The sequence below is a fragment of the Oncorhynchus mykiss genome, chromosome 17, assembly GCF_013265735.2.
Source record: "Oncorhynchus mykiss isolate Arlee chromosome 17, USDA_OmykA_1.1, whole genome shotgun sequence".
In the NCBI taxonomy this organism is placed as follows: domain Eukaryota; kingdom Metazoa; phylum Chordata; class Actinopteri; order Salmoniformes; family Salmonidae; genus Oncorhynchus; species Oncorhynchus mykiss.
The window spans coordinates 18,796,493-18,918,992 of NC_048581.1; the positions used below are offsets into that span (position 1 = coordinate 18,796,493).

Consider the following 122,500-nt stretch of genomic DNA (forward strand, 5'->3'; position numbering starts at 1 on the left):
TCTTTATAGACCCCCCTCTTCCCCCTCCTCCCCCTTCATTCACAGGACCCAGTAGGACCAAGGGTAAAGGGAGGAAACGTAAAAAGCTCAAAAACCTCAAAGAATTTCTCATACCTTTCTCGGGCATGTGGAAAAACATGAGTGTTTATTAGTGTCATTACGGTAGGCATTAGCACTACGGCCAATCAATGATCTGGGTTTAAACGGCAATCATGGGAATCGCCAATCAGAGACCAGTATCAATCGAACAGGAAGAGGGGGTGAAATTAGGAAGTGGTTTTAATTGGTGACTGGTGCCTTGGCTGATTACATTGGGTATGGAGGTTGTATTTGGTGGTGAAAGATGGGGGTGCTAAAGATTCATTGTTTTAAGTGGTGAACATTTGACATTGGGGGGATGACTTGAATTGTCTGATTGGCTAAGCTAACGTTTGGTACCTATTTCTCTCCTCCCATCAGGCGTAAGGTGAAGACAGATGGATGAAAGAGAGAAGAGTGAAAGAGAGGAAGAGGGAAGAGAACATGTTTCTCAGACTGAGATATGAACTTCAGCCACGTTGTGTGTGATGGCAACAAGAGAAGTGGGGACAGAGGACAGAGAACATATTCTATTTATGTTATATTCTATATCTTCCCACAAGACGAACCTTCAAAAATCAATCATTTTGATAACGTCAAAATATTGCCAGAATCGGGAATGATGTTTCTGGAAGATGGAAATAAGGACTTCGGTATTAGGAGTGGGTGTGGCTTCGATTTGATGATTGACAAGTGTCAAATAACATGACTACGCCAACTGGGAGAAGAAGAGAGGTAGATGATTGGATACTGGAGGACTATGGGAGTTGCAGTCTTTATATAAAGGACTTCTGACTACAAGACTACTCCCATGATTTTGGATGACACGCGGTTTGGAATCCTCCCAAGATGCTTCTGGATTTTTCCATCAGATTCCGAGGACAGTGACTGGGATTATGTTTTGTATATTACAAGATTCCAAGATGTACTCTCCTTCTGGAACGGAAGGAAGTCACCTACATGGTGTATATCCTCTTATTTTTGTAACCCTGGTTTTCTATTGCTGACTGACTTCTTGATTAGTTTCTGGTATGTTATTCACATAAAGGAAGTTACAAGTTACTAATAAATATTTATAATGTCAATTTGTTATAATGTCTTTAGTTATAATGTCGAGAGAGAGAGAGAGAGAGGGGGGGGGGGGGGGGGGGGGGGGGGAGAGAGAGAGAGAGAGAGAGAGAGAGAGAGAGAGAGAGAGAGAGAGAGAGAGAGAGAGAGAGAGAGAGAGAGAGAGAGAGAGAGAGAGAGAGAGAGAGAGAGAGAGAGAGAGAGAGAGAGAGAGAGAGAGAGAGAGAGAGAGAGAGAGAGAGAGAGAGAGAGAGAGAGAGAGAGAGAGAGAGAGAGAGAGAGAGAGAGAGAGAGAGAGAGAGAGAGAGAGAGAGAGAGAGAGAGAGAGAGAGAGTGTACAACTTAAGGGGTCACCTCTTATGACCCATACTCAGACACTTTGAACATGAAACCTCTGTGAACTAGTAACTGAGTATATCTCTGCTCTCACTCATACATACCTTCAATACAGAGAGGAAGGAAGTAGATATCAAGACCAACACACTGCTAATGCCAAAGCAACTCTCAGGTTATAGAGCAGGGCCTGTATTCTAAAGCGTCTCAGAGGAAAAGTGCTGATCTAGGATCAGGTTCCACCTGTCCATTGTAATCTTATTCATTATGATCTAACAGGCTACACTGATCCTAGATCAGCAATCTTTTCTGAGACACTTTGTCAACACAGGCCCAGGTAACGGTTTTACTAAGAACCCTTCATAAATGAATAAGATAGTCTTATTATTGTACTCTCTCAGTAAGGGATGAGATACTGTGTTTAGGAAAATAGTAAAAAGTCAATGCTGTTATTATTCTGTAACTTTTCAAAGAATCCCAGATGCTGACTTAGTTTCAACATATAAATCACTTCAAAGTTCTCACAGAAAGGAAATAACTTTGATAATACAGTGTATACACTCATGTATGACATGCAGTTTTTACATCTTAATCAGTGACACCTTAGTTGAAGTGGTAATATGGCATCTCTTTAGTTCCCACAATCCACCAGTGTTATAAGACGCCATGGACGGACAGACCCGGCTCCATTGGTTTAGCAAGACTTTTACTTAGTGAATAAACCAGTGAAATAGAGGAGGGATTGTGTGCCTTTGTGGTTTCTCAAAATTATATTCACCCTCTCTGCCAAACCATAAACTGCTCCCCCATAATCCTTTTCCAAACCCAAACTACAGCCCAAAATGCAACCCTCGGAGCCAGAAGCCTTTCTCTCGCTCTGTCTCTGTGTCATTATGACGTTACAGTCTATGGTGGCGGTAACACGGTACTCACTCCCAGTCAAACTCCCCTTCACATTTCCTAACGTCAAAAGATAATCCTGACATAGCATAAAAATGCTACCATTTAGTGAGTGTCACAGTGGACTATATTCATAACAAACAATGAACAAAACTAATGTTTGTCGGGTTGTGGTGTGGTTTTAAAAGGAGGCGACACAAACACAGACAGACTTCATATTAGTTTGAGGTTGGGTTACATAACCAAATGTTGCCAGGGTATTTCTCTTGGATCGGTTGATATAAACGCTTACTGAAGACGTTTGCCAATATTCGAAACAGACTGACTGGGCTTTTGGACCCACCCACACACACACACACACGCACACACACACACACACCCACACAGGCACACGCACGCACGCACGCACGCACGCACGCACGCACGCACCCACACACACACACACACACACACACACACACACACACACACACACACACACACACACACACACACACACACACACACACACACACACACACACACCAGGCTTTTGGACTGGAGTGCCCGCTCACTGCTCGCTGCAATACATACACTTCCTAATTGAGTGAGTTATACAGTACTGCAGGACAAAGGGGACACTGTGTCTGGTGCGTGTGTGTCTGGTGTGTGTATGGTGTGTAAGGAGAAAAGCCCTTATGCTTTCATTCTACATTGTGCTACAAATGAGATTTTAACATACTGTACACATGCTATGGTTGTCCAGCTTTTACCATGAGAGAGAAAGAAAGAAAGAGGGACAGAAAGAAGGCGAAAGAGGGATAGAAAATGAGAGAGCGAGAGAGAGAGAGAGAGACAGAGCAATGGAGTAGGAGAGGGATAGGAAGAGAGTGAGATCAAATCAAACCTTAAAATGTCCCTCTCTCCTTCCTTCCATTCAAATAAAATCTAATTGTATTTGTCACATGCTTTGTAAACAACAGGTGTAGACTAACAATGAAATGCCACATCTCAACAATGCAGAGAGAACTAAAGAGGAATATTAGAAATAGAACAACATGACACAATGAGTAACGATAACTTGGCTAACAGGGTACGGGTACCGAGTCCATCTGCAGGGCTACGAGGTAATTGAGATATATATGGGTTAGGGTAGGCCGTCATTGTAAATAAGAATTTGTTCTTAACTGACTTGCCTAGTTAAATAAAGGTTAAAAAACTTGTAAATATATATATTTAACTACAGTAACTATTTAGCAGTCTTATAGCTTGGGGGTAGAAGCTGTTCAGGCTGTTCAGGGTCCTGTTGGTTCCAGACTTGGTGCATCGGTATGGCTTTCCGTGCGGTAGGAGAGGGAACAGTCTATGACTTCGGTGGCTGGAGTCTTTGCCCATTTTTAAGGCCTTCCTCTGACACCGCCTGGTATAGAGGTCCTGAATGACAGGGAGCTCGGCCCCAGTGATGTACCCTCTGTAGTGCCTTGCGGTCGGATGCCAAGAAGTTGCCATATCAAGCGGTGATGCAGCCAGTCAAGGTGCTCTCAATGGTGCAGCTGTAGAACGTTTTGAGGATTTGGCAAATCTTTTCAGCCTCCTGAGGGGGAAGAGGCATTGTTGTGCCCTCTTCACAACTTTGTCGGTGTGTGTGGACCATGTTAAGTCCTTAGTGATGTGGACACTGAGGAACTTGAAGCTCTCGACCTGATCCACAACAGGCCATTTGATGTGGATGGGGGCATGCTCAGATCTCTGTATCCTATAGTCCACCATCAGCTCCTCTGTCTTGCTGACATTGAGGGAGAGGTTGTCCTGGTACCACACTGTCAGGTCTCTGACCTCCTCCCTATAGGTAGTCTCATCAGCTCCTCTGTCTTGCTCACATTGAGGGAGAGGTTGTTGTCCTAGTATCACACTGTCAGGTCTCTGACCTCCTCCCTATAGGTAGTCTCATCAGCACCTCTGTCTTGCTCACATTGAGTGAGAGGTTGTTGTCCTGGTATCACACTGCCAGGTCTCTGACTTCCTCCTTATAGGCTGTATCATCAGCTCCTTTGTCTTGCTGACATTGAGGGAGAGGTTTCTGTCCTGGTACCACACAGCCAGGTCTCTGAACTCCTCCCTAAAGGTTGTCTCATTGTTGTCGGTGATCAGGCCTTCCACTGTTGTGTCGTCCGCAAACTTAATGATGGTGTTGGAGTTGTGTTTGGCCACGTGGTTGTGGGTGAACAGGGAGTACAAGAGGGGACTAAGCACGCACCCCTGAGGGGCCCCAGTGTTGATGGTCAGCATGGCGAATGTGTTGTTGCCTACCCTTACCACCTGGGGGAGACCCGTCAGGAAGTCCAGTATCCAGTTTCAGAGGGAGGTGTTTAGTCCCAGGGTCCTTAGCTAGGTGACGAGCTTAGAGGGAACTGTGGCGTTGAATGCTGAGCTGTAGTCAATGAACAGCATTCTCAAATAGGTGTTTCTTTTGTTCAAGTGAGAAAGGGCAGTGTGGAGTGCGATAGAGATTGCGTCATCTGTGGATCTGTTGGGGCAGTATGCAAATTGTAGTGGGTCCAGGGTGTCTAGGATGATGGTGTTGATGTGAACCATGACCAGCCTTTCAAAGCATTTCATGGCTACAGACGTGAGTGCTACAGGGCGATGGTCCTTGAGACAAGTTGCCTTGGCGTTCTTGGGCACAGGGACTATGGTGGTCTGCTTGAAACACGTAGGTATTACATACTGGGTCAGGGAGAGGTTAAAATGTCAGTGAAGACACTTACCAGCTGGTCAGCGCAGAGGGGCGGAGCGAGAGAGAGAGGGAGAGATAAGGAAGAGAGACAGAAAGTGAGGGAAAGAGGTGGAGAGGGAGGGAGAGTAAAAAGTGGATAAGATGTGGTGGGAACCAGATGTGGAATTAAGATTGAGAGCGAGGGAGGGAAAGTAGAGAGAAAGAAAGAAAGAAAGAAAGAAAGAAAGAAAGAAAGAAAAGGAACGAAAGAAAGAAAGAAAGCGAGACAGATGGGGTTTAAGATTGTGTGTAAGAGGGTTTGAAAGGTGAGAGGAAGGGGGTGAAATGAGAAAGAGGAGAGAGGGATGGAGAGAAAAAGAGGGAGAGCGGGGAAACCCCAGCTAAAGCCGTAGCTCGACAAAGCCAGATTAACTCTCCCCTGGGTCTCCAGCTGAAATCTGAAAGGGTCAGTGTTCTACAGCCCATGTATGACCTGCTATAAGTCTCTGTCACCAGACAACTGATCTAGGATCAGATTACCTTTAGCCCCAATCCTAACTGCAACCATTAGTGGCTGAGGACAGATCTGACCCCAGATCAACGGTTAGGAGAAAAAGTCAACCTCATATTATAAGCCGAGTAGCTGCTGTTCTGGCTTTACTGTCGGGTTTCATCAGTGACTAAGCTGGATTGCTTAGTCAACTGCTGTAACAAGTCTGTGTACGCTACCGATTTGATTTGATTGTCCCATGTAATCCTGAACACTGTAGCCTGAATCCCAGCTCTATTTCAGTGATGACCTGAAATGAAGGTGTAACACAGAACATCTACAGGTAACTGCCTAAATAATGGAAACACTTGAGGAAATTAGTTATACAAAGCATATTGAAAGCAGGTGCTTCCACACAGGTGTGGATCCTGAGTTAATGAAGCAATTACCATCCCATCATGCTCAGAGTCAGGTTTAAAAAAGCTGGGCAGGCCATTATTTTGGGCATTATTTTGGCTACCATACCTATGCCCCATAGGAGGACAATGAGCCCATCCACAGGGCATGAGTGGTCACTGAATGGTTTGATGAGCATGAAAATGCATCCAATTAAACACTTATTGGGGATTCTGAAGTAGTGCCTGAGGCAGCGTTTTCCAACCAACATCAACAAAACACCAAATCATGGAATTTCTTGTGGAAGAATTGTGTCACATTCCTCCAATAGAGTTCCAGACACTGGTAGAATCTATGCCAAGTTGTATGAATCTGTTCTGACTCGTGGTGCCCCAACGCCCTATGAAGACACTTCATGTGTGTTTTCCTTTATTTATACAGTGCTTTTTAAGTATGTGTAGGTGATCCCTACAAGAATTGAACCCAGTACCTTAGTATTTTTGGGGGGGTTGTATCATTTGATTTACACAACATGCCTACTACTTTAAAGATGCACAATGTTTTTTTATTGTGAACCAAACAAGAACAAAAAAACAGAGCGTGAGCGTGCGTAACTATTCACCCCCCCCCCCCCAAGGCACTGTATAAAACATTATTCCTTAAAATATACTTTTTTGAAAGTTCTAATGTTGCTGTCCCCACTACAACGAAATAATACTGAAATACATTACATTTTGTCCTTGAAACATTGAATTGACATACAGTAGAACTCCATTCATTCCTATGGAGGACTGCTCCTACTGGGGCGTGCCAGTATGTTCAGCCTCTCATTGGCCAATACATAGCATCAGTACTTCAGGGTTTATATGCATCATTGGTTGTATGTTTTATCTTTGTGCATCGACAGCCTCCATAACTGACCAAATATGTCCAACTAATAGAAGGATGTTTTTACGAGCCCAGGACCAGACGACGATAGAAATGGTTATATCGTTACATCTAATAAACGAGTCCAAAATAGATAAAAATGTAATATAATAAATAATGGATTCCAAACAAGTCATAACGGCTTCATTACAAAATGCTTTAGGTGTTGATTCACATCCAGGAAATTGGAATGTTCTGAAAACATGTTCTGGAATCACAGCTTCCATTTATATTACAAAAAAAACACTTAGCTTTTCAATCACATCAAGACCACGGGACAAGACCATCACATCAAGACCACGGGACAAGACCATCACATCAAGACCACGGGACAAGACCATCACATCAAGACCACGGGACAATACCATCACATCAAGACCACGGGACAAGACCATCACATCAAGACCACGGGACAAGACCATCACATCAAGACCACGGGACAAGACCATCACATCAAGACCACGGGACAAGACCATCACATCAAGACCACGGGACAAGACCATCACATCAAGACCACGGGACAAGACCATCACATCAAGACCACGGGACAAGACCATCACATCAAGACCACGGGACAAGACCATCACATCAAGACCACGGGACAAGACCATCACATCAAGACCACGGGACAAGACCAACACATCAAGACCACGGGACAAGACCATCACATCAAGACCACGGGACAAGACCAACACATCAAGACCACGGGACAAGACCATCACATCAAGACCATGGGACAAGACCATGACATCAAGACCATGGGACAAGACCATCACATCAAGACCACGGGACAAGACCAACACATCAAGACCACATGACCACATCACCACAACATCATGAATTGAGCAAACAATATCATGTACAGCACCCTGTTCTGTCTTAACCAATCAGAAGAAGCTGGTGTCACTACCTCAGTGACTCAGCCCTTAGGGTCAGGGTAAAGGTCAGGGTTGAGTGTTTGGGATGTCAACTTGGGTTGAGAGAGGGAGCGAGGGAAGGAGAGAGAGACATCCCCCCCATGCCCCCAATACCATGACATGAGAGCAACAGGTTTTCATAGTGTCTCCTCCCCTCTCTCTCCTCACTCAGATTCCCTCCTCTCCTCTCCTCTCCTCTCCTCTCCTCTCCTCTCCTCTCCTCTCCTCTCCTCTCCTCTCCTCTCCTCTCCTCCTCTCTCTACCATGATTAAAAGTAAACACGTCTTCTCCACACCCTGTGTGTCGTACTGTGGTTCTTTATGTCTGATTACCAGATAAACACATCTACCTCCCACTGCCGGGTGATTCCCACTCACTCTCTCAATGTTCCCACCACCAGACACACCATTGCAATACTGCAGTATATAACAGAAAGTGAATGGATGCTGCAGTAATATCAGAGATGGAAGAGGAAGCGAGATATCTCACTTGCTCCTTTTTTCTGATTCATGTACATTCAATGACCAGACTCAGCTGCTAATGCGTTGGTGCCTATGGGAGAGCCATCCCTTAAGCAGACCGGAACTGTGACCATTTTTTTCAATGTTAAACATTGTGAGACATCTTCATTTATCTACTTATTTATTTATCTTTGGTAATATGCTTCATCCTAACCCACCATAACAAATCACCTCATCCTCTTTTGTTTACTAAATTTCTGTGTTTGCGTCTCTTCTTCTCCTTCTTCCTGCCTGGAGGGCCATGGTGAATAAATTGACTATATCCCATAAAGGCTGTTTACTATTGGAAGAAATGGTCACAGTTCCATTCTACTTAAAGGATGGCTCTCCCATAGGCACCAGTTGTCATAGCAACGGGGTCTGGTCTACTTAGCTCATTGACTGTATATGAACCAGAAAAAAGAAGCCTATGAAATGTCTCGCTTTGTCTCTGGGCCGTAGGCAGGGAGACTCTATAAGGACACTGCTGACCTTCAAAACCACTAATCAAAATCTAAACTTGACCTTAACAAAACATTTAACCCTTAACCCTGACCCTAACCCTAACCTTAAAGATGCATTCCGGGATCTTAAGCACTTGCAAATTCGTAACATATTGTACGAATTGGAAATCGTAATATACAGACCAAAGGTATGTGGACATCTGCCCGTTAAACATCTCATTCCAAAATAATGGCCATTAATATGGAGTCGGTCCCCCTCTGCTGCTATAACAGCCTCCACTCTTCTGGGAAGGCTTTCCGCTAGATGTTGGAACATTGCTTTGGGGACTTGCTTCCATTCAGCCACAAGAGCATTAGTGAGGTCAGCACTGATGTTGGGTGATTAGGCCTGGCTTGCAGTCGGCGTTCCAATTCATCCCAAAGGTGTTCAATGGGGTTGAGGTCAGGGCTCTGTGCAGGCCAGTCAAGTTCTTCCACACCAATCTCGACAAACCATTTCTGTATGGACCTCGCTTTGTGCATGTGGGCATTGTCATGCTGAAACAGGAAAGTGCCTTCCGCAAACTGTTGCCACAAAGTTGGAAGCACAGAATTGTCTAGAATGTCATTGTATGCTGTAGCGTTAAGATTTCCCCTCACTGCAACTAAGGGGTCTAGCCCGAACTATGAAAAACAGCCACAGACCATTATTTATTCTCCACCAAACTTTACAGTAGGAACTACGCATTCGGGCAGGTAGTGTTCTCCTGGCATCCGCCAACCCCAGACTTGTCAGTAGGACTGCCAGATGGTGTTCTCACTCTAATGGTGGCGAGCTTTACACAACTCCAGCCAGCGCTTGGCCTTGCACATGGTGATCTTAGGCTTCAATGGGGTGTTGCTTCCAGAGGCGGTTTGGAACTTGGTAGTGAGTGGAACTCGGTAGTGAGAGCTGCATCCGAGGACAGACCATTTTTACGTGCTACGCGCTTCAGGACTCGGCGGTCCCGTTCTGTGAGCTTGTGTGGCCGACAACTTCCCGGCTGAGCCGTTGTTGCTCCTAAACACTTCCACTTCACAATAACAGCACTTACAGTTGATCGGGGCAGCACTAGCAAGGCAGAAATTTAACAAACTGACTTGTTGGAAAGGTGGCATCCTATGATGGTGCCACATTGAAAGTCACTGAGCTCTTCAGTAAGGCCATTCTACTGACAATGTTTGTCTATGGAGATTGCATGGCGGTGTGCTCGATTTTATACACCTGTCAGTAATGGGTGTGGCTGAAATAACCTAAATCACAAATTTTAAGGGGTGTCCACCTACTTTTGTATATATATTGTATCATACCAATTGGATGACGTGGTACACAATTGTGCACAATGTTCAGGGACCCGTTTTGGCTCATGAACACTTATTTCAAAAATACCCTCTGAAATTACGCAGAAGCTCTGGGAGTGTCACTTTTAACCAAATTTGAACCAATTCTGATTACAGGATGTGACATCACAATATACCTATCATCCCTCCACCACCACCCACACCTGAGGGTACAGCTCTAGAATAAATACGTCCAAGAATTATCTATTTGTTTTGTTGAGCCCGACAATCTCATTTCCTGTATCGTCCCAGAAATCTTTCACTGGGAATGATTAGAATAACTCTGATAACAGATCTTGAGAAAACAAGAAATGGCTAATAATTACATATGAATCTGTTATTTGATAGGGAAAGTTTTCCCTTTCATTGTGTTGTGTCACATGACAGTAAGAAAGGGCCTGGCTGTGGCTCTTCAGTTAGTAGTGGTGTTATATTGAATTGAGAGAGACTAGCGGAGAAGAGGATAGGGAGGAGGTATTGGTGTGTTTAAGCTTACTCCAAGACATAATAGGAAGCAGCAGGGTTTGGGCCTGGAGAAAGATGGGTAGTGGGGAGTGAGAGAAGAGGAGAGGAGAGTGGAGGAGGTGGAGGAGGGTAGAGGAGGTGGAGGAGGGTAGAGGAGGTGGATGAGGTGGAGGAGGTGGAGGATGGTAGAGGAGGTGGATGAGGTGGATGAGGAGGTGGAGGAGGTGGATGAGAGCAAGAGGGGTTGTTCAAAGAGTCACAGAAGGACCCTCGGGGGAATTTCTGCTTGATTGGTATCAAATGAACCCCCCCTCACTCCTCCCCAACCCAACCCCCATTACCCTTACCCACCTCTACCCCACTCTCCCTCCCTGATGACTATTATTCAGCTTCTTTAAAGCTTTTAAAGCTCCCCTTTAACCCCCTGACTGCCCCCCACACTATAAGAAGCCTTCCTGCTGTCATCTATAGTCACACTGTGTCACACACACACACACACACACACACACACACACACACACACACAACCCTATACCCCCCCCCCCCCCCCTCCATCTCACATACACACACCACCCCCTTCAAACTTCTACACCTCATCAGTCCGTCACTCCATCACCACAAAAATCATTGTCTTTAGTTGGCCCAGTGAAGAGTGTGAAAATACCCTGCCAGTTAGTTTGTTTTAGACAGACAAAGAGACGAGAGACGTGTAGGGTCAGAGTGAATGGGAGTCAACAGGGAGAGAAGGTAGAGAGAACAGGAGCCTCTGTCTGTAGGTCGCTAAGTGCTTTTTGAGTGTCGGCTCCGGTCACTCAAACAGCTGGGGGCTGGAGTGTGTGTGTATGTGTGCTTGCGTGTGTGACACTGAATTACTTAACATTACATAACCCGACCTAACATTCTCAGTTACACCAGTCCAGCCCGTTCTCACATCTCCAGCTTCCTCTCTAAACTACTTGCTGCTGCTGCCTGTGTTGCAGATTGAGTGGTTCAGTGTGTATGAGAGGGACAGTAAGCAAAGTCTATTAACAGTTATAGTAGTCGTTAACGGTCCAGTTTACTCTGTTTTCTGGCTCTAATCCTCGATGGTGCATTTTCATTATCTTCAAACGCCATTAAGAGCCCGTGTCTGAGTCCCAAATGGCAGCCTATTCCCTGTATAGTGCACTACTTTAGAACGGTGCACGTAGGGCCATTTGGGACGCAAGCAGTGTGAGTTCTGCTAACTCTTAGCTAACACCACCGTTGGGAAAGTCCATGTTAAACCATATACTTGTCAACTATAATGAACGTTAACTGCAGAATATAAAGAGTACATACTATATGTAGGAACGCCATCTGACCAGTATTGTCGCAGCAAAATAATCCTGCAGCAAAGAGGATTTGAACGTTTTGTGCATAATGTTGCTTGATCTTATTATCGGGACAAAAAAAGGTTAGAGGAGAAGCGCAATGATGTTAGTGTGGGTTTTCAGTGAATTCATGTAGATCACGAAGCTCATTTCCCGTGTTGCAGGACAATTCTCAGCAACAAAAGAGTGATCAAATTAAGATCCTACATCTGTACATTGAATAGCCTATATTGTCAAATTTAAACATGGGATGGGTATGAATGGGTCCAACAAACCCATTTCCTTTTGTAATGAAGGGAAGGGATTAGAAGAACAGAAGTTGGAGCGTGGGAGCGTGGGAGGGGAATCAGGTCAGTTTGTCACTCAGTACCATGAGGCAGGATGACATGATACTGCATGATAGAGAGAATGTAAGAGGGAGGAGGAGAACAAGAGGATAGAGGACCGGAGGTGAATAAAGCGTTTGCATTTGACTGTTTGTCATTATTGTGAACGTCAAAGTCATCAAGTCTAGTAAAGGATGCTACCATCATCAAGCCTGGTAAAGGATGCTACCATCATCAAGCCTAGTAAAGGATGCTACCATCATCAAGCCTAGTAAATGATGCTACCATCATCAAGCCTGGTAAAGGATGCTACCATCATCAAGCCTGGTAAAGGATGCTACCATCATCAAGCCTAGTAAATGATGCTACCATCATCAAGCCTGGTAAAGGATGCTACCATCATCAAGCCTAGTAAAGGATGCTACCATCATCAAGCCTACTAAAGGATGCTACCATCATCAAGCCTAGTAAAGGATGCTACCATCATCAAGCCTGGTAAAGGATGCTACCATCATCAAGCCTGGTAAAGGATGCTACCATCATCAAGCCTGGTAAAGGATGCTACCATCATCAAGCCTAGTAAAGGATGCTACCATCATCAAGCCTGGTAAAGGATGCTACCATCATCAAGCCTAGTAAAGGATGCTACCATCATCAAGCCTAGTAAAGGATGCTACCATCATCAAGCCTAGTAAAGGATGCTACCATCATCAAGCCTAGTAAATGATGCTACCATCATCAAGCCTGGTAAAGGATGCTACCATCATCAAGCCTGGTAAAGGATGCTACCATCATCAAGCCTAGTAAAGGATGCTACCATCATCAAGCCTACTAAAGGATGCTACCATCATCAAGCCTAGTAAAGGATGCTACCATCATCAAGCCTGGTAAAGGATGCTACCATCATCAAGCCTGGTAAAGGATGCTACCATCATCAAGCCTGGTAAAGGATGCTACCATCATCAAGCCTAGTAAAGGATGCTACCATCATCAAGCCTGGTAAAGGATGCTACCATCATCAAGCCTAGTAAAGGATGCTACCATCATCAAGCCTAGTAAAGGATGCTACCATCATCAAGCCTGGTAAAGGATGCTACCATCATCAAGCCTGGTAAAGGATACTACCATCATCAAGCCTGGTAAAGGATGCTACCATCATCAAGCCTAGTAAGGATGCTACCATCATCAAGCCTACTAAAGGATGCTACCATCATCAAGCCTACTAAAGGATGCTACCATCATCAAGCCTAGTAAAGGATGCTACCATCATCAAGCCTAGTAAGGATGCTACCATCATCAAGGCTAGTAAAGGATGCTACCATCATCAAGCCTAGTAACGGATGCTACCATCATAAAGCCTAGTAAAGGATGCTACCATCATCAAGTCTAGTAAAGTATGCTACCATCATCAAGCCTAGTAAATGATGCTACCATCATCAAGCCTAGTAAAGGATGCTACCATCATCAAGCCTAGTAAAGGATGCTACCATCATCAAGCCTAGTAAAGGATGCTACCATCATCAAGCCTAGTAAAGGATGCTACCATCATCAAGCCTAGTAAAGGATGCTACCATCATCAAGCCTAGTAAAGGATGCTACCATCATCAAGCCTAGTAAAGGATGCTACCATCATCAAGCCCAGTAAAGGATGCTACCATCATCAAGCCTAGTAAAGGATGCTACCATCATCAAGCCTAGTAAAGGATGCTACCATCATCAAGCCTAGTAAAGGATGCTACCATCATCAAGTCTAGTAAATGATGCTACCATCATCAAGCCTAGTAAAGGATGCTACCATCATCAAGCCTAGTAAAGGATGCTACCATCATCAAGCCTGGTAAAGGATGCTACCATCATCCAGCCTAGTAAAGGATGCTACATACTATCACCAACAACTGATTACCAAGTCATCCAGCCTAGTAAAGGATGCTACCATCATCAAGCCTAGTAAAGGATGCTACCATCATCAAGCCTAGTAAAGGATGCTACCATCATCCAGCCTAGTAAAGGATGCTACCATCATCAAGCCTAGTAAAGGATGCTACCATCATCAAGCCTAGTAAAGGATGCTACCATCATCAAGCCTAATAAAGGATGCTACCATCATCAAGCCTGGTAAAGGATGCTACCATCATCAAGCCTAGTAAAGGATGCTACCATCATCAAGCCTAGTAAAGGATGCTACCATCATCAAGCCTAGTAAAGGATGCTACCATCATCCAGCCTAGTAAAGGATGCTACCATCATCAAGCCTAGTAAAGGATGCTACCATCATCAAGCCTAGTAAAGGATGCTACCATCATCAAGCCTAATAAAGGATGCTACCATCATCAAGCCTGGTAAAGGATGCTACCATCATCAAGCCTAGTAAAGGATGCTACCATCATCAAGCCTAGTAAAGGATGCTACCATCATCCAGCCTAGTAAAGGATGCTACCATCATCAAGCCTAGTAAAGGATGCTACCATCATCAAGCCTGGTAAAGGATGCTACCATCATCAAGCCTGGTAAAGGATACTACCATCATCAAGCCTGGTAAAGGATGCTACCATCATCAAGCCTAGTAAGGATGCTACCATCATCAAGCCTACTAAAGGATGCTACCATCATCAAGCCTACTAAAGGATGCTACCATCATCAAGCCTAGTAAAGGATGCTACCATCATCAAGCCTAGTAAGGATGCTACCATCATCAAGGCTAGTAAAGGATGCTACCATCATCAAGCCTAGTAACGGATGCTACCATCATAAAGCCTAGTAAAGGATGCTACCATCATCAAGTCTAGTAAAGTATGCTACCATCATCAAGCCTAGTAAATGATGCTACCATCATCAAGCCTAGTAAAGGATGCTACCATCATCAAGCCTAGTAAAGGATGCTACCATCATCAAGCCTAGTAAAGGATGCTACCATCATCAAGCCTAGTAAAGGATGCTACCATCATCAAGCCTAGTAAAGGATGCTACCATCATCAAGCCTAGTAAAGGATGCTACCATCATCAAGCCTAGTAAAGGATGCTACCATCATCAAGCCCAGTAAAGGATGCTACCATCATCAAGCCTAGTAAAGGATGCTACCATCATCAAGCCTAGTAAAGGATGCTACCATCATCAAGCCTAGTAAAGGATGCTACCATCATCAAGTCTAGTAAATGATGCTACCATCATCAAGCCTAGTAAAGGATGCTACCATCATCAAGCCTAGTAAAGGATGCTACCATCATCAAGCCTGGTAAAGGATGCTACCATCATCCAGCCTAGTAAAGGATGCTACATACTATCACCAACAACTGATTACCAAGTCATCCAGCCTAGTAAAGGATGCTACCATCATCAAGCCTAGTAAAGGATGCTACCATCATCAAGCCTAGTAAAGGATGCTACCATCATCCAGCCTAGTAAAGGATGCTACCATCATCAAGCCTAGTAAAGGATGCTACCATCATCAAGCCTAGTAAAGGATGCTACCATCATCAAGCCTAATAAAGGATGCTACCATCATCAAGCCTGGTAAAGGATGCTACCATCATCAAGCCTAGTAAAGGATGCTACCATCATCAAGCCTAGTAAAGGATGCTACCATCATCCAGCCTAGTAAAGGATGCTACCATCATCAAGCCTAGTAAAGGATGCTACCATCATCAAGCCTAGTAAAGGATGCTACATTCTATCACCAATAACTGATTACCAAGTCATCAAAGACAGCGTTCTTTCTTGTTTTGCACTTAAAATATGTCTTAAATTATTGTCACATACACCATGACAAGTGTTGTTTTACAGGATCAGCACCTATGTAGTCCAGCACCTATGTAGCAAATTAGAGTTACGTGCCTTGCTCAAGGGCACATCAACAGATTTTCACCTTGTCAGCTTGAGTATTTGAACCAGCGACCTTTCAGTGACCGGCCCAACGCTCTAACCGCTATGCTACTTGCTGGTAGGCTACCTGCTGCCTTTCACGTGTAGAATTCTATGAGTTATGAAGCTCTCTGAGAAGATAATTCATCTGGTGTTTCAACATGGCAGAGGAAGAGCCTTCAATGGGCTGAAAGAGGAAGAGGGAAGAGAGGAAGAGCCTTCAATGGGCTGAAAGAGGAAGAGCCTTCAATGGGCTGAAAGAGGAAGAGCCTTCAATGGGCTGAAAGAGGAAGAGGGAAGAGAGGAAGAGCCTTCAATGGGCTGAAAGAGGAAGAACCTTCAATGGGCTGAAAGAGGAAGAGGGGAAGAGAGGAAGAGCCTTCAATGGACTGAAAGAGGAAGAGGGAAGAGAAGAAGAGCCTTCAATGGGCTGAAAGAGGAAGATGGGAAGAGCCTTCAATGGGCTGAAAAAGGAAGAGAGGAAGAGCCTTCAATGGGCTGAAAGAGGAAGAGGGGAAGAGAGGAAGAGCCTTCAATGGACTGAAAGAGGAAGAGGGAAGAGAAGAAGAGCCTTCAATGGGCTGAAAGAGGAAGAGGGGAAGAGCCTTCAATGGGCTGAAAGAGGAAGAGGGGAAGAGCCTTCAATGGGCTGAAAGAGGAAGAGGGGAAGAGCCTTCAATGGGCTGAAAGAGGAAGAGCCTTCAATGGGCTGAAAGAGGAAGAGCCTTCAATGGGCTGAAAGAGGAAGAGCCTTCAATGGGCTGAAAGAGGAAGAGCCTTCAATGGGCTGAAAGAGGAAGAGCCTTCAATGGGCTGAAAGAGGAAGAGCCTTCAATGGGCTGAAAGAGGAAGAGGGAAGAGAGGAAGAGAGGAGAAGAGGAGGGGAGGGCTAGAGATGAATAGGCCACTGGGCCAAGAGTTTTTATGACCGTGTTGAGTTGTAGAGCACAGAGAGATGATGGTCCTCTAATGAGTGGACAAACAGAACAACCCAATTCACCTAACCCAAATTCGTTGGTTCTCTTAATCGCGAACATAAATTCTCCCCACAATTCTCCTTTCTTGTTACTGTGTAACAAGCGACCTGGTCTCAGATAAAGATGTGCAATACTATACATCCTCCAACTACAACATCCATTTCGTATGCTATTGTACGACCGGTTAAGACGTATCATACTATACTTCCTCTAATTCGTACGATATTGTACGACGGCTATTCCATTCATAATGTAACCTAGCATATCGAACTAAATGGAGTGTCACAGATTTACCTACAGAATAATACAAATTGCCCTGAGACCACATTGGACATGCAAAGTTGAAGATCACTAGACTGAGGATCACGGTCAAACACACCCGCATACACATTCACAAGCATAGACACACACACACACACTCACAAACACCGGTCTGGTAGCATGCATTGTTTTTAGGCACTACACGTGTATTGAATTCTATTACTCAGTCACTCCAAACACTTCTAGTTCATCAATCCTCCGCGGACACTTTCAGAACACAATTCAAACGTGAGAAAAAAAGACTGCATCCAACTGTTGCATCCAGCTACATGCTTTCCATTTCCTGTCCAGAGATATTTGTTGATGTTGTAAACAGGACAGGACTTAACTAGGCCTATCTCAACCTCCATCTGCCGGTCTGGACACCAAAGTGCCCGTCTGAATGCTGAGGCTGGGGATCATGCTTCAGTGAAGTCCTCACAAAGTTAAAAGTCAAAGCCGCGCAGCGACCCATCAAACAGAGCCACAGTCCTCTGCTCTACACGACCCATAAACCATCTTCCTCGGACAACACAGAGGACAAAAGAGAAGGCAGGTGAAAGAAAGACTCGTCTATACATCCTCCTCTTCTCCTTGTCCTCCTCCATCTCCCTGACTTGAAAGGAAAGAGAAAAAGGATGGAGAAAGTAGAGATAGAATCTTAAGAGCACACAACCTTGAAAGAGCAGGATCTTGTCAATGTGGATTCAAGTCCATTTCTTGCATACCTCAGATAATGTGTTGCTATTTATGACTATTTCATAGTATTGATACAGTGACTCACTTACCTATTCAAAAGAGGCAGGGCCTCAGTTTAAACATACAGTTAATAGGAAAGAAGATGAATTGACATAGAGGTACTGACCATTCATTCATCCACTTCCACATCGAGGCTCTTCTCTTAACCTCCGACCTTTAACTGGTGACCCCTGACCTCTGGCTTTGTCCACCAGTCAGGTGCCAGCTTGCCCTCCGTACAGAGACGAGATTCCACGGAGGCGCTTTCACACATGGGGGGCGAGAGAGGGGGGAGAGAGGAGGGAGGAAGGGGGAAGGGGAATCTTACCTCAACAAAGAGAAGGGACACCAATCACTGCCCTGTCAACCACCCCCCCCCCCCCTCCCCCACACACAAAAGCATGCAGGCATACAAGCTAACAGTCTACTCTGTGCTCTTGTAGGCTCGCACTCTCTTTCTCTCTCTCCCTCTCTCTCTTTCTCTCTCTTTCTTTCTTTCTTTCTTTCACTCTCTCTCTCTCTGTCCACCTCTCTGTCTCTCTCTCCTCTCTCTGTCTCTCTCTCTCTTTTCTCTCTCCCTCCTCTCTCTCTTCTCTCTCCCTCACTCACTCACTGACTCACTGACTCACTCACTCACTCACTCACTCACTCACTCACTCACTCACTCACTCACTCACTCACTCACTCACTCACTCACTCACTCACTCACTCACTCACTCACTCACTCACTCTCCTCCTCTCTCTCTCCTCCTCTCGCTCTCCTCCTCTCATTCTCCCTCCTCCTCTATCCTCTCCCTGTCCTAAAGCCCATACAGCCCTCAGGCTTTCCTACAGTTCTGATGTCTCTGTGTCTTAATCTCCATAGGCTTATTAGGGAGACATGAAAGACACTACGGCTCCACACACAGAAACACACACACTCACACACACACAGCTTAGAGGAGACATGAAAGAGAGACACTTTGCTCTTCACTTCACTTCTGTCCTGCTGTTTGATCCCGTATACTGAGCTCCAAAATCCTCTTCATCGACAGGATGGGGGAGAAAGGGGGAGGAGGGAGGAGAAGGGGGGGAGAACAAAATAAAAAGACTCAGGAACAAAGAGAAGAGAGTAGCTTGGCCAATATGAAAGTCTGATGCCAGAGTTGAGGTAACTTGACTTGGCTCCTGGTTTAATGTTGTTTTGAAACGGTGATGAGAGAAGAGGGGATAAATGAGAGTAGAGAGAGAGAATGAAAGGGAGAGAGAAATACAGAAATACTATATATAGACAGAGAGAGATATACAGAGAGAGAGAGAGAGCGAGTGCAAAGGAGAGATAGATAGATCGATAGATAGATAGATAGATAGATAGATAGATAGATAGATAGATAGATAGATAGATAGATAGATAGATAGATAGATAGATAGATAGATAGATAGATAGATAGCGAAAGAGTTAGAGAGTTAGAGTGAGAGAGAGAGACAGGGAGAAAGGTTGTGGAGATATGTCTGATATTGAAACCATGTCTGATATTGAAACCATGTGGCCATGTGAAAAGGAAGAAGTCATCATTTAGGGTAAAGTTCCAGTGCAATATCCAAGAACATATAGGATCTCTGTTGTCCTACGTACAGTACACATGTACCTACAGCACCACTGGAAGAAGGGAGGAAAGAAAAAGAGGACGACAGGATGAATGAGAGGGGAGGACAGGAGCGGAAAGATATCCCATTGTTTTGATATCTCTGTCTGATGCGTGTCTGAAATTCTTTGGCAATAGCAAATCATCCTCCTGCCAATACAGTAAAGGGATTTCTGATGAAAAGAGGGAAGAACAGACGAACAAAGACACCGAGAAGAGGAGGAAATGGAGACAGCAGATATGGGGCTTCAGTTATTGGACCCCTCAGGTGTGTGCATGTGTGCCTGCATGAATTTCTGTTTGTGTGTGTGTGTGTGTGTGTGTGTGTGTGCGTGCGTGCGTGCGTGCGTGCGTGCGTGCGTGCGTGTGTGAGAGAGAGAGAGAGAGAGAGATCAAGAGAGAAAGCCGCAAGAGCACGAGAGTCCTGTTCATGTCATAAATACAGTTCAATTTATGACTGGATTTGATGGGATTTCCAGTGGTCTGTATGACTGGGGCTGACTGGGGGTTATGGTAAAGCTATACTATAGCTGTTGTGCAATACCTTGATGTCCCGTCATGCACACTGTCCACTGCATGCCGTGCCTGGACCTAAGCTCTGGCCAGATGTCGTTTTGGGATCTAAGCCATCAATACCCTGCATCCTCTTCCTCCGTCCTCCTCTTCCATCCTCCTCCTCCGTCCTCCGTCCTTCTCTTCCATCTTCGTCCTCTGTCCTTCTCCTCTGTCCTCCATCCTCCTCTTCCATCCTCCTCCTCCGTCCTACTCCTCCGTCCTCCTCTTCCATCTTCCTCCTCCATCCTCCGTCCTCCGCCCTCCTCTTCCATCCTCCTCCTCTGTCCTCCTCCTCTGTCCTCCTCCTCCGTCCTCCTCTTCCATCCTCCTCTTCCATCCCCCTCCTCCGTCCTCCTATTCCACCCATCTTCATCCCTTCTTTCTCATCTTCTTCACTGAAGTTCAGGGGAGCCCAACCTGCTTTATCAGTAATCCCATATCTCTGACATTCTATGGCATCACCAAGTAATCAAGTTGTGTATTCTGTATGTTGGAAAGGGAGGAGAAGGAGGTTATGTTGTGTCTATAAATATTTACTACACATTGCGGATATGTTGTAGGCTATCTGATCAGGCATTAGGGGCAAATCAAAAGTCCTGATTGGTTAAAACCACTTCCTGTACCACAGTGAGTCATCAGCATTATCAAGATGGATCCACTCTACTCAGACAGGGGTCAACGACTACCACCCTCTGTAATTTGTACATAGTCTGCACTCCCACAGTGTGTGTGTGTGTGTGTGTGTGTGTGTGTGTGTGTGTGTGTGTGTGTGTGTGTGTGTGTGTGTGTGTGTGTGTCTAATTTGTAAAAGCAGACCTCTTCCACAGGCCTAACCACCATGCAGTTCCCAAGAACTTCCTTCCTATCTCTCCATCTCCTCCAGACCAAAGACCCTGCTTGGCATCCCTCCACCCCAGACCAAAGGCCCGGGTGAAGCCTGGGGCTCGTGGCACTCTGGGATCCCAGCCCCTCACCGCCCAGCCCATCCCTTTGACCTTCCCCCTGGGGTGGTTGTTAAGCTATGTGGCCTCCAGCTACAGGTCAGGTCTTCACCTCCTTTTGCTCCTCCTCTTTTAACCTCCACCTCTCTTTTCTCTATCGCTTCTCCCATGAGACCACCAACGCTTTCAGCTTGTTTTTCTAGCCTCAGGTAGGTTTTTCTGGGCAGGTCGGCCAATGTCTTCTGTCTCTCTCTCTCCCTCTCCCTCTCTCTCTCTCTCTCTCTCTCTCTCTCTCTCTCTCTCTCTCTCTCTTGTTGAGCACTTCACATACCAAGTGGAGACATAAGCCATTAGAGATGTTTGTCTTGTCTCTCAGGTTGAGAGAGAGGTGAAAAGTGTGGAGAGAAGGGAGGGCCAGGGAGGGGGGTTAGAACTGCAGAAAACACAGACCGTGGCAGGATGTTAGGCTAGGTGAAGAGTTTTGTCAACAGGACAAGCTGTTGTACCATAGACATGTCATTCTTCTGTTTGAGTCCACTTGTCTTGTTCCTTGTAGCCAGCCTCTCTCTGCTTGTCTCGGACAATGGTAACAGTTGTTATATGTTACAGCTTGGCCTGGCGAACTCAAAGGGTTGTGGTGACAGATGGGCTCTCTGTGTTGAGGCTGAGCACAGTCCATTTCCTGGATGCTACAGATGAAAAGTGGAAGCGAGGGACAAAGGGAGTGAAGAAGAGGAGGGATGTGGGGAAAATCTTTCAACAGTATCCCGTCGTCTCCTCCCCTCTCCTTCCGTCTCCTCCCCTCTCCTTCCTTCTCCTTCCCTCCACTGCTATCCTCCTCCTCCATCTCTACTTTTAAGCCCCTACAACTCTGATGTCTTGTGGCTGATTTTTCAAATCATTGAAACATGTGAGTCAGGCCTGGTCTCTTTTTAGAATCAGAGTCAAATGTTTTGTGGTTTGCCAAAGGGTTTCCACCAGGGAACATATTCACATTACAGTGATACAAATCCACAAATCCGGAGCCTTGATAAGTAAAGTAGCTCCGCGGACATGGTTCCCCCACAGCTATTAAAATCAGCAGAGGCAGTTATGTGTGTGTGTGTGTGTGTGTGTGTGTGTGTGTGTGTGTGTGTGTGTGTGTGTGTGTGTGTGTGTGTGTGTGTGTGTGTGTGTGTGTGTGTGTGTGTGTGTGCTAAAGGGGAACCAGACAAGGACCCAGGAGAGACCCAAAGCGGACCACCCACTCACTGGGTTATGTAACCCAGAAATGGTGCTCTCTCGAACTGGCATTGCAAAAAATATAAATGTTGGCTAACATTCCCAGTCAATTGGTCTGTTCTGCTCATAATACCCGGAACACACAGTACAGACAGACAGTACCTGGACTCAGTGAGCTGACTCTGTCTGGAGCTAGTTTGGAAAACTATCCTCAGGATATGCTACATGGTCATCCAACATACTGTTATGCATAGATACAACTGATATCCTCCCTCAAAGGAATGTGTGTCCTTACCTTTTTCATTGTCCTGGGTGACTCCATTTGCTCAGGCCTGGATACCTGACTGCAATAAATAACTTGGTCACGCATTGATTCTTTGCATCTACAGGAAACCTCTTCTGAAGTCACATTCTGATGCTATTGTAAAGCTATTGCGAAGCTCAATGCCTTAGGGCAGGGTTAGGTCCATTTTAATTCAGTCAATTTGGGAAGTAATTCCAATTCCAAATTGGAAGAAGAAATGACCCCAACCCTGCCCTAGGATTCATGACCCCAACCCTGCCCTAGGATTCATGACCCCAACCCTGCCCTAGGATTCATGACGACAACCCTGCCCTAGGATTCATGACGACAACCCTGCCCTAGGATTCATGACGACAACCCTGCCCTAGGATTCATGAGCCCCAAAAAAGGAGATGACCCTAACACCCTGACCTGACCGCAATGATCAGGTCTATTCTGATCACCCTAACACCCTGACCTGTAGCAGTAATACCTCCTCAACGATCAGGTCTATTCTGATGACCCTAACACCCTTACCTAAAGCAGTAACACCTCCTCAACGATCAGGTCTATTCTGATGACCCTAACACCTTTACCTGAAGCAGTAACACCTCCTCAACGATCAGGTCTATTCTGATGACCCTAACACCCTGACCTGAAGCAGTAACACCTCCTCAACGATCAGGTCTATTCTGATGACCCTAACACCCTTACCTGTAGCAGTAATACCTCCTCAACGATCAGGTCTTACCTGATGACCCTAACACCCTGACCTGATGCAGTAACACCTCCTCAACGATCAGGTCTTACCTGATGACCCTAACACTCTGACCTGTAGCAGTAACACCTCCTCAACGATCAGGTCTTACCTGATGACCCTAACACCCTGACCTGAAGCAGTAACACCTCCTCAACGATCAGGTCTTACCTGATGACCCTAACACCCTGACCTGAAGCAGTAACTCCTCCTCAACGATCAGGTCTTACGTGATGACCCTAACACCCTGACCTGAAGCAGTAACACCTCCTCAACGATCAGGTCTTACCTGATGACCCTAACACCCTGACCTGAAGCAGTAACACCTCCTCAACAATCAGGTCTTACCTGATGACCCATGGCCTAATGTTGGTAGTATACGTCAGTGGTTCAGCGGGGTCAACCTTCAGATCCAGATGGACTGATTGTACTGTGTGTGTGTGTGTGTGTGTGTGTGTGTGTGTGTGTGTGTGTGTGTGTGTGTGTGTGTGTGTGTGTGTGTGCGTGCGTGGGTGGGTGCGTACATGTTTAGTGTCAGTTGTTTAATCAGTGATATAGTAGCAGTGGTTAAGGTCTTGGTCTGGTCATGTTACCTGATAGAATGCGGTCGTCTTGACCACACCAGAATGACTCACAGGTATGGAATCTTATTTCCTTGTGACCCGTAGGTGTTTATCTAGATAATCAGTCTTTTAGACTCAATCATTTAGCAAAGCCTCTGTCCACTTTGGGTTAAGGCTATACACTCACTCTTTCTCTCTCACACCGTCTCTCTCTCTCTCTCTCTCTCCGTCTCTCTCTCTCTCTCTCTCTCTCTCCGTCTCTCTCTCTCTCTCTCTCTCTCCGTCTCTCTCTCTCTCTCTCTCTCTCTCTCTCTCCGTCTCTCCCTCTCTCTCTCTCTCCGTCTCTCTCTCTCTCTCTCTCTCTCTCTCTATCTATCTTGCTCACACACAGGAATGCACACACACACACACTCCCTCTCTCTCTCACTGTTCTCTCTCAAAAACACACAGACTAACTCCCACCATTAGTGCGAAGTCCGTAGTACTTAAATAAATCTTTGAGAAAGGAGAAAGGCAGTCTTTGTGTGGCCATATTGCGTCACCTAATCTGCAGAATCAACAGCGGAGGTTTCTGTCAGGCCCCTGTGGTTCTGTGGTGGCGGGCCTGTTTGAGGTGACTGCCACGGGGCTGGCCATACATATCTTTGGGGTCCCGAATGGTTCTGCTCCCAGCCACTGTGGTGTGAGTGTGTGAGTGTGTGTGTGTTTATGAATGAGTGATGTCCTATGCACACTTTGACTCAAGCACATAGTCCTAGCAATGGAGCATCCATCCATCAGATTCTTACCCGATCCTTAGTTCTGTCCCTCACTGTCACAGAGAGAACTAACTTCAACCTACTGAAGTACACACCACCCTTTGGCCTTGGCTTTGAGTAAATAGCACCACCTATAGGGACAACAATGAAATTACATAATTAGTGATTGACTGTCGATTGAGAGTTTGATAGAGGGCTAGATTCAAACAAATTGACAATTGTCACGTGCGCCGAATACAACAGGTGTACAGTGAAATGCTTACTTATAGGCCCTAACAAACAGTGCAATTTCTAAGTAAAAAAAATAAAAATAAAAATAATAATAATAATAATAATAATAATAATAATAGGTATTAGATGAACAATAGGTAGGTAAAGAAATAAAAACAACAGTAAAAAGACAAAATATTGGTTGTTTTGGCGGTTAGAAGTCTGTTGCATGACCTTATTGGGGACACTGTCATTGGATGCAACAGAACCACTCCAGACTTTCATCCGACGAATCGCATGCAGCCACGTTACAAGTTCAAACACCGTCCAAATAAACATGACAACATGTGCTGACGTTTCAGAGGGATTATTTCTAACATGGATAGAGCCTACACTTTCTAGTGAAGTTTTCAACTTCCTACTCAGTAGAGAAAATAAGGAAGGAAGTGATTTGTGACACATAAGAGCAACAGCTCACCGATATGTCAGCTCATACTGCAGTTACCTCTCCAACACCGATATGTCAGCTCATACTGCAGTTACCTCTCCAACACCGATATGTCAGCTCATACTGCAGTTACCTCTCCAACACCGATATGTCAGCTCATACTGCAGTTACACCTCCAACACTGATATGTCAGCTCATACTGCAGTTACACCTCCAACACCGATATGTCAGCTCATACTGCAGTTACACCTCCAACACCGATATGTCAGCTCATACTGCAGTTACCTCTCCAACACCGATATGTCAGCTCATACTGCAGTTACACCTCCAACACCGATATGTCAGCTCATACTGCAGTTACACCTCCAACACCGATATGTCAGCTCATACTGCAGTTACCTCTCCAACACCGATATGTCAGCTCATACTGCAGTTACCTCTCCAACACCGATATGTCAGCTCATTCTGCAGTTACCTCTCCAACACCGATATGTCAGCTCATACTGCAGTTACCTCTCCAACACCGATATGTCAGCTCATACTGCAGTTACACCTCCAACACTGATATGTCAGCTCATACTGCAGTTACACCTCCAACACCGATATGTCAGCTCATACTGCAGTTACCTCTCCAACACCGATATGTCAGCTCATACTGCAGTTACCTCTCCAACACCGATATGTCAGCTCATACTGCAGTTACACCTCCAACACCGATATGTCAGCTCATACTGCAGTTACACCTCCAACACCGATATGTCAGCTCATACTGCAGTTACACCTCCAACACCGATATGTCAGCTCATACTGCAGTTACACCTCCAACACCGATATGTCAGCTCATACTGCAGTTACACCTCCAACACCGATATGTCAGCTCATACTGCAGTTACACCTCCAACACCGATATGTCAGCTCATACTGCAGTTACACCTCCAACACCGATATGTCAGCTCATACTACAGTTACACCTCCAACACCGATATGTCAGCTCATACTACAGTTACCTCTCCAACACCGATATGTCAGCTCATACTGCAGTTACACCTCCAACACCGATATGTCAGCTCATACTGCAGTTACACCTCCAACACCGATATGTCAGCTCATACTGCAGTTACACCTCCAACACTGATATGTCAGCTCATACTGCAGTTACCTCTCCAACACCGATATGTCAGCTCATACTGCAGTTATCTCTCCAACACCGATATGTCAGCTCATACTGCAGTTATCTCTCCAACATGTCAGCTCATACTGCAGTTACCTCTCCAACACCGATATGTCAGCTCATACTGCAGTTACACCTCCAACACCGATATGTCAGCTCATACTGCAGTTACACCTCCAACACCGATATGTCAGCTCATACTGCAGTTACACCTCCAACACCGATATGTCAGCTCATACTGCAGTTACACCTCCAACACCGATATGTCAGCTCATACCGCAGTTACCTCTCCAACACCGATATGTCAGCTCATACTGCAGTTACACCTCCAACACCGATATGTCAGCTCATACTGCAGTTACACCTCCAACACCGATATGTCAGCTCATACTGCAGTTACACCTCCAACACCGATATGTCAGCTCATACTGCAGTTACACCTCCAACACCGATATGTCAGCTCATACTGCAGTTACCTCTCCAACACCGATATGTCAGCTCATACTGCAGTTACCTCTCCAACACCGATATGTCAGCTCATACTGCAGTTACACCTCCAACACCGATATGTCAGCTCATACTGCAGTTACACCTCCAACACCGATATGTCAGCTCATACTGCAGTTACCTCTCCAACACCGATATGTCAGCTCATACTGCAGTTACCTCTCCAACACCGATATGTCAGCTCATACTGCAGTTACACCTCCAACACCGATATGTCAGCTCATACTGCAGTTATCTCTCCAACACCTCCAAAACATCTGCTACGTGGTTGTCGGCCAACGCTGGTTAGCGCTGGCTAACGCTCGATCTGATTGAATCCAGGCCCGAGTTGTATCAATACACACAAGGCTTGTGTAATTAAAGGAGAATGGGAGTATGATTGAGTTGTCAAAGCATACACAAGGAGTCAGGGAGTGTCATTGCTATAGGCTAAAAAAAGGCCCTAAGGCTTCCAGTCCAACCATTAGCCTAGCTACGGTCAACCACAAACACACCACACCAGCCACATTCAAGTCCATTATTCAAAATGGCCCAGTTAATTGAAATGAAAACATCCAGAAACCCCTGTTCGAGACTCTTTCAATATGGTGTTTGTTTTCACACTCTAGAGTTCCACGATATTCTGTTTCCACATTATGATTCAACAGATGACGCCATTTTCTTTCTTATTGTGTTTTTGAACTACAGTGGGATGAAAAGAAAGAGAGCGAGGGAATGAAAAAGCCAACATAACAGAGGGATTAAGTTAACAGATTACAGTACATTATTATCAGACTAATCAAGCAATGTGCCACCCACATCGGTTTGAATATAATGTCTCAGTCAGTCCCAGAACTATAATATTCTAGTGAAGGAGTGAAGGGCGAGGAGAGGGAAGAGGAGGAGGAGAGAGGAGGAGGAATAAGATGAGTGAGAGATGAGGACGTAATGATGAAGATAAAGAAGAGGAAGATGAGAAGGAGAGCTGGGTCCATAGGGTAATCTCTATATGGTGAACAATGGTTACTACTGTCTGTCATGAGAGACTATCTATGGGGAAGTCACTGTGTTGTGGTGACAGTTGTGGGGCTGAGGGTTCTCTATAGTAGATCAGACACTATGTTGTGGTGACAGTGGTGGGGCTGAGGGTTCTCTATAGTACATCAGCCACTGTGTTGTGGTGACAGTGGTGGGGCTGAGGGTTCTCTATAGTACATCAGCCACTGTGTTGTGGTGACAGTAGTGGGGCTGAGGGTTCTCTATAGTACATCAGTCACTGTGTTGTGGTGACAGTGGTGGGGCTGAGGGTTCTCTATAGTACATCAGTCACTGTGTTGTGGTGACAGTGGTGGGACTGAGGGTTCTCTATAGTACATCAGCCACTGTGTTGTGGTGACAGTAGTGGGGTGGTGGGACTGAGGGTTCTCTATAGTACATCAGTCACTGTGTTGTGGTGACAGTTGTGGGGCTGAGGGTTCTCTATAGTACATCAGTCACTGTGTTGTGGTGACAGTGGTGGGGCTGAGGGATCTCTATAGTACATCAGCCACTGTGTTGTGGTGACAGTGGTGGGGTGGTGGGACTGAGGGTTCTCTATAGTACATCAGTCACTGTGTTGTGGTGACAGTGGTGGGGCTGAAGGTTCTCTATAGTAGATCAGCCACTGTGTTGTGGTGACAGTTGTGGGGCTGAGGGATCTCTATAGTACATTAGCCACTGTGTTGTGGTGACAGTGGTGGGGCTGAGGGATCTCTATAGTACATCAGTCACTGTGTTGTGGTGACAGTGGTGGGGCTGAGGGATCTCTATAGTACATCAGTCACTGTGTTGTGGTGACAGTGGTGGGGCTGAGGGTTCTCTATAGTACATCAGTCACTGTGTTGTGGTGACAGTTGTGGGGCTGAGGGTTCTCTATAGTACATCAGTCACTGTGTTGTGGTGACAGTGGTGGGACTGAGGGTTCTCTATAGTACATCAGTCACTGTGTTGTGGTGACAGTGGTGGGGCTGAGCTGCTGTGAGAGAGAGGAGAGGACACTGATTCTGGAGAACAGGCATGTTTGGGTGACCGTGGTGGGGTTGAGCTGCTGTGAGAGAGAGGAGAGGACACTGATTCTGGAGAACAGGCATGTTTGGGTGAGAACTACAAATACAGAGGTTTCTATCATGTCCTGTAATCTCTCCTCTGTTGTTTGAGGATTGCAAGACAGAATTTAAAACTCTCCCTTATTCACACACACACCCCCCTCATCCCTCCCTCCCTCCCTCCCTCCCTCCCTCCCTCCCTCCCTCCCTCCCTCCCTCCCTCCCCCCTCCCTCCCTCCCTCCTTCTCCATCCATCGTGTTGTTTTGACGGAGTGGTGGAAGAGGTTTGTCCCCTGATATCTGTTCTCTTCTGTCCCTTCTCCCCCCTCTCCCTCCCCCTCCCCCTCCCCCTCCCTCCCTCCCTCCCTCCCTCCCTCCCTCCCTCCCTCCCTCCCTCCCTCCCTCCTTCCTTCTCCATCCATCGTGTTGTTTTGACAGAGTGGTGGAAGAGGTTTGTCCCCTGATATCTGTTCTCTTCTGTCCCTTCTCCCCCCTCCCCCTCCCTCCCTCCCTCCGCCACAGGCACCCTGACCTTTTAAGGTCATAAAAACAGCAGAGAAGAGAGGGATGAGAGAGAGAAAGAGAGAGAGAGGGGGTTGAGAGAAAGGACAAGAAGAGAAGTTGACTTACAGTAATGTACAGCAACTCTCCCACTCTTCATGCTTGCACTTGTCTTCAAACATAGCGTACATACCATACACTGTATTTTAGATTCAGAAATCTACCTATATAGTGTATCAATGGCATGAAAAGGAATTCAAGCAGTCAGCCAACACACCCCCAACCATGCAACACAGTTTATCCCATTCAATACTGTACTACTGCCACACACACACAGCTGTCCGGGTAGCCTGAGGGCAAAGTCTTAGTATCCAACAGAAACTATCAGCAGTGTGAAGAGGGGGAGGCGTCACACACACACACACACACACACACACACACACACACACACACACACACACACACACACACACACACACACACACACACTGTGTTCTGTTATGGAGATGATAGGGCTGTTGTGGAGATGAACTCTCACTGCTTCTGCCTCTCTGGCTGTCTAACAATGTTTAGTTCTGTTCACTCACAGCACAAAGACTGTACAGCTGTGGGGTTGATAGAGAACTATGGCTGGAACCATAGAAATACAAGTCCATCCATTGCAGACCCATTGCATTGAATGGGAATGGCTGTTCTAGTAATTGTATTTCTATGGCTGGGATTCAAGGAGGAACATGTGGCTAAAGAGGTGTTTGTATGTCTGTGGAGGTCTGTAGAGATCTGAATATTTTGGTGAATGAACTGTGAGTGTTTACCGTAAGTTAGAGAGGGAGAAAGGTAGAGGTCTCTAGAGATCTGAATGTTTTGGGGAATGAAGATGTTTACTGTGAGTGTTTACCGTAAGTTAGAGAGGGAGAAAGGTAGAGGTCTCTAGAGATCTGAATGTTTTGGTGAATGAAGACGTTTACTGTGAGTGTTTACCGTAAGTTAGAGAGGGAGAAAGGTAGAGGTCTCTAGAGATCTGAATGTTTTGTTGAATGAAGACGTTTACTGTGAGTGTTTACCGTAAGTTAGAGAGGGAGAAAGGTAGAGGTCTCTAGAGATCTGAATGTTTTGTTGAATGAAGACGTTTACTGTGAGTGTTTACCATAAGTTAGAGAGGGAGAAAGGTAGAGGTCTCTAGAGATCTGAATGTTTTGTTGAATGAAGACGTTTACTGTGAGTGTTTACCATAAGTTAGAGAGGGAGAAAGGTAGAGGTCTCTAGAGATCTGAATGTTTTGTTGAATGGAGATGTTTACTGTGAGTGTTTACCGTAAGTTAGAGAGGGAGAAAGGTAGAGGTCTCTAGAGATCTGAATGTTTTGTTGAATGAAGACGTTTACTGTGAGTGTTTACCATAAGTTAGAGAGGGAGAAAGGTAGAGGTCTCTAGAGATCTGAATGTTTTGTTGAATGAAGACGTTTACTGTGAGTGTTTACCATAAGTTAGAGAGGGAGAAAGGTAGAGGTCTCTAGAGATCTGAATGTTTTGGGGAATGAAGATGTTTACTGTGAGTGTTTACCATAAGTTAGAGAGGGAGAAAGGTAGAGGTCTCTAGAGATCTGAATGTTTTGTTGAATGAAGATGTTTACTGTGAGTGTTTACCGTAAGTTAGAGAGGGAGAAAGGTAGAGGTCTCTAGAGATCTGAATGTTTTGTTGAATGAAGACGTTTACTGTGAGTGTTTACCATAAGTTAGAGAGGGAGAAAGGTAGAGGGCTGGAAAGGAGTAAATCCATTGCAGATTTAGGATCTTCAATTCAGCCAGTTTGCTACATCCAGAAAGGAATCCTGCAGCAACAGGAAATGTTAGTAGAATTGATGGACATTTTTGTAGGTGTGATACATTTTCTGTAAGGGAAAATCAAGTCCCGAAATTTCAAAGTAGAAATTACAAACTTCCAAAGCCTTTTTAAACCTCAAAAACAGTACACGTTTTACATTTCCTGCATTGCAAGAAAGTTATTCTGCAACAAGGTGATCAAATGAAGATCCTACATCTGTACACACTTGAAACTCTCTATGTAAGTGCCTCTATGATTTAATAGAGCTGCCATGCTATGATGAAGGTCCAGCCAAGGTGTCCTCAACACAGTTCACATAAAAGCCTCAACCTTCTGAGGCCTGAAGTTGACCATGAGATCTGACCAGAAAGAAAACTCTGAGTTACGCTACAACCAAGGCCCAGAGTTTTTCCTTGTTAGGGGTATATTCATTAGTGCTCACCATAGCTAACTGTTCCATAAGGTTCATTAACAGAAAACGTTTTGCAACGAAAACGAGAGTTTCTATTGGAAAGAAATCAGATAGGTCCCACCCTGTTTCGATCCGTTTGCTTTTGTTTGGCTCTGTTTGGTCCCTAGTGAATACACCCCAGTACACGTGCTCACACATGTTACAGTATCACCCTTCATTTAGGCTGCATAGAGTAGTCCGGGTCACCAGTGTTTTCCCATGTAGCTTAGGCCCTGAGGTTATGGATAGCTGGGCTGCCCTCTGTCACAGAGAGAATGATGTATGGCCGTTTATTACCGTCATTCATTACCCCAAACACGGTCATTACAAGCAACAGTCAACCACAGGGTTGATGGAACGTTTAGGGCTGAACCCTCCCTGCCGACGCTTTGAACTCTGCTGGCTGGCTCTTTATGACATCACAGCGGGGTGTAGGCTAATGACGGGCGGAGAGCGGAGGGACGGGGAGAATATGGATCAGCCGACCCAGCCCCCAGCTCAACTGACGCTGTCCCAATTCCCAAACCCTTGACCCCATGCATTTACCCACAACAGTTGAACATTCTCAACAGTTTCCCAAACAGAACCAGTTATAGGCCTACATCCAGAAGTACCAGGTTTGGTGAGAGAAACACCCTGATTCCAAACTAACAGATAATACACTATACCTTATAGATAGCATTGAAGACACAACATGGTGAGGATAGAGTTAAACACAGCCAAACATTCAGCTGGTTGTAGCATTAAAGACACAACATGGTGGGGATAGAGTTAAACACAGCCAAACATTCTGCTGATTGTAGCATTAAAGACACAAAATGGTGGGGATAGAGTTAAAGAGTTGCTCAATCTGTGCCTGTTGTTCAGTGTGATATTTACAGTAGTCCGTGGCCAATGTCAGACGTCTCCTGAAAAATGCATTCCACCAAGACAGGCCCAGCTGGGATGCTATTTAGCAGGTTGCCTTGGAGATGGAGGGGAATGGCAGAGGGAGAGAGAGAGAGAGAAAGGGAGGGAAGCGAGGGAGAAAAAAAGAAAGAAAGGAAGTTTAACTTTCTTTCATCTCTTGTCACGTCACAAGTGACATCTACTCAACAACCTCTCTCTTTCACTGACATGATAGTGACATATGTTCCTCTGAAATCCCTTTCACAGTCCTACTTGCTACTTCTCATGCCAATGCACAGCACTTTACTGGTTGTGTTAGTGAATAGGAGAAGACAGCCCAAGCTGATTGTTCAAAGTAACACGGTGTAAAATGATCTCTATGCGATGCACACCCAACAAACTTCCACAGAAAAAAGGTATTTAAATAATATAATATAAAAAATCAGAATAGACACATTTGCTACCAGAACTCAAACAGTGAGTGAATAGTCTTCTTCTTCTCTTTTCAGGAGACAGCCCAACCCAAACCTAGCACCTTTCAGTCCTTATCAATATCATGTCAATATCAAACTTGACTGGTCAGTCTGCTCAGTAGTGGTCCATCTTACAACTACACAAAACACGGTCTGACCTAATTTTGACCTCTCACTGCAGATGGGACAATTTAATTATCCCCCTATTATCTGTGGTGAGTGCTATCCCAGGATCCTTGAGACCCCCCTACCTTAAACCTTAACCCCTACCTTTACCCTAACCCTAACCATTTAAATATCAATTTCAATGGGGTACGGCCATCCCAAGGATTGCAGATATCACAGACCTATTATCTATCTGTGTCTTCTTTTGTTGACCTTTCACCCCTCATCCCTTCACTGGCCTTATGTCCATTCCGTGCAGTCAAATCCATGATGAGATTAGATTGGATTAAATGTGATGGTTGCCATGGTGACGGGCCACCATCTTGAGTTTTGATGTGAGGCTGCTTCACGTCAAGGTTGTCTGTTATTGGCAGGATCATTTTACAGGTTGTGGGAAAAGGTCTGCAGCATTGTCACATGGATCTGCGGTATTTTAGGTCATTGTCAATAGCATTGGTTTTTGACTGGGATGGATTATTTGTGGCAAAGTATCGCCATCTAGTGTTTGGAATGGGAGGTGACAGTGAGTTGAAAACAAGGAAGAGCATTCAGTAAATTTAGAGCAGTGGTGACTGCAGTGGTGAAAAAAGTACTCAAATCAAATTGTATTTGTCACATGTGCCGAATACAACAGGCTGCTGCTGCTACTCTCTGTTATTATCTATCATAGTCACTTAAATAACTCTACCTACATGTACATATTACCTCAAATATCTCGACACCAGTGTACTCTGTACCAGTACCCCCTGTATATATCCCAGCTATTGTTATTTACTGCTGCTCTTTAATTATTTGTTAATCTTATCTCTTACTTTTTTTATAGGTATTTTCTTAAAAATGCGTTGTTGGTTAAGGGCTCTGTTGTACCTGTTGTAAATTACTCAAATAAAAATAAAAGTCACCCAGTAAAATACTACTTGAGTAAAAGTCTAAAAGTATTTCGTTTTAAATATGTTGCTAAAATATACTTAAGTATCAAAACTTAAAGTATAAATAATTTCAAATTCCTTAGATTAAATAAACCAGACGGTACAATTTTATTTGTATTTTTTTTATTTACGGATAGCCAGGGGCACACTCCAACACAGACATAATTTACAAACAAACCATTTGTGTTTAGTGAACCCACCAGATCAGAGGCAATAGGGATGACCAGGCATATTTTCTTGATAAGTGCATGAATCGGACTATTTTCCCGTGCTGTGAAGCATTCAACGAGTACTTTTGGCTGTCAGGGAAAATGTATGGAGTAAAAAGTACACTCTTTGTAGTGAAGTAAAAGTTAAAAGTTAAATATAAATAGTAAAGTAAAGATACCCCCCCCAAAAACTTAAGTAGTACTTTAAAGTATTTTTACTTCAATAATTTACCCCACTGGATGGTGGGAGGCTGGTGGGAGGAGCTATAGGAGGACACTCTCATTGTAATGGCCGGAATGTAAAAAAGGGAACTTGGTCAGACATGTGGTTTCCATATGCTTGATCTGTTCTATACAGTTCTATTTATTCCATTCCAGACATTACATGAGCCTGTCCTCCTATAGCTCCTCCCACCAGCCTGGATTAGAGCCACCATGCCCAGAAATGACTCTTTGGTTTAGATACTACAGTAAGACCATTTTTTAACTGATCTGCTTGTTACCATAACCAGCGTCCTCTTAAAGCACCATTTCAAAACAGCAGTAAGCTTCATGTCCAACACCTTAGGTTTCATTGAAAGTATCAAATTGCACATCTTTCTCACCAAACAGCTATAGTCACCTGTTTGCTTTAATCACTTCTGAAAATATTTTACCTAAAGGTTTACTCATTTATGCCTTTGGCTGTTTATTGCCCCAAGTCATTCATTGGCCAGATTTATACAAAACATTCATGTTTTATATTACTGCTATTCATGTTTTATATTACTGCCATTGTACAAAGTACAGATTCCTAGACGAGACGTCAAAAACCTGTCAGTACTATAGAACTGCTGGTGAAAGGTAGTTGAAGGGGCATTTGAAGTGAATGTGGTTTGGCTGATTCAACATGAAAAACCCATCTGGTGAGTTTAGTTCTGTATATTATTTTGCTCTAAATATAAAGATATAAGATACACACGATTACTAGCCTAGTCAAAACGGCATACCTTGCCTTGGCTCAGACTTATGTTGACAATGTATCGTACACAAGCTGGCACCCATTATAATGTTTTCTTTATTTTTTTTATGTGTAAAAGTAAAGTCTAAACAGTGTTCAGATTACCCCTGGCAGACAACTTGTATAATATTCAAACCTTAATAGCACTAAATCCTTCCCTCTTTTGTGTCCAGAACGTACATTGGTTGTCATCGGCAACCCTGGAGCTATATCATGGGCTGCCCTGGAAGGAGGCGAAGAGAAGCCCCTGAGGACCACCAGACTCTGGGTTACTACAGGCACCATCTCAGGACGCCCCCTCTCTGTGGTAAACATGCCTGGTGCAGTAACCACCACCCAGAGCCAGGGGGCGCTACAGGTGAGTGTGGCGTGGCATAGTCTGCTGTGCTTGTGTATGCCTTGTGTCTGCCTTGACACACGTCCCAAGGATTCCAGATAGCAAGGACCCATGTTTTTGTGTCTGCTGTTTGTCTGTTTTGGATTTCTCTGTTGTTGTTTCTTGTTCTTATTTATGTTTTTCTCTGTAGAGTGTGTTGAGACTGGGTGAATCTCAATTGTACATCCTTGATTCCACCTGTCACATCCCCTTGCCTCGTTCTGAAAATACATTGGAGGAACACCAGATCTTCTGCTCCAATCTGCTTTGAGAAGGAGACAAGGAGGGAGGACGTGAGGAATAAAGGAAATATAATTGAGATTTACCCACTGTGAAAGGCACTTCAAATAAATTGTGACAACTTATCTACAGGACTGGGCTCTGGAGTGTCTGTCCCTGTCTGAGTGTTCCAAGGGGATCCACTCTTTCCTCCTGGTGGCGCCGTTGGGTCGTCTCACAGAGCAGGAGAGAAGAGGGGCTCAATGCATCCGAAGGATGTTCGGAGAGAAGGCCCATGGCTTCACTCAAGTCCTCTTCACCTACGAGCTGGAGCAGAAGGATAGTCTTGAGGATCTACTGAAGGAGAGAGAGGCCCAGAGGCTGGTTGAGGAGTGCGGGGGACGTTTTCACGTCTGCCCAAAGAGCATTGGTGAAGAGCTGGAAGTCACAGGGTTACTGGGAAAGGTCGACTCCATTTTGGATCAGGGCACAGACCGCTGCTACACCGTGGAGATGCACCAAGAAGCTCAACCGCTATTGGTGGAGTTTAGGGAGCAGCTTAAGGGCCTATTGGATGGCTTTATCAGACTTAAGGAAATTATCAATGAAAGGGAGAGAATGCAAGTGAATGTGGAGAATTTGGAACACAGGATCTTCAGAGAGAAGCTAGCGAGGCTTCAAGATGAGCTCTTGTTGAAGCAGATGGAGAAAGAAAGAGACAGTGGCATGGAGGTCCAGGCGCTGAGCTTTATATATGAGTTGGACAGGTTAGTTGACAAGCTTGCCCTAAAAAGAGTGAGAGCAGTCGAGGAGGACCATAAGAGCAGAGAGGACGTGCAGAGGTTTAGGGAGGAGTTGGGGAGGATGGTGGATGAAATGGTTACCAATCAGAAACACAAGCATAGACAGATGTGTCGGGAGAAGGGAGAAGAAGAGTGGGAGCTTCAGAACTTCAGGGAACAGCTAGAAAGACTGAAAAACAACATGAAAAAGACAGAGAAGAGAGGGAACAGGAAAGAGAAGGAAGGAGTTTGTGAAGGGGGCAGGAAAGAGAAGGGAGGGAAGGAGTTTGTGAAGGGGGCAGGAAAGGGGGATGAGGGAGAGAGAGATTCCAGAGGGAAGCACGGAGGGAGGGTTTGAAGGAGCTTGGAGGAAAGGAAAATGTGATTAAAAGGGTGCTGGAAATTATCTATAGATTCTAGCTATTGGCTACATTAATTTAATACATTATTTTTTATGGATGACATTCTATGATGCATTTTAAACAAATCAATGAATGTTGATGATATTGTGTGTCAGGTTGTTGCATGATTAACTGTTAAATATTTGTTACTAATTCATCATAGGATTAGAGAATAAACAAATAACTTTACCACGTATCATTCATGCATTAATCATATGCTTACCATGCTGAACTTGAATTCAATAAAGATGAATCCAAATAATAGCAAAACAATACTGCACATCCATAATAACTTAGAAAGATGTAAATAATCATAGAAATAAAACATTGTATCTACTCTCAGTGCTTGCCTTGCCTCTCTGACCTGTACATTTATATTTTTTATTTTTTCCATTATTTAACTAGGCAAGTCAATTAAGAACAAATTCTTATTTACAATGACGGCCTACACGGCCGGAAGTGATGCAGCCTTGATCAAACCAGGTACTGCAGTGACGCCTCTTGCACTGAGATGCGGTGTCCATATATATTGTAGCGATGAGACAAGATGTAAAATGTAAAAAAAATAAAATAATAATAATATATCCTATATCCCGCACATGCGCAGTGCACCGCCGGCCTCTGTAGCGATGCAAAGATGGCGTCCTCCCTGGCTATCTGCAATGCACGTTTACTCAACTCTGTAGGACTGTCTTCTGGCCACCGTCGGGCTTGGTCGCTGCTTGCCTCGGCTAGACATGGAGAAACCTGTGCCACGGCGATCTTGGGGATACAACGGTGCAGGATAGGGGGCGACTTTGGCTGTTTGAGACCTGAAAATGCAGTGACATTGAGACTCACAGGTGAGAGAGGAAGGACTGTCTGGAGTTGGTGTCAGTGAACCTAGGTAGTAGTTTGTTGCTATAGAAAGATATTTGTTTTGTCAATCATTCTGTATATGTCGTTTTTGTGTTTTCATGTCGCGATCAGACACTCGACACTTGGTCGGTACACATGCAACAACATTGTGCAGAAGCTGGACGTGCATGATGTAACGTTAACTGTCCTCAGTCAATGGTCAAGCACAATATGTACATGACACAATCTACAGTGTCTACACTGGTAGTTAACTACTAACTAGCTAGTCCGTATAGCTAGCTAGCTAGTTAGCTAGTACAGTACACTTCGAAATGCTTTATTCTCATTATTTGTCGAGCTAGTTAGCTATGTCTAACACAGACATGCCAAACACCATTACCCAGAATGCTCTGCTTCAATACAAGGACAGAAGTTATGGCTCTTTGACGCAGCTCATATCTCCTTCTCTCCACAGGACTGAGGTCCCCCCATGTTGTCAGCAGTAGTCACTCCTTCCACACTAGCTGCTCCTCAGCTAACAAACAGGACTTGTATGATGTTCTGGGGGTGCCTCGCACAGCCACTCAGAAAGAGATCAAGAAAGCCTACTATCAGGTGAGAGGGTTGTCTATTAGGAGAGCCTGCACCTGTAGCTCTGTTGCTGTGTGGGTTGTTGTTGCAGAAATATAGGCCTAGACTGTTGTCATTATGGAGTTCTAGAATGTTCATAAACATTGAAATAGTACATGGCCTTGTCCAGTGAAATCAGCTGGGTAGGCTATATAATACCATTGGTCTATTCTATTCCAGATGGCTAAGAAGTACCACCCAGACACCAACCAGGATGACCCTCAGGCCAAGGAGAAGTTTGCCAAGCTGGCAGAAGCCTACGAGGTAGGCATTCAATTGGTCCCTGGCCTAATTCTACAAATTCAAGTCCTGCATGTTTTCGACTGGCCAATAATTACATTTCCAATATATCAAAATGCTCTGCCAAGCCAGGCATAGGATCTGATGAGGAGCTGACCCTAGAGCTGTACCTATTTGAGCAACTTCTATATTATCTGTAGATTGACAGTGACACCCAAACCCCTTAGCAATGACTGGGATATTGTTCCTGATGCTGTTCCCCCAAGGTGCTGAGTGACGAGGTCAAGAGGAAGCAGTATGACACATACGGGGCGGCAGGCTTCGACCCCAGCCAGGCGGGAGGGGGGGCGGGGGGACAGCAGTACTGGAGGGCCGGGGGGGCCAGCGTCGACCCAGAGGAAATGTTCAGGAAGATCTTCGGAGAGTTCACAGGAGCGCAGGGTTTCGGAGACTTCAACAGCATGTTTGAACAGAGGCCAGAGGTGTGGTTATAACATTTTATAACAGATGAATAACCCGGTTATAACATGTTTCATGATTCGGTATAGAAGTAGAATTGGTAGAATGTACAAGTTCTAATGAACAGCAACGTTACATGATTTCATGTGAGTGTTTAGAGCTCAGTTATTCATATTCAGCCATATGTTTTAATCTGTAACTGCTCAGTTATTCATATTCAGCCATATGTTTTAGTCTGTAACTGCTCAGTTATTCATATTCAGCCATATGTTTTAGTCTGTAACTGCTCAGTTATTCATATTCAGCCATATGTTTTAATCTGTAACTGCTCAGTTATTCATATTCAGCCATATGTTTTAGTCTGTAACTGCTCAGTTATTCATATTCAGCCATATGTTTTAGTCTGTAACTGCTCAGTTATTCATATTCAGCCATATGTTTTAATCTGTAACTGCTCAGTTATTCATATTCAGCCATATGTTTTAATCTGTAACGGCTCAGTTATTCATATTCAGCCATATGTTTTAGTCTGTAACTGCTCAGTTATTCAGCCATATGTTTTCATCTGTAACTGCTCAGTTATTCATATTCAGCCATATGTTTTAATCTGTAACTGCTCAGTTATTCATATTCAGCCATATGTTTTAGTCTGTAACTGCTCAGTTATTCATATTCAGCCATATGTTTTAGTCTGTAACTGCTCAGTTATTCAGCCATATGTTTTCATCTGTAACTGCTCAGTTATTCATATTCAGCCATATGTTTTAATCTGTAACTGCTCAGTTATTCATATTCAGCCATATGTTTTAGTCTGTAACTGCTCAGTTATTCAGCCATATGTTTTAATCTGTAACTGCTCAGTTATTCATATTCAGCCATATGTTTTAGTCTGTAACTGCTCAGTTATTCAGCCATATGTTTTCATCTGTAACTGCTCAGTTATTCATATTCAGCCATATGTTTTAGTCTGTAACTGCTCAGTTATTCATATTCAGCCATATGTTTTAGTCTGTAACTGCTCAGTTATTCAGCCATATGTTTTCATCTGTAACTGCTCAGTTATTCATATTCAGCCATATGTTTTAGTCTGTAACTGCTCAGTTATTCAGCCATATGTTTTAATCTGTAACTGCTCAGTTATTCATATTCAGCCATATGTTTTAATCTGTAACTGCTCAGTTATTCATATTCAGCCATATGTTTTAGTCTGTAACTGCTCAGTTATTCATATTCAGCCATATGTTTTAGTCTGTAACTGCTCAGTTATTCATATTCAGCCATATGTTTTAGTCTGGAACTGCTCAGTTATTCATATTCAGCCATATGTTTTAGTCTGTAACTGCTCAGTTATTCATATTCAGCCATATGTTTTAGTCTGTAACTGCTCAGTTATTCATATTCAGCCATATGTTTTCATCTGTAACTGCTCAGTTATTCATATTCAGCCATATGTTTTAATCTGTAACTCTTTCTCCCTCTCTCTCACACCTTATTACCTTCCTCCATTTTTCTCCCACTATACCTCCATCTCTTTACCCTTTTCTCTCTCTCCCCTTTCCTGTCTCTCTGTTCCCTCCCTCTCTCTCCCCTTTCCTGTCTCTCTGTTCCCTCCCTCTCTCTCTCAGTTTGTGATGGAGCTGACGTTCACCCAGGCAGCTAAGGGAGTGAACAAGGAGATGACAGTGAACCTGGACGGTGCCTGTCAGAGATGTGACGGTAAAGGTAGCGAGCCGGGAACCAAGGTCCAGCACTGTCACTACTGTAATGGCACCGGCATGGTGAGTGGTGTCAACCTACTGTCACTACTGTAACGGCACCGGCATGGTGAGTGGTGTCAACCTACTGTCACTACTGTAACGGCACCGGCATGGTGAGTGGTGTCAACCTACTGTCGCCGTCAGGGACCAGGGCCTGTATTCCCAAAACGTTACACAATGATTTATTATGATTTAAAAGGCGAAACTGATCCTAGATCAGAACTGCTACTTTGAGTACAGGCCCTGATGTTTTACATGGTTGTCTCCACCATGACCGTATCCCTTTTATAAAACAGGCATCTCAGGGAGGCAGTAGCCATTCTAAATTCACTATCTACTCAATTTACTTCAGGGCTTAACTTTTTTGATCCGCACTCCCATAACGTAAGGCGCCTTTATTATCATTATAGTGTAGTAATAGCCATGTTAAAAATGTCTGATCATCTTAATGTTGGTCTCTGTGCTGCCCCCTGTAGGAGTCTATAAACACCGGTCCCTTCATGATGCGCTCTACGTGTCGACGCTGTGGTGGGCGGGGCTCCATCGTGACCACGCCCTGCGTGATGTGTCGCGGCTCGGGACAGACCAAACAGAGACAGACCGTCACCGTGCCTGTACCCGCAGGTGAGAGAGAGGGGTGTGAGAGAGAGACACTGACTGACGGTGTGTGTCTCTGGTTGGGCCATGATACGAGGAGACAATTGTTCAATGATGTGATGTGAAAATGCAGATTGACTTCAGACATGGACTGATGTTGTCTTGCAGGAGTAGACAATGGACAGACTGTACGTATGCCAGTGGGGAAGAAGGAAATCCACATCACATTTAGAGTAAGTGTGGACAGCATTTAGCTAGTTGTTTTTACCCTCCCCTTCAATGAGCTCCCAGACATCAGTTATACGACGCTATGCTTTTACTTTCTCTTTGGGAGATTGGGTGCGTAGATATCTGAAGTATTATTAATGTCAGTCCTTGTTTGATTGATTGTGGTTCTGATGATCCAGCTTTGCTTTGCCTGACCCACCTGAAGCCCTACTAATATTCTGGAGACCTATCCTCTATAAAAAAACATTGGGGAAACAATTATATTTTTCTCATTTGTGAGACACTTATTATGACACTGTTATATTTGTGATGGTTCTGATGGTCCGGTATCTCCTTCTTCTCTCCAGGTCCAGAGGAGTCCAGTGTTCAGACGTGATGGGATCAACATCCACTCTGATGTCCACATCTCTGTAGGCCAGGCTATTCTGGGGGGCTCTGCCCGGGCACAGGGACTCTACAACACCATAGATATACAGGTGGGAGAAAGAGTTAGATCTCTGTAGGCCAGGCTATTCTGGGGGACTCTGCTAGAGCACAGGGACTCTACAACACCATAGATATACAGGTGGGAGAAAGAGTTAGATCTCTGTAGGCCAGGCTATTCTGGGGGGCTCTGCTAGAGCACAGGGACTCTACAACACCATAGATATACAGGTGGGAGAAAGAGTTAGATCTCTGTAGGCCAGGCTATACTGGGGGGCTCTGCCCGGGCACAGGGACTCTACACACACTCACGGCCAGTTTGTAGGTACACCACACTGTTCACCAAACTGTATCGCTCCTACAAACAGTGAGTCACGTGACCATGGCTTGTTGTATAAAGCAGGCAGAAGGGCATCAAGGCATTAATTGTCTGTTGGATTAAGTGTTAGACTGGGTAAAAGGAGTGACCTAAGGGACTTTGAGTGTTGTATGATCGGCGGTGCCAGGCGCACCGGATCCAGTATCTCAGAAACGTCCGCCCTCCTGGGCTTTTCACGCACAACGGTGCGACAAACAAAAAACATCCAGTTAGCGGCAGTCCAGTCGGCTGAAACAGCTCGTTGATGAGAGAGAACATCCAGTCAGCGGCAGTCCAGTCGGCTGAAACAGCTCGTTGATGAGAGAGAACATCCAGTCAGCGGCAGTCCAGTCGGCTGAAACAGCTCGTTGATGAGAGAGAACATCCAGTCAGCGGCAGTCCAGTCGGCTGAAACAGCTCGTTGATGAGAGAGGTCGAAAGGAGAATAGCAAGAATTGTGCACGCTATCAGGCGTGCCACAAACATACAAATAACGGCGCAGAACGACATCTTGGAACGCACAAATTGTCGATCCTTGTCACTGATGGGCTATTGCAGCAGACGACCACACCCGGTTCCACTCCTATCAACTAAAAACAAGGAAAAGCAGCTCCTGTGGGCATGTGAACACTGGACACTTGAGGAGTGGAAAAACATCACCTGGAACATGACAGCGAGTTCAGTTTAGTTGAGTGGCCTGGACAGTCCCCAGACCTCAACCCTACAGAGCATCTTTGAGATGAGATGGAATGAGATGTTTGCAGCATGAATGTGCCACCAGTCCAATCTGCAGTAACTGCATAATGCCATCGCGTCAGCATGGACCAACATCCTTGTGGGACGTTTCTGACACATTGTAAATACCCCAAAGAATTCAGGCTGTTTTGGAGGCAAACGTCTGACCCGGTACGAGGTGAGTGTATACAGGTGCGAGGGAGGGAAAAGGAGGCAGGAGGGATGGAAATAAGTTGTTTTCTGCCCGGTCACAGGGACTATACAACATTATAGGCATCCATGTGAGGGAGGGGAAAAGGAACTGACTGTTGAATTTATCTACATGAAGTATTTCAATGTTTGGGTGTCATTTTGTTCAGTATTTATTTCATTACCACGTCTTTCAATCTGACAACCATCTGGATATATGACATTAGATACATTACACTGACCTAGTCAATCTGACAACCATCTAGAAATATGACATTAGATACATTACACTGACCTAGTCAATCTGACAACCATCTAGAAATATGACATTAGATACATTACACTGACCTAGTCAATCTGACAACCATCTAGATATATGACATTAGATACATTACACTGACCTAGTCAATCTGACAACCATCTGGATATATGACATTAGATACATTACACTGACCTAGTCAATCTGACAACCATCTGGATATATGACATTAGATACATTACACTGACCTAGTCAATCTGACAACCATCTAGAAATATGACATTAGATACATTACACTGACCTAGTCAATCTGACAACCATCTAGAAATATGACATTAGATACATTACACTGACCTAGTCAATCTGACAACCATCTGGATATATGACATTAGATACATTACACTGACCTAGTCAATCTGACAACCATCTGGATATATGACATTAGATACATTACACTGACCTAGTCAATCTGACAACCATCTAGAAATATGACATTAGATACATTACACTGACCTAGTCAATCTGACAACCATCTGGATATATGACATTAGATACATTACACTGACCTAGTCAATCTGACAACCATCTGGATATATGACATTAGATACATTACACTGACCTAGTCAATCTGACAAGCATCTAGAAATATGACATTAGATACATTACACTGACCTAGTCAATCTGACAACCATCTAGAAATATGACATTAGATACATTACACTGACCTAGTCAATCTGACAACCATCTAGAAATATGACATTAGATACATTACACTGACCTAGTCAATCTGACAACCATCTAGAAATATGACATTAGATACATTACACTGACCTAGTCAATCTGACAACCATCTGGATATATGACATTAGATACATTACACTGACCTAGTCAATCTGACAACCATCTGGATATATGACATTAGATACATTACACTGACCTAGTCAATCTGACAAGCATCTAGAAATATGACATTAGATACATTACACTGACCTAGTCAATCTGACAACCATCTAGAAATATGACATTAGATACATTACACTGACCTAGTCAATCTGACAACCATCTGGATATATGACATTAGATACATTACACTGACCTAGTCAATCTGACAACCATCTGGATATATGACATTAGATACATTACACTGACCTAGTCAATCTGACAACCATCTAGATATATGACATTAGATACATTACACTGACCTAGTCAATCTGACAACCATCTAGAAATATGACATTAGATACATTACACTGACCTAGTCAATCTGACAACCATCTAGAAATATGACATTAGATACATTACACTGACCTAGTCAATCTGACAACCATCTGGATATATGACATTAGATACATTACACTGACCTAGTCAATCTGACAACCATCTAGAAATATGACATTAGATACATTACACTGACCTAGTCAATCTGACAACCATCTGGATATATGACATTAGATACATTACACTGACCTAGTCAATCTGACAACCATCTGGATATATGACATTAGATACATTACACTGACCTAGTCAATCTGACAACCATCTGGATATATGACATTAGATACATTACACTGACCTAGTCAATCTGACAACCATCTGGATATATGACATTAGATACATTACACTGACCTAGTCAATCGGACAACCATCTAGAAATATGACATTAGATACATTACACTGACCTAGTCAATCTGACAACCATCTGGATATATGACATTAGATACATTACACTGACCTAGTCAATCTGACAACCATCTGGATATATGACATTAGATACATTACACTGACCTAGTCAATCTGACAACCATCTAGAAATATGACATTAGATACATTACACTGACCTAGTCAATCTGACAACCATCTAGAAATATGACATTAGATACATTACACTGACCTAGTCAATCTGACAACCATCTAGAAATATGACATTAGATACATTACACTGACCTAGTCAATCTGACAACCATCTAGAAATATGACATTAGATACATTACACTGACCTAGTCAATCTGACAACCATCTGGATATATGACATTAGATACATTACACTGACCTAGTCAATCTGACAACCATCTGGATATATGACATTAGATACATTACACTGACCTAGTCAATCTGACAACCATCTGGATATATGACATTAGATACATTACACTGACCTAGTCAATCTGACAACCATCTAGATATATAACATTAGATACATTACACTGACCTAGTCAATCTGACAACCATCTGGATATATGACATTAGATACATTACACTGACCTAGTCAATCTGACAACCATCTGGATATATGACATTAGATACATTACACTGACCTAGTCAATCTGACAACCATCTGGATATATGACATTAGATACATTACACTGACCTAGTCAATCTGACAACCATCTGGATATATGACATTAGATACATTACACTGACCTAGTCAATCTGACAACCATCTGGATATATGACATTAGATACATTACACTGACCTAGTCAATCTGACAACCATCTGGATATATGACATTCGATACACGTTATAGTGACCCTAGTCTTGCTTGTCCAAGCTGAAGGGTCTACTTGGCTTGTCACTAGACACACTGGCAGATGTGAAAAGAGACTGGATTGACCGAACCACTGCCTTCTGTTTTGTAGATCCCTCCAGGTTGCCAGGCCGACCAGAAGATCCGTGTTCAGGGAAAGGGGATCCAGAGGATGAACAGCTATAGTTATGGAGATCACTATGTTCACATCAAGATCAGAGTACCTAAGTAAGAGAGAAAGAACACACACACACACACTCCCAGAAACACACACAAATCAAATCTAGTTTTATTGGTCACATACACAGATTTACAGATGTTATCGAAAGAGAAGCAAAATGTTTGTGTTTCTAGCTCCAACGGTGCAGTAATACCTAACAATACAATATCAAACACATAATACACACACAATCCCATAGGAACTAGAAACAGGGTGGCGTGTCTGTCGGCGCCATCTGGTGGAGAGTCTGACGTTAACACAGACCCATTCACATTACTCTGCCTGTTGTCTATCTAGCATGGCTTTGTGTGACTGCTGCTTTCCCTTTTTCACGGTTAGAATAGTGTGTTATTAACCCTCCCTCTGGTCTTCTACCACTGTAGGAAGTTAACCCGGCGACAGCGCTCCCTGCTGCTGAGTTATGCAGAGGAGGAGACTGACGTGGAGGGGACTGTCAACGGAGTCACTGCTGCTACCACAGGTAGGTTGTTTATACCTGGGAATGATACTATATAGTTCCACATCACCTTGTCTTCTCCTGCCACTGCTAGCCTGTCCCCTCTCAACACACACACATTTTAAATGCTTTACTTCATCTACAAATCACATTACAGCCAATAAGGATTCAAACATTTCAAACACACGCCAAGCACACAAGTGTATACACAAACACATGTTAAAACATGAAGCAAACATGGGCCGTATTTTGGATGGTGCATGTAGTACCTGTTTTTGTCTAGGTGGGGGCAGGAGTGGTCAGAGCTCTGAGTCTGGGGCAGGACAGGGCAGAACAGAGGGGCAGGAGAAGAAGAAAGAAGAAGAAGAGGAGGGCGGCATCCTTTCCAAAATAAAGAAAATGTTTAGCTGACAGCCACACCTCAGGTAGGACCCCCCCAACACCCTAAACACTAGCTGTGTAATGTGTGTTAGTCTGACTAACATGAATACTATACCTTCAGAATACACACACACTAACATATACATTTCTCCAACCTGCAGTTTGGCTGTCCTATAGTACAGTGGTTCCTATAGTACAGTGGTTCCTATAGTACAGTGGTTCCTATAGTACAGTGGTTCCTATAGTACAGTGGTTCCTATAGTACAGTGGTTCCTATAGTACAGTGGTTCCTATAGTACAGTGGTTCCTATAGTACAGTGGTCCCTATAGTACAGTGGTTCCTATAGTACAGTGGTTCCTATAGTACAGTGGTTCCTATAGTACAGTGGTTCCTATAGTACAGTGGTTCCTATAGTACAGTGGTTCCTATAGTACAGTGGTTCCTATAGTACAGTGGTTCCTATAGTACAGTGGTCCCTATAGTACAGTGGTTCCTATAGTACAGTGGTTCCTATAGTACAGTGGTTCCTATAGTACAGTGGTTCCTATAGTACAGTGGTTCCTATAGTACAGTGGTCCCTATAGTACAGTGGTTCCTATAGTACAGTGGTCCCTATAGTACAGTGGTTCCTATAGTACAGTGGTTCCTATAGTACAGTGGTTCCTATAGTACAGTGGTTCCTATAGTACAGTGGTTCCTATAGTACAGTGGTTCCTATAGTACAGTGGTTCCTATAGTACAGTGGTTCCTATAGTACAGTGGTTCCTATAGTACAGTGGTTCCTATAGTACAGTGGTCCCTATAGTACAGTGGTTCCTATAGTACAGTGGTTCCTATAGTACAGTGGTTCCTATAGTACAGTGGTTCCTATAGTACAGTGGTTCCTATAGTACAGTGGTTCCTATAGTACAGTGGTTCCTATAGTACAGTGGTTCCTATAGTACAGTGGTCCCTATAGTACAGTGGTTCCTATAGTACAGTGGTTCCTATAGTACAGTGGTTCCTATAGTACAGTGGTTCCTATAGTACAGTGGTTCCTATAGTACAGTGGTTCCTATAGTACAGTGGTTCCTATAGTACAGTGGTCCCTATAGTACAGTGGTTCCTATAGTACAGTGGTTCCTATAGTACAGTGGTTCCTATAGTACAGTGGTTCCTATAGTACAGTGGTTCCTATAGTACAGTGGTCCCTATAGTACAGTGGTTCCTATAGTACAGTGGTCCCTATAGTACAGTGGTTCCTATAGTACAGTGGTCCCTATAGTACAGTGGTTCCTATAGTACAGTGGTTCCTATAGTACAGTGGTTCCTATAGTACAGTGGTTCCTATAGTACAGTGGTCCCTATAGTACAGTGGTTCCTATAGTACAGTGGTTCCTATAGTACAGTGGTCCCTATAGTACAGTGGTTCCTATAGTACAGTGGTCCCTATAGTACAGTGGTTCCTATAGTACAGTGGTTCCTATAATACAGTGGTTCCTATAGTACAGTGGTTCCTATAGTACAGTGGTTCCTATAATACAGTGGTCCCTATAGTACAGTGGTTCCTATAGTACAGTGGTTCCTATAATACAGTGGTTCCTATAGTACAGTGGTTCCTATAGTACAGTGGTTCCTATAGTACAGTGGTCCCTATAGTACAGTGGTTCCTATAGTACAGTGGTCCCTATAGTACAGTGGTTCCTATAGTACAGTGGTTCCTATAGTACAGTGGTTCCTATAGTACAGTGGTTCCTATAGTACAGTGGTCCCTATAGTACAGTGGTTCCTATAGTACAGTGGTCCCTATAGTACAGTGGTTCCTATAGTACAGTGGTTCCCAACCTGCGGTGTGGCTGTCCTATAGTACAGTGGTTCCTATAGTACAGTGGTCCCTATAGTACAGTGGTTCCTATAGTACAGTGGTTCCTATAGTACAGTGGTTCCTATAGTACAGTGGTTCCTATAGTACAGTGGTCCCTATAGTACAGTGGTTCCTATAGTACAGTGGTCCCTATAGTACAGTGGTTCCTATAGTACAGTGGTTCCTATAGTACAGTGGTCCCTATAGTACAGTGGTTCCTATAGTACAGTGGTTCCTATAGTACAGTGGTTCCTATAGTACAGTGGTTCCTATAGTACAGTGGTCCCTATAGTACAGTGGTTCCTATAGTACAGTGGTCCCTATAGTACAGTGGTTCCCAACCTGCGGTGTGGCTGTCCTATAGTACAGTGGTTCCTATAGTACAGTGGTCCCTATAGTACAGTGGTTCCTATAGTACAGTGGTTCCTATAGTACAGTGGTCCCTATAGTACAGTGGTTCCTATAATACAGTGGTCCCTATAGTACAGTGGTTCCCACCCTGCGGTGTGGCTGTCCTATAGTACAGTGGTTCCTATAGTACAGTGGTCCCTATAGTACAGTGGTTCCTATAGTACAGTGGTTCCTATAGTACAGTGGTCCCTATAGTACAGTGGTTCCTATAGTACAGTGGTCCCTATAGTACAGTGGTTCCTATAGTACAGTGGTTCCTATAGTACAGTGGTTCCTATAGTACAGTGGTTCCTATAGTACAGTGGTCCCTATAGTACAGTGGTTCCTATAGTACAGTGGTTCCTATAGTACAGTGGTTCCTATAGTACAGTGGTTCCTATAGTACAGTGGTCCCTATAGTACAGTGGTTCCTATAGTACAGTGGTCCCTATAGTACAGTGGTTCCCAACCTGCGGTGTGGCTGTCCTATAGTACAGTGGTTCCTATAGTACAGTGGTCCCTATAGTACAGTGGTTCCTATAGTACAGTGGTTCCTATAGTACAGTGGTCCCTATAGTACAGTGGTTCCTATAATACAGTGGTCCCTATAGTACAGTGGTTCCCACCCTGCGGTGTGGCTGTCCTATAGTACAGTGGTTCCTATAGTACAGTGGTCCCTATAGTACAGTGGTTCCTATAGTACAGTGGTTCCTATAGTACAGTGGTCCCTATAGTACAGTGGTTCCTATAGTACAGTGGTCCCTATAGTACAGTGGTTCCTATAGTACAGTGGTTCCTATAGTACAGTGGTTCCTATAGTACAGTGGTTCCTATAGTACAGTGGTCCCTATAGTACAGTGGTTCCTATAGTACAGTGGTCCCTATAGTACAGTGGTTCCCAACCTGCGGTGTGGCTGTCCTATAGTACAGTGGTTCCTATAGTACAGTGGTCCCTATAGTACAGTGGTTCCTATAGTACAGTGGTTCCTATAGTACAGTGGTCCCTATAGTACAGTGGTTCCTATAATACAGTGGTCCCTATAGTACAGTGGTCCCTATAGTACAGTGGTTCCTATAATACAGTGGTCCCTATAGTACAGTGGTTCCCAACCTGCGGTGTGGCTGTCCTATAGTACAGTGGTTCCTATAGTACAGTGGTTCCTATAATACAGTGGTCCCTATAGTACAGTGGTTCCCAACCTGCGGTGTGGCTGTCCTATAGTACAGTGGTTCCTATAGTACAGTGGTTCCTATAGTACAGTGGTTCCTATAGTACAGTGGTTCCTATAGTACAGTGGTTCCTATAATACAGTGGTCCCTATAGTACAGTGGTTCCTATAGTAGAGTGGTCCCTATAGTACAGTGGTTCCTATAATACAGTGGTCCCTATAGTACAGTGGTTCCCAACCTGCGGTGTGGCTGTCCTATAGTACAGTGGTTCCTATAGTACAGTGGTCCCTATAGTACAGTGGTTCCTATAGTACAGTGGTCCCTATAGTACAGTGGTCCCTATAGTACAGTGGTTCCTATAGTACAGTGGTTCCTATAGTACAGTGGTTCCTATAGTACAGTGGTTCCTATAGTACAGTGGTCCCTATAGTACAGTGGTTCCTATAGTACAGTGGTCCCTATAGTACAGTGGTTCCCAACCTGCGGTGTGGCTGTCCTATAGTACAGTGGTTCCTATAGTACAGTGGTCCCTATAGTACAGTGGTTCCTATAGTACAGTGGTTCCTATAGTACAGTGGTCCCTATAGTACAGTGGTTCCTATAATACAGTGGTCCCTATAGTACAGTGGTTCCCACCCTGCGGTGTGGCTGTCCTATAGTACAGTGGTTCCTATAGTACAGTGGTCCCTATAGTACAGTGGTTCCTATAGTACAGTGGTTCCTATAGTACAGTGGTCCCTATAGTACAGTGGTTCCTATAATACAGTGGTCCCTATAGTACAGTGGTTCCCACCCTGCGGTGTGGCTGTCCTATAGTACAGTGGTTCCTATAGTACAGTGGTTCCTATAGTACAGTGGTTCCTATAGTACAGTGGTCCCTATAGTACAGTGGTTCCTATAGTACAGTGGTTCCTATAATACAGTGGTTCCTATAGTACAGTGGTTCCTATAGTACAGTGGTTCCTATAATACAGTGGTCCCTATAGTACAGTGGTTCCTATAGTACAGTGGTTCCTATAGTACAGTGGTTCCTATAATACAGTGGTTCCTATAGTACAGTGGTTCCTATAGTACAGTGGTTCCTATAGTACAGTGGTTCCTATAGTACAGTGGTCCCTATAGTACAGTGGTTCCTATAGTACAGTGGTTCCTATAGTACAGTGGTTCCTATAGTACAGTGGTTCCTATAGTACAGTGGTTCCTATAGTACAGTGGTCCCTATAGTACAGTGGTTCCTATAGTACAGTGGTTCCTATAGTACAGTGGTTCCTATAGTACAGTGGTCCCTATAGTACAGTGGTTCCTATAGTACAGTGGTCCCTATAGTACAGTGGTTCCTATAGTACAGTGGTTCCCAACCTGCGGTGTGGCTGTCCTATAGTACAGTGGTTCCTATAGTACAGTGGTCCCTATAGTACAGTGGTTCCTATAGTACAGTGGTTCCTATAGTACAGTGGTTCCTATAGTACAGTGGTTCCTATAGTACAGTGGTCCCTATAGTACAGTGGTTCCTATAGTACAGTGGTCCCTATAGTACAGTGGTTCCTATAGTACAGTGGTTCCTATAGTACAGTGGTCCCTATAGTACAGTGGTTCCTATAGTACAGTGGTTCCTATAGTACAGTGGTTCCTATAGTACAGTGGTTCCTATAGTACAGTGGTCCCTATAGTACAGTGGTTCCTATAGTACAGTGGTCCCTATAGTACAGTGGTTCCCAACCTGCGGTGTGGCTGTCCTATAGTACAGTGGTTCCTATAGTACAGTGGTCCCTATAGTACAGTGGTTCCTATAGTACAGTGGTTCCTATAGTACAGTGGTCCCTATAGTACAGTGGTTCCTATAATACAGTGGTCCCTATAGTACAGTGGTTCCCACCCTGCGGTGTGGCTGTCCTATAGTACAGTGGTTCCTATAGTACAGTGGTCCCTATAGTACAGTGGTTCCTATAGTACAGTGGTTCCTATAGTACAGTGGTCCCTATAGTACAGTGGTTCCTATAGTACAGTGGTCCCTATAGTACAGTGGTTCCTATAGTACAGTGGTTCCTATAGTACAGTGGTTCCTATAGTACAGTGGTTCCTATAGTACAGTGGTCCCTATAGTACAGTGGTTCCTATAGTACAGTGGTTCCTATAGTACAGTGGTTCCTATAGTACAGTGGTTCCTATAGTACAGTGGTCCCTATAGTACAGTGGTTCCTATAGTACAGTGGTCCCTATAGTACAGTGGTTCCCAACCTGCGGTGTGGCTGTCCTATAGTACAGTGGTTCCTATAGTACAGTGGTCCCTATAGTACAGTGGTTCCTATAGTACAGTGGTTCCTATAGTACAGTGGTCCCTATAGTACAGTGGTTCCTATAATACAGTGGTCCCTATAGTACAGTGGTTCCCACCCTGCGGTGTGGCTGTCCTATAGTACAGTGGTTCCTATAGTACAGTGGTCCCTATAGTACAGTGGTTCCTATAGTACAGTGGTTCCTATAGTACAGTGGTCCCTATAGTACAGTGGTTCCTATAGTACAGTGGTCCCTATAGTACAGTGGTTCCTATAGTACAGTGGTTCCTATAGTACAGTGGTTCCTATAGTACAGTGGTTCCTATAGTACAGTGGTCCCTATAGTACAGTGGTTCCTATAGTACAGTGGTCCCTATAGTACAGTGGTTCCCAACCTGCGGTGTGGCTGTCCTATAGTACAGTGGTTCCTATAGTACAGTGGTCCCTATAGTACAGTGGTTCCTATAGTACAGTGGTTCCTATAGTACAGTGGTCCCTATAGTACAGTGGTTCCTATAATACAGTGGTCCCTATAGTACAGTGGTCCCTATAGTACAGTGGTTCCTATAATACAGTGGTCCCTATAGTACAGTGGTTCCCAACCTGCGGTGTGGCTGTCCTATAGTACAGTGGTTCCTATAGTACAGTGGTTCCTATAATACAGTGGTCCCTATAGTACAGTGGTTCCCAACCTGCGGTGTGGCTGTCCTATAGTACAGTGGTTCCTATAGTACAGTGGTTCCTATAGTACAGTGGTTCCTATAGTACAGTGGTTCCTATAGTACAGTGGTTCCTATAGTACAGTGGTTCCTATAATACAGTGGTCCCTATAGTACAGTGGTTCCTATAGTAGAGTGGTCCCTATAGTACAGTGGTTCCTATAATACAGTGGTCCCTATAGTACAGTGGTTCCCAACCTGCGGTGTGGCTGTCCTATAGTACAGTGGTTCCTATAGTACAGTGGTCCCTATAGTACAGTGGTTCCTATAGTACAGTGGTCCCTATAGTACAGTGGTCCCTATAGTACAGTGGTTCCTATAGTACAGTGGTTCCTATAGTACAGTGGTTCCTATAGTACAGTGGTTCCTATAGTACAGTGGTCCCTATAGTACAGTGGTTCCTATAGTACAGTGGTCCCTATAGTACAGTGGTTCCCAACCTGCGGTGTGGCTGTCCTATAGTACAGTGGTTCCTATAGTACAGTGGTCCCTATAGTACAGTGGTTCCTATAGTACAGTGGTTCCTATAGTACAGTGGTTCCTATAGTACAGTGGTTCCTATAGTACAGTGGTTCCTATAGTACAGTGGTCCCTATAGTACAGTGGTTCCTATAGTACAGTGGTTCCTATAGTACAGTGGTTCCTATAGTACAGTGGTTCCTATAGTACAGTGGTTCCTATAGTACAGTGGTTCCTATAGTACAGTGGTTCCTATAGTACAGTGGTTCCTATAGTACAGTGGTTCCTATAGTACAGTGGTTCCTATAGTACAGTGGTTCCTATAGTACAGTGGTTCCTATAGTACAGTGGTTCCTATAGTACAGTGGTTCCTATAGTACAGTGGTTCCTATAGTACAGTGGTCCCTATAGTACAGTGGTTCCTATAGTACAGTGGTTCCTATAGTACAGTGGTTCCTATAGTACAGTGGTTCCTATAGTACAGTGGTTCCTATAGTACAGTGGTCCCTATAGTACAGTGGTTCCTATAGTACAGTGGTCCCTATAGTACAGTGGTTCCTATAGTACAGTGGTCCCTATAGTACAGTGGTTCCTATAGTACAGTGGTTCCTATAGTACAGTGGTTCCTATAGTACAGTGGTTCCTATAGTACAGTGGTTCCTATAGTACAGTGGTCCCTATAGTACAGTGGTTCCTATAGTACAGTGGTTCCTATAGTACAGTGGTCCCTATAGTACAGTGGTTCCTATAGTACAGTGGTCCCTATAGTACAGTGGTTCCTATAGTACAGTGGTTCCTATAATACAGTGGTTCCTATAGTACAGTGGTTCCTATAGTACAGTGGTTCCTATAATACAGTGGTCCCTATAGTACAGTGGTTCCTATAGTACAGTGGTTCCTATAATACAGTGGTTCCTATAGTACAGTGGTTCCTATAGTACAGTGGTTCCTATAGTACAGTGGTCCCTATAGTACAGTGGTTCCTATAGTACAGTGGTCCCTATAGTACAGTGGTTCCTATAGTACAGTGGTTCCTATAGTACAGTGGTTCCTATAGTACAGTGGTTCCTATAGTACAGTGGTCCCTATAGTACAGTGGTTCCTATAGTACAGTGGTCCCTATAGTACAGTGGTTCCTATAGTACAGTGGTTCCCAACCTGCGGTGTGGCTGTCCTATAGTACAGTGGTTCCTATAGTACAGTGGTCCCTATAGTACAGTGGTTCCTATAGTACAGTGGTTCCTATAGTACAGTGGTTCCTATAGTACAGTGGTTCCTATAGTACAGTGGTCCCTATAGTACAGTGGTTCCTATAGTACAGTGGTCCCTATAGTACAGTGGTCCCTATAGTACAGTGGTTCCTATAGTACAGTGGTCCCTATAGTACAGTGGTTCCTATAGTACAGTGGTTCCTATAGTACAGTGGTTCCTATAGTACAGTGGTTCCTATAGTACAGTGGTCCCTATAGTACAGTGGTTCCTATAGTACAGTGGTCCCTATAGTACAGTGGTTCCCAACCTGCGGTGTGGCTGTCCTATAGTACAGTGGTTCCTATAGTACAGTGGTCCCTATAGTACAGTGGTTCCTATAGTACAGTGGTTCCTATAGTACAGTGGTCCCTATAGTACAGTGGTTCCTATAATACAGTGGTCCCTATAGTACAGTGGTTCCCACCCTGCGGTGTGGCTGTCCTATAGTACAGTGGTTCCTATAGTACAGTGGTCCCTATAGTACAGTGGTTCCTATAGTACAGTGGTTCCTATAGTACAGTGGTCCCTATAGTACAGTGGTTCCTATAGTACAGTGGTCCCTATAGTACAGTGGTTCCTATAGTACAGTGGTTCCTATAGTACAGTGGTTCCTATAGTACAGTGGTTCCTATAGTACAGTGGTTCCTATAGTACAGTGGTCCCTATAGTACAGTGGTCCCTATAGTACAGTGGTTCCCACCCTGCGGTGTGGCTGTCCTATAGTACAGTGGTTCCTATAGTACAGTGGTCCCTATAGTACAGTGGTTCCTATAGTACAGTGGTTCCTATAGTACAGTGGTCCCTATAGTACAGTGGTTCCTATAGTACAGTGGTCCCTATAGTACAGTGGTTCCTATAGTACAGTGGTTCCTATAGTACAGTGGTTCCTATAGTACAGTGGTTCCTATAGTACAGTGGTTCCTATAGTACAGTGGTTCCTATAGTACAGTGGTCCCTATAGTACAGTGGTTCCTATAGTACAGTGGTCCCTATAGTACAGTGGTTCCCAACCTGCGGTGTGGCTGTCCTATAGTACAGTGGTTCCTATAGTACAGTGGTCCCTATAGTACAGTGGTTCCTATAGTACAGTGGTTCCTATAGTACAGTGGTCCCTATAGTACAGTGGTTCCTATAATACAGTGGTCCCTATAGTACAGTGGTTCCCACCCTGCGGTGTGGCTGTCCTATAGTACAGTGGTTCCTATAGTACAGTGGTCCCTATAGTACAGTGGTTCCTATAGTACAGTGGTTCCTATAGTACAGTGGTCCCTATAGTACAGTGGTTCCTATAGTACAGTGGTCCCTATAGTACAGTGGTTCCTATAGTACAGTGGTTCCTATAGTACAGTGGTTCCTATAGTACAGTGGTTCCTATAGTACAGTGGTCCCTATAGTACAGTGGTTCCTATAGTACAGTGGTCCCTATAGTACAGTGGTTCCCAACCTGCGGTGTGGCTGTCCTATAGTACAGTGGTTCCTATAGTACAGTGGTCCCTATAGTACAGTGGTTCCTATAGTACAGTGGTTCCTATAGTACAGTGGTCCCTATAGTACAGTGGTTCCTATAATACAGTGGTCCCTATAGTACAGTGGTCCCTATAGTACAGTGGTTCCTATAATACAGTGGTCCCTATAGTACAGTGGTTCCCAACCTGCGGTGTGGCTGTCCTATAGTACAGTGGTTCCTATAGTACAGTGGTTCCTATAATACAGTGGTCCCTATAGTACAGTGGTTCCCAACCTGCGGTGTGGCTGTCCTATAGTACAGTGGTTCCTATAGTACAGTGGTTCCTATAGTACAGTGGTTCCTATAGTACAGTGGTTCCTATAGTACAGTGGTTCCTATAATACAGTGGTCCCTATAGTACAGTGGTTCCTATAGTAGAGTGGTCCCTATAGTACAGTGGTTCCTATAATACAGTGGTCCCTATAGTACAGTGGTTCCCAACCTGCGGTGTGGCTGTCCTATAGTACAGTGGTTCCTATAGTACAGTGGTCCCTATAGTACAGTGGTTCCTATAGTACAGTGGTCCCTATAGTACAGTGGTCCCTATAGTACAGTGGTTCCTATAGTACAGTGGTTCCTATAGTACAGTGGTTCCTATAGTACAGTGGTTCCTATAGTACAGTGGTCCCTATAGTACAGTGGTTCCTATAGTACAGTGGTCCCTATAGTACAGTGGTTCCCAACCTGCGGTGTGGCTGTCCTATAGTACAGTGGTTCCTATAGTACAGTGGTCCCTATAGTACAGTGGTTCCTATAGTACAGTGGTTCCTATAGTACAGTGGTCCCTATAGTACAGTGGTTCCTATAATACAGTGGTCCCTATAGTACAGTGGTTCCCACCCTGCGGTGTGGCTGTCCTATAGTACAGTGGTTCCTATAGTACAGTGGTCCCTATAGTACAGTGGTTCCTATAGTACAGTGGTTCCTATAGTACAGTGGTCCCTATAGTACAGTGGTTCCTATAATACAGTGGTCCCTATAGTACAGTGGTTCCCACCCTGCGGTGTGGCTGTCCTATAGTACAGTGGTTCCTATAGTACAGTGGTTCCTATAGTACAGTGGTTCCTATAGTACAGTGGTCCCTATAGTACAGTGGTTCCTATAGTACAGTGGTTCCTATAATACAGTGGTTCCTATAGTACAGTGGTTCCTATAGTACAGTGGTTCCTATAATACAGTGGTCCCTATAGTACAGTGGTTCCTATAGTACAGTGGTTCCTATAGTACAGTGGTTCCTATAATACAGTGGTTCCTATAGTACAGTGGTTCCTATAGTACAGTGGTTCCTATAGTACAGTGGTTCCTATAGTACAGTGGTCCCTATAGTACAGTGGTTCCTATAGTACAGTGGTTCCTATAGTACAGTGGTTCCTATAGTACAGTGGTTCCTATAGTACAGTGGTTCCTATAGTACAGTGGTCCCTATAGTACAGTGGTTCCTATAGTACAGTGGTTCCTATAGTACAGTGGTTCCTATAGTACAGTGGTCCCTATAGTACAGTGGTTCCTATAGTACAGTGGTCCCTATAGTACAGTGGTTCCTATAGTACAGTGGTTCCCAACCTGCGGTGTGGCTGTCCTATAGTACAGTGGTTCCTATAGTACAGTGGTCCCTATAGTACAGTGGTTCCTATAGTACAGTGGTTCCTATAGTACAGTGGTTCCTATAGTACAGTGGTTCCTATAGTACAGTGGTCCCTATAGTACAGTGGTTCCTATAGTACAGTGGTCCCTATAGTACAGTGGTTCCTATAGTACAGTGGTTCCTATAGTACAGTGGTCCCTATAGTACAGTGGTTCCTATAGTACAGTGGTTCCTAGAGTACAGTGGTTCCTATAGTACAGTGGTTCCTATAGTACAGTGGTCCCTATAGTACAGTGGTTCCTATAGTACAGTGGTCCCTATAGTACAGTGGTTCCCAACCTGCGGTGTGGCTGTCCTATAGTACAGTGGTTCCTATAGTACAGTGGTCCCTATAGTACAGTGGTTCCTATAGTACAGTGGTTCCTATAGTACAGTGGTCCCTATAGTACAGTGGTTCCTATAATACAGTGGTCCCTATAGTACAGTGGTTCCCACCCTGCGGTGTGGCTGTCCTATAGTACAGTGGTTCCTATAGTACAGTGGTCCCTATAGTACAGTGGTTCCTATAGTACAGTGGTTCCTATAGTACAGTGGTCCCTATAGTACAGTGGTTCCTATAGTACAGTGGTCCCTATAGTACAGTGGTTCCTATAGTACAGTGGTTCCTATAGTACAGTGGTTCCTATAGTACAGTGGTCCCTATAGTACAGTGGTTCCTATAGTACAGTGGTTCCTATAGTACAGTGGTTCCTATAGTACAGTGGTTCCTATAGTACAGTGGTCCCTATAGTACAGTGGTTCCTATAGTACAGTGGTCCCTATAGTACAGTGGTTCCCAACCTGCGGTGTGGCTGTCCTATAGTACAGTGGTTCCTATAGTACAGTGGTCCCTATAGTACAGTGGTTCCTATAGTACAGTGGTTCCTATAGTACAGTGGTCCCTATAGTACAGTGGTTCCTATAATACAGTGGTCCCTATAGTACAGTGGTTCCCACCCTGCGGTGTGGCTGTCCTATAGTACAGTGGTTCCTATAGTACAGTGGTCCCTATAGTACAGTGGTTCCTATAGTACAGTGGTTCCTATAGTACAGTGGTCCCTATAGTACAGTGGTTCCTATAGTACAGTGGTCCCTATAGTACAGTGGTTCCTATAGTACAGTGGTTCCTATAGTACAGTGGTTCCTATAGTACAGTGGTTCCTATAGTACAGTGGTCCCTATAGTACAGTGGTTCCTATAGTACAGTGGTCCCTATAGTACAGTGGTTCCCAACCTGCGGTGTGGCTGTCCTATAGTACAGTGGTTCCTATAGTACAGTGGTCCCTATAGTACAGTGGTTCCTATAGTACAGTGGTTCCTATAGTACAGTGGTCCCTATAGTACAGTGGTTCCTATAATACAGTGGTCCCTATAGTACAGTGGTCCCTATAGTACAGTGGTTCCTATAATACAGTGGTCCCTATAGTACAGTGGTTCCCAACCTGCGGTGTGGCTGTCCTATAGTACAGTGGTTCCTATAGTACAGTGGTTCCTATAATACAGTGGTCCCTATAGTACAGTGGTTCCCAACCTGCGGTGTGGCTGTCCTATAGTACAGTGGTTCCTATAGTACAGTGGTTCCTATAGTACAGTGGTTCCTATAGTACAGTGGTTCCTATAGTACAGTGGTTCCTATAGTACAGTGGTTCCTATAATACAGTGGTCCCTATAGTACAGTGGTTCCTATAGTAGAGTGGTCCCTATAGTACAGTGGTTCCTATAATACAGTGGTCCCTATAGTACAGTGGTTCCCAACCTGCGGTGTGGCTGTCCTATAGTACAGTGGTTCCTATAGTACAGTGGTCCCTATAGTACAGTGGTTCCTATAGTACAGTGGTCCCTATAGTACAGTGGTCCCTATAGTACAGTGGTTCCTATAGTACAGTGGTTCCTATAGTACAGTGGTTCCTATAGTACAGTGGTTCCTATAGTACAGTGGTCCCTATAGTACAGTGGTTCCTATAGTACAGTGGTCCCTATAGTACAGTGGTTCCCAACCTGCGGTGTGGCTGTCCTATAGTACAGTGGTTCCTATAGTACAGTGGTCCCTATAGTACAGTGGTTCCTATAGTACAGTGGTTCCTATAGTACAGTGGTCCCTATAGTACAGTGGTTCCTATAATACAGTGGTCCCTATAGTACAGTGGTTCCCACCCTGCGGTGTGGCTGTCCTATAGTACAGTGGTTCCTATAGTACAGTGGTCCCTATAGTACAGTGGTTCCTATAGTACAGTGGTTCCTATAGTACAGTGGTCCCTATAGTACAGTGGTTCCTATAATACAGTGGTCCCTATAGTACAGTGGTTCCCACCCTGCGGTGTGGCTGTCCTATAGTACAGTGGTTCCTATAGTACAGTGGTTCCTATAGTACAGTGGTTCCTATAGTACAGTGGTTCCTATAGTACAGTGGTCCCTATAGTACAGTGGTTCCTATAGTACAGTGGTCCCTATAGTACAGTGGTTCCTATAGTACAGTGGTTCCTATAGTACAGTGGTTCCTATAGTACAGTGGTTCCTATAGTACAGTGGTCCCTATAGTACAGTGGTTCCTATAGTACAGTGGTCCCTATAGTACAGTGGTTCCCAACCTGCGGTGTGGCTGTCCTATAGTACAGTGGTTCCTATAGTACAGTGGTCCCTATAGTACAGTGGTTCCTATAGTACAGTGGTTCCTATAGTACAGTGGTCCCTATAGTACAGTGGTTCCTATAATACAGTGGTCCCTATAGTACAGTGGTCCCTATAGTACAGTGGTTCCTATAATACAGTGGTCCCTATAGTACAGTGGTTCCCAACCTGCGGTGTGGCTGTCCTATAGTACAGTGGTTCCTATAGTACAGTGGTTCCTATAATACAGTGGTCCCTATAGTACAGTGGTTCCCAACCTGCGGTGTGGCTGTCCTATAGTACAGTGGTTCCTATAGTACAGTGGTTCCTATAGTACAGTGGTTCCTATAGTACAGTGGTTCCTATAGTACAGTGGTTCCTATAGTACAGTGGTTCCTATAATACAGTGGTCCCTATAGTACAGTGGTTCCTATAGTAGAGTGGTCCCTATAGTACAGTGGTTCCTATAATACAGTGGTCCCTATAGTACAGTGGTTCCCAACCTGCGGTGTGGCTGTCCTATAGTACAGTGGTTCCTATAGTACAGTGGTCCCTATAGTACAGTGGTTCCTATAGTACAGTGGTCCCTATAGTACAGTGGTCCCTATAGTACAGTGGTTCCTATAGTACAGTGGTTCCTATAGTACAGTGGTTCCTATAGTACAGTGGTCCCTATAGTACAGTGGTTCCTATAGTACAGTGGTCCCTATAGTACAGTGGTCCCTATAGTACAGTGGTTCCTATAGTACAGTGGTTCCTATAGTACAGTGGTTCCTATAGTACAGTGGTTCCTATAGTACAGTGGTTCCTATAATACAGTGGTCCCTATAGTACAGTGGTTCCTATAGTAGAGTGGTCCCTATAGTACAGTGGTTCCTATAATACAGTGGTCCCTATAGTACAGTGGTTCCCAACCTGCGGTGTGGCTATCCTATAGTACAGTGGTTCCTATAGTACAGTGGTCCCTATAGTACAGTGGTTCCTATAGTACAGTGGTCCCTATAGTACAGTGGTCCCTATAGTACAGTGGTTCCTATAGTACAGTGGTTCCTATAGTACAGTGGTTCCTATAGTACAGTGGTTCCTATAGTACAGTGGTTCCTATAGTACAGTGGTTCCTATAGTACAGTGGTTCCTATAGTACAGTGGTTCCTATAGTACAGTGGTTCCTATAGTACAGTGGTTCCCATAGTACAGTGGTCCCTATAGTACAGTGGTTCCTATAGTACAGTGGTTCCTATAGTACAGTGGTTCCTATAGTACAGTGGTTCCTATAGTACAGTGGTCCCTATAGTACAGTGGTTCCTATAATACAGTGGTCCCTATAGTACAGTGGTCCCTATAGTACAGTGGTTCCTATAATACAGTGGTCCCTATAGTACAGTGGTTCCCAACCTGCGGTGTGGCTGTCCTATAGTACAGTGGTTCCTATAGTACAGTGGTTCCTATAATACAGTGGTCCCTATAGTACAGTGGTTCCCAACCTGCGGTGTGGCTGTCCTATAGTACAGTGGTTCCTATAGTACAGTGGTTCCTATAGTACAGTGGTTCCTATAGTACAGTGGTTCCTATAGTACAGTGGTTCCTATAGTACAGTGGTTCCTATAATACAGTGGTCCCTATAGTACAGTGGTTCCTATAGTAGAGTGGTCCCTATAGTACAGTGGTTCCTATAATACAGTGGTCCCTATAGTACAGTGGTTCCCAACCTGCGGTGTGGCTGTCCTATAGTACAGTGGTTCCTATAGTACAGTGGTCCCTATAGTACAGTGGTTCCTATAGTACAGTGGTCCCTATAGTACAGTGGTCCCTATAGTACAGTGGTCCCTATAGTACAGTGGTTCCTATAGTACAGTGGTTCCTATAGTACAGTGGTTCCTATAGTACAGTGGTCCCTATAGTACAGTGGTTCCTATAGTACAGTGGTCCCTATAGTACAGTGGTCCCTATAGTACAGTGGTTCCTATAGTACAGTGGTTCCTATAGTACAGTGGTTCCTATAGTACAGTGGTTCCTATAGTACAGTGGTTCCTATAGTACAGTGGTCCCTATAGTACAGTGGTTCCTATAGTACAGTGGTTCCTATAGTACAGTGGTTCCTATAGTACAGTGGTTCCTATAGTACAGTGGTTCCTATAGTACAGTGGTTCCTATAGTACAGTGGTTCCTATAGTACAGTGGTTCCTATAGTACAGTGGTCCCTATAGTACAGTGGTTCCTATAGTACAGTGGTTCCTATAGTACAGTGGTTCCTATAGTACAGTGGTTCCTATAGTACAGTGGTTCCTATAGTACAGTGGTTCCTATAGTACAGTGGTCCCTATAGTACAGTGGTCCCTATAGTACAGTGGTTCCTATAGTACAGTGGTTCCTATAGTACAGTGGTTCCTATAGTACAGTGGTTCCTATAGTACAGTGGTTCCTATAATACAGTGGTCCCTATAGTACAGTGGTTCCTATAGTAGAGTGGTCCCTATAGTACAGTGGTTCCTATAATACAGTGGTCCCTATAGTACAGTGGTTCCCAACCTGCGGTGTGGCTGTCCTATAGTACAGTGGTTCCTATAGTACAGTGGTCCCTATAGTACAGTGGTCCCTATAGTACAGTGGTCCCTATAGTACAGTGGTTCCTATAGTACAGTGGTTCCTATAGTACAGTGGTTCCTATAGTACAGTGGTTCCTATAGTACAGTGGTTCCTATAGTACAGTGGTTCCTATAGTACAGTGGTTCCTATAGTACAGTGGTTCCTATAGTACAGTGGTTCCCATAGTACAGTGGTCCCTATAGTACAGTGGTTCCTATAGTACAGTGGTTCCTATAGTACAGTGGTTCCTATAGTACAGTGGTTCCTATAGTACAGTGGTTCCTATAGTACAGTGGTTCCTATAGTACAGTGGTTCCTATAGTACAGTGGTTCCTATAGTACAGTGGTTCCTATAGTACAGTGGTTCCTATAGTACAGTGGTCCCTATAGTACAGTGGTTCCTATAGTACAGTGGTTCCTATAGTACAGTGGTTCCTATAGTACAGTGGTCCCTGTAGTACAGTGGTTCCTATAGTACAGTGGTTCCTATAGTACAGTGGTTCCTATAGTACAGTGGTTCCTATAGTACAGTGGTTCCTATAGTACAGTGGTTCCTATAGTACAGTGGTTCCTATAGTACAGTGGTCCCTATAGTACAGTGGTTCCTATAGTACAGTGGTCCCTATAGTACAGTGGTTCCCAACCTGCGGTGTGGCTGTCCTATAGTACAGTGGTTCCTATAGTACAGTGGTCCCTATAGTACAGTGGTTCCTATAGTACAGTGGTTCCTATAGTACAGTGGTCCCTATAGTACAGTGGTTCCTATAATACAGTGGTCCCTATAGTACAGTGGTCCCTATAGTACAGTGGTTCCTATAATACAGTGGTCCCTATAGTACAGTGGTTCCCAACCTGCGGTGTGGCTGTCCTATAGTACAGTGGTTCCTATAGTACAGTGGTTCCTATAATACAGTGGTCCCTATAGTACAGTGGTTCCCAACCTGCGGTGTGGCTGTCCTATAGTACAGTGGTTCCTATAGTACAGTGGTTCCTATAGTACAGTGGTTCCTATAGTACAGTGGTTCCTATAGTACAGTGGTTCCTATAATACAGTGGTCCCTATAGTACAGTGGTTCCTATAGTAGAGTGGTCCCTATAGTACAGTGGTTCCTATAATACAGTGGTCCCTATAGTACAGTGGTTCCCAACCTGCGGTGTGGCTGTCCTATAGTACAGTGGTTCCTATAGTACAGTGGTCCCTATAGTACAGTGGTTCCTATAGTACAGTGGTCCCTATAGTACAGTGGTCCCTATAGTACAGTGGTCCCTATAGTACAGTGGTTCCTATAGTACAGTGGTTCCTATAGTACAGTGGTCCCTATAGTACAGTGGTTCCTATAGTACAGTGGTCCCTATAGTACAGTGGTCCCTATAGTACAGTGGTTCCTATAGTACAGTGGTTCCTATAGTACAGTGGTTCCTATAGTACAGTGGTTCCTATAGTACAGTGGTTCCCATAGTACAGTGGTCCCTATAGTACAGTGGTCCCTATAGTACAGTGGTTCCTATAGTACAGTGGTTCCTATAGTACAGTGGTTCCTATAGTACAGTGGTTCCTATAGTACAGTGGTTCCTATAGTACAGTGGTTCCTATAGTACAGTGGTCCCTATAGTACAGTGGTTCCTATAGTACAGTGGTTCCTATAGTACAGTGGTTCCTATAGTACAGTGGTTCCTATAGTACAGTGGTTCCTATAGTACAGTGGTTCCTATAGTACAGTGGTTCCTATAGTACAGTGGTCCCTATAGTACAGTGGTTCCTATAGTACAGTGGTTCCTATAGTACAGTGGTTCCTATAGTACAGTGGTTCCTATAGTACAGTGGTTCCTATAGTACAGTGGTTCCTATAGTACAGTGGTTCCTATAGTACAGTGGTTCCTATAGTACAGTGGTTCCTATAGTACAGTGGTTCCTATAGTACAGTGGTCCCTATAGTACAGTGGTTCCTATAGTACAGTGGTTCCTATAGTACAGTGGTTCCTATAGTACAGTGGTTCCTATAGTACAGTGGTTCCTATAGTACAGTGGTTCCTATAGTACAGTGGTTCCTATAGTACAGTGGTTCCTATAGTACAGTGGTTCCTATAGTACAGTGGTTCCTATAGTACAGTGGTTCCTATAGTACAGTGGTCCCTATAGTACAGTGGTCCCTATAGTACAGTGGTTCCTATAGTACAGTGGTTCCTATAGTACAGTGGTTCCTATAGTACAGTGGTTCCTATAGTACAGTGGTTCCTATAGTACAGTGGTTCCTATAGTACAGTGGTTCCTATAGTACAGTGGTCCCTATAGTACAGTGGTTCCTATAGTACAGTGGTTCCTATAGTACAGTGGTTCCTATAGTACAGTGGTTCCTATAGTACAGTGGTTCCTATAGTACAGTGGTTCCTATAGTACAGTGGTTCCTATAGTACAGTGGTTCCTATAGTACAGTGGTTCCTATAGTACAGTGGTTCCTATAGTACAGTGGTCCCTATAGTACAGTGGTTCCTATAATACAGTGGTCCCTATAGTACAGTGGTCCCTATAGTACAGTGGTTCCTATAATACAGTGGTCCCTATAGTACAGTGGTTCCCAACCTGCGGTGTGGCTGTCCTATAGTACAGTGGTTCCTATAGTACAGTGGTTCCTATAATACAGTGGTCCCTATAGTACAGTGGTTCCCAACCTGCGGTGTGGCTGTCCTATAGTACAGTGGTTCCTATAGTACAGTGGTTCCTATAGTACAGTGGTTCCTATAGTACAGTGGTTCCTATAGTACAGTGGTTCCTATAATACAGTGGTCCCTATAGTACAGTGGTTCCTATAGTAGAGTGGTCCCTATAGTACAGTGGTTCCTATAATACAGTGGTCCCTATAGTACAGTGGTTCCCAACCTGCGGTGTGGCTGTCCTATAGTACAGTGGTTCCTATAGTACAGTGGTCCCTATAGTACAGTGGTTCCTATAGTACAGTGGTCCCTATAGTACAGTGGTCCCTATAGTACAGTGGTCCCTATAGTACAGTGGTTCCTATAGTACAGTGGTTCCTATAGTACAGTGGTCCCTATAGTACAGTGGTCCCTATAGTACAGTGGTCCCTATAGTACAGTGGTTCCTATAGTACAGTGGTTCCTATAGTACAGTGGTTCCTATAGTACAGTGGTTCCTATAGTACAGTGGTTCCTATAGTACAGTGGTTCCCATAGTACAGTGGTCCCTATAGTACAGTGGTCCCTATAGTACAGTGGTTCCTATAGTACAGTGGTTCCTATAGTACAGTGGTTCCTATAGTACAGTGGTTCCTATAGTACAGTGGTTCCTATAGTACAGTGGTTCCTATAGTACAGTGGTTCCTATAGTACAGTGGTTCCTATAGTACAGTGGTCCCTATAGTACAGTGGTTCCTATAGTACAGTGGTTCCTATAGTACAGTGGTTCCTATAGTACAGTGGTTCCTATAGTACAGTGGTTCCTATAGTACAGTGGTTCCTATAGTACAGTGGTTCCTATAGTACAGTGGTTCCTATAGTACAGTGGTCCCTATAGTACAGTGGTTCCTATAGTACAGTGGTTCCTATAGTACAGTGGTTCCTATAGTACAGTGGTTCCTATAGTACAGTGGTTCCTATAGTACAGTGGTTCCTATAGTACAGTGGTTCCTATAGTACAGTGGTTCCTATAGTACAGTGGTTCCTATAGTACAGTGGTCCCTATAGTACAGTGGTTCCTATAGTACAGTGGTTCCTATAGTACAGTGGTTCCTATAGTACAGTGGTTCCTATAGTACAGTGGTTCCCAACCTGTGGTGTAGCTGTTCTATAGTAGATAATATGTAGGTCTAGATATACCTGCTGCTCATTCCTCTGTTCTATAGAACCAGCCTCACACCTGTAGATGTCTCCCACCAACCCTGACTAATATAGTCACTTTTGGAAGCATTTGTCTGACCTCGTTCCCCCCCATTTCCTCTCCCCAGGTAAGAGATCAACAGGACAATAATGGGAGAAGGTTAGCGACTGGCACTCTGTCCCGCTCACTACCCTCCCTCACATACCGCCTGGATAGAGGGAGAGAGAGGGAGGTAGAGAAATTGAGAGAGGGGTTTGGATTTGTAAGATCATCCATTTAGACAAGGAACGGGCCACCAAGAAAGCCAAACCCTGCCACACTGTTCGGTCCCAAAACACACAGGTGTTGGGTTGAGGAACTAAAAACTCATTTCACCTGGAGGGGATTCAAAATGGACGTCAGCAAGGAGTACAGGAGAAGATTTGCAAAGAGAAGCGAAGACAATAATTTGAGCAAGCTTTTCACAGTGAGTGTGTTTCAGATACACAAATTCTGCACAGATGATCAGGACCTGTATTCAGAGTAGGAGTGCTGATCTAGGATCAGTTCCCTGTTGTCCATTCATTTTAATCTGAGGCTAAACTGATCCCAGATCAGCATTCCTACTATGAGACGCTTTATGAATACGGGCCCTGATCTTACAATGGCTGGTCTGGAGAAGTGTCTCAGGAACCACGTCCATAAGAGAGTGTTTGTATAATCTGTGCAGAATGTGTCTAGAACACAGCCATTGGCATCATGTTGTGGTCTGATAAAGGCTGATGCATTTAGTTGTATTGTCATTGTGGTGTTGTTGTATGTGTAAGGGACAACACAGCTCTGCAAGACTTTGTTAATAAAATACAACTTCATCATACATAAAAATGCTTAATTGTGGTCAACATAGTTGATAATCATAGTTGTATCAGTGCATCTCTAAACCCTTCTGGAGTACAGTATAGGTGGACCATGTTTATTTGGCAGCAATTGGAAAACATAGTAACAAAGTAGTAGATAAACTATATCTACTACAACAATATAGCCACATCAATCTATATGCACAATGTTGGTTTCTCCATGTGATCTGTCACTCTTTTCCCTCATCATTCCCTTTTCTGTTGTTCCCCCCCATACAACAATGTTGGTTTCTCCATGTGATCTGTCACTCTTTTCCCTCATCATTCCCTTTTCTGTTGTTCCCCCCCCCCCCCCCCCCCCCCACATTGTTTACCAGTCTGCCTCGCTGTTCTCTGAACCTCAATCTTCTCTCGATCTCCTTCCATTCAAATCCAATTTGATTTGTAGCATACTTCATAAACAGGTGTAGACACAGTGAAATGCTTACTGGTCCACCCCAACAGCGTAAAGGAGAAAACAATAGAAAAATAGTAACACAAGGAATAAATACACAATGAGTAACGATAACGTGGCTATATACACAGTAGCGTATGTGATGAGAGCAAGTGTGTGTTTCGACAGTATGCTTGTGTGTGTGTGTACACACACACACGCGTGTTGCAGTGTCAGTGTGAGGGTAGAGTCAAAATAGTTAGTGCAAAAAGGGTCCGTGCATATAGGGTCTGTGCATATAGGGTCTGTGCATATAGGGTCTGTGCATATAGGGTCTGTGCATATAGGGTCTGTGCATATAGGGTCTGTGCATATAGGGTCTGTGCATATAGGGTCTGTGCATATAGGGTCTGTGCATATAGGGTCTGTGCATATAGGGTCTGTGCATATAGGGTCTGTGCATATAAGGGTCCGTGCATATAGGGTCTGTGCATATAGGGTCTGTGCATATAGGGTCTGTGCATATAGGGTCTGTGCATATAGGGTCTGTGCATATAGGGTCTGTGCATATAGGGTCTGTGCATATAGGGTCTGTGCATATAGGGTCTGTGCATATAGGGTCTGTGCATATAGGGTCTGTGCATATAGGGTCCGTGCATATAGGGTCCGTGCATATAGGGTCCGTGCATATAGGGTCCGTGCATATAGGGTCCGTGCATATAGGGTCCGTGCATATAGGGTCCGTGCATATAGGGTCCGTGCATATAGGGTCCGTGCATATAGGGTCCGTGCATATAGGGTCTGTGCATATAGGGTCTGTGCATATAGGGTCTGTGCATATAGGGTCTGTGCATATAGGGTCTGTGCATATAGGGTCTGTGCATATAGGGTCTGTGCATATAGGGTCCGTGCATATAGGGTCCGTGCATATAGGGTCCGTGCATATAGGGTCCGTGCATATAGGGTCCGTGCATATAGGGTCCGTGCATATAGGGTCCGTGCATATAGGGTCTGTGCATATAGGGTCTGTGCATATAGGGTCTGTGCATATAGGGTCTGTGCATATAGGGTCTGTGCATATAGGGTCTGTGCAACTAGGGTCCGTGCATATAGGGTCCGTGCATATAGGGTCCGTGCATATAGGGTCCGTGCATATAGGGTCCGTGCATATAGGGTCCGTGCATATAGGGTCCGTGCATATAGGGTCCGTGCATATAGGGTCCGTGCATATAGGGTCCGTGCATATAGGGTCCGTGCATATAGGGTCCGTGCATATAGGGTCTGTGCATATAGGGTCTGTGCATATAGGGTCTGTGCATATAGGGTCCGTGCATATAGGGTCTGTGCATATAGTCTTAACTATTTATCAGTCTTCTGGTTTGGGGGTAGAAGCTCAACAGGGTCCAGTTGGTTCCAGTCAGCCGGTGCATTGCAATATACTGTGCATGTTTTTGTTTTCTTCGTGGCTTTTTTCATTATTTGATCTTAGCGAATCACATTACAGCTGGGCATGGCACCAAATCAAGACATTCTCTAACTCAGCGTCTCATCTCCCCTCTCATTTTCTTAAATAAATTGTGTATCCAATGTAGAACCTGGTCGAACATCACATTAAATTTGATAATCATCGACGTTGTCAGCGTCGTCCTCCACTGCATCACGGTGCCGAGGGGCCCCCCAGGTTCATCACGCTGACTGATCTCAGTCTGCTCCCAACTCACTGTGACAAAAGGTAGAAGCAAAATTGAGTGTTGGGGTGGGACACTAAGGACTTGTAATAACTGGAGGGGGATCAGAGTGGACGCCAGCCAGTGTCTGCATGCTTGGCAAGGAAGGGAAGACGAGAAGATTAGCGGCAAGGAGAAGAGAGAACATGAGCGAGCACTTCACAATGAGTGTGTTCCAGACACCAACATTCTGCACAGACGCTCAGGGCCTGTATTCATAAAACTTCTAACAGTAGGAGTGCTCAGTGCTAACCAAGTCTATATGATATAACGATCCTATAATCTGCACAGTATTAGGGTGTCTAGAACACAGCCATTTGCATCATGTTGTGGTCTGATAAAGGCCGATGCATTTAGTTGTATTGTCAATGTGGTGTTGTATGTGTAAGGGACAACACAGCTCTGCAAGACTTACCTAGGTTTAAATAAATTAAAATGTTATAGTAAAAACAATACTCTGTTATTACTGCCTTTTCAATCATGTGTGAATGAAGAATCAACCCATTGCAGATTACTTCATTTTGGTACTATTTTCACATGGTGTGTACATTGTATAACATCTTAATTGCCATGAAAGTGGAAATAAGTGACTAAGTGACAAATACATCAGACAATATGTCCAGAATAAGACAATACGTCTAGAATAAGACAATACGTCTAGAATAAGACAATACGTCTAGAATAAGACAATATGTCCAGAATAAGACAATACGTCTAGAATAAGACAAGAAGTCTAGAATAAGACAAGAAGTTGAGAACAAGACAAGACATCTAGAATAAGACAAGAGGTCTAGAGTAAGACGAGGTCTAGAATAAGACAAGAGGTCTAGAATAAGACAAGTCTGCAGTAAGACAAGAAGTCTAGATTAAGACAAGAGGTCTAGAATAAGACAAGAAGTCTAGAATAAGACAAGAAGTTGAGAACAAGACAAGACATCTAGAATAAGACAAGAGGTCTAGAATAAGACAAGAGGTCTGCAGTAAGACAAGAAGTATATAATAAGACAATAAGTCTGCAGTAAGACAAGAAGTATATAATAAGACAATAAGTCTGTAATAAGACAAGAAGTATATAATAAGACAATAAGTCTGCAGTAAGACAAGAAGTATATAATAAGACAATAAGTCTGTAATAAGACAAGAAGTCTAGAATAAGACAATAAGTCTGCAGTAAGACAAGAAGTATATAATAAGACAATAAGTCTGCAGTAAGACAAGAAGTATATAATAAGACAATAAGTCTGTAATAAGACAAGAAGTATATAATAAGACTAAGTCTGCAGTAAGGCAAGAAGTATATAATAAGACAATAAGTCTGTAATAAGACGAAGTATATAATAAGACAATAAGTCTGCAGTAAGGCAAGAAGTATATAATAAGACAATAAGTCTGTAATAAGACAAGAAGTATATAATAAGACAATAAGTCTGCAGTAAGACAAGAAGTATATAATAAGACAATAAGTCTGTAATAAGACAAGAAGTCTAGAATAGGCCCTCCCGAGTGGCACAGTGGGCTAAGGCACTGCATCCCAATGCTTGAGGCGTCACTTTGTTCCCAAACTGTGTTACAACTGGCTGTGACCGGGAGTCTCATAGTGTGGCGCACAATTGGCCCAGCGTCATCCGGATTAGGGGAGGCTTTGGCCGGGGGGGGGGGATTTTCTTGGCCCATCGCGCTCTAACGATTCCTTGTTGCTGGCTGGGCGCTTGCAGGCTGACTTTGTTCTTCAGTTGAAAGGTGTTTCCTCCGACACATTGATGCTTGGCGGGTCATGTTTTGGATTACTCATGACTCGACTTTCGCCTCTCCTGAGCCCGTTGGGGAGTTTCAGCGATGAGACAAGACCGTAATTGTATTGTAATTAGATATCATACAACTGGGGAGATAAAAAGGGGTAAAATACATAAAAACAACAACAATAAAGTCTACAATAAGACAATAAATCGAATACGTCTATTATAAGACAATAAATCTGCGGCGGCAAGTAGCCTATTGGTTAGAGAGTTGGGCCAGTAACCGAGAGGTTGCTAGATCAAATCCTGAGCTGACAAGGTAAAATCTGTTGTTCTGCCCCTGAACAAGGCAGTTAAGTTAACCCACTGTTCCTAGGCTGTCATTGAAAATAAGAATTTGCCCTTAACTGACTTGCCTAGTTAAATAAAAAAAATCTGTAATAAGACAGTATGTCTAGAATAAGACCTTTTCCCCCTCATTCTCTCTGTGCTCAGGTGTTCAGAAACATCTTCTCATTCTTACTTACAATAGAGGTGTTCAGAAACATCTTCTCATTCTTACTTACAATAGAAGTGTTCAGAAACATCTTCTCATTCTTACTTACAATAGAAGTGTTCAGAAACATCTTCTCATTCTTACTTCTAGTAGAGGTGTTCAGAAACATCTTCTCATTCTTACTTACAATTGAAGTGTTCAGAAACATCTTCTCATTCTTACCTCTAATAGAGGTGTTCAGAAACATCTTCTCATTCTTACTTCTAGTAGATGTGTTCAGAAACATCTTCTCATTCTTACTTCTAGTAGAGGTGTTCAGAAACATCTTCTCATTCTTACTTCTAGTAGAGGTGTTCAGAAACATCTTCTCATTCTTACTTACAATAGGTGACTCCAAATGACCCAATATATTATTCACCATTCAGTTCCTATTCGGCAAAACACAACGAAAACAAACAGCAAATGTATCCAACAAGTTTGTCAACTTTATCAAAAGCTTGATTACTACAGAGCTCCAGTATCTAACATTGTACCATGTACGTAGGCCTACTACTTCCTTGTGGATTGGACTGTTGCTTAGGCCTCTCCCAAGTATAGTCTACTACTCTGATCTGTTCTAGGTAAGACCGTTCTAAGTGTAGAAGAGAAGGACAGACTGAAAAGGAAAGCCTGCCTGTAGCAGAAGGGGTCTCCATAGTGATTGAGACAGTTGCTGTGTGACCGCGTTACATTGTTTGATGTTTTTCTGTGCCGACACCTGATCCAGGGCTGTAGAGATTCTGGTCCAGAGGTTTCCAATAGACTGTGGACTTTAGTGCCATTGGTCTTCATGAGACAGACCACATGTCTTATGCCATATCATAAGTACCAAGAGGGTGAAAGTGAAAACAGTGTTGAGTGAGCTTGCTTATAAACCTACTGCTTTTACATTAGGGTGTCGTGTCCCAAAACACATTTAAAAAGTATATAACCTTCATTTAAACACATATTCGGTCTTTGTAACAATTATTTTATTGAATTGACCCTTACTAAAAGTCAGTGCTGTCGGTGGGTCTACACCTAAAAGTCAGTGCTGTCGGTAGGTCTACACCTAAAAGTCAGTGCTATTGGTGGGTCTACACCTAAAAGTAAATGCTGTCGGTAGGTCTACGTATAAAGGTTAGTGCTGTCGGTAGGTCTACACCTAAAAGTCAGTGCTGTCGGTAGGTCTACACCTAAACGTCAGTGCTGTTGGTAGGTCTACACCTAAAATTCAGTGCTGTCGGTAGGTCTACACCTAAAAGTCAATGCTGTCGGTAGGTCTACGTATAAAGGTTAGTGCTGTCGGTAGGTCTACACCTAAAAGTCAGTGCTGTCGGTAGGTCTACACCTGATATATACAGTAGATGGCGCTGCTAAACTGTGAATAATCCAACCAAGTCACTGGCAGCTGACATATCGCTAGCGCCCACACACACACACACACACACACACACACACATACGCCCTCTACACACACTTCCCTCATAATGGCCAGTGATTACTAGATCAGCAGTGAAGTTAATTTAACAGGCCTGTTTCTTGGTTTCCTGTGATTATGGCTTTGGGTGCTTCTGCAGCATAGTCTCTCTGACTGTTAACCAGCCTGGCCTTAATGCTGCTTATGATTCATTACTCCTCAGTTCATCTCATCCATCAGTCCATCTCCTTCTCTCCCAGGCCTCATCTCCAACCTCAGCCCAGGGATGAAGAGGCTTTAGGCCCCTGTGACAAGCCCAGGGTCCCCCTCCACCACCACGGTACCCACCAGCTAGTGTGGCTCCAGAGAAAACAGTCATAAAGCAGGCATAAACCACCTAGATACAAACAGGGCTAAAATCCCTGCCTTAACTCTGCCCCACACTAACCAACCACAGGCCTGAGACTACATACCTACAGCACAGAGAGATCCCTGTGAAGAACCGTTAAGACTGGCCTCAAGTCATAGTGATGCTGAGACTACATACCCACAGCACAGAACGATCCCTGTGAAGAACCGTTAAGACTGGCCTCAAGTCATAGTGATGCTGAGACTACATACCAACAGCACAGAGAGATCCCTGTGAAGAACCATTAAGACTGGCCTCAAGTCATAGTGATGCTGAGACTACATACCTACAGAGAGATCCCTGTGAAGAACCGTTAAGACTGGCCTCAAGTCACGGTGATGCTGAGACTACATACCCACAGCACAGAGAGATCCCTGTGAAGAACCATTAAGACTGGCCTCAAGTCACAGTGATGCTGAGACTACATACCCACAGCACAGAGAGATCTCTGTGAAGAACCATTAAGACTGGCCTCAAGTCATAGTGATGCTGAATCTAATACTTAGTCACGTATCTTGGTCAAATGTATGGTCACGTAAACACTGTACATAGGAAATACTGACACCTGAACATACTTTGTCTCTCTCTCTCTCTCTCTCACACACACACACACACACACACACACACACACACACACACACACACACACACACACACACACACACACACACACACACACACACACACACACACACACACACACACAGACACACAACCCAGTTGAGTAAATGGGAGTGTGGTTTCCAAATATTGTTTGTTTGATACAATCCATATATTCCATTCCAGCCATTACAATGAGCTGTCCTCCTATAGGTCCTGCCAACAGCCTCCTCTGACTAACACACACAAGTTACCCTGCACACACACCGTTTTTTACTTAAGGAAGCAGCAGCTGTCCAAGCATAAAGACAGACAGCAGACAGCACAGTTCATTGTCAGGTTGAGTTCATAATGAATCTTGGCCTCTTGCTTTAATGAAAGGTCATCCACTACTCTTCTCTCCCAGCTCTCCTCTCAGCTCCCTTTGTGTTGCACTGAGAGGGACTGTGCAGTTATTGGGTGGTCACTGTCTGAGTTGTGTACTGTACAGGCAATAAGAAGGCCCCCTATTAAAGGACTCAGGACCCCCAAGCTGCTTACATCCTTTTCCCAGTCGTCCCCGGCAACCAGCTGTCAATTAGACATGATTGGCAGCCAGGAAGCTCTTGTGTTTGTGTAGTCTGTTTCTATACACCTTTCTGGACGTATAAAGGGTTCTAGAATGACTTTGAGTTAACTAGTTTGTCAGTAATTGCCCTCCACTCTGTTTTTTTTTTACATTTCTGTTAACAGTTTTGATTTGATGTTTTGTAAAGCTGAATCCCTGTCTGTCTTGGCATGGTCTATATGGCCTGACCTCACTCTCTAAATATGCTAGGAAGTTTGTGTGTGTGTGTGTGTGTGTGTGTGTGTGTGTGTGTGTGTGTGTGTGTGTGTGTGTGTGTGTGTGTGTGTGTGTGTGTGTGTGTGTGTGTGTGTGTGTGTGTGTGTGTGTGTGTGTGTGTGTGTGTGTGTGTGTGTGTGTGTGTGTGTGTGTGTGTGTGTGTGTGTGTGTGAGGGGAATCTAAAATTGTCTGAATTGAACACACATGTCAACCGCCATGCTTATTTACCTTAATAAGGCGGATCTGTGCGATGAAGAGATTGGAGGTTATTACCTCAAATTACACAGGAGGGAAGGAGAGGGGGAAGGAGAGGGGGAAGGAGAGAGGGAAGGAGAGAGGGATGGATAGAGGGAAGGAGAGACTGAAAGAGAGAGGGGAGGAGAGAGGGATGATAGACTGAAAGAGAGAGGGGAGGAGAGAGGGATGATAGATGGAAAGAGAGAGTGGAGGAGAGAGGGATGATAGATTGAAAGAGAGAGGGAGGAGAGAGGGATGATAGATGGAAAGAGAGAGGGGAGGAGAGAGGGATGATAGATGGAAAGAGATAGGGGAGGAGAGAGGGATGATAGATGGAAAGAGAGAGGGGAGGAGAGAGGGATGATAGATGGAAAGAGAGAGGGGAGGAGAGAGGGATGATAGATGGAAAGAGAGAGGGGAGGCCTGGTGGGATCAAGTCTATTATTAAATATAATCTCTGTATTTCCTTCTTCCTCTCCTCAAACCCAGGGAGTATTAATGTCTCCTTATAATCATGAGATTTTACTGACTGACCCACATGCACACCCACTCCCACAGGTGTATAGAATATGGAAAAATTGGCCTCCCGGGTGGCGCAGTGGTCTAAGGCACTGCACCACCAGAGACTCTTGGTTCGAGCCCAGGCTCTGTCGTAGCCGGCCGCGACCGGGAAGTCCATGTGGCGACGCACAATTGGCCTAGCGTCATCCGGGTTAGGGAGGGTTTGGCCGGTAGGGATATCCTTGTCTCATCGCACATTAGCGACTCCTGTGGCGGGCCGGGCGCAGTGCACACTAACCAGGTCGCCAGGTGCACAGTGTTTCCTCCGACACATTGGTGCGGCTGGCTTCCGGGTTGGATGCGCGCTGTGTTAAGAAGCAGTGCGGCTTGGTTGTGTTGTGTATCGGAGGACGCATGACTTTCAACCTTCGTCTCTCCCGAGCCCGTACAGGAGCGATGAGACAAGACAGTAACGACTAACAATTGGGGAGATAAAGGCGGTAAAATTATAAGGAGACATTAATACTCCCTAAATAATAAAGAAACAATAAATAAATAAATAATAAATAAAAAGATTATGGAAAAATGGACATGGGCCCATGTAAACCCTTTGTTTAGTGGCACACTGCTGATTTCAGCAACACTCATAATATCTCGCTTTCTCACATAAAACATCTCTCCATCCATCTCTCTCTCCCTCCCTCTCTCCATTTCTCACCAACCACACTGGGTAGAGAGGGAACGGAGGAAGGAGGAGAGGAGAAGGACAGAGCCCTGGTTCTGACCGCCTTGACAAACGATGGTGGTTTTGACCTCACCACCGAGAGCTTAGTGTCAGGGCTGGGCACACGGAACACGGAACCATGGAACCCAACTCATGATGACATCATAATGAAGGGACTAGCAGTGATTTAACACTAGGAACCACAGCTACGGTAGGAGGGGAAGGGAGGGAGGACAGGGCTGAGACTGGGATAGGAAGGGGCTGTAGTGGGAAAACTATTTCTGACCCAGGTTGAATATAGGATCAAACCAGGGTAGAGAAATCAAGAGGCTATAGACTATGTCGGAGAATTAGCTGTGTTGGTCTGAAGTATGAGAAATCTGTAATATAAAACAGTTCTCTTTCTGCCTCTATTGTTCACAAACATGAACACACTCATAAACTCTGAGACAAAGTAGCCTGACGTCTGCTCTCTCCCAGTGAGCCTTCACTATAGTCACTTCTCCACATTACTCAGAATAAAATCACCAGCAACTGTGTATGCGTGTTCTTGCATGCATCCTTCCATGTGTGTGTGTGTGTGTAGCACTGGCCCCCTGTTTCCCATTTCCCCATAATCACAGTTACCCCCCAATTTACCCCTCACCCCTACCCTCCTCACCCCCATCCCTGTTGATTAGGACTCTAGATCACTGCCAGATGCAGAGGGATGTGTCTGTGTTAGCATGTGGTCCGCACGGTGTGTGTGTGTGTGTGTGTGTGTGTGTGTGTGTGTGTGTGTGTGTGTGTGTGTGTGTGTGTGTGTGTGTGTGTGTGTGTGTGTGTGTGTGTGTGTGTGTGTGTGTGTGTGTGTGTGTGTGTGTTTTAGCACACCATTTACATAGCAGAGGTCACAGAGATGTGCCTAGACCTTTTCTACAGTAGTATTAAATTATTAACCCCGAATTCAGAATCAGATTACTAGATTACAAAATGGATACCCTGTGTTTAAAAAAAAATACTGAACAAAATTATAAACGCAACATGTAAAGTGTTGGTGACATTTTTCATCAGCTGAAATAAAAGATCCCAGAAATGTTCCATATGCACAAAAAGCATATTATCTCAAGATGATCCATCCACCTGCCAGGTGTGGCATATCAAGAAGATGATTCAACAGCATGATCATTACACAGGTGCAGCTTGTGCTGGGAACAGTTAAAGGCCACTCTAAAATGTGCAGTTATGACACACAACACAATGCCACGGATGGCTCAAGTTTTGAGGGAGCGTGCAATTGGCATTCTGACTGCAGGAATGCCCAACAGAGAGGTTGCCAGAGAATTTAATGTTCACTTCTTGACCATTAGCCGCCTCCAATGTTGTTTTGGAGAATTTGGCAGTACATCCAAACGCCCTCACAACCGCAGACCACGTGTAACCACGCCAGCCCAGGACCTCTACCTGCAGCTTCTTCACCTGTGGGATTGTTTGAGGGGGGCAGGGGTGCTGAAGAGTATTTCTGTCTGTAATGATGCCCTTTCGTGGGGAAAAACTCATTCTGTTTGGCTGAGGTGGCTTCCCAGTGGGTGGGCCTATGCCGTCCCAGGCCCACCCATGGCTGCACCCCTGCCCAGTCATGTGAAATCCATAGATTAGGGCCTGTTTTATTTATTTCAATTGACTGATTTCCTTATATGAACTGTAACTCAGTCAACTCTTTGAAATTGTAATAATACTTAATGGATATTCTGGGCTCAGTTCTCATCCCTCCAAACCTCCATGCATCCAACTGCAGTTAAACAGTGAAATATGATGACATAGTGCACACAAACTGATGACCTCATGCCTGGTAATGTTTTTGGAGGTAATTTCAGTGCAATGTGTAATATTGAGGATTCAGAAGGCCAGAAGTAAAGTTCCTTTCTCCAAACTATCAATTTACTGCCTTGGAGATTCTGAAAGGTTCTGTAGATTTATCGTAGTGATTCCGTAACAGAGGGCAGATGTGGAATATCCATTATCTGGGTTAGAGTGAGCTCATGGTGTGTGTGTGTGTGTGTGTGTGTGTGTGTGTGTGTGTGTGTGTGTGTGTGTGTGTGTGTGTGTGTGTGTGTGACAGTGAGCTCATGGTCCTGTGGCTCCTCCATATGATTGAATTAAAAGAGTGGTAGTCGAGCAACACAACAGAGACTACAGAACCGTTTGGGTCTGTCCATTAAGACAAAAAACAAGGTCCTTTGAAACTCTTTGACCCGTGTTGCAACAGCTGTGTTTGTGGATGGGATTGAGGGCCCATACGTTTCTGAGAGTATGTGTGCAGATGTGACTGTGTGTGCTTGGATGGGTGTATGCATAGTTTGTTTTGTGTGTGTGTGTGTGTTTTCTACTATGGGTCCTCTGGTGTCTAACACTAACTACACCAGAGGAGACTGGTGACTTGGTGTGTGGGAGACGATACTTAGGATTTTCTCAAAATCAAAGATTACACTGCAAGCTGCGCTGTGGTCAGTCGTCCTCTTCTCTCTACTCTCTCCTGTCTCCTCTCTCCTCTTTCCTATCTCCTCTCTCCTGTCTCCTCTCTCAGGTCTCCTGGCTCCTCTCTCCTCTCTCCTCTCTCCTCTCTCCTGTCTCCTGTCTCCTCTCTCCTCTCTCCTGTCTCCTCTCTCCTGCCTCCTGTATCCTCTCTCAGTTAGGAGAGATGGAGTGGTGGAGAGGGGGAGTGAGGGAGTTAGTGGAGAAGAGGGATGGATGGAGGGGGGGTGGAGAGAGAGACAGAGTGGGATAAAGAAAAGAGACAGAAGAAATGAAAGAGAGAGAGAGAACTGAACGATGACAATGAACAATAAATTGGAAAAGATGGAGAATGAGATGAAAAGAAAGACAAAGAAATGAGAAGAGGAAAAAGAAAGAAAGACGTAGACAGAGAGAAAGAACTGAAGTCTACATACAGATAACAGTGTTGTTAGAGAAACATACAGATAACAGTGTTGTCAGAGAAACATACAGATAACAGTGTTGCCAGAGAAACATACAGATAACAGTGTTGCCAGAGAAACATACAGATAACAGTGTTGTCAGAGAAACATACAGAAAAAGTATTGTCAGAGAAACATACAGATAACAGTGTTGTCAGAGAAACATTCAGATAACAGTGTTGTCAGAGAAACATACAGATAACAGTGTTGTCAGAGAAACATACAGATAACAGGGTTGCCAGAGAAACATACAGATAACAGTGTTGTCAGAGAAACATACAGATAACAGTGTTGTTAGAGAAACATACAGATAACAGTGTTGTCAGAGAAACATACAGATAACATTGTTGTCAGAGAAACATACAGATAACAGTGTTGCCAGAGAAACATACAGATAACAGTGTTATCAGAGAAACATACAGATAACAGTGTTGCCAGAGAAACATACAGATAACAGTGTTGCCAGAGAACATTCAGATAACAGTGTTGTCAGAGAAACATACAGATAACAGTGTTGTCAGAGGAACATACAGATAACAGTGTTGTCAAAGGAACATACAGATAACAGTGTTGCCAGAGAAACATACAGATAACAGTGTTGCCAGAGAAACATACAGATAACAGTGTTGCCAGAGAAACATACAGATAACAGTGTTGCCAGAGAACATTCAGATAACAGTGTTATCAGAGAAACATACAGATAACAGTGTTGCTAGAGAAACATACAGATAACAGTGTTGCCAGAGAAACCTATAGATGACAGTGTTGCCAGACAAACATACAGATAACAGTGTTGTTAGAGAAACATACATAGAACAGAGTGATGCCAGCATTTCAAGAAGTCATTTTGTCAAACCTCTGCCTTGCTAGAGCTTCCCCGGGTCAACTGTAAGTGCTGTTATTGTGAAGTGGAAATGTCTAGGAGCAACAATGGCTCAGCCGCGAATTGATAGGCCACACAAGCTCACAGAACGGGACCACAGAGTGCTGAAGCTCGTAGCTCGTAAAAATCGTCGGTCCTTGGTTGCTCACTACCGAGTTTCAAACTACCTCTGGAAGCAACATCAGCACAATTTCTATTTGTCGGGAGCTTCATGAAATGGATTTCCATGGCCGAGCAGCCGCACACAAGCCTAGGATCACCATGCTCAATGCCAAGCGTTGGCTGGAATGGTGTAATGCTCGCCACCATTGGAGCAGTGGAAACGCGTTCTCTGAAGTGATGAATCATTCTTGACCATCTGGCAGTCTGATGGACAAATCTGAATTTGGTAAATGCCATGAGAATGCCACCTGCCTCAATGCACAGTGCAAACTGTAAAGTTTGGAGGAGGAGGAATAATGGTCTGGGGCTGTTTTTCATGGTTCGGGGTAAGTCGCTTAGTTCCAGTGAAGGGATCTTAACCCTACAGCATACAATGACATTCTAGACAATTCTGTGCTTCCAACTTGTGGCAACAGTTTGGGGAAGGCCCTTTTCTGTTTCAGCATAACTATGCCCCCGTGCACAAAGCAAGGTCCATACAGAAATGGTTTGTCGAGATTGGTGTGGAAGAACTTGACTGTCCTGCACAGAGCCCTGACCTCAACCACATCGAACACTTTTGGGATGAATTGGAACGCCGACTGGGAGCCAGGCCTAATCGGCCAACATCAGTGTCCGACCTCGCTAGTGCTCTTGTGCCTGAATGGAAACAAGTCCCCGTAGCAATGTTCCAACATCTAGTGGAAAGCCTTCCCAGAAGAGTGGAGGCTGTTATAGCAGCAAAGGGTGGACCAACTCCATATTAATGCCCATGATTTTGGAATGAGATGTTCGACGAGCAGCTGCCCACATACTTTTGGCCAGGTAGTGTATGTTGTGGCCCTGTTGATTATATCTTCTCTTCTCTCTTTTACATTTCTGTCTCCCGGTTTCCTGGCAACGATTCCCACGGTTTATCTTGGTGGGATGACTGTGATGTTCACATCTGGAAGATAAGTCCACTCAGAGATGTGATTCACTGCTTCATCTAAATCAGCACAAGACAGTATGGGAATCTATATGTTTTCTCTTTAATTAAACACACACAAGGGCAATGGGATACACACACACGCACACACGCACGCACGCATACACACACACACACAACCGCAAAGGGACAAATAGAATTCAGTACTGTAATTACTCAAGACAAAAATACATGGGAAATCCGTTTTCTTTTCTGAATTGAAGCCTTTGGCTAAAGTAAGGTGTCAGAACAGCTATAGTACATCATATGGCGTTATGCTAAACCTCTGCTCCTTTCTCATTCGCTTGTATCTAAACTAAGCATTTGGATATATCTGAACTCTGTCATTTGGTGGTTCGTCAAGCATAAGTGGTTTAGTTGGTGACAGGCTCAAACAATTGAATTGTCACCAGAATTTATGTCACTGTCACTTTACTCTATGTTTCAATAGTAAGTGGGTATACTTATTAAGATGATATAGCTGCAATATAGCTGCAATGTAGTTGTGATCTCTCTCTTTCTCCCTCCCTCCCTCCCTATCTCTCTCTCTCTCTCTCTCTCTCTCTCTCCCTCTCTCCCTGTGTATTTTTTTTTTTTTCTCTCTCTCTCTCTCTCTCTCTCTCTCTCTCTCTCTCTCTCTCCCTCTCTCCCTGTGTAGTTTTTTCTCTCTCTCCCTCTTCCTCACATTTCTCTCACTACTTTGTTGTGTTGTCACCCAGTTTTCCACCACGGAGCCCTGACTCTACTGGAGGGGCCACGGAGCCTCTGCTGAGAACCAGCCCAGGGTTAGTCACTTTTCCCTAGGTACGTGTTGGTCTGTGGGTGGGTAGGCTGGGTGGTGGGTGGTTGTACTAGAACTAGCACATAGTGGCCCAGGGGAAAATGGGGAGAGGAAAAGGTTGTCCTGACCCAACTGGAAAAGGTTGTCCTGACCAAACTGAAAAGGTTGTTCTGACCCAACTGGGAAAGGTTGTTCTGAACCAACTGGAAAAGGTTATTCTGACCCAACTGGGAAAGGTTGTTCTGACCCAACTGGAGAAGGTTGTTCTGACCCAACTGAAAAGGTTGTTCTGACCCAACTGGAAAAGGTTGTCCTGACCAAACTGAAAAAAGGTTATTCTGACCCAACTGGGAAAGGTTGTTCTGACCCAACTGGAGAAGGTTGTTCTGACCCAACTGAAAAGGTTGTTCTGACCCAACTGGAAAAGGTTGTCCTGACCAAACTGAAAAAAGGTTATTCTGACCCAACTAGTTGCAGTAGTGTTCTGAACATTTGCTTTCTCCAGAGTGGCCGATTTCTACATTCCATGTCCTGGTCCTGTACTATGGGCATGGGAACCATGAAACAGACCAGTACGACCATGATCCCTTTCTTGACCCCTCATGACCTCTCACCTTTGACCTATTGTTTGTGTTCTATCCAGCAGTACATCACCAATAGTTAATGTCCTAGCAATGCCACAAAACGAAAACTAAATCAACACAAATCAATCACAACCTAGAAGGTCATATTTTTGGAGACTGTGTGGCACATCCAGTAATCTAAATTTAAGATAAAACAACAGTTGCAGGCTGAGGTCATTTACTAACATCATGATCTCATCACTCCCAGCTGACTATGACAACATCCCATTGAGGTAACTGAATTGATTTCACCCAACATGGCAACCCAACCTAGTGTCTAATAGAACCAATATGACCACTAGAACATTTGGCCTTTGGGAGAGATGGTATGTCCTGAATGCCACCCTATTCCTATACAGTGCACTCCTTTTGACCAGAGCCCTATGGGCCCTGATCAAAAGTAATACACTTTACAGGGAGTAGGTTGCCACACATTTTGGGATGCATTCATGGTGTGGGTTTGGTTGGCTGGCTGGATGAAGATCGTCATCTTACTCTTCTGTTCTTGTTGTCATGGTCGACTATACAGTAATTGCCTCCTCACTAAATTAAAAACAACTGTTAAACCATCGAAGCATATCCTCCACTTCTCCTCACTTCTCCTCACTTCTCCTCTCCTCTCCTCTCCTCTCCTCTCCTCTCCTCTCCTCTCCTCTCCTCTCCTCTCCTCTCCTCTCCTCTCCACTCCTCTCCTCTCCTCTCCTCTCCTCTCCTCTCCTCTCCTCTCCTCCTCTCTCCTCTCCTCTCTTTCTCTATTCTTGTGCTCATGGTCAACTACAGTCATGGTCACTAAATTAAAACCTTCTCCTCCTCTCCTCCATGTCCAATGTGTTGTGTCTGTGGTGTGAATATTACATCTGTCTCTATGACCCATTACAGATGATGCTGTAAACAAACGTTGGTTTGGTTGTTTCCCACACTAGTATGCCTGTGTGTGTGACTAAATGTCATTGGCTCAAATGGAGGGTCATGTGGGTGCTATATATATATATACAGTCTTTCCACCATAAACACAAACAAAGAGGAGAGTGTGTGTGCATATGCATTCATGTATGTATGTGTGTGCTTATAAAAGGGGGGTCTGTGATAACAGGCTGCATGGGGGTTAAGGGGGTCTCCTTATCTCCTTAAGCCCTGGCAGTTTTACAATGAATATCCCCATTCATCTCTGGGTTAGTGGAGAGGTCTGTGTGCTGTTGGTTTATGTCTAATGTACACAGACTGTCGGGTCCACAGAGTAAACAGAAGTGACTGGCTGTGAGGATGGGTCTACAGGCAGGTCCATGTGAGAGAGAACAGTGGCCGTCTATAGGCCAGGCTTGGTGGTCATATTCAGTTTCACAAGTAGAGTGAAATGCCTTTCTCGCTTGCTCTTTCCCAACAATGCAGTAATCAATATCAGTAGTACTATAACAAAATGCATGAAAAAGTAATGCAGAAAACACATGAAAAATATAATTAATAAGAACAGGAGAAAGTAAGTAAACAGTGTACAGGGTGAGAGTCAGGGTCAGAATCAGAGTCAGGGTCAGAATCAGGGCCAGAGTCAGAGTCAGGGTCAGAGTCAGGGTCAGAGTCAGGGTCAGAATCAGGGTCAGAGTCAGAGACAGGGTCAGAGTCAGGGTCAGAGTCAGAGTCAGGGTCAGAGTCAGGGTCAGAGTCAGGGTCAGAATCAGGGTCAGAGTCAGAGACAGGGTCAGAGTCAGGGTCAGAGTCAGGGTCAGAATCAGGGTCAGAGTCAGAGTCAGGGTCAGAATCAGAGTCAGGGTCAGAGTCAGAATCAGGGTCAGAGTCAGGGTCAGAGTCAGGGTCAGAGTCAGGGTCAGAGTCAGTCAGGGTCAGAGTCAGGGTCAGGGTCAGTCAGAGTCAGTCAGGGTCAGAGTCAGTCAGGGTCAGAGTCAGGGTCCGTCAGGGTCAGAGTCAGGGTCAGAGTCAGTCAGGGTCAGAGTCAGTGTCAGGGTCAGTCAGGGTCAGAGTCAGATATACAGAGACTATAGAACTATAGGTTACTCGTTCGGAACTGACACAACTAACACCTAATGATTAGTAAGCGGTTTATAAGGACCTATATTAAACATCTTATGCATGGAGTAATGGTTAATAAATGATGAATAAAGTATTAACTAACCCGTTATAAATTCTTTATTACACTGAGTTATTATACAGTGCTACCGGGTTAAGATCCCTCTTCACCTCTATGAACCAGGTTGAGCTTTGTCTGTCCCACTGGACACCCAGTCTCCCTGACCAGACCCCTGACCCGCTGGACACCCACTCTCCCTGACCAGACCACTGACCCACTTGACACCCACTCTCCCTGACCAGACCCCTGACCCGCTGGACACCCACTCTCCCTGACCAGACCACTGACCCGCTGGACACCCACTCTCCCTGACCAGACCCCTGACCCACTGGACACCCACTCTCCCTGACCAGACCCCTGACCCACTGGACACCCACTCTCCCTGACCAGACCCCTGACCCACTGGACACCCAGTCTCCCTGACCAGACCACTGACCCGCTGGACACCCACTCTCCCTGACCAGACCACTGACCCGCTGGACACCCACTCTCCCTGACCAGACCCCTGACCCACTGGACACCCAGTCTCCCTGACCAGACCACTGACCCGCTGGACACCCACTCTCCCTGACCAGACCCCTGACCCGCTGGACACCCAGTCTCCCTGACCAGACCACTGACCTGCTGGACACCAACTCTCCCTGACCAGACCCCTGACCCGCTGGACACCCACTCTCCCTGACCAGACCACTGACCCGCTGGACACCAACTCTCCCTGACCAGACCCCTGACCCGCTGGACACCCACTCTCCCTGACCAGACCACTGACCCGCTGGACACCCACTCTCCCTGACCAGACCCCTGACCCGCTGGACACCCACTCTCCCTGACCAGACCACTGACCCGCTGGACACCAACTCTCCCTAACCAGACCACTGACCCGCTGGACACCCACTCTCCCTGACCAGACCACTGACCCGCTGGACACCAACTCTCCCTGACCAGACCCCTGACCCGCTGGACACCCACTCTCCCTGACCAGACCACTGACCCGCTGGACACCCACTCTCCCTGACCAGACCCCTGACCCGCTGTACACCCACTCTCCCTGACCAGACCACTGACCCGCTGGACACCCACTCTTTCTGACCAGACCACTGACCCGCTGGACACCCACTCTCCCTGACCAGACCCCTGACCCACTGGACACCCAGTCTCCCTGACCAGACCCCTGACCCACTGGACACCCAGTCTCCCTGACCAGACCCCTGACCCACTGGACACCCACTCTCCCTGACCAGACCCCTGACCCGCTGGACACCCACTCTCCCTGACCAGACCCCTGACCTGCTGGACACCCAGTCTCCCTGACCAGACCACTGACCCGCTGGACACCCACTCTCCCTGACCAGACCACTGACCCGCTGGACACCCACTCTCCCTGACCAGACCACTGACCCGCTGGACATCCACTCTCCCTGACCAGACCACTGACCCGCTGGACACCCACTCTCCCTGACCAGACCCCTGACCCGCTGGACACCCACTCTCCCTGACCAGACCCCTGACCCGCTGGACACCCACTCTCCCTGACCAGACCCCTGACCCGCTGGACACCCACTCTCCCTGACCAGACCACTGACCTGCTGGACACCCACTCTCCCTGACCAGACCACTGACCCGCTGGACACCCACTCTCCCTGACCAGACCCCTGACCCGCTGGACACCCACTCTCCCTGACCAGACCCCTGACCCACTGGACACCCACTCTCCCTGACCAGACTCCTGACCCGCTGGACACCCACTCTCCCTGACCAGACCACTGACCCGCTGGACACCCACTCTCCCTGCTCTCCCTTCCAGGCCGTAGTCACTCATCCTGGGCCTCGTGGATATTTTAGCGGGGGAAGAAGGTGAGCTCAGAGCGCTGCTATTTTAGCGGGGGGAAGAAGAGAAGGAGAGTCATGTCAATGTCCGTCTATCTGTCTATGTTTCTTTCTCTAAGAATGTGTCCTTAGAATGAGTCCAAAATGTCTGTTTGCACTCTAATGCCTTAAATTCACTAAGACAGAATGTGTCTTTATTTAAACGAACAATCTCTCAGAGTGTGTGTCCATGTATGTGTTTTAGATTAAAGGGCTGTGCATACTGCTCATAGTTTTGGGCCGGTGTTGGCAGGAGAGACGGGGATCTGGTAAGAGGCAGGGGAAGAAGGGAGGGAAAGAGGGAATAGATTTTGAATCCTGGCCCAGTATTTCAACATTTCTCCATCCTCTGCTGCTTTTGTGCTTATTTAATTGAGAGAGAGAGAGGAAGGGGGGCATAGAGAGAGAGAGAGAAAGAGAGGGAGGGGGGGGCAAAGAGAAAGGGAGAGAGAGAGAAAGAGAGGGAGAATGGGATAGAGAGAGAGAGAGAGAGAGAGAGAGAGAGAGAGAGAGAGAGAGAGAGAGAGAGAGAGGGAGAGGGAGAATGGGAGAATGGGATAGAGAGAGAGAGAGAGGTGGGGGGTGAAGAGAATGCGAGACAAAACATATATATATATATATATATACAGAGAGAGAGAATAGAGAAAGAGGAGAATGATAGAGAGCAAGAGAGAGAGAGAGATGGCAAAGAGACAGGAGGAGAGAGAGAAAGGAGGAGAGAGAGAGAGAGAGAGAGAGAGAGAGAGAGCAAAGAGAAAGGGAGAGAGAGAGAGAGAGGGCAAAGAGAAAGGGAGAGAGAGAGAGAGAGAGAGAGAGAGAGAGAGAGAGAGGGGGGGGCAAAGAGAAAGGGAGAGAGAGAGAATACAGGAGAAAATTAGAAGGAGTAGGAGGAGAAAGATTGAGAGAGACAGAGACAGAAAGGAGGCGAGCATAACCACAGGCTGAGTACAGCATGGTGTTGTGGGTGGGTGCCGGTGATTACAACATAAGTCTCCATTTCCTGAACTGGAAAACTGAAAAATCACTGTTGTAAGCGCCCAGGAGAGTATGAGCATGTGTGCCTGTGTTTGTGTGTCTTCTCTCTCTCTCTCCTTATAAGCATAATCATCTCCAATTGGACCACTATGTATTTTAGAAAGTCCCTTCTCACTGGGCACAGACGTCAATTCAACGTCTATTCCATGTTGGTTCTGCCAGTGTGTGCCCAGTGGGCAGTCAGCAGTATGTTAATACAGAGTAATGTCTCCTTCTACATTGTTAACCAAACACACAGAGTGAACAATATCCCTTATCCTCCAGCTGGTAACACACAGAACAATATCCCTTATCCTCCAGCTGGTAACACACAGAGTGAACAATATCCCTTATCCTCCAGCTGGTAACACACAGGGTGAACAATATCCCTTATCCTCCAGCTGGTAACACACAGAGTGAACCATATCCCTTATCCTCCAGCTGGTAACACACAGAGTGAATAATATCCCTTATCCTCCAGCTGGTAACACACAGAGTGAATAATATCCTTTATCCTCCAGCTGGTAACACACAGAGTGAACAATATCCCTTATCCTCAGCTGGTAACACACAGAGTGAACAATATCCCTTATCCTCCAACTGGTAACACACAGAGTGAACAATATCCCTTATCCTCCAGCTGGTAACACACAGAGTAAACAATATCCTTTATCCTCCAGCTGGTAACACACAGAGTGGACAATATCCCTTTTACTCCCCTGCTGGTAACACACAGAGTGAACAATATCCCTTATCCTCCATCTGGTAACATACAGAGTGAACAATATCCCTTATCCTCCAGCTGGTAACACATATAGTGAACAATATCCCTTATCCTCCAACTGGTAACACACAGAGTGAACAATATCCCTATCCTCCAACTGGTAACACACAGAGTGAGCAATATCCCTTATCCTCCAGCTGGTAACACGCAGAGTGAACAATATCCCTTATCTTCCAGCTGGTAACACACAGAGTGAACAATATCCCTTATCCTCCAACTGGTAACACACAGAGTGAACAATATCCCTTATCCTCCAGCTGGTACCCACAGAGTGAACAATATCCCTTATCCTCCAGCTGATAACACACAGAGTGAACAATATCCCTTATCCTCCAGCTGGTAACACACAGAGTGAACAATATCCCTTATCCTCCAGCTGGTACACACAGAGTGAACAATATCCCTTATCCTCCAGCTGGTAACACACAGAGTGAACAATATCCCTTATCCTCCAGCTGGTAACACACAGAGTGAACAATATCCCTTGTCCTCCAGCTGGTACACACAGAGTGAACAATATCCCTTATCCTCCAACTGGTAACACACAGAGTGAACAATATCCCTTATCCTCCAGCTGGTAACACACAGAGTGAACAATATCCCTTATCCTCTAGCTGGTAACACACAGAGTGAACAATATCCCTTGTCCTCCAGCTGGTACACACAGAGTGAACAATATCCCTTATCCTCCAACTGGTAACACACAGAGTGAACAATATCCCTTATCCTCCAGCTGGTAACACACAGAGTGAACAATATCCCTTATCCTCCAGCTGGTAACACACAGAGTGAACAATATCCCTTGTCCTCCAGCTGGTACACACAGAGTGAACAATATCCCTTATCCTCCAACTGGTACACACAGAGTGAATAATATCCCTTATCTTCCTGTGTCTGCTATGCATTTCTCAATTTATCTGTTTTTTAATTTTCTCATCTGTATTCGTTCTTATTCTTCTACAGCTAATTCTAAAATGCATACACACACACACACACACACACACACACACACACACACACACACACACACACACACACACACACACACACACACACACACACACACACACACACACACACCATTCTAACTGATTGACCTAAGGTCTACTCAACAGAGCAGCATATTTCAGTGAAGTTCAGTCTAGGTTCAGATTGAGATGGATAGATAGGGGATGGCTTGGATCAACTTTAGGAGGAATCATCAGGAGATTTGGCAGTGAAGCACAGTATGTCTTACTATTCCTATACATTTGTAGCATAGGGAGTCATAGACAGTACATCCATATATCCAGAGCTATCTTTTTTTTAAAATTTTTTTTTACATTAGGATGAAATATGTAACATTTTCAGTTGTAGACAGTGCAGCCATGTATCCACTACATTCAGTACCTCTAGTATGGCTGATCTATATATCATGTTTCTACGTAAACCCCACCCATTCTATTCCATCTCAGAATAATAAGAACCACTTGTGCTTTCCAATCATCTGTTTCATTTGACATAAAACAGAATTTTGCATATTTCATCCCCTTAACACTTCAGAAATGCAAGGCTTCAAAAACAACATCCATAATTTTGGTAAGAGACAGTGCCAAGAAAAGGGGGGCTGTAGTCAGAAGCACATACTGTAACGCTAATGAGAATTACCCAGAGTGCACTTTAACGAGGACGTCTGGAAAAGGGCTTTGTCTCTCTCTCTCTCTTTCTCTCTCACTCTCTCTCTCTCTCTCTCTCTCTCTCTCTCTCTCTCTCTCTCTCTCTCTCTCTCTCTCTCTCTCTCCTCTCTCATTTTTAATGGTCGCTTTTAATGTGCCAATTATGGTGTAATTCCGGAATGTTCTCCATTCTCATGGAAAAATAAGTATGTGTCTGGAATGGCACCCTTCTCCCTGTTTAGAGGCCCTGTAGGGGAATGGTTGTAGGGAATATGAAGAGAATTCACTATGTAGGGAATATGAAGAGAATTCACTATGTAGGGAATATGAAGAGAATTCACTATGTAGGGAATATGAAGAGAATTCACTATGTAAGGAATATGAAGAGAATTCACTATGTAGGGAATATGAAGAGAATTCACTATGTAGGGAATATGAAGAGAATTCACTATGTAGGGAATATGAAGAGAATTCACTATGTAGGGAATATGAAGAGAATTCACTATGTAGGGAATATGAAGAGAATTCACTATGTAGGGAATATGAAGATAATTCACTATGTCGGGAATATGAAGAGAATTCACTATGTAGGGAATATGAAGAGAATTCACTATGTAGGGAATATGAAGAGAATTCACTATGTAGGGAATATGAAGAGAATTCACTATGTAGGGAATATGAAGATAATTCACTATGTCGGGAATATGAAGGGAATTCACTATGTAGGGAATATGAAGAGAATTCACTATGTAGGGAATATGAAGAGAATTCACTATGTAGGGAATATGAAGAGAATTCACTATGTAGGGTATATGAAGAGAATTCACTATGTAGGGTATATGAAGAGAATTCACTATGTAGGGTATATGAAGAGAATTCACTATGTAGGGTATATGAAGAGAATTCATTATGTAGGGTATATGAAGGGAATTCATTATGTAGGGAATATGAAGAGAATTCACTATGTAGGGTATATGAAGAGAATTCACTATGTAGGGTATATGAAGGGAATTCACTATGTAGGGAATATGAAGAGAATTCACTATGTAGGGTATATGAAGAGAATTCACTATGTAGGGTATATGAAGAGAATTCACTATGTAGGGTATATGAAGAGAATTCACTATGTAGGGAATATGAAGAGAATTCACTATGTAGGGTATAGGGTGCCATTTCAGATGCTGACTAAGATTGTTTAGAACTGACTTCTAGGGAAAGTTGAAAGGGCAGTGTTGTCGTCTTGGCTACTGTGAAAACAGTCCAACATCTCAATCAAATCAATCAAATGTATTTATAGAACCCTTCTTACATCAGCTGATGTCACAAAGTGCTGTACAGAAACCCAGACTAAAACCCCAAACAGCAAGCAATGCAGGTGTAGAAGCACGGTGGCTAGGAAAAACTCCCTAGAAATGCTGGAACCTAGGAAGAAACCTAGAGAGGAACCAGACTATGAGGGGTGGCCAGTCCTCTTCTGGCTGTGCCGGGTGGAGATTATAACAGAACTTGGCCAAGATGTTCAAATGTTCATCGATGACCAGCTGGTCAAATAATACTGGATAAGACAGGAGAAATACTCCAGATATAACAGACTGACCATAGCCCCCCGACACATAAACTACTGCAGCATAAATACTGGAGTCTGAGAGAGGAGGGATCGGGAGACATCTCACCTTGTTTGGAAAGCAACAGCTGTTGATCAAGTGTGTGTGTGTGTGTGCGTGCGTGCGTGCGTGTGTGTGTGTGTGTGTGTGTGTGTGTGTGTGTGTGTGTGTGTGTTCGTGTGTGTGTTCGTGTGTGTGTTCGTGTGTGTGTGCCTGCCTTTCTAACATCGTAAACACTCTCTGATGACAGTTCTCACAGGTTTTTAAGTATACTCCCTGCGTTGTAACAGTTTATGATACTTCCATTTAAACATTTATCAAGCTATTGTTTTGTTTACTTAGCTGACGTCATCCAGGTAGTTTCACACAGGAAGAGAACGACATGATATAATCTACCCCAGGTGTTGTATTTGAACAAGGTCATGTTATTGTTGTAAGGGATTTTCAGGTGTAAAGTAAAGGCTTTGCCTCACTTAACTTGGGAACTAAAATGAACTGGACCCTGCTTGACTTAGGAACTAAAAAGAGGGGAAAATGAGAGACGTCATTGGTCCATCAACAGGTGTGATTATGGTCGGTTCAAAGAGGCACCAATAGTGGTGCTTAAGTCCTTTCTATGGAAGAACTTGCTCTATGATTTCCTTCTGCCGTACATGTTGGGAGTTGCAGTCCATCTTGACAGTTACGTTGGTCCGTCAGCATGTCGTTATGAAGTGGGTCAGAGGGGAAAATATATTATCTGTTCAGTTGTATGGAGCCTCTTCTGTGAGTGTGGTATGCTGGGAGTTGCAGTCCATCTTTGCACTTGCAGTCTTTCACAGGGCATGATGGTTGTCATCCTTGTCTTCAGTCCTCAAAGCCTAGTGTTGTTTTCCTCTGCTGTTGCTAGTATATCCTTTAAGTTGAAGTACTCAACTCTCACCCCATCTTTATGTCCCCCATCATTCTCAAATCCCCTCCACCAGCCCCCCAGAGCAGAGCTGGAGCTCATCCGTCAGCAACACACAGACACACATAAATACACACACACACGCTCCCCAGTGAACTCTCCGTGCCCTTGGTTTAGGCCCTGGGCTTAGTAAGCGTAATGAGAGGAGTGTGTCAGTGAACCGGGTCGAAGAGTTCTGGCGCAGGGTACTGATTAGGCACTGTGTTTGCGTGTGTGTGTGTGTGTGTGTGTGTGTGTGTGTGTGTGTGTGTGTGTGTGTATGTGTATGTGTATGTGTGTGTCTGTGTCTGTGTCTGTGTCTGTGTCTGTGTCTGTGTCTGTGTCTGTGTCTGTGTCTGTGTCTGTGTCTGTGTCTGTGTGTGTGTGTGTGTGTGTGTGTGTTTATACCGGGTGTTCCTGTGGCAAACCCAGGTCCCCAGTGATGAAGTGAGACAGACCACACCCCTCCACAACACAAACACACACAGACACACAGATCCAGTTCACTTCCTTTACAACACACACCCATCGTCTATCATCTGACGGGCGTGGTATCTCTCTGTTTTAAACATGTCGAGTGTGTGGGGGAGTGGGGGAGTGTGAGAGGCTGTGAGCCTGTATTTTTACAGTGGTGGAACAAGTACCCCGTTGTCATACTTGAGTTAAAGTAAAGATACGTTCATAGAAAATGACTCCAGTGAAAGTCGACCTGTAAAATACTACTTGAGTAAAAGTCTAAAAGTATTTGGTTTACTTAAGTATCAAACGTAAATGTAATTGATAAAATGTACTTAAGTATCAAAAGTAAAAGTATAAATCAGTTCAAATTCCTTATGTTAAGCAAATCAGACTAGCATGTTCTTGTTGTTTAAAAAAAATATATGCATAGCCAGGGGCACATTCCAACACATTCCAACAGAAATCATTTATAAACAAAGCATTTGTGTTGAGTGAGTCCACCAGATCAGAGGCAGTAGGGATGACCAGGGATGTTCTCTTGATAAGTGTGTGAATTGGGCCATTTTCCCATCCTGCTAAGCATTACTTTTAGATGTCAGGGAAAATGTATGGAGTAAAAAGTACAATAATTTCTTCAGGAATGTAGTGAAGTAAAAGTAAAAGTTGTCAAAAACAAAAATAGTAAAGTACAGATACCACAAAAAGACTTAAGTAGTACTTTACACCACTGTATGTGTGTGATTGTGTGTGTGTGGTTGTGTGTGTGTGGTTGTATGTGTGTGGTTGTGTGTGTGTGGTTGTGTGTGTGTGGTTGTATGTGTGTGGTTGTGTGTGTGTGGTTGAATGTGTGTGGTTGTATGTGTGTGGTTGAATGTGTGTGGTTGTGTGTGTGTGGTTGTATGTGTGTGGTTGTGTGTGTGTGGTTGTATGTGTGTGGTTGTGTGTGTGTGGTTGTATGTGTGTGGTTGTGTGTGTGGTTGTGTGTGTGTGATTGGGTGAGTCATTGCCAGCATTTGTTTGTTCAAGTTCCTCATTTTTTAAACTCCAGAATCAGTAAAGATGGTGAAACAAGGACATTGATAGAGAGAGGGAGATGGAAAAAGTTATATAGAAGGAAAGACAGAGAGGGAGATAAAGACAGAGAAGGGGAGAGAGAGAGGTCTGACTTCCCAGTAAGAAGGTGAGGAAAACAGAGAGAGAGCGAGAGAACGACAGGCAGAGAGAGGGAGATAAAGACAGAGAAGGGGAGAGAGAGAGGTCTGACTTCCCAGTAAGAATGTGACGGAAACAGAGAGAACGAGAGAACGACAGGCAGAGAGAGGGAGATAAAGACAGAGAAGGGGAGAGAGAGACGTCTGACTTCCCAGTAAGAATGTGAGGAAAACAGAGAGAGAACAAGAGAACGACAGGCAGAGAGAGGGAGATAAAGACAGAGAAGGGGAGAGAGAGAGGTCTGACTTCCCAGTAAGATTGTGAGGAAAACAGAGAGAGAACGAGAGAGCGACAGGCAGAGAGAGGGAGATAAAGACAGAGAAGGGGAGAGAGAGAGGTCTGACTTCCCAGTAAGAATGTGACGGAAACAGAGAGAACGAGAGAACGTATACATATGAAATGGGTGATGCAATATGTAAACACAATTTAAAAGTGACTAAGATACTGTAGAATAGTGTGGAGTGCAGATTATACATATGAGATGAGTAATGCTAGATACGGAACAATATTAAAGTGGCTAGTGATCCATTTCTAAAAGTGGCCAGTTATTCCTTATCTATGTCTATAGGCAGCAGCCTCTGTGTTAGTGATGGCTGTTTAGCAGCCTGATTGCCTTGAGATAGAAGTTGTTTTTCAGTCTCTCGGTCCCAGCTTTGATGCACCTGCACTGACCTTGCCTTCTGGATGATAGCGGGGTGAACAGGCAGTGGCTCGGGTGGTTAATGTCCTTGATGATCTTTTTGGCCTTCCTATGGCATTGGGTGCTGTAGGTGTCCAGGAGGACAGGAAGTTTGCCCCCGGTAATGCGTTGGGCAGACCGCACCACCCTCTGGAGAGCATTGCGGTTGTGAGGGGTGTAGTTGCCATACCAGGCGGTGATACAGCCTGACAGGATGCTCTCAATTGTGCATCTGTAAAAGTTTGTGAGGGTTTTGGGTGACAAGCCAAATTTCTTTAGCCTCCTGAGGTTGAAGAGGCGCTGTTGTGCCTTCTTCACCACACTGTCTGTGTGGGTGGACCATTTCAGTTTGTCAGTGATGTGTACGCCAAGGAACTTGAAGCTTTCCACCTTCTCCTCTACTGTCCCATCGATGTGCATAGGGGGGTGCTCCCTCTGCTGCTTCCTGAAGTCCACGATCATCTCCTTAGTTTTGTTGATAATTTTCCTGGCACCACACTCCCAGAGCCCTCACCTCCTCCTCATCATCGTTGTTGGTTGTATGAATTAGTCCTACTATTGATTATATTAATTAGGATGTTATAGGATTATATGAATTAGTCCTGCTATTGATTATATTAATTAGGATGTTATATGAGTATAGGAATTAGTCCTGCTATTGATTGTATTAATTAGGATGTTATATGTATTATATGAATTAGTCCTGCTATTGATTATATTAATTAGGATGTTATATGAGTATATGAATTAGTCCTGCTATTGAAGATATTAATTAGGATGTTATATGTATTATATGAATTAGTCCTGCTGTTGAAGATATTAATTAGGATGTTATATGTATTATATGAATTAGTCCTGCTATTGATTATATTAATTAGGATGTTATATGAGTATATGAATTAGTCCTGCTATTGAAGATATTAATTAGGATGTTATATGTATTATATGAATTAGTCCTGCTATTGATTATATTAATTAGGATGTTATATGATTATATGAATTAGTCCTGCTATTGATTATATTAATTAGGATGTTATATGAGTATATGAATTAGTCCTGCTATTGAAGATATTAATTAGGATGTTATATGTATTATATGAATTAGTCCTGCTGTTGAAGATATTAATTAGGATGTTATATGTATTATATGAATTAGTCCTGCTATTGATTATATTAATTAGGATGTTATATGATTATATGAATTAGTCCTGCTATTGATTATATTAATTAGGATGTTATATGATTATATGAATTAGTCCTGCTATTGAAGATATTAATTAGGATGGTATATGATTATATTAATTAGTCCTGCTATTGAAGATATTAATTAGGATGTTATATGATTATATGAATTAGTCCTGCTATTGAAGATATTAATTAGGATGTTATATGATTATATGAATTAGTCCTGCTATTGATTATATTAATTAGGATGTTATATGATTATATGAATTAGTCCTGCTATTGAAGATATTAATTAGGATGTTATACGTATTACATTAATTAGTCCTGCTATTGATTATATTAATTAGGATGTTATACGTATTACATTAATTAGTCCTGCTATTGATTATATTAATTAGGATGATATACGTATTACATTAATTAGTCCTGCTATTGATTATATTAATTAGGATGTTATATGATTATATTAATTAGTCCTGCTATTGAAGATATTAATTAGGATGATATACGTATTACATGAATTAGTCCTGCTATTGAAGATATTAATTAGGATGTTATATGCATGTCACGCCCTGACCTTAGTTATCTTTGTTTTCTTTATTATTTTGGTTAGGTCAGGGTGTGACGAGGGTGGTTTGTTAGTTTTTGTATTGTCTAGGGGGTTTTGTATGTCTAGGGGTTTTTGTAAGTCTAGGTGTTCATATGTCTATGTTTGCCTGAATTGGTTCTCAATCAGAGGCAGCTGTTTATTGTTGTCTCTGATTGGGGACCATATTTAGGTAGCCATATTCCTTGGGTATTTTGTGGGTTCTAATTCTATGTTTAGTTACCTGTCTGCACTACTCATATTTGCTTCATGTTTTGTTCAGTGTTCTTTATTTAATAAAGAAGTGTGTACGCTCACCACGCTGCGGCTTGGTCTCCTCCGTACAACGACCGTGACAATGTATTATAGGAATTAGTCCTGCTATTGATTATATTAATTAGGATGTTATAGGATTATATGAATTAGTCCTGCTATTGATTATATTAATTAGGATGTTATATGTATTATATGAATTAGTCCTGCTGTTGAAGATATTACTTAGGATGTTATATGTATTATATGAATTAGTCCTGCTATTGATTATATTAATTAGGATGTTATATGTATTATATGAATTAGTCCTGCTGTTGAAGATATTAATTAGGATTTTATATGTATTATATGAATTAGTCCTGCTGTTGAAGATATTAATTAGGATTTTATATGATTATATGAAGATATTAATTAGGATGTTATATGATTATATGAATTAGTCCTGCTATTGATTATATTAATTAGGATGCTATATGATTGTTTTGAGTGGAGTCACAGTATGCTGACTAGAACTGCGTCCCAAATGACACCCTATTCCCTACATAGTGCACTACTGCTACCTATGGGCTCTGGTCAAAAGTAGTGCACTATATAGAGAATAGGGTGCCATTTGGGATGCTGACTGGCTGTTTACATCCTCCATGTTAATCCATGGTCTCCCCATCACTGAGGAGCTGAAAAGCCCTCCATGACTTTTAATGGCCTGGTACGTTGTTGAGGTCATGTCAGTGGTTAGTACAACATCAGACAACCCTCCTCCTTTCTTTATTATGTTCAGTTGTTCTTTCTCTCTCTCTCTCATTCCCCCTCATTCTATTCCCGTTCTCTCTTTCTCTCTCTCTCATTCCCCCTCATTCTATTCCCGTTCTCTCTTTCTCTCTCTCTCTCATTCCCCCTCATTCTATTCCCGTTCTCTCTTTCTCTCTCTCTCATTCCCCCTCATTCTATTCCCGTTCTCTCTTTCTCTCTCTCTCTCATTCCCCCTCATTCTATTCCCGTTCTCTCTTTCTCTCTCTCTCATTCCCCCTCATTCTATTCCCGTTCTCTCTTTCTCTCTCTCTCTCATTCCCCCTCATTCTATTCCCGTTCTCTCTTTCTCTCTTTCTCATTCCCCCTCATTCTATTCCCGTTCTCTCTTTCTCTCTCTCTCATTCCCCCTCATTCTATTCCCGTTCTCTCTTTCTCTCTCTCTCATTCCCCCTCATTCTATTCCTGTTCTCTCTTTCTCTCTCTCTCATTCCCCCTCATTCTATTCCCGTTCTCTCTTTCTCTCTCTCTCATTCCCCCTCATTCTATTCCCGTTCTCTCTTTCTCTCTCTCTCATTCCCCCTCATTCTATTCCCGTTCTCTCTTTCTCTCTCTCTCTCTCTCTCTCTCTCATTCCCCCTCATTCTATTCCCGTTCTCTCTTTCTCTCTCTCTCTCTCTCTCATTCCCCCTCATTCTATTCCCGTTCTCTCTTTCTCTCTCTCTCATTCCCCCTCATTCTATTCCCGTTCTCTCTTTCTCTCTTTCGTTTATTCTTTTAACTTCTTTCATGTATATCTCTCTCCCACTCTACCTCTCTCTCTCCCTCCCTCCTTTCCCTCCATCTCTCTCTCTCTCTACAGAAGGGTGGTGGTCTGTTTCATGCGGTCCTGGTGAAATCAAATTCGGAGAAGCGGAAATATTCCAATTACAGAGGACTTGTTAAAAGCTGTAAATGACAAAAGGCATTACTCACTGTTTGAAGGGCAGCTAGGCAGGAAGAGAGAGACACACACACACACACACACACACACACACACACACACACACACACACACACACACACACACACACACACACACACACACACAAACACCCAACCCTCATCCCACCTACTCCAACCCTCTCCCACACTCTTCATCACATCTGGAATCCGCCTCCTCCTTTATGTGGTTCTAGAAGTCTCTTTTTGTGGTTCCACACTCTAGAACTCTCACGCTCCTCTCTGATTGTTGTGAGGCTGTCCACAACCAAGGCTGCGTCTCAAATGGTACCATATTCCCTTTATAGTGCTCTACTCCTGATAGGGCTCTGGGTCAAACCTAGTGCAATACACAGGGAATAGGGTGCCATTTGGGATGCACTCCAAAAACCGACGACTCATTGGATGCGTATGGTGCTCTACTCCTCTCCCTGTTCAGTCATTTCAGGACACTGTGTGAAAGCCAGTTCAATCATGTTGAATTATTGCTTGGATGAAGGCCCTGTGTTAAACTAGTGTCCTGTCCATGGTTGTACTCACACTACAGAAACAGGAGATCGGCTCTTGCCTCATGGGCCGTTTTGGTCAAGGCTACTTATTTTATTGCTGTGATTTGTTTTCATGTTTTCTATATCGAGGCCATCAATAAATCAATTCACAAAACATATTCTGCATCCTAAATGCCACACTATTCCCTACATAGGGCTCTACTTTTGACCAGAGCCCTAGGAAATAGGGTACTATCATGTACCCATACATGATGTGCTGAACATGACTCCTTCCAGAATGTTGCAAGATGCTCAGCGTAATTGGCTCTTGATGATTCTTACACCTGGACCATTGAATGATGTCCTCATATCGTGTATCCTTGGGAAGTATGTAGTTGCATCAGGGATAACATATCAGGGCCAACATATCTGGGCTAACAAATCGGGGCAAACATATCAGGGCTAACATATCGGGACTAACATCTGGGCTAACAAATCGGGGCTAACATATTCGGTGCTAACATATCAGGGCTAACATATCGGGGCTAACATATCTGGGCTAACAAATCGGGGCTAACATATTCGGTGCTAACATATCGGGACTAACATATCGGGGCTAACATATCTAGGCTAACAAATCGGGGCAAACATTTCGGGACTAACATATTCGGTGCTGACATATCGGGGCTAACATATAATTTTACATTGACATTTTAGTAATTTATCAGATGCTCTTATACAGAACAGCTTACACGAGCAATTCGGGTTAAGTGCCTTGCTCATGGGCACATTGACAGATTTTTCACCTAGTCGGCTCTGGGATACGAACCAGCAACCTTTCGGTTATTGGTCCTACCCTAGGCTAACATATCAGGGCTAACATTTGGTAGTGGCACCGGAAATGCTTTGTTGAAGCCCATCTCAACTTAAATGGGGATAGAGACAGAGCGGAAATAACAAACAATATGCTCACTCCAAAGGTTTAAATGGGGATAGAGACAGAGCGGAAATAACAAACAATATGCTCACTCCAAAGGTTTAAATGGGGATAGAGACAGAGCGGAAATAACAAACACTATGCTCACTCCAAAGGTTTAAATGGGGATAGAGACAGAGCGGAAATAACAAACAATATGCTCACTCCAAAGGTTTAAATGATTCAAACTTGACCTGTTTTAGGGTCAAGAATTTCCTCAGGATTTGGAGAGAGAAAAATTGAAGTATCTTGTGGCTTCTACAGGTGGCCCTATTGGGTGGTAAGAAGAGGTGAGACACCAAGAGGCCTGAGAAGGGACAAGAAGGCTATTTTTGGATCAAGCTGAGTCAAAGTTGCTATGGGATGCGGATTCAGTTGGGTGGCCATAGGGTTACTACCCGCCTACTCTTCCCTGAAATGCTAACGTGTTGGTTATTACATTCAACTATTTTAAACACGGCCACCACAAGCCCATGAGACAAAGCCAAACTCCCACGAAAATACTCACCCTACGGAAAATCCTTCTCAATAACATCAATAATACACACGTCTCTGATTGCTATCGTGATTTCATGCGTTCGTGTGTAAGTGCATACAACATGTGTGTTGGCGGAATGGGCGCCAGAGTGTATACATTGAGCTGATTGAAGGAAAGAGGTGGACAGGATATAAGGCAGATAGATGGTGACTCAGCAGTTTATGGGTAGGTTCTGGGTTCTACCCTGAGTTCTCTGCCAGCTGCTGAAAGCCAACACTGGTGAGAAAGAAACACACTGTTCACATGGCCCCACTATCAGCCCACACACAGCCATAGACACACACACACACACACACACAGGCGCAGACATACTGTACACACACACAGAAGGCGCAGACATACACACACAGACGGAGACACACACAGATTCAGAGTTCAGAGACACAAACATGTCTGTCTTAAAATGAGGTATTTCTAGCATATTCACAAGAAAACTCCCCTGTTTCTCTCTCTCTCTCCCCCAACTCCTCTTCCAACAGTAACAAGCCCTGACCTTGACTTACTCTTTCCTCCCTTCCTTTCTCTACTGCTCTATTTGTTCCTCTTTTCTGTACTTTCCCGTCTCTCCAAACCACTCATATCCTCCTCGTTCTGCAGTTGTCTCCAGTCATCTTATTCTCCTTCTCAATCCTCCTGAAACCCTAACTCTAGCCACAACCCTAACCTCAGGAATCTGCTAACACATTCCATCCCTTTTCTCATCCTATTTCTTCCCTTCTCTCCTTTCTTTTCCTCATCTACTCCCCTCCTCTACCTCTCTCCTTCCCTCCTCTCTCCTTTCTTTTCTTCATCTACTCCCCTCCTCTACCTCTCTCGTTCCCTCCTCTCTCCTTTCTTTTCCTCATCTACTCCCCTCCTCTACCTCTCTCCTTCCCTCCTCTCTCCTTTCTTTTCTTCATCTACTCCCCTCCTCTACCTCTCTCCTTCCCTCCTCTCTCCTTTCCTTTCTTCATCTACTTCCCTCCTCTACCTCTCTCCTTCCCTCCTCTACCTCTCTCCTTCCCTCCTCTACCTCTCTCCTTCCCTCCCCTGTCCTTTCTTTTCCTCATCTACTCCCCTCCTCTACCTCTCTCCTTCCCTCCTCTACCTCTCTCCTTCCCTCCCCTGTCCTTTCTTTTCCTCATCTACTCCCCTCCTCTACCTCTCTCCTTCCCTCCTCTGTCCTTTCCTTTCCTCATCTACTCCCCTCCTCTACCTCTCTCCTTCCCTCCTCTACCTCTCTCCTTCCCTCCTCTGTCCTTTCCTTTCCTCATCTACTCCCCTCCTCCATCTCTCTCCTTCCCTAATTTCTCTTGGCACAGGATTTTTCCAGTTTGAGGATGTAACTTCTCTCAGGACTATTCATTCCACCCACTCCTCCACTTTATCCACCTCTTCTCTCTCCTCTTCAACTTTTCCCTCTTCAATCATTCATTTTCAAAGGTTAGGACTTAAACTATAGTGCATGTAACAAAGTTTGGCCACGTCTAGGAAGTGCTGGAGAAGCATTACCTTTCTAGTTAGTGTATTCAACCTGCAATTCACCAGCATCATGCTCAGCTGGCACAAGAACAGAAACTGAAAATTAATCATTTTCATTGGACAAAATCAGGCATGTCAGATTCAAAAAGTTTCATCACATTTAAAAGCTACTGAACAGGACCCAGGTGGGTCGGAACAGGGCCCAGGTGGGTCTGAACAGGGCCCAGGTGGGTCTGAACAGGACCCAGTTGGGTCTGAACAGGGCCCAGGTGGGTCTGAACAGGACCCAGGTGGGTCGGAACAGGGCCCAGGTGGGTCTGAACAGGGCCCAGGTGGGTCTGAACAGGACCCAGTTGGGTCTGAACAGGGCCCAGATGGGTCTGAACAGGACCCAGGTGGGTCTGAACAGGGCCCAGGTGGGTCTGAACAGGGCCCAGGTGGGTCTGAACAGGACCCAGGTGGGTCTGAACACGGCCCAGGTGGGTCTGAACAGGGCCCAGGTGGGTCCCGTTAAGATACAGCAGCATTTCTCCCAGTACTCTGGTAACTACTGAAAGCATCCTGCTGTTTCTGTCCACTGGAGCGAACCACTTAACCTGTCCTGCCTCAGTCAACATTGTACTGTTTCTATTTGTTTTCTCTATGGACTGTACCAAAACAACAGGAAGCCAGGGGTCATCCCAAGGCCATGGTCTATGCCAATAAACAGAGGTTTGTGAATAATCACCACTAATGGTTTAGCCCATTCTACAACTGTATGATTCTACGGATTCTAAGAAGGCTCTCAAGTGTTCTTATTATTCTTTAGAAACCTGTTGAAATGACTTTTCAGTACACAATACTTACAGCACTAACTGTCAACATAGCCCCAAGACCATGAAAGTCCTTTGTATTCCCATGAATAATACATGTTACACTATACTATACAAACAATACAGTGTAACAGGAGTACAGTGCAGTCATCTCAGTAACCTCATCCACCAGTCGGCTCTCTCTAGCTACTGAGCCTGGGGGAGAGGTCAGCAGTACAGTGCAGTCATCTCAGTAACCTCATCCACCAGTCGGCTCTCTCTAGCTACTGAGCCTGGGGGAGAGGTCAGCAGTACAGTGCAGTCATCTCAGTAACCTCATCCACCAGTCGGCTCTCTCTAGCTACTGAGCCTGGGGGAGAGGTCAGCAGTACAGTGCAGTCATCTCAGTAACCTCATCCACCAGTCAGCTCTCTCTAGCTACTGAGCCTGGGGGAGAGGTCAGGAGTACAGTGCAGTCATCTCAGTAACCTCATCCACCAGTCAGCTCTCTCTAGCTACTGAGCCTGGGGGAGATGTCAGGAGTACAGTAAACTAAAGTGTTACTCTTCATTCAAAACGTTCAGATAATGTGAATGTACTGTAATGTGGTTCATAGCCATGTAGTCATGTTATCAGCACAGTGTGAGAGGATTGAGTGGGTGATTACATAAATATAATCTTATCTTCTGGCTCTGGGTCAAATAGAGAGGATGTGTTTCGGGGGTCGTTATACACATGAAAGACTGTCAATCTCAAAGGGAACCCTATTATCTTTATAGTGTACTACTTTGTCCTGGGGACCATAGGGTTGTGGTCAACATTGGTCTGCTATATAGGGAATAGGGTGCCCTTTGTGACGCTGCCAGTGTGTTACTGCAAGTGTCAAGGGATTGGTGAGGTAGTGTGTATGTGTGGGATAGGGGTGAGAGGGGAAGAGTGTTGTCATTTTTTCCTCCTTCCTTCCCTCTGTCCCTCTCTACGGACGGACACGGATCCCCCCTTTCTCTGGATCTGGCTCAGGGAGGCCGTGGGAAGATTTTCTGTTAAAAAAAAGAGGGGGAAGAAGAAAAAAGAAAACAAATTGTAAACATAACTGAAACAACATACAGTCCTCTGGTGAAGACATCCAACACGGGCTCTATTATTATCAATGGCCAGAGAGGACTAGGTGGAGTTTGGAGGCCTGTAGACCCCACTGTGTGTGTGTGTGTGTGTGTGTGTGTGTGTGTGTGTGTGTGTGTGTGTGTGTGTGTGTGTGTGTGTGTGTGTGTGTGTGTGTGTGTGTGTGTGTGTGTGTGTGTGTGTGTGTGTGTGTGTGTGTGTGTGTGTGTGTGTGTGTGTGTGTGTGTGTGTGTGCGTGTGTGTGTGTGTGTGTAAGAGGGAGAGAGAGGGAGAGATAGAGAGAGAGTGCATTCCCTGTAGCGGGACCTGAGCGTGCATATGGACCAGCCTGCTGTTTCACATTTACCACACTTTAACCCTTTCAACCGGTGTGTTTAGAGGGGGAGAGAGATATTACAACACAGTGCACTGTGGAGAGTACTGCATGGGAAGCACATCCGTTTGTCTCAGAGGAAATATCTGTTGGAGAACTATGAGAGGAGAGAGAGAGAGGGACATACCAGTTAAATAGTGTATTGTATGGAGAGATATAGTCCTGATGTGTAGCTCCCAAGTGTCTTAGGGGGACTATATAATACCCATTGGAGAACTATGGGAAGAGGTGGGAGTGAGAAAGAGAAGGAAAAATGAGAGGAAGAAGAAAGGGATGTGGGGGAGGAGATGTGGGGGAGGAGAGAGGTAGCTGTTTCCAATTATAATGTAAAATGAGGTAGTAGTTGGGGGGGAGAGAGAGGAGGGGAATGGAGGAATGAGACAGATGGTTTGCTTACAGATTTCCCTCCATCCCCACTTCTTTCTCTCTCTCTTTACTCTCGTGCGCTCTTTTATCTCCCTTTCTCCCTCTCGTTCTTTCTCTCTTTTTCAGCTGGACTCTGTAAAAGAACAAGGGAAGTGAGTGTCAGGAGGATAGGAGAATAGGAACAGGCAGGCATGGAGACCACTGAACCATCAAACAGTGTCCAGCACATATTAGGGAGAGAGGGACTGGCATGGAGACTACTGAGCCATTAAACAGTAGCCAGCACATATTAGGGAGAGAGGGACTGGCATGGAGACCACTGAACCATCAAACAGTGTCCAGCACATATTAGGGAGAGAGGGACTGGCATGGAGACCACTGAGCCATCAAACAGTATCCAGCACATATTAGGGAGAGAGGGACTGGCATGGAGACCACTGAACCATCAAACAGTGTCCAGCACATATTAGAGAGAGAGGGACTGGCATGGAGACTACTGAGCCATTAAACAGTATCCAGCACATATTGGAGAGAGAGGGACACCTGGAGACTACTGAGCCATCATACAGTGTCCAGCACATATTGGAGAGAGAGGGACACCTGGAGACTACTGAGCCATCATACAGTGTCCAGCACATATTGGAGAGAGAGGGACACCTGGAGACTACTGAGCCATCATACAGTGTCCAGCACATATTGGAGAGAGAGGGACACCTGGAGACTACTGAACCATCATACAGTGTCCAGCACATATTGGAGAGAGAGGGACACCTGGAGACTACTGAGCCATCAAACAGTGTCCAGCACATATTGGAGAGAGAGGGACACCTGGAGACTACTGAACCATCATACAGTGTCCAGCACAGAAAAAAAGGAAAGAGGAACACATGGGATTGTTCTCTGAGTAATAATTATATTTGGACTTTTCAGAGAATAGTTGTGTACGTTGGAGGGGTCAACTTTTGGGAGGGGGCACAAAGGGAGAGATTGATAGAGAGAGGTATTAAGAGAAAGCGAGTGAAATCTGGCCCTGCAGGCCCCTGTGTAAACACCAGGCTGGTGTGTGAGCATGTGCGGGGGCGCGCGGAGGGGTGGGGTGTGGGGGGGGGGGGGGGGGGTGGAGGGTAGAGGAAGGTTATAAAGTTGTACACCCTTCACATAGGCCTCTCTCTCTCTGTCTGTATTTCTCTCTTTCTGTCACGCATGCACACACACGCACGCACGCACACACACACACACACACACAGACACACACACACACACACACACACACACACACACACACACACACACACACACACACACACACACACACACACACTGGATGGCTCAATACTTCACTCAGTTGGCCACACAGACACATGCCGGGTCCAGAATTTAAACCATCCCCTTACACACACAAACACACACATCACAAATACAAAGCTCTGCACCTAAATACACATACAGCCAGCCAAGTGTAACAGAGACAGCCTGCCACAACCCACCTTTACACACACACACACTCACCACACACATGCACACATACATTTCCAGAATGATCCAGCTTTGTTGCATTGCTCGGCAAAAATACTCTGTAAGTCTATTATTTTGTGTGCATTTTGCATATTTCCCATCACCTAATGAACAACCACAATACCAGTCTGGTGTTAAGCTTTCTGTGTTGTATTGACGTCTCCTGAAAATGACATCTGCTGCTTTAGAATGAACAGTCATACCTCAGTTAATGTTTTCATATCAGCAAAAAATCATCTATTTTCTGTACTTTCAGAGTGGGAGCTGATCAAGGGGTCGGAAATGTAGATATTGCCAGATGTATGTTCACTCTCCGAGGAACAGGCCGTGGAAGCTTAATTGCTGGGTAAAGTGTCCATAACCAGAGGTAATTAAACTGTTCTGTGTTCTTTTTCTCTCTTCCTCTCTGCCTGTCTTGTTGTACATGGAACCTGTTTCACATCCATTCATTAAAAAACCATTAAGATGTCAGCTGCTCATTTGAAGATTTACACCACATAAACACTCAGCAGTTTTCACTGGACTATCAAGCCCCTGTTGCTGCCAAATGTATCGTCACTAATACAGATGTGTTTCTTTTGACCAGATTCCATATGTGGAGGACCTGCTTTATCAGGAGAATCATCTGGAATCTGGAAACACTGACAATGGGGTCACTGTTCCTGACATCCCATATGCCCCCTGTCTACTGAGAATCTTGCTGTGCTGCAACGTCAAGTGAACCCAACCACTGGACATATACAGCTCTGGAAAAGATGAAGAGACCACTGCAAAATGATCCGTTTCTCTGGTTTTACTATTTATAGCTCTGTGTTTGGGTCCAAATTTCACAGTGGGTGCGAGACACTGTGGCTTGTAGGCCTCTCCAGGTCTCGCACCCACTGTGAAATTTGGTTGTCCTGTAAGAAAACTTGCTTCCTTCTGCGCTGACAATGTTCCCCAACTCTGAGGATTGGTTTTTCCAGTAGGACAATGCTCCATGCCACACAGCCAGGTCAATCAAGGTGTGGATGGAGGACCACCAGATCAAGACCCTGTCATGGCCAGCCCAGTCTCCAGACCTGAACCCCATTGAAAACCTCTGGAATGTGATCAAGAGGAAGATGGATGGTCACAAGCCATCAAACAAAGCCGAGCTGCTTGGATCTTTGCGCCAGGAGAGGCATAAAGTCACCCAACATCAATGTGAAAGACTGGTAGAGATCATGCCAAGACGCATGAAAGCTGTGATGGAAAATTAGGCTTATTCCACCAAATATTGATTTCTGAACTCTTCCCAAGTTAAAACATTAGTATTGTGTTGTTTAAAAACGAATGTGAACTTATTTCCTTTGCATTATTCAAGGTCTGACAACACTGCATCTTTTTTATATTTTGACCAATTGTCAGTTTCTGCAAATAAATGCTCTAAATGACAATATTTTTACTTGGAACTTGGGAGAAATGTTGTCAGTAGTTTATAGAATAAAACAAACATTTTAATTTTACCTTAACACATACAGTACCTATAAATAGTAACACATACCTATAAATAGTAACACATACCTATAAATGTACATGCGTGCTCTTCAATTAGTTATGAGCCTCCAGCCTTTTTAGGTGCAGTCCTCCCACACTATGTAGGATATTGTTTTAAGGGGGGGAGGGTGAAAGGATAGCAGGCCCTGCTGTCAAAGTGAGAGAGTAGGCTATTCTGGATAGAGCAGGTACTTTTGTGTAGTCTATTTCTTGTGAGGTTTTCTGTCCTCAGATGCAGAGAGCTGTGAAAGCCTGTCTGCAGATGAAGAGGTCGAAGGGCAGCGGTTCTCAGTCCTGTTCCCATGGGACTCAAAGGGGGGCACATTGTTGTTTTTGCCTTAGCACTACACATCTGATTCAAATTATCAAGTCATCATCAAGCTTCAAGGGGTATTTATCTATTCATTTGTGACGCTATCCTTGATCTGATCCTGCTATTGTCACATCCTACACAAGCACATGCATCTATCTATCCAATGTTATCATGATTTGTTATAAGGGATACTACACTTATATTATACAGGAAATATTATTAACGAGATGCTTTACATTGAGATACAGATAGAGATGTAGTAGTCCCAGAGTTAATGATCCAAGGTCAGCTTTGCATTTCACCTCCTGATGACTATGATGACTGACCGTGTTTTAAAAACGTAATCATGCTCTCTCTCTATCCATCTGTCTCTCGTCTGCAGGTATGTTTTGATGTCTGCAGGTATGTTTTGATGTGAGAGAGGAAGCCAGTCCCGTCATCGCCACCTCACCCACCCATGAACTTTCAATAAAGCGTTTCACATTCTCCACTGGTTGAAATGAAGTCTCTCACTGAAATACTACACCTATCCTGTGTCCTCAGATTAATGCAGATGAAGGGAGTTAGATATGCATAGGTTTAGTTCTGTATATATGAATTACAAATCAGCCTTTACTTAAATCATGTTTCTAGTCTGTTGCATAGTTACAATGTGTAATCATTGATGTCCCAGGAGCAGGAGTGGTAAACACTGTTGAAGTGTATCATTGTAATACATACATGCAGACACAGCATCATTCAAAGAATGCCGTTTGATACTCCTGGTATTGGATATGACTGAAAAATAATGTCTCACAGAGATTTATACCTGAACCGCACCTTCATTTGTCAAGGAAGAGTACATGATCAGTGAATATATTCAATGTACAGGCTACAATGTGGGGATCTCATGCGTGGTGATAACTACAGGACATGGTCAGTGAATATATTCAATGTACAGGCTACAATGTGGGGATCTCATGCGTGGTGATAACTACAGGACATGGTCAGTGAATATATTCAATGTACAGGCTACAATGTGGGGATCTCATGCGGGGTGATAACTACAGTACATGATCAGTGAATATATTCAATGTACAGGCTACAATGTGGGGATCTCATGCGGGGTGATAACTACAGTACATGTATATTGGACTTGCATCCTTGACACATTAAAGTTATTATATTCTACTCAATCCATAGGCATCATTAATGCCATTCAGACTTGAAGTCCATATAACAACTATGATAGCTGAGGTTCATAGATAGGTCCTAAACTAACATTCATACCAAAAGTATAAGGGTCCATACACAGATCGGCTGCATACTGTAGCCAGCTACACATCCATAGGCATACAGTTATTTTTATCCTCCACTACACAATAAGCAAATAAATAGTTAGCTTGCTGTGTTACTTCAGCTGTATTGCATGGCAAATACAAGCAATTGTACATTCATTTTGCAGTAAATTATTTAGCTAGCTAGATTCTTTACATCCACTGTTTCACAAGACGACAGCCTGGTTTGCTGGTTTTCTCAGGAGTCCCTAAAACATTAAACAACACAAATTACAAAGTCATACTCATGTCATAACACTAGCTAGCTAGCTGGCTAATGTTAGCTAGTCAGCTAACTTGCTAAATAGCGATTTTTGTAAATTAACATTATGACAAAAAAATATGCACAATCATTTTGTCTCTACATTAACTTACATATTCCTCTCAATTGTAAATTTTTTGCTTGACTCGTTATGACGTTATAACTACTTACATTTTCTTCCACTGGAGTAATGAAGCTGTGACGCTGGGTCTCTCTAAATCCCGCGGTGTAAGCTCACAACTTTTAAAGGAGGAACCACTGTACAGTACCAGTCAAAAGTTTGGACACACCTACTCAATCAAGGATTTTTATTTATTTTTACTATTTTCTACAGTACATTGTAGACTAAAAGTGAAGACATCAAAACTATGAAATAACATGTAGTAACCAAAAAATAAAATAAAATATATTTTAGATTTTAGAATGCTGTGGTAGCAATGCTGGTTAAGTGTGCCTTGACTTCTAAATAAATCACAGACAGTGTCACCAGCAATGCACCCCCACACCATCACACCTCCTCCTCCATGCTTCACAGTGGGAACCACACATGCTGAGATCATCCGTTCACCTACTCTGCGTCTCACAAAGACATGGTGGTTGGAACCAAAAATCTCAGATTTGGACTCATCCAACCGAAGGTCTAATGTTCATTGATCGTGTTTCTTGGCCCAAGCAAGTCTCCTCTTCTTATTGGTGTCCTTTAGTAGTGGTTTCTTTGCAGCAATTAGACCATGAAGGCCTGATTCACACAGTCTCCTCTGAACAGTTGATGTTGAGATGTCTGTTATTTGAACTCTGTGATGCATTTATTTGGGCTGCAATTTCTGAGGCTGGTAACTCTAATGAACTTATCCTCTGCAGCAGAGGTAACTCTGGGTCTTCCTTTCCTGTGGCGGTCCTCATGAGAGCCAAGTTCATCATAGCTCTTGATGCAACTGCACTTGAAGAAACTTTAAAAGTTCTTGACATTTTCTGCATTGACCGACCTTCATGTCTTAAAGTAATAATGATCTGTCGTTTCTCTTTGCTTATTTGAGCTGTTCTTGCCATAATATGGACTTCGTCTTTTACCAAATAGGGCTATCTTCTGTATACCACCCATACCTTGTCACAACACAACTCAAACGCTCAAACGCATTCAGAAGGAAAGAAATTCCACAAATTAACTTTTAAGAAGGCACACCTGTTAATTGGGTGGCTATTATGAAGGTTCTCAAATATAAAATAAAATATAAAATTTGTTTAACACTTGTTTGGTTAATAAATTATTCCATATGTGTTATTTCATAGTTTAGATGTCTTCACTATTATTCTACAATGTTGAAAATAGTAAAAATAAAGAAAAACCCTTGAATGAGTATGTGTGTCCAAGCTTTTGACTGGTACTGTACGTGCGCACGCACGCACACACACACCGACTATGGATGAGGGGATTTCCAGCCCACTCTGCACCACAGCTGCAAGACTGCGCCCGGCGAGCCGCCGACCTGACGCACACTGATGACCTCATCGAAAGGGGAGCGACTGTCAAAACAAACCGCACACGCTCCGGAACACACACTGAGAAGGACACACACACATACGGACACACAGACAGACACACAGACACACACACGTCTGTGAGACAAAGGCTTCAGACTATGCTTGGCCTAAGCACACTCGGTACACTGTTCACACAGCCAATCAGTAATAACGGTGTCATGGTGGTTATTCTAGGAAACAGCAGTGTACAGCACACCAAAAGGTTGTGCATTAGCTTTTGGTGAGGATATGAGGGAGAGGAGGATGACTGAAAGATGAAGATCCCTAGCAGAGAAATGTACGAGACCCCCACCTTGTATCTTCAACATTCCCATACCCCCCCTCTCTAGAACATTCCAACGTTCTAACTTTCCCAGGTCAGTTAAGGGAATTGCGTCTAGCGAAACGGGGAACGTCGGTACGTCAAGGTCGGAGTTATTAGCAAGTTGGGATCGGGAGGGGAAGTTGTTTCTCCCCTGTTGCCTGTTAGGAATAATTACAGTTTTACTGCTGGGTCTGACAAGTGATTCTTAAATTCTTAAGCTCTCCTCAGCATGAGATAGTTAATAAATGATGGGGCTGTGTTGTAAGGTTGGGGAATAGGGACAATAAGGTGAATAGGGACAATAAGGTGAATAGGGACAATAATGAGAATAGGGATAATAATGAGAATAGGGACAATAAGGGGAATAGGGATAATAAGGGGAATAGGGACAATAAGGGGAATAGGGATAATAAGGGGAATAGGGACAATAAGGGGAATAGGGATAATAAGGTGAATAGGGACAATAATGAGAATAGGGATAATAATGAGAATAGGGACAATAAGGGGAATAGGGATAATAAGGGAATAGGGACAATAAGGGGAATAGGGATAATAAGGGGAATAGGGACAATAAGGGGAATAGGGATAATAAGGGGAATAGGGACAATAAGGGGAATAGGGATAATAAGGGGAATAGGGACAATAAGGGAAATAGGGATAATAAGGGGAATAGGGACAATAAGGGGAATAGGGACAATAAGGGGAATAGGGACAATAAGGGGAATAGGGACAATAAGGGGAATAGGGATAATAAGGGGAATAGGGACAATAAGGGGAATATGGATAATAAGGGGAATAGGGACAATAAGGGGAATAGGGATAATAAGGGGAATAGGGACAATAAGGGGAATAGGGATAATATGGGGAATAGGGACAATAAGGGGAATAGGGACAATAAGGGGAATAGGGATAATAAGGGGAATAAGGGGAATAAGGGGAATAGGGACAATAAGGGGAATAGGGATAATAAGGGTAATAGGGACAATAAGGGGAATAGGGACAATAAGGGGAATATGGAGAAGTTGTATGGAGTGGGAACAGAGATGGATAGTGGGAAGGAAGGTTAGAGGTTGTTCATCATAGTTCAGAGACAGATAAAGAAGAAACAGGGAGAAGAAGGGTTCTCATTAAAACTCTCTCCTGACCTCTCTATGGGGCTTCTGGCCTTAGTATGAGAGGATGGATTGAGGGAAAGAAAGAGAGAGTTGGAGAGAAAGAGGGCCAGTTGCTTTACTGACGTCATGAAAGTCACTCATCCGTGAGGAAGAGTGGTGGAATTAGAAAATGAAAAATCTCCCTCTTCTCTTTTCGTTTCACATTTGGCCGTTCCGCTTTCTTTCCTCCCATTCTCTCTCTCTTTCCTTCGTTCATTTCTCATATTTTATGAGCCAGTGCTCTTTGGAAATCTTGCTCAGCATTTGTGTCTGAATCTCTCAACTCACTTTGGCACAACTCTGTTTTTCCACACTAATTGCACACAAATGGCTGCTAAAATGAGCAATGAGGCCCCAGCGTGGGTCCACCCTTGACACAAAATGGCTGATGTTGATTGGCTCTGGCCTCCTTTGGTGTTACTCAACCCTTCTGTGCACCTCAACTTGGGCCAGAAGTTTATATTGGCCAGGAAAAGGTTACACAACTCCAGGCCCTAGTTGTGTAACCCATGAATTGGGCTAGGATTTGTCTTTGTCTGGTAACTTAGCCTGGAAAAACTCATAGTGTAACTCAATATTCCATTTGCTGTTAGAGTTGACTGGCCTACTCTAACAAACCTAGCACCCATCACAAACAACTACAGTATAATTAAAAACAACAACACTGAAATTACCATACAGCATCAACAGAGTTATTATTTGAGGCCTGTTATCTTTAGGCCAGTGGTTTCACAGTACATTGAGAACCATGTCTGCTCTGTGAAAGCTATTATAGATTACAACCATTACCAAGCCATTGTCGACATCCTCGGGACACTAAGGAAAGAGATTCAACTAGTCTGGTCCCAGATCTGTTCGTGATGTCTTGCCAACTCCTATGGTCATTGAAAAGACAGCAGAAACAGATCGACATACTCAGGACACTAAGCACAGAGTAGCTATGGACACAAATATATACCACTAGTTGAGGGCTCATCCAGGTTCTGCACTCACACATCGTCTGTTGTGTTTGTTGACCTTGACTCTGAGAGAGAAAAAGGGAGTAAGATAAATAGTAGGATAGAAGGTAGGGTATTGTGTATAGAGAGAGAGAGAGAGAGAGAGAGTTTTTCAGTTTTTCTGTGGTGTTGTTGTTTTCCTGTGATGTTGTAGTTCTTTTGTTCACTTAACACTTAACTTGTAGGCTCACATGTTATCATCTTTCTCAGCTCTCTTGTATAATATGAATACAAGTATATATTTGTATTACAAATATACAAATATAATATTTCAGACATCTAAAACACCCAGACAGTACATTTCAGAATTTCATGGAACTGTCATTCAGTTTATTTTCAACAAAATAACATCTTTCCACACAATGTGGATGGTATTTTATGCGTGTGCCCCATTTGCATTCCTTTTGTCATTGTAGAGTCTTCAGATCCCTGCGCAGCAGATACATACACAGACCTCAGACTGTGTCTCGTGAAACAGGACCTGTGTGTGTACGTGTATGTGTTTATAATTATGAACACGTTAAACAAGTGTAGCTTGTAATGCACAACCTCCATGTAACCTCTCTGTCATCAACCTCCATGTAACCTCTCTGTCATCTACCTCCATGTAACCTCTCTGTCATCTACCTCCTTATAACCTCTCTGTCATCAATCTCCATGTAACCTCTCTGTCATCTATCTCCATGTAACCTCTCTGTCATCTACCTCCATGTAACCTCTCTGTCATCAACCTCCATGTAACCTCTCTGTCATCTACCTCCATGTAACCTCTCTGTCATCTACCTCCATGTAACCTCTCTGTCATCTACCTCCTTATAACCTCTCTGTCATCTACCTCCATGTAACCTCTCTGTCATCTACCTCCATGTAACCTCTCTGTCATCAACCTCCATGTAACCTCTCTGTCATCAATCTCCATGTAACCTCTCTGTCATCAATCTCCATATGACCTCTCTGTCATCAATCTCCATGTAACCTCTCTGTCATCTACCTCCATGTAACCTCTCTGTCATCTACCTCCATGTAACCTCTCTGTCATCAACCTCCATGTAACCTCTCTGTCATCTACCTCCATGTAACCTCTCTGTCATCTACCTCCATGTAACCTCTCTGTCATCAACCTCCATGTAACCTCTCTGTCATCTACCTCCATGTAACCTCTCTGTCATCTACCTCCATGTAACCTCTCTGTCATCAACCTCCATGTAACCTCTCTGTCATCTACCTCCATGTAACCTCTCTGTCATCTACCTCCATGTAACCTCTCTGTCATCTACCTCCATGTAACCTCTCTGTCATCTACCTCCATGTAACCTCTCTGTCATCTACCTCCATGTAACCTCTCTGTCATCTACCTCCTTATAACCTCTCTGTCATCTACCTCCATGTAACCTCTCTGTCATCTACCTCCATGTAACCTCTCTGTCATCAACCTCCATGTAACCTCTCTGTCATCAATCTCCATGTAACCTCTCTGTCATCCATCTCCATATGACCTCTCTGTCATCTACCTCCATGTAACCTATCTGTCATCAATCTCCATGTAACCTCTCTGTCATCTACCTCCATGTAACCTCTCTGTCATCTACCTCCATGTAACCTCTCTGTCATCAATCTCCATGTAACCTCTCTGTCATCAACCTCCATATAACCTCTCTGTCATCAACCTCCATGTAACCTCTCTGTCATCTACCTCCATGTAACCTCTCTGTCATCTACCTCCATGTAACCTCTCTGTCATCTACCTCCATGTAACCTCTATGTCATCTACCTCCATATAACCTCTCTGTCATCAATCTCCATGTAACCTCTATGTCATCTACCTCCATGTAACCTCTCTGTCATCTACCTCCATGTAATCTCTCTGTCATCAACCTCCATATAACCTCTCTGTCATCAACCTCCATGTAACCTCTCTATCATCTACCTCCATGTAACCTCTCTGTCATCAATCTCCATGTAACCTCTCTGTCATCTACCTCCATGTAACCTCTCTGTCATCTACCTCCATGTAACCTCTCTGTCATCTACCTCCATGTAATCTCTCTGTCATCTACCTCCATGTAACCTCTCTGTCATCAATCTCCATGTAACCTCTCTGTCATCTACCTCCATGTAACCTCTCTGTCATCAACCTCATGCATAGTGAATGTACATGGAATGCACACAAGACAACAGATCAGTTTGAGTGGCATTGTATTCTCTGCAATTTTTCTGTGTGACTCCAATCCATTGTGTATTCTGTGCCTTCCATGCTTTTTACAGTTAGCAGAGTACAGTCTCTGCCTGTCTGTACCAGACCAGTGTAACAGCACCTCCACATACCTCTACAATCTCCTCATAGTGAAATGACTGTGTGTATACTGTATGCAGGGCTCCTGAGTGGCGCAGCGTACCTAGGCACTGCATCTCAATGCTAGAAGTGTCACTACAGACCCTGGTTTGATTCCAGGCTGTATCACAACTGGCTGTGATTGGCAGTCCCATAGGGCGGGGAACAGTTGTCCAGGTTAGGGGTAGGCCGAGGTAGGCCGTCGTTGTCAATTAGCATTTGTTCTCAACTGACTTGCCTAGATAAATAAAAATAAATGCATTGTGTATTATTTGCCATGATTTGTTGGGCTGCAGTCTGAGTTTTAAACCAGTGGAGCAGCTAGTCTGGTAATGACAGATGATGTGTCTATTGTCCGGGGCGACGCCCTGACGTTGAGTTCTGTCCTTTTAGTCTTGTTGTGTGTGTTGTTTTAGTCTTTCACTGTCAATAATGATGTGCTAATCTTACTGCAACACTACTGTAACGACACCAGCGTGTTATGTTGCTTCACACACACATACTTGTGCACACACACACACAGATCACACGCGAGTAAAAGTGTGCAAACACACACAAAATAATAACATGCACGCATGCACACACACACACACACACACACACACAGGTTTTCCCTTCCTGGCTCCAGAGTTACTGCCCCACAGGGACAAGAGAATGTTGGACCCCCTGTGTCTTTAATGACTGTCACTGAGAGAGGAGCTTCAGCAGTCATTGTCATCTGGTGAAAAGATGCTTGACACCCCGCTCTCTCTCTCTTTACCTCCCTGTCGCCCTCCCTCCTTCCTCTTTAGGATGTATTTATTGGAAAGGGTACAAAGTCAAGAACAGTCAGCAAACATTATTTTGTTCTCCCTCTTTCTCTCTCTCTCTCTATCTTGTTCTGCCGGTTCTCTGTAGAGGGCTCTAGTCAAGAGCCATTAGCAAATATTACCACTCTTCCTCTCCCTCTCTCATTCTCTCTGTCTTCCTAGCTCTCATTCCCTCATCCATTTTAGTTTGATCTCTCTCTCTCTCTCTCTCTCTCTCTCTCTCTCTCTCTCTCTCTCTCTCTCTCTCTCTCTCTCTCTCTCTCTCTCTCTCTCTCTCTCTCTCGGTTGTGGTTACGTTCAGTATACTTCTCCTGTTTTGCTCATCTGCCTTTTATTATCATTAAACTCACCTTCTGCACCTGCTTCCTGACTCCCAGTATAAATGTTACAGAGTATTTTAATCCATTGTGTTAAAAAGTAATCCAATCTATTCACCCCAAATATCCTGTGTTGTATCAACCTCATTAATCAAAATCAAATCCCCTAGCTAGTGTAACTAGCGGCCGGGTTCAGGCCATTTTAGCCCTGTATGTTTCCTCGCGTCTGTTCTCAGACATTTTGTTTTCTCTTGGGCCCAGGAGGGCGAACCAGAAGTCTAGACGCTGGTCGGGGAGTGTGGTGGTTGAGGTTTGTCTTATCAGATCACAACGTTCCATTTGACTTGTTCTGGAGGAACCGTTACTGTCACGCTGCTAGTATTCACCCTGAAAGTTTGTTTTCTCAGATAAAAAGAAAGGAACTTGTTCTCTGTGGACTGGCTCAAAATGGCCACCGACCTTGCAGGTAAAAAATCTAGTGATATGCACTTGACCCTAATTGCTCCTGTAAATTGCTCTGGATAATGAAAATGACCTTCGGCCTTCAGTGAAGTATCCTGCTAGGCATTATGGGTAGGCTTTGTTGCTGTAGAAAGTAGTAAAGCCACATTCTAATTCTATGAACTGTATCTCACTTCCCAGTTCTAGAACACTATTTACACACCATTACTTTGAGAGATCGCAGCCCTGAGAACTGGAAAACTGAAGATATTGTTTAAATCTTCATAATCCAAATAGTAATTCATTTCTCTCGAGTATCTTAGTTACAGATCACTATTAATGTCTCTGCAACCCTCTTGAGCTGTCTAACACTACGGTTCTGTTAGGGCAGGCATTGGGTACACACACACACACACACACACACACACACACACACAGGGAGAGAGAGAGAGATACGGATCTGAACTACGAGGAAGCTCCAACTCCGTGTGTCTTGGGAAAGGTTGCAGGAGTATAAGCAACGTAGCGGAGACAGTGGTGGGAATGTTTAGGATGCAGTGTGTGTGTGGGTAGAGTACAGTTTATTCATTGTATAGATTAGTTGCTTTGTACAGGATGTCTTGTCAACTTTGTCAACTTTGTGCACTTAGGATGTCATCCTCCCTTCAGCAAAGCTATAGGCCTACAAATCTCAATGCTAAAGTTGACAAGTTCAGTTAACACTCCTCTCCCTTTTCCCTTCCATTCTTGTCTCTTGAATTCTGAGTAAATTACAAGTCTGGTGCCTCAGAAGAGTATTTATCTCTCTTTGGCTCCTTTTTGAGGGACAAACTCACACAGTCATTTGTTTTGAAAGAAGATGGATCCAACAAGAAAAAAAGCACCCGACCAACGTCTTCTGGTTTAATCCAAACGTCATGCTGGCTTGGCAAAAATACATACAAGATGGTGTGTTGGCTGAGTTAGGAGAGCTGTGTGTCTATGTGTGTGTTGACTGAGTTACGAGCGCTGTGTGTGTGTGTGTGTGTGTGTGTGTGTGTGTGTGTGTGTGTGTGTGTGTGTGTGTGTGTGTGTGTGTGTGTGAGTGTGTGTGTGTGTGTGTGTGTGTGTGTGCGTGTGTGTGTGCGTGTGTGTTGTGCTACATAAAGAATACATGTTTTTTTTAGGGATTCTAGAGGTGGTGAAATGTATTGTGTGGTCGTTGAGCTCAGAGGAGACAAAGAAACCGGTAGAGACAGTTTTTTTTTTGGTCTGCTTTCGAAATGTGAGTCTTTATGAATCTTTATAGCAGAACGGGGAGAAGGAGAGAGAGAGAGAGAGAGAGAGAGAGAGAGAGAGAGAGAGAGAGAGGGAGAGGGAGAGGGAGAGGGAGAGGGAGAGAGAGAGAGAGAGAGAGAGAGAGAGAGAGAGAGAGGGAGAGGGAGAGGGAGAGGGAGAGGGAGAGAGAGAGAGAGAGAGAGGGGGGGGGGTAAAGGAACAGAGTGGGGTAAAAGAGAGAGAGAAAGAAAGTGAGAGTGATATAGCGAGAGAAGGAAAGAAGGACAGAAAGCAACATGTTTTATCCAAAATGTTTCACAGGCACATTTTGACTGCCTCTGGAACACTTGACTTGTATTTTCCCTCATTCTTTCTCTCTCTCTATTTCTACATAAACACGATCATATAAACATAATAAGACCCCCTGGCCTACGATCACTTCTTACGTCCTTCTATCAAAACCATCTGAACGGATGAATAGGTCTACTATGTACCAAACAGCTGGTCCATGTCAATGTTGCCGTTTTACAATGTTGGGTGTATGTTGGTTTGATGTTTCAACAATGTCGGAAAGCCTTTCTTTTTGGGTTGCAGTCCGCACAGAGGAGGTCTATCAGCGTTCTGGCTCTGTTTAATACAGTCAATTACTTACACCATATCGAAACCATCTGACGATATAAACATGTATCAAGTAGCCTGGCAATATGTCAATGTTGAGACAATGTTGTTTTTACACTGCTGCTACTCGCTGTTTGTTATGTATGCATAGTCACGTTACAGATTACCTCAACTAACCCGTTCCCCCGCACATTGACTTGGTACCGGTACCCCCTGTATATAGCCTCGTTATTGTTATGTAATTACTTTTTGATATATATTTTTTTTTCACATTAGTTTATTTAGTAAACATTTTCTTAACTCTATTTCTTGAACTGAATAGTTGGTTAAGGGCTTGTAAGCATTTCACAGTAAGGTCTACTATACCTGTTGTGTTCGGCATTTCACAGTAAGGTCTACTATACCTGTTGTGTTCGGCATTTCACAGTAAGGTCTACTATACCTGTTGTATTCAGCATTTCACAGTAAGGTCTACTACACCTGTTGTGTTCAGCATTTCACAGTAAGGTCTACTACACCTGTTGTGTTCAGCATTTCACAGTAAGGTCTACTATACCTGTTGTGTTCAGCATTTCACAGTAAGGTCTACTATATCTGTTGTGTTCAGCATTTCACAGTAAGGTCTACTATACCTGTTGTGTTCAGCATTTCACAGTAAGGTCTACTACACCTGTTGTGTTCAGCATTTCACAGTAAGGTCTACTATACCTGTTGTGTTCAGCATTTCACAGTAAGGTCTACTATACCTGTTGTGTTCAGCATTTCACAGTAAGGTCTACTATACCTATTGTGTTCGGCATTTCACAGTAAGGTCTACTATACCTGTTGTGTTCAGCATTTCACAGTAAGGTCTACTACACCTGTTGTATTCAGCATTTCACAGTAAGGTCTACTATACCTGTTGTGTTCGGCATTTCACAGTAAGGTCTACTATACCTGTTGTGTTCAGCATTTCACAGTAAGGTCTACTATACCTGTTGTGTTCAGCATTTCACAGTAAGGTCTACTATACCTGTTGTGTTCAGCATTTCACAGTAAGGTCTACTACACCTGTTGTGTTCGGCATTTCACAGTAAGGTCTACTATACCTGTTGTGTTCAGCATTTCACAGTAAGGTCTACTATACCTGTTGTGTTCAGCATTTCACAGTAAGGTCTACTATACCTGTTGTGTTCAGCATTTCACAGTAAGGTCTACTATACCTGTTGTGTTCGGCATTTCACAGTAAGGTCTACTATACCTGTTGTGTTCAGCATTTCACAGTAAGGTCTACTATACCTGTTGTGTTCGGCATTTC

General features: G+C 44.2%; 3 protein-coding genes across 8 annotated transcripts in view; all 3 read left to right on the plus strand.

Moving 5' to 3' along the window:
* LOC110485559 (platelet-derived growth factor subunit A-like) overlaps window positions 1-1,163 on the plus strand; it is a 12,255-nt gene extending 11,092 nt beyond the window's left edge. For 2 of the 3 annotated variants that reach the window (XR_005036861.1, XM_036949215.1), the window contains one exon: window positions 460-1,163. Coding sequence is in view for 2 of the 3 variants with exons in the window: in XM_036949215.1 (XP_036805110.1) it covers window positions 460-470 (11 nt within the window). In the remaining variant the exon portion in view is untranslated. Of the gene's footprint in view, window positions 1-9; window positions 163-459 lie in introns of all 3 variants that reach the window. The other variant, XM_036949213.1, reaches the window with a different exon arrangement.
* A 34,291-nt stretch (window positions 1,164-35,454) lies between these two features.
* LOC110487242 (immune-associated nucleotide-binding protein 9-like) lies at window positions 35,455-37,420 on the plus strand. The gene is made up of 3 exons (XM_021559163.2): window positions 35,455-35,590; window positions 35,859-36,043; window positions 36,434-37,420. The coding sequence occupies exons 1-3, from the start codon at window positions 35,575-35,577 to the stop codon at window positions 37,418-37,420; spliced, it is 1,188 nt and encodes a 395-aa protein (XP_021414838.2). The 5' UTR covers window positions 35,455-35,574.
* Window positions 37,421-38,058: 638 nt separating this feature from the next.
* LOC110485561 (dnaJ homolog subfamily A member 3, mitochondrial) lies at window positions 38,059-110,185 on the plus strand. Of its 4 annotated transcripts, XR_005036862.1 has the most exons (13): window positions 38,059-38,305; window positions 38,776-38,915; window positions 39,111-39,194; window positions 39,437-39,652; window positions 41,255-41,407; window positions 41,863-42,010; window positions 42,152-42,216; window positions 42,559-42,687; window positions 46,813-46,928; window positions 47,304-47,401; window positions 47,661-47,802; window positions 108,279-108,389; window positions 108,609-110,185. XR_005036862.1 is itself a non-coding variant. In XM_036949217.1 (12 exons), the coding sequence occupies exons 1-11, from the start codon at window positions 38,101-38,103 to the stop codon at window positions 47,786-47,788; spliced, it is 1,482 nt and encodes a 493-aa protein (XP_036805112.1). In that variant the 5' UTR covers window positions 38,059-38,100; the 3' UTR covers window positions 47,789-47,802; window positions 100,274-100,428. The 4 variants fall into 4 exon arrangements, 3 of the variants coding, with proteins under 3 accessions (XP_036805112.1, XP_036805111.1, XP_036805113.1); XM_036949217.1 differs by lacking the exons at window positions 108,279-108,389; window positions 108,609-110,185 and adding an exon at window positions 100,274-100,428; XM_036949216.1 differs by lacking the exons at window positions 108,279-108,389; window positions 108,609-110,185 and adding an exon at window positions 68,151-68,887.
* Window positions 110,186-122,500: the final 12,315 nt, after the last annotated feature.

Coding starts and splice junctions, on each gene's coding strand:
- LOC110485561 (XM_036949217.1), top strand. CDS start 38,101: ATGGCGTCCTCCCTGGCTATCTGCAATGCACGTTTACTCAACTCTGTA. Junction 42,011..42,151: donor CACCGTGCCTGTACCCGCAG/GTGAGAGAGAGG, acceptor GTTGTCTTGCAG/GAGTAGACAATGGACAGACT. Junction 46,929..47,303: donor ATCAAGATCAGAGTACCTAA/GTAAGAGAGAAA, acceptor CTACCACTGTAG/GAAGTTAACCCGGCGACAGC.
- LOC110487242 (XM_021559163.2), top strand. Junction 36,044..36,433: donor AGAGCCAGGGGGCGCTACAG/GTGAGTGTGGCG, acceptor ACTTATCTACAG/GACTGGGCTCTGGAGTGTCT.